This window comes from Dermacentor andersoni, chromosome 4 (assembly GCF_023375885.2).
Source record: "Dermacentor andersoni chromosome 4, qqDerAnde1_hic_scaffold, whole genome shotgun sequence".
NCBI classification, from domain to species: Eukaryota; Metazoa; Arthropoda; class Arachnida; order Ixodida; family Ixodidae; genus Dermacentor; species Dermacentor andersoni.
In genome coordinates, this window is record NC_092817.1 from 55,831,110 (window position 1) to 55,974,573 (window position 143,464).

At 49.1% G+C, this 143,464-nt stretch overlaps 5 protein-coding genes across 8 annotated transcripts in view; 2 read left to right on the top strand and 3 right to left on the bottom strand.

The window, feature by feature from the left end:
* Positions 1–889: 889 nt before the first annotated feature.
* Positions 890–42,204, bottom strand: unc-45 (unc-45 myosin chaperone). The gene is made up of 20 exons (XM_050184387.2): positions 41,561–42,204; positions 41,329–41,504; positions 41,044–41,133; positions 40,798–40,968; positions 40,570–40,738; positions 40,349–40,507; positions 40,082–40,259; positions 33,256–33,325; positions 30,645–30,737; positions 26,865–26,999; positions 26,563–26,657; positions 25,633–25,774; positions 25,102–25,242; positions 20,176–20,291; positions 18,711–18,777; positions 13,014–13,127; positions 12,193–12,308; positions 10,922–11,039; positions 7,991–8,137; positions 890–1,271 (listed from the first exon to the last, which is right to left on the bottom strand). Exons 1-20 carry the CDS (start codon positions 41,787–41,789, stop codon positions 984–986), a joined length of 2,814 nt encoding a protein of 937 aa, XP_050040344.1. The 5' UTR covers positions 41,790–42,204; the 3' UTR covers positions 890–983.
* Positions 42,205–42,315: 111 nt separating this feature from the next.
* Positions 42,316–47,916, top strand: Oscillin (glucosamine-6-phosphate isomerase Oscillin). Of its 3 annotated transcripts, none has more exons than XM_050184391.2 (6): positions 42,316–42,405; positions 42,961–43,086; positions 43,160–43,261; positions 46,562–46,744; positions 47,193–47,377; positions 47,458–47,916. In XM_050184391.2, exons 2-6 carry the CDS (start codon positions 42,963–42,965, stop codon positions 47,710–47,712), a joined length of 849 nt encoding a protein of 282 aa, XP_050040348.1. In that variant the 5' UTR covers positions 42,316–42,405; positions 42,961–42,962; the 3' UTR covers positions 47,713–47,916. The 3 variants fall into 3 exon arrangements, with proteins under 3 accessions (XP_050040348.1, XP_050040347.1, XP_050040346.1); XM_050184390.3 differs by lacking the exon at positions 42,316–42,405 and adding an exon at positions 42,423–42,905; XM_050184389.3 differs by lacking the exon at positions 42,316–42,405 and adding an exon at positions 42,423–42,634.
* Positions 47,917–48,605: 689 nt separating this feature from the next.
* Positions 48,606–49,909, top strand: LOC126537198 (AH receptor-interacting protein-like). The gene has a single exon (XM_050184388.3). It carries the CDS (start codon positions 48,816–48,818, stop codon positions 49,791–49,793), a length of 978 nt encoding a protein of 325 aa, XP_050040345.1. The 5' UTR covers positions 48,606–48,815; the 3' UTR covers positions 49,794–49,909.
* Positions 49,910–50,027: 118 nt separating this feature from the next.
* Positions 50,028–66,320, bottom strand: LOC126536686 (uncharacterized). Its single transcript, XM_055073797.2, has 3 exons — positions 64,170–66,320; positions 54,999–55,792; positions 50,028–50,221 (listed from the first exon to the last, which is right to left on the bottom strand). The coding sequence occupies exons 1-2, from the start codon at positions 64,185–64,187 to the stop codon at positions 55,004–55,006; spliced, it is 807 nt and encodes a 268-aa protein (XP_054929772.1). The 5' UTR covers positions 64,188–66,320; the 3' UTR covers positions 50,028–50,221; positions 54,999–55,003.
* A 15,031-nt stretch (positions 66,321–81,351) lies between these two features.
* crp (transcription factor cropped) overlaps positions 81,352–143,464 on the bottom strand; it is a 68,423-nt gene continuing 6,310 nt past the window's right edge. Inside the window, exons 1-5 of one of the 2 annotated variants that reach the window (XM_050184393.3) lie at positions 138,016–138,410; positions 137,651–137,819; positions 89,243–89,414; positions 88,318–88,532; positions 81,352–85,845 (exon numbers count right to left, since the gene is read on the bottom strand). In XM_050184393.3, coding sequence (XP_050040350.1) covers positions 85,276–85,845; positions 88,318–88,532; positions 89,243–89,414; positions 137,651–137,819; positions 138,016–138,077 — 1,188 coding nt within the window. In that variant the 5' untranslated portion in view covers positions 138,078–138,410 and the 3' untranslated portion in view covers positions 81,352–85,275. Of the gene's footprint in view, positions 85,846–88,317; positions 88,533–89,242; positions 89,415–137,650; positions 137,820–138,015; positions 138,411–143,464 lie in introns of those variants that run through there. The other variant, XM_050184392.3, reaches the window with a different exon arrangement.

Below are 143,464 nucleotides of genomic sequence, written 5' to 3' on the forward strand. Positions count from 1 at the left end.
GAACCTTGCATTTCGTCGGCGCACCCTACTCCCATAATGCCTTGCACATGACCACCAGGGACCAGCATGGCGCTACGGTCCTCAGAATGGTTCGTTCCACAGTTGAAATGTGTGTGCCAAGGTGATATTAAAAGTTTTAGTTAAGTTAGTGAAGGCATCTTAGTTTCTCAGCTATTACTAGTGCCATTTCAGGAGCCACTACACCAAACTAAACTCTCTGCCACCCATGAAGGGACACAAGTCTGCTGAAGTGTTTGGTTATTATCAAATTAAGTGAAGCAAAGTTTTGTTTTTTTAATTTTGTGGTCAAACCACAGTGCTGAATATTTTTGCATGTTTGTACCTTTTCTTTTTTCTCCAGAAAGAAAAGCTTCCTCAATCTTTCTAGGTTGAATCGTGTTCCTGTAGAAGATTAGGTTAATGCTATTGAGCTTTAGTAGGGAAGCTATTTCTTGACAAAATTTGGTTGATGTGTGTTGATGTATGCATTTACTTTCACGATCAAGATAGTCATTCTTTTGAAGAATTATGATATGAACAGCGCCAGTGCTAGAGTGCTGCTTTATTATATTCACTTGCACAAGTACTGTAGCCTAACCTCAATAAAAATATGGATATGATGAATGATCAAATATAACAAAGAAACAATATTTCCTGACTGATATCTGTATGTAACTAATATATATTTATAACAAACATCAGATACAACAAAGGTATTTTTTTGCTGGATGCAACTGTGCCATAACAAGGTTTGACTGAAGTGGTAGACTACTACTGCTCTGTATTCAATTGTACTGTGGCAACTTCAGATGAACTGCTACAGCCTCACATTAAACAAGTCAAGAGAGGCTCAAGCACAGTTAGAAAAGACAAACAAGTGGTCACTTCATAAAGCAGCATAAAAACAGGTTTATTGTCTCGTTTTTTCAGCACCCCCCATACAGTGCACCGTCAGCTCGCACATAATTGCGTTACCTAACATTTTACTGAACGTCGTCGTCACCATCAGGCTGCTCAGACTTCTCAATAAGTTTCCACTCCTCAGCCTTCTTGAGCGTCTCCTGTGCCAGCTTCTGTGCCTTCTCGCTGCTGGCCGTCCCTTCAATCTGGGTGATGGCCAGAAGGACCTCCAGTACCTTGGAGTCAACGAGCTTCTCGGCCACCTCTCGTGTGGAATGCACTAGATTGTGCAGGATGTAAAGGCCACGGTGCTGAAGACCTTCGTCCTTGTGAGCAGCCAGGCCGCCAAAAATCTCAGCCCAGTCCTTAACCTGCACGCGCATTTTTCGCAAGTGTCACATAGCACACCAAGTGCCTCAGCTAGCATGGAGAAACCTAAAAAAAATGGCTAAGCCTTCTGCGTGGAGGAAACCAACTATGAGGGGCATTCCAAAAGTAAATTGCGTCATTCATTTTTACACGGAAACTTTATTGCCAAAAATAATACACCATGGCATCATGAGCTGTAGCACTATTTTTCCACATAGTCACCACCAACATTGAGACATCCGTCATAGCGCGAAATCAGTTTGAAGAAACCACCCTGGTAAAACAGAGTGCCCTTCGATGCAAGGAAGTGACGTCCCAAGAGTGCAGCTTCCAGTGCAGGGAACAGGTGCCCATTCACAACAGATAACAGCACGCACTTCCATTGGCGACCACGTTGTCAGCACATGTCTGTCTGCCATCATGACTGTACTCCGATAACCCCGGGCACGTCAGTCTGCTGCTACTCTCTCTTCTTCAGCGCTCTACGCATGCATTGTTCCTCCTCCGCTGACACTCCTTACATTGTTGAACCAACAACGGGTGTGAATTCTTATGGCAATTTTTTATTTCACCTGGTGTGCCATCTTCTTTTTCAAAAAAAATGCTGAAACTTACTTTCGGAATGTCCCTCGCATGTTGTTAGCAACCTCCTGAGTAAGCCACTAGTACCTTTCGTCTTCTTACCAATAGAGTGATTAGTAATAAATTAACCTTTTAATTATTAACTTTATGGCTATAATGTCAGTACAAGGTTTGTAGGGCACCCCATTTGAAAACATCGCTTTCAACTGTTAATGACCAGCTCCCTTATTCAAAACATGTTTTTTTTTTCCACTTTAAGAAAAAGCCGCTATGGTGCACAAGCAGCAAGCTGTAGCGGCTTTTTAAAGGTTCCAGCGACGCTCTCCAAAGCAAGGAAAAAGGTGCTACACAAACAGTAACACATCACAAACAATCGAGAGCGATGTTTTCAAATGCACTCTGCAAACCTTGCATTGACACTGGCCGTAAAGATTATATAGTGCAATCTCAGTAAACAGAAATTACTTAAATGGAATTGCCACTTAAGTAGAACAACAGCCTTATGGTTGGTTGGTTTTGCACTAAGGCAATTAAAAAGAAAAGAAAAATGTTCCTTAAGCAGAATCACATATTTTCCAACTCCAGGTAACATAACCAAAAATATTACGGAAAATGAAACTGAGTGGTCTAGCTCTGCCGCATCGCAACACTCATCACTGTTCACTCCTTTCCTGCCTTTCCTCTTCAAGTATTCTCACCAAAACTAGGAGCGCTATTCTGAAAATCGTTAAATTCCACAATATTGTCGAATTCTGTAATGGCGATATGTTGATCCAATTAGAGAGGCCGCAACACCCTTCTGGGCTAATCGGAGCTGACAAGATGACAATTTGACAACATCCAGAATATAACAGACTTTCATTACTTAGACTCCAGTTAATTCAACCCCGGCCTGTGCCCATGCATTTCCATGGGATAAAATTTTATTATTTCACTCCTAAAATTGGCCTTTGCCGGGTAATTCAAACTTGACCAGTCAGCAAGCATGCGCCTATGGTGATCCCGATAGCTTCTTCTTTAGTGGCAGCGTCTCTCTCGGCAAAGCTTAAAGGGACAGACAACCGCTCAGAACATGAATTGAGATTAACCCCACGAATAGAAAGATTACCTATCGTATGGGTTAAAACAAGCCACGTTTCTCTCATCAAACGTGGATTTACAGTTTTATGTTCACAAAAGTCGCGACAAATTACTTTTGGCACCCCACGCAGCAAAAACATGAAGATGCATAAGAGGTCGATCACGTGAGCTTCTATTAGTGTCTTTTCATTAGTATTCAAACGCAGTAGACTTTTTTCTGTTATAACTTTTTATAATTTACGATGTACAGATAGGCCTTCGTTTGCAGTGAGCAGAAAAGTGGCTCTGCCTTCGCCTTCTTTTTCAATGAGTCGGCTTGGCTCACCTATATACAGAATAACAGTGACAAGGCCCCGACAGCCATGACACAGGGGTGTATTTAGAGAAAGATGCGGCGAAAAAATTATAAATGTACGTAAACAACGCAAACTTATTGTACCAGCTTTTTATTTTCAAAAGCTGTTGTTGAAAAGGTCAATATGTAGGTGGTTAACCACAGTTGGGCAAAACAATGGGCAGCTTTCACAACTTGCGAGGCTGGCTATCGGAATCACTCTCACTTCTCAGTGTTGCTGGAGGAGGGACTCTTACTTTTTTTAGAGGCTGCTCAGATCGAAAAATTCTGTTTACAAAATATCCACACACTTTTGGAAGTAGCCACTGCAGCTGTAAACACTACTGAGGGTGAGCTTTGCATTGCACCACAAAGAATTAGGTGCGTAAACATCGGTTGTCAGTCCCTTTAAAAGGAGAGTGAATGCGTTGGGCATGCATCATCTCTCGCAGAAAACGTCTATTTTCGGCCCGCCCTAGGAAGATTTTCGAGCAATAATCGTAGCTCACAGTGTTTGATTATGGTATTTAGCAGATTCTAACGCAGGCCTTTCGTTTTAAGAAACATTGGGCCAGAAATTGCCTGCGCAGTACAATCAATAGAAACAATCAGATACGAAATCAAAATTTCCTTTGCAACGTTTGCATACTTTGCCGCGTAACACTAATGAAATGTGGCGAACCTGACTTAAAAAAACAGTGTGGCGAAGCTGACTTTAGAAAATCGGCCACCATTGTGCAAAAATTTTTTTTGCTAAAAAATCAAGTGCGCGCGCGAGCATGTTAAAATTGCAGAGATACTGCCAGATGAATCAGTCTGATGAATCAGTTTTGGTGTTTTTTCTGCATCTTGATTAATTCGACCCTCCAGATAATTCGATCAATTTTGCCATTCCCGCCAGGATCGAATTAACGGAAGTCGATAGCAGTACCATCCGGACATCCTACCAAGGCACCTCTTGCTGGCTGCTGTTGTTGATGCCATGGTCAGTGCGGCTCTGCTGCAGCTGTGGCTGGCTATTGTACCTTTGTGTTGGCAATGTTGGTGAGCTGTGCTTACTTTGCATTTCTGATGGCAGCATAGAAACGCCTGTACAATGTGCTCACGCTGGAGACAGAGACAAAAGTTATTGGTGACTTCGAGAGTGGTTGCTTCACTAAAACAGTTATTTACTTGACTACATTAATTTTTAAAAAATATATAATTATGTTTTGTGCTGGTAGCTCCAGTGAGTGGCTGCTCTCATGTAGAAACTTTGTAAGAAGCAACCTTGTAATCGGATCTGCTACACCTATTATCTGCCCCTTTAAGAGGCCCTGAAGCATATTTCTCTGAAGCCTCAAAAACACCTTTTACACCCCTACAAATATATTACCGAAATATTTTTTTCTAAAAGACCTAGTACAAGCATAGATACTTCAAGCGGCAGTATTTACCTTTCCCATTCACTTTCAATGTCCTCCATTCCGAAGGAGCGAAGAAGTGCTGGTGGTGATAGAGCGGCAATACCCTGTTTACAATGTTACAGTGAGCGGGCTCGTCACAGCACTCTGCGGCTGCCGCGATATTTATGCTATGCAACAAAGCGTGGCTACATGCAACTGCAAGTGCCCTGTGGGCTCAAGTGAGTGGTCGCGTGCTTCAGCCCGTCCGTGCTACATGGTGCGGACTGGCTTTGTCTTGCACCAACAGTGGGCAAATACAGACTGCACACTTTGTAGTGCTCAATACAAGGCTGATTACGAGGCACGTCTAGCCAGGAGCATCCGGGAATGAGCACACACTGGCACACTTTCCTTGTAGATGCTAACCGTTATTCATTGTGAGGTGCGGCAGGCATAGCCTATGTGTGGTCTCGGCTTAAGTCTTGCACTGTCTGAGGCTAGTTGAGTGTTCCACGCTAATCGGAATTAGAAAGGGCCGATGGCTACGACACCCCGATAAGCAATGTGGCCAAATCTTCATTCCTACATGGGTGAGCACAGCCAAGTGAGCAGAGAACAGTCAGCTCAGGCTCCTTGATGGCCATCAGCTATTGGCCAATAGCAGCCGTATGGGAATCTGCTATATCATGAAATATGGCAGCCTTGAAAAGGGTGACGAAAAGGTTTCTGTTGAAAAGAGTATTTGAGAAAAAGGTGACTTCGCACCCCACTTGTGAGCGCCACACACCGCGCACGAGTGAAAAATTTGTCTAAGATTTTCACAGCAGTGCATGCTACCTGTGGAATGTGTATTTTTTCACCTAGCTCGAGGGGTATCTCAAGACCCCCCTAAAGGGGATCCTGTGTACTTATGACCTCAATCCCTCTGTACAAGGAACTCCTGATAAATGGAAGTCACTTCTTTAGTCCTTTGAAATTTCATTTCTTTGGAGAGTATACTGTAATTGAAAATTAAGAAGTTTGTTTCTAGTGGCTTCATCAGGAAGTTGCTAACAATGATGTTGGTTTCATTCACACAGAATGCTTTAATATTTTTTTTTTCTTGTTCTGCATAAGCTAGGACACCCGGTATGCAACATGACCAGAAGCAACAAAGCACACACAGCCACAACATCATGTTCTTAAAGAGACAGTAAACTGAAGTGCTAGTTATGGCAAGTCAGTTTTGAATGGGAGATTTTTCTTTCAGAGGATATGGTAAATTATTAGCGGGTAAAATTAATGCTAACCTTCCCGTTTTGCACTTCATGCTTAAGCCACACTGCCACATACCATGCATAGCAATGACATGGATACTGAAGCATTTTCACATGGTACTTCGGCCCTTTGTGCACAGGGAAATTTCGTTAACTATTTTATTGCCCCTAGAAATGTGCTTATTTTTGGTGTTCTTATGTTTTAACATTTTACTTCAGGACATAGTAGTTGCAGCTTATATTGCAATTAATAAAATTATAGCTTTATCACTGGTGTTTTGAATGGATTTAAAGGAGTATTAATTGCTCAGACAGTTTTTGAGAATTATTATGTGAAACTCCAAAGAAGCATCTCAAGGAACACAAATGAAAATGATAATTTGCTTTTTTTTTTAAGTAAGTACCGAAAGTAACAAAGAAATCTGAAATATACAAAATATGCATCTGGGGAGGTATTCTGTAGGGCTCCACCTAGTGGACTGTCCATTTCGGCTGCTGCTGATTCGCTGGAGCCGCTCGTCTCTTCGCTCATATAGCTGCATCGAATCACCAGCGGCCGAAATGGACAGTCCACTAGGTGGACTTTTACAGAACATCCCCCTGGCTCCTAGGTCCCAACTATTGTAAGTCAGATCATGAGAACAAAATTATGAAGATTTGTTGCCGTCAATACTAGCCATAGCGACGCCCATGCTATACGGGAAAGCAGTAACTTTGGAAATTTGAAAACATATAAGGTCCTAATCTACAGGGAGTATTTGTGTTTGCTCATTGCAGCGTGCACCTGGTTCATTTCTTACTGCAATCTTTAGGCTCGCAAAGCAATGGTTGTCAAATCAGGGAAGCATGCAGAAGCCTCCTCACACTTGATTATCGCGTTCAATTAGCTGTTATGTGCAAGCAAGGTGGTCTAGCGTACATTCACGTGGCTCTGGAGCCTCCACATGCTTTGCTTGGGGTCTTGTGTAGTGCTGTACAGTAACATGAAGTGTTGCACGATATTGTACAGTAATGAATAGGCATTCCTGCAGAGCCTGTGTTCAACATGTAAGAGATTGGACTGCTAGTCAAGGTTCTGTCGAAGGTCAGCCTGAAACCAACTGTGCGCGCTTGCGCTTGTGCGAGTGAAAACCCCACAGGATGGGGAAGAACTGCTCTTAATAATTTGTATGCACTCTGTCAAAATGCTGAGGGATAAAAGCAACCTACAGTGGGAAAAATACAATTGCACTTTATGTTAGCCCAATGCAATTATGAAAATAACAGGCATTCACGAGCACCTACCATCATTTGAGAGGTAATTAAAGCAGCCTAGACATCGTATAGAAAAATTAGACAACTTGAGAGAAACTATTGTGTCTCCACTGCTGCTATCCTTAAAAAAATGATGTTGCTGAGCTGAGATTTCAGACGGTGCATGACGTTTCTAGTAGAATAATTAAAACAGAAATATTTAACAGCTTGTGGACAAACTGTCAATGAAATTGATCAGTTTCTATAGGCGCTAGCAAAAACGTTAAAGGTGCCACATTCCTGTGGTTTCAGCAGTTTATAGCAGTGGGCATATTTTGAGATTACAGCAGGAGTTATTTTCTGAGTAAAAGAGAAGTTTGAAATAGTATTGTAAACTTGCAAACATTTAAGAAGTCAGCGCGTGTGTCTGGCAACAAAACTTGAACTCATTGCATAACTAAAACAAGTTTCTAAATGCTGTGGGTAAGAGAGAGAGAGAGATTCATTTTGAGAGAAAATCTGAGGTCAGCCTGTACTACTAGAGGCACATTGATATCTTTAGCAATTAAATTAGTTTGAAATGGTGACCTGAAAAAGCTTTCCAATAATTGCCACCTGCACTGGGAACTTCTTTAGAATCGTGACAGCAAGTTACTGTGCTGAGCTGCTTGCTCCAGATGTCTATTTTTTCTAGAACAGTTTAACAAACTACTACACTACAAGTTATACAGAAACAACTAAGAACACTGCACGCGACACTTTTGATGAATCTGTGAAACCTTATTCACAATGCCACTTAGGATCATAGCGATTAGCCTGACATAATCTGGCCCAATGTATGGCTGACTTACCTCGACCACTTTACGACAGGCTTCAGTGCTGACCGATGTAAGCATGGCCAAAGCTCCCGCAGCAGCTAAGGCTGTATCATAGTCTTCATCCTCAAGGCATAACGTCAGATACTTTACTCGATCACCTTTCTCATATATCTTGACCACCTGTCAAATATACCGATTATAAGGTGTGGGTTTTAAAAAAAGAGGCACAGTATACACACAATGCAGTTAAGCACTCATTTTCAGGTAGATAAGTAATATTTAAAAAGAAAAGGCACACTGTTACTCTAATAATGCTTCATAAAAAAGGGCCTCATAAGCATATGCGAGCAACAGACTTGCTACAATAATTTAACTAGAAGCCCTACAGTTGAGTATGCCATGCAGCAAAGCAGTTCCTCGATGTGAAACATAGGGAACGTTGCATGTCTTGCACTAAAATTATTCTTTTCTGCTGCGTTTTGCTGTCGCAACATTCCTTGCAGTTTTCGTACATTTCCAAGTTAGCTGGCTAGCGCTGAATGGCTTCAGTTGGTGGAAGAGCACAAGCAAGCGATGCATCCCCAAGTTACGGGTTGATTTCTGTTGTCGTTACTCTCAGGATCAAAGTTCCTGTTTCTACAAGGAATATATGCTATCTGGCTGTACTTTCACACTGAACACAGTGCAGGGCGACCATAAAATGGCCACTGTCCATGTCATTTACATGTGAGCATTTGAGATTAAACTGAGGATATACACGAGAGAAAGCAACGGCAGTGGGCAAGAGCAGAGGATGAAGCACTTCTAGTGGGATGGATGTGTCACGCCCAATACTGCACAAAGAGACAGAATGGCTGTGATGCAACAGTGCTTGAAAGAATGCAACTTAGATGAGCTTGTTGGCTGATTGATTTATGGAACACAGTGCCAGCACAAAATCAAATCGGATGCAAAAAGTAGACACAGATGCCACAAATGCCAAACTACAACTGACATTACAGGCTGCACCTGGCAGGAAACTTACCAAGCAGAATGGTTACCATGCATGCATTTGTTTTCACCTCATTACTCCATTGCTTTCGTTATGATAACAATAGAACCAGCAATATATAATGCAATGATACTCCTCTCTTTTGAAGCAAAATGGTTCAAAGATCATTCTGTTCTGCTCTGACTTACTCATGTAGGGCACATGTTATGGAACAGCAAGTTAGAATGACATCACTTTTAAATAGTGTGCTTACATGAACTTCACTGCTAATTTCAATATAAAATATTGGGATAATCAACAATACCAGTCAACATACAATGCATGGCTTTAGATGTACGTATAGTCATTTCCATCTGCTTGACTGGCAGCAGTGAAACATTGCTGTTCTTAGCCTATAAGCTATCAGTTTTGACAACTGATCTATAGAACACAACTAATCTAGCATTTGATCTTCGTGCTAAACATGAGAGGAGAAAAAAATTTAATTGTCCTAGATAGATTTATGTCAATCTGAAAAACTGAGACATCAAAGACAGCAAAGCTTTATAAGCGAGTTTTTACACCCTTCATCGAAAGCGCTAAGGGCTTGTTTGCTGGCTGTTCTAATAATTCAACACCAACACTGCCTACACATTCACATTGACGCCATGGTCATACGGCTACTGTGGAGCTCCCATGCAAGCTGCTTTGCTGGACCAATTCGGACAGCTTCGCGGCACCGCCAATGGCCCCATAGACTTAATGAATAAAGGGACAATCAGACTTAATGTGTAAAGACGACCGATATTTCGGACAGCTGCCAGCCCTACATTCAATTATACTGACTCCGTCCGTGGCTGTAGCGTACGCTGACTCTGTTGCCATTATCTCCTCTGGCAACTTCGACGAGACATCAAGTGCAGCCTCAGATATTACACGCTAGATGGTAGTCTCTGAGGCCTAGCCTTGGTTGCTGCTCTATGCCTCAGAGATTTAAATGCTAGTGCCGATCTTGGAGGCTTTGCCTAAATTACGAAGTCACATCAGCATCGCAATCATCACATCCTATTCCGGCACCCGCCATGCTTGGCCCGCTATCGTGATTCTGTTTGTTGAGTTTGCCTCTCAAAAAGCATTCTGCCATTTTGTGCTTGTTTGCATTCCAGACAGAGCTCTGCTGGCTCCAAGAAGTTTTTCTCGTGACGTTATAGACAGGCCGCGTAAAATGGCACCAACGTGCCCTCGCTGTCCAAATGAGCCTGACTCTGCAATTGGAGGCTGAATTGCCGCCTACCACAACGAGCTCAAATGTGGGCATCATTGATGACCTACTAGGCTGCAGTGTGCCTATTCCTACCGCCGTTGTGTTTGAAGACTGACATTGAGATCGCGGTTTCGTCGTGTGCCAAACTGAACGATGATGAAATAATTGAGCAAGTTCTCCCACTGTCAAACAGCGACTCTGACTCGGATGATGATGTGTTGTGTACTCCGGAGCCTTCACATGCGGATCTTACTCAAGCCTTTGCTGTCCTTTCAACGGCGTACAGCGCAACTCAAAACTGGCAGAAATACAGGCCCATTTGGTTGCACATATGCGGAAGCACATGAAGCAATGCATCAACCACTTGTTCCTTGCACAGGGGCCTTACAAAGTAAATAAAGTGATCTTTTTTTGGATATATTAGCTTTTTTTCGGACATACGATAGTTTGGACTTAATTATGTTCCTCATGGAGTCCGAATTATCGGTTGTTGACTGCATATACAAAAAATAGCATGCCCAGTGCAAGCCCCAAATGCTGTTTGCAACTTTGACATGTGCAGTGTAAACAATGAAATATCTCGGGGAATTCCACTCTAAACTGTCTAGTACCCAAAGCTGCCACCTCTTAGTGACAACGCGCATGCACACACACACACATGCACACACAGAAATCACATGACCCAATACCATATGAACAAATAATTTGCATAGTGATACAACTGACTTGCCTCTTCACTTTGCATCAAATTCAAGATGCACTGGACACCAGCTCGTTTGAGCATGACATGGTCTTCATAGCAATAGTTCTCTATTGTTGTAATGCCTTCATCCTTGATCATGCGGGCCCTTTGGAGATGCAACATGGGTTTGTGTCAGGAGATTCCACCACATTCCTACGCCCCATCACATCATTTGCAACAGTAGTTTTCCCTCTCGCTATACTGAGGCTCCACGGAGACATATCCGTAAATATTTCCCATATTACTCAATCTAGGACTAAGAAGCATAAGGCAGTGACAAAAGTTTTGTGTCCTTTTTGAAAAGCTTTTACTCATGTCTTCATTCTCTTCTACAGCTCTCTGTTTTGACACAAGATAAAATGCCACTGAACAAAACCAGTCAAAACAGCATGGTTGTCCCCACTAGAAGAGGGCACTCAAATTTTGTAAGGGGATACAGGAGCATGAATTGCAAAATTATTTGATAACAAGCCTACCACACGGTTCATGCGCTTGCCACTGGTTGTGCGTGCAGTGCACATGCACTGGTCTGTTCACTTGGTCACTGAATTTGCAAGAGCCAAGCATTCCAAGGCCCTGTTATAGGCTGCAAAATATCCTAGGCTCCTAGTAATACTCCTAACACAGCTTATGAAGCTATAGGGTCAGCCTGCAGTGCTCATGAAAGCAGTATGCTTCTGCTCAAGGTTAAGTGTGTTCTAGGGTACATGACCAAGAATCTCAAACAAGTGGTTTGTGGCCCCCATAACATTTGTACGCTTTCTCCATATGCTGTAGGTGAGGGAATGCAACAGACAGAGTGTACGGGAGCTTTCATCACAGCAGTATGTTTTTACTCCAGGTCAAGTGTGTTCTAGGATACATGCCCAAGACTCTCAAACAAGTGGCTTGTGGCCCTCATAACATTTGTACGCTTCCTTCATATGTTGTAGGTGAGGGCATTCAACACACACAGTGTACATCAGCTTTCACTAACAATACAATCAGATTGGCAATGGGCCCCAACACATTGCCCACAAGGACATAGCCAAGTCAAGATCACACACACACAAAAAAAAAAACAGCCATTTAGAACTTAATCATAATTTTGCTAATGCATATCTAGCTGCTGACCAGGCTTTCCAGTTTGGCTGGGGCTGCGAGATGGACGCAGCCACTTGTCCTCCGGCCCCTTTTCAACAGACAAGCACAAGGTGAACAAAAATTATAGGAACAAGGGCTATATAGCCGGAAAAGCCGGTTTTAATTGCAAAGCTTACCTGACACTCTCACTGACTGTCGCCAGATTTGTGAGTGCCATCAGGGCTTCAAAGCCTTGCAAAGCTGAGCATTCTGGGTGCAGCAAGGACAAAAGGGGTCGCACCACCTCGACAGCCTGCGCAAGAAAAGTGGCAATGCGTAACATCTCAACGAACTTCCATTTAGCACTGGTTAGAAGCATGCAGCATGAGTGCCAAATGCATCAACTGTAGTGTTGACACGAGTCACTGATTGATTGACGCCAGTCACAGTTTACCTATACGTGAACTGCTTGTCATTACCACAATGTATATAACGATGCTGCAGCCATAGCGCCGGAGAAAACACTTGCTTTATTGCATAATGATGACTGAAAATTTTTAAAAGGGGGGTGGAAAAAGAAGAAAGAAAGAATTTTAGTTCATAGGCTTCACTTTAATCCCTCTTTTAAGGGAGGGAAATGTTATTTCAATGCATTTTATTCTGACAGTTGCCACAAAGCTCATTAATACCCTTTATTACTAAAGAAATTATACAGACATCCCAGCCTCACTCATGGCACTGACATCATGTCTTGCCTTCAGGCGATGAAATAGAGAATGAAAACAATAATGGCACTGAAGGTGAAGGGAGGAACAGGAAAGGGAAAACTGTCATTCACCTTGACTGTAGAAGAAAGCTGTAGAGTGAAACTGAAAAAGCTGTGTGGGTTTCCTTTGTGGCCTTCATGCTACAGCAGGCATGGATCACAATTTTCCCTTTCGTGTTCGTCCCTCCTTGCTGACAACACCATAAATGTGTAAAGTTCCGACACCAAGCAACCAAAACAAGTGTGGCTTACCCTCTGACCAGGGAAAGCAACCTCAGGATTAATGGTGATTCCGAGCCGAGCCAATGCCTGTGCCGCTATCATTTTTCCATTAGGTGTGTTTTCCAGAGCAAGTTTGAGCAGCACCTGCATAGAACACAACACCAAGATAAGCAAGTCTGTCTACTTTTGATGCACTGCGCTCAACAGTCAATGCAACCATATGATGATACAAACAAGTAAAAATTCACGGCATATTGTTAGACATGGGCTAGGGTAAAGGTCTGCATACAGGATTTCTGTTACCTTCGCTGCAGCATGCTAGAGAGAAATACCATTATTTCTTACACATAAAGCCTAAACCAAAATTTAAGGGCAAGATGTATAATGTCAGGATGCTGGTTAGATATTGTTACGATGATTTGAAGAAGAGAATGACAACAGTCTGAAAGATGACTAAAAGGGGACGAATTGTGCCTACGGGTATGGTGTAATGGCAAAATGGGATGCATTACAGTAAATTCATGCCCTACATCAAAATTTTTGTTGCCACGAAGCCTTATAGTAAAATTTCTGTTGTACAAGTGTGCTCTACATTGCCGTACAGTGGCACCACCCTGTCAGCAGGGAGCAACAGGGACAGTGGCGATGTTTTAACAAAAAACTGCTTCCAGAACTTTTCCTTGCGCCAAAATTGATTTAGATTGCTTTTAAAGAGGTTTCAATGCTGTTGTAAGCAGTTATGTGTGAGAGATGTAAAGATTGAGTCCCACCTCCCTGCTTATTTTAAGGGTTTTGTTATGTGTGAGATGAGCGAGCATGGTGTCTCGGATGCCAGTGGCAATAGAAGACGATGACAACGACCCACTATGAGAATTTGCGAGAGTCTGCAGAGCACATAAACATGTCTACGGCAGTAGCACCTTTTGATGTCTTGATTCTTGTGCATGACGACCCATCAGTAGGTCACGTGACATATTCCCCTGGTGCATCATGCCCCCCCCGCCTCCACAGTGAGTCACCAGGGGGTTGTGCTCCTTTGAAACTTTCTCAAAGTGCAAAGAGATGGTGCCACGATGCATTATATCAGAAGCAACAAGAATCTTTCTTCCCCATCAATTTCTAGCACAGATGTTGCATGCGCACTGCAGGAATGTCCTGCACAGCTGCATAGTGGGAATGACTGCCATAAAGCACTCATGACCCACGCCGCAGTGAACAAGTTAACAGCAAAAACAAAGCACCAATTGGCGAGTTCTAAGGTGTGCCTTTGGTGAAGAAACAGACAAAGAGAGAACACTGAAGGTGACGAGAACATGTTGGCCGTTCAATCAAGGCAAGGCGCATGGATGGTAGCTTGACCACAATTTGGACCCAGGCTGACGAGGCCTCTACCTTGCCAGCTCTACTATTCCCGACAGCCTAGCATCATCTTGTAGCAGGCTGCATTCTGCATGGCCTTGACTGCTTTCCAGAAGCAGGGCAACGGGGCAAAGAAAAGTGGTGTGCCAGATGGCTGGGCCTGGACCCAAAGAGTTTTCATTTGATCACAGCATGCCTTTGAATAGGGATGGCAACATCTGGCTGTGACTGCTTTTTAAATGGCAAGGTAACAGCCAAGCCTGTGCTCACGCACGCATGTAACTGGCTGGTGCTTCTCGACCCCTGCATCAATCTCCTGGCGCCTTCCTAAATTGAACTTCACACATAGATCATCATCACAGGTAACTGTTGAACTCTTTATCTGGTTGTGACCTCTGTTAGTTTTTCCGTTTATAGCAGGATAGCTTAGTGAACTCTCAGTTGTTTCCACAATTGCCTCAGGTGTCTTGTGCCGTAATGATCCATAATGATCCATAACGAAGATTGCATAATCATCTTTCTTTCACGCGCATCTATGGTAAAACAGACGCTTTTAACTCATCTGCGCTTCCACGTGTCATCCACTTGGGAACGACCTTCCAGATATCCTGGTAGCTGAAGCTAACAAAGGAAAATTCCATCACGAATAAACATTCATTTCTTACTTTAAATGAGTTCTTGTCTGCATTGCTTCTTGTATGCCTATTTTTTTTCTTTTTTCGATCTGAGGATTTTAGAGTTTGTGTAAACTTGATTATTCCTTGTATTATTATTAACAAAGCATTTTTATGTTCTGCATAATTGTATGCTCTATATGCTATGTAAAACTTTTGAAGCTTCCCTTACCCAATGCCCATTCTTCGGGCCTGCAAGGTGTTTTGAATAAATAAATAAATAAATAAATAAATAAATAAATAAATAAATATTCTTTATTTGATGTAACTACTAGGCTGTACAAGGTTTTGTAAGGGTGAGTGTCACTGTTGTTTATTGATAGAGTCACGTTGCATGTGTTTGCAGCCCGTCTAGTCTCTCTTACACAAAGGCAACACCTTGGATGTTTTTAGAAATATTCGAAAAGAAAAGAAAGCCTGACAACACAGGTTATAAAGGAGGCACAAGTTTCAAGCAGGAGTAGGATTACAAACGCAAGAAAATGGTAACGGAAAAGCTCGGGAGGCTAAAAAGAAACTTGGGAAGTAAAGGACATCTTTTGCTTGGTACCCAGCACAAAAGAGAGAGGAACAAGTAAAGAAAAACATAAATGCAACAAAATGCACAAGAGCATTGAGAACACCTAACAAGCAGAGAATTCTGAATCTTAGGTTATCTGTACATTTGATGCAACCAGAACTGATGTGTAAAGCACTATTTTAGCATGATGAGAAATTGGCATTCTACTACTATACTGTTATGGGGATAACGTATATTTACAAATTATCACTAAGGTTACAACAGCCACAAGCAGCGGCAACTCATGCAAGGCTTTTTGCGAGTGCCTCTGGCCACTTCGTCATCGTCGCCTTCGTCCGACCAACAGTAAGAGCCCGTTCGATGTCTCGTGGCACTAAGGCAGTATAAGGTGCTGTCGTGAAGGCTGAACAAGTGGAGTGAAGGGTCAGGTGTGGCAGAGCTAAGACTGTCGATGATAGAATGTAAAGCTGAGTCGCGGCGTTGTTCGTCCCGTATATTAACGAGGTCCGAGATAAACAAAACGCAGGCGTCGGTGTCTTGCTCGAGAACATCAGGGGAATTCACGAGATGCCGTGACAGGCAATTGGAATCTTTATGAAGCTGACCAGACTTGTGTACTACCGAAAACGAGTATTCTTACAGGTGAAGAGCCCAACGAACAAGGCAGCTTGTAGGGTCTTTGAGCGAAGAAAGCCAATAGAGGGCATGATGATCAGTTACGATGGTGAAGGTGTGGCCAAACAGGTAGAGACGAAATTTGGCGACAGCCTAGACAAGAGCAAGACACTCTCATTCTGTGATTGGGTAATTCTTCTCCAGAGCAGAGAAGAGGCGGCTAGCGTAAGCAATAACGCAGTCGTGTCCGCCCTGACGCTGAGCGATGACGGCAGCGATTCCATGGCCGCTGGCATCTGTGCGAAGTTCTGTCGGCGCAACTGGATCAAAATGCGCTAAAACAGAAGAAGTCGTGAGGGCATCGATAAGCACCGAAAACACAGCAGCTTGGGGTGAGCCCCATGTAAAAGCAACGTCTGTTTTGAGAAGCGCAGTTAAGGGGACGTGCAATGTCAGCTAAATTACTGATGAAACGGTGGAAATAAGAGCACAATCCAATGAAGCTTCGTACGTCTTTAGCCAAACAACATACAGGAAAAATCTTCATGGCACAATCTTTTTCAGGATCGGGCTCGACACCTGCTATGTTGATGAGATGGCCAAGTACTGTTATTTCACGATGTCCAAAACATCATTTTGAGACTTTGAGCTGGAGGCCGGCATTGCGAAATACCTCGAGAGTCTCTGAGAGGCGCTGAAGATGGCTGTCAAATGTAGGCGAAAAAACAATGAAATCGTCAAGGTAGCACAAGCTGGTTGGCCATTTCAAGCCACGAAGACGCGAATCCATCACGCACTCGAATGCGGCCGGCACACTGCAAAGACCAAAAGGCATGACTTTAAAGTGGTAGAGTGGTAAAGTGGTCTGATGGCCAGCAATGCACACTCGGGCAGTGCACATTCCAAGAACAGCGATGTGCTGCCATCAGCGACTCATACTGTGTTCTGAATAGCAGCCGTAATAACTTTGCAGAGCTGACTACGGAGAGCAGTGCTCATTATTGAAATCTGCGATCCGGTGTCTATGAGGGCCATAATGGTAACGTCATCCATTTGAATGTCCAGAAGGTTTCAGTGCATAGGTACAGTCAACAGAGGATTTTCATACCGGATCACTGATGCAGCATCACCTCTGGGAGCTGCACAGCTTAGTTTTCTGGAGCATAGGTGCCAGGCTGTGCAGGGGACAAGGACCAGCATGGTCGTGGAGCTAGAGAATAGAGATTGGCGTTAGAGTTTTGTGGGGACAATGAGCAGCTAAACCTGGAGTGTGGAATGGCGGCATCAGAAGCATGTGGGTTAGAACGAGGAGAAAAATGTTCAATGTTGCCTCCAGGACGACACCAAGATCCAGTGGTCCAGCCTGAAGGCAATGACCAGCTACTGCGACAGTGACAGGCAATGTGTCCAACAGGTGAGCAGTTGAAACATATGGGTCAGTCGTCTGCCATTCTCCAGTCAGCAGTGTTTCTGTAGCGCGAAGGGTAGTCCTGATTCTGGGCGGCATTTGCAGGAGTACGTTCAGGTGCACAGATGGAACAGACGGCGGATGATAAACCCAGGTTCGCAAACTCTTGGCGGACGACTGCTTGTGTGAGCGACACGGTGGACAGGTTGGCTGACTCAACATTTGGAGGGACGGCCGTAGGAATTATTGCTTCGAGTTTGCAGTGAACAGTGCACATCATCTGACGACGTCGACTGCGCAGACATTGGTGGGTCCTCGCAGGATGATGTGGCAGTGGTGTTAGGCAGCCGAAGGAACTGGCGGGTGATGCAGCGGCTCTTTGCTTGTTCAAAACATTGACATTCCTTCACTATGACATCGACCGTCGTACAGTCCTTGAATACAAGTAGATTAAACGGGTCGTCAGCTATTCCCTTCAATATGTATGCAATCTTGTCAGCTTCGGTCATTTTTGTGCCAGCTTTTCGACAAAGGCCCAGTACATCCTGTATGTATGAAATGTACGATTCAGTGGTTGGCTGGATGCAAGATCCCAGCTCATTTTAGTGGCCGTTCCTTTCAGGTAGAAAATCACATTGGTTAACATCAGTGTGGGGTCCCAAATGTTGTGGTCGCTGATGCGCTCATACATGTCGATCCACTTTTCGACATCCAAGCCATCCATGCCAGAAAAGGTTCCCGGGTCTCATGGGTGTAACAGAATCACAGGAGCCGGTGGCTGCTGCACCGTCGTCACTTTGGTGGTCATCGCGGAGCAGCCAAGACGGTGACCAGTTTGAAGTTCCGTGCTTGGTTGATGAAGCCAGCACAATGTCAGGTTTACCCAGCACCTCCACCAAAAAGGATGTTACGGGGATAACATATATTTACAAATTATTACTATACACAAGGTTACAACAGCCTCAAGCAGCGGCGACTGATGCAAAGCTTTTGCGCGTGCCTTTGGCCACTTCCGTCGCCGTCATCTTGGTCCGACCAACAGTAACAGCCCATTCACTGTCTTGTAGCTATAATACATACTTAATGTATTTCTTGCTTCACATTCTCAAGCAGCCTTCCATGAATTAAATAAAGCAGTGCACTTCCCTTACCTTCGCCCCACCTTGCTGAACAACATGGCCACGGAGTTCCTGATGCTCACATATTGCATTGAATATCCTGAAGAGAAATAATGAAAGATGATAAATTCTTCGGTCATTCAGCATATGTTTACATTCCCTCCTCCTCCTCAAGAGACACGCTACACGTTAAAAACATGATGGTATGCAACATCTGCAAGCATTAAAAACATGTTGAAAATTAATCAAATTAACAAGACCAAAGAAAAAAAGCGACAATAATCGCAGAATCCGTGAGATGATCACGACAAGGCAATTTGCAGCTGGCAAAGCTTACACAGCAATATTTTTACTTCCAGTTACTAAGCTCCGCACTCCTAAATATTGGTCCATGGACTTCTTTATCTTATTCGGGTGACCGCTTTTCACCGCCTAACAAATGTTATCACGCATGCAGGCATGCAGGCACGTGCCTGCATGTATCAGAAGTTTCTCGAATGCTATCAATGGCTTTATTTGCTCTCTGTTGTTAGCGAACCTTGTGTAATCTGGTTTCATGTATGTGCGACGCGAATGGTGTAGAACTTTCTGGAAGACACGCGGGCACCAGCAATTACTCTGGAACCTTCGATGACAGGTGTATAAAAGCCGACACGCTTGACCGGCACATCAGACTTTCGACGACCGCCGACTGTGTTTACCGCTATCATTGTTCTTTGAGTGCAACTTGCATTTGAGGGCACAGATTTGCCCAATAAAATGCTAGTTTCGTCATTCACAGTTTTGCTGCCTTCTTCACCGTCACTACCACATGACAATATTTACGCCGCACCACCTGCAAGAATGTTAGAGATAATGAAGAGATCAACAACGCTATTTTCCCTGCATTTCTTTCTCATTAACACCTGCTCTCGACCAGATAGACAAGCCGAAATTGTGATGTGTTTGCCTTTGCCAAAATGCCTCTGCCTAAGTGCCTTTTGAGCCTGTGCAATAACCTGCCATGTCACAAAACAGCATTACAAGCTCTTTGACAATGTTCTGTAGTCCTACATGGTGTACATAAGAAATCTCACAAACAACCAAGAAATTTCCTTTCTTTTTTCCTCTCTCTCTCTCTTTCTTTTTTTTTTTAACCAGCAGCAGCAGCTTTTTGCCACATGTTGAAACACTTTGTGAGCTTGAGAAGTTGACAACGGCTGTTTGCTGACTTGTACTTTTCAAGGAGCCCACTTCTTTTGTAGTCCAGTCGCTAAAGCAGCACAAACTGCATGGGAGCTTGTTCCATCCCAATGGTGACATTTCATCTTTCCATGTGCTTTCCTCCAAATTGTATTGAATGTCAACAAAAGCACCAAACCAACATCATCCTGGAATGAAAAACTATTCTACTATCTTAGCTAACTTTAGCTTAACTAACTTGGTTTCAGCAATTGACCTTTGTGTTAGTTACAACATGGCGGAATCAATTTTAAGCCAGACAAAAAGGTAGTTCTACCTGGCAATCATTTCCCGACTGTTCTTGCTTTCTGTTGATGACAGGGCCACGAGTGCCACGGTGACACCTGACTCGGCAAGAATTTTCGTGCGCTTGTCGACGTGTTCCTTGGAGTCCTACAAGTAGTAAAAGACCATGGTGGTCACAAATTTTGAAAGCACATAAACACTCAAGCACACTTACAAGATATGCACAGCAACTGTTGCAAAGTCGAACATCTTAGTACTACCGTATTTACTCGCATAATGATCGCACTCACGCAATGATTGCACCCCTGAATTTTGTCGTCAAAGTTCAATTTCATTTTTTTCTTTCCCGTGTAATGATCGCACCCTGCACTTGTGGCAGCAATATGTCGTGTGCCAAGTCTGGCTAATGATGATCACGCTTACCATTTGTCGAATGCTATGCGAATGACTCTTTAAGACATGCCAAGCGGTCTGCACGCGCTCAACATTTTTAAGCAGATGCCCCATTTCATTCCTTTCGTCACTTTCCACACTTCCATGAAAAGAAAAAGCTACAACCAAACTTGCCTCAGCTTTATTGTTTGTTGGCTTCATAATGGTTTGGGTCAACAACAACATAAAGGGCGCCTTTCGATTCTTCTTGTCTCCACACGTGAGCACGCAATCAATCGCAATCGGCAACAATAGTGGCTACGTTTACGCTGATACATCATAAGTGTACCCTATTCATACGCCGACGCTTGTAATGCAGCTAAAATATTCGCTCACCATTAGCGGAAACGTGCCGTATTAGGATAGCAGTGAAAACAAATGCCACAGTTTCCACAGCACGCCCGCCATGTGTTTCTATGTCACTGGCAGCTAAGCGCACCCATCTCTGTTTCTGTCCCCTCAAAGTGGACATGGCTACGTTATAGTCGCAAACTTGCCGATATTAACGATAATTTCATTACTGCTACGGAAGAAACTGTTTCAATGCGCGTAATGTACTCACGAGAAAAAAAAAATAATCGCATTCAGCTTGCTCCTCTGGCCGCCATTTGTGTTTTGGTGTCCCGCACTGACAGCGGCAGCCGCCTGCTAGTCATCCCGCAGCAAATGCGGGATGAAAAAAGAAAATGTTTCTTTTCATGGGAAATTTAACCCGCATAATGATCGCACCCCTGAATTTGTGGCAATTTTTTTTACAAAGAAGTGCAATCATTATGCGAGTAAATACGGTATACCATTTCTCAACGCAACATAACAACCTAAATATTGCATAGCCCTAAAGCTACACACATGTACAGCATACTGCACAAAGTAAAGGACAGCAGTGGTGGGAATGCCCTTCAGCATTTTGGAGCAGTCATTGGAGCAAGCAAAATCTACTTTTGGAGCAACTAACGCTGTTTGCAGCAGGTGTGGGGTTTCCACGAAAGTGCACACATAAAAATGAATGATATTGTTCTCTTTAGTTTAAATAATCAAACTAGGAGCAAATAAATGATTGACGGCCACCTACCACCATGGCAGCAGTGAGTCTACCTTAAAGGGCCCCTCACCAGGTCTGGCCATTTTGAACTGCCGAGTGCAGTGCATACAATACGCGATAACGATCATGCCTGCAAAGTACTACACCGCTACGCACTGTGAAAATTGCTGAAATTTCAAAACAAACGCTCTATGCCCTCCTCCTCCAAGCCCTGTGCTTCCAGCCGGAGAGTCGATGTCAATCACACAAGTGCGCCTAATGTAGTTTGCAGTACCGTGAAGTCCCTTACAGTGACACAGGACTTTGAAAATTATTCAAGGCAACAGCAGTTATATGTCTGATCTGTTGCTTCAATAGATGAATTAAAGTTTAGAGAAATAATAAAACCTACAAACTGGATGTCTGTGTGTCCTTGTTTTACTTCGTGCCAGAGCAAGAGAGATGCAACTTCCATTTCGCCTGCTTGTTCCCATGTTGTAAAGTTGCACACGCAGAGAACAAAACTATGTCATTTTATACAATGTTCCAGCATGCGATCATGCTCTGTGATTTGCTTGTATCTGCCTCAGTGTTAGTGTAGCCCTGACTCATACTACTAGTTGGGTGTTCTCGTGCACCACAAGCAAAACAGTGCACTGCACGAAATGAGACAAACGCAACAGCTTGCGTGCGAGACCGTCACCGGAAGTGCGCCGCACAACAAATGTGTGTGTGTGAGAGAGAGAGAGAGAGAGAGAGAGAGAGAAGAAGAAGCCAGGGCCAGTGACATGCATCATGTGATCCTCCAGCTCCAGTATGGGAGAATGCAGGAAAGGAATTTCACTTGCAGAGGCTAGATGGGGGCAAGTTGTGAGATTGTCTGTGTTGGTAGTGATGCTCGCCTCCTGAAATCATGGATTCACGGCACTTGAACTATTTCTATCTCAGCTATTAAAGAACCAATTTGAAAAATTATTGCAGTAGAGCGCTCCCTAGGGGGCACATGACTTCCAGCATATAACCGAAATTTGATATGTGGCCTGGTTAGGGACCCTTTAACAACCTTTTACCGGTGGCACTACGCAAAACCACACAAAGGACATTAGAGGGACACTATCAAAAGGAACACTAAATCAGTTTATTTTAATGAAAGATTCTTTGATAACTCAATTTACTTCAATTTCACAGTAATTAGTTGAGCAAATGAAGGTCACAGTTCCCTTTATTAAAGGTTGAGCAGAAACACCAGTGCCGGCGTGATGTCACAGATTTCAAAGTGCTTTTTCATATTTGGGCTGTTGTGGGCCGGTAAAGGTTCTTGAAATTTGCTGAGTACAGTCTTCTGCTCTTGTGGGATTGAACAGGCCTGAGCAGTCGGAGTCAAAGCCTATGACGTTACGGCAAGGTGGCACGGGAACCGCAAGACCAGGTCGCCACCACTTTCGTTTTTGCGTCCTTTCTGGCTTAGCAAGTCTCTTTTCACTGCAAGTGAGGCTCTTTTGTTATTTAGGTAGTTAATTGACTAGTGCAGCCGAAATTGTTCCTCTTTTCTTTGCCTTTTTAAAGAAGGACAATTTCATAGGTTTGCTATCGTGCACGTTCCGATTTTGCTTTATGAACCATAATCAGCGGTGCAAGCACGTAATGTTCATTATTACACCACTGACATCCGCTCACAGGGGAAGGTGTTAGGCTGGGCCACTTGCTTGTTTGTGTCTCATTTTTTTACCACAAGCTTTACCAAAGACATAGTTGACAAGGAGCATAAACCACAGTCTAGTACCCGATCACAGTGCATGTGGTTATAATGCTCGATGCTAATTTCAACAACATCAAATTCTCTTGAAATAAAGTAATACGGTGCATCAAATAAAGTTGCAAGCAAGCAACAGGAATAGGTACGGTGCATACTGTTTACCTTTTTGTCTACAGAGAGCCATTGCACATCAGCCCTCGATGCATAAAACTACTGCATTGATCATGCAGTGGCAAAGCCAGCATGACAACCCAACACATTCTAGCCTCACGCTGGCCTCATGGTTGGCACGTAAAAAATAGGAATCAATTCTATTGTGTTGGCTGTCACAGCGGCAGTATTCCTGGCTGCGACACCATGAATGAATGCGGCCAATGAATGCAGTGGTGTCACGCACGATTTGTATTATTTCGTGGTAAATTCCCAATTTTCACACTGCCAAAACTACGTCGTGGTGCAGCAGTGGCACAATTTGAGTAAAAAAGACCCTTTTGGAGCAGCTTGGAGCAACAAATTCTATTCGGTGCAATTTGGCACCATTGGTACAACGTTCCCACCATTGGGACAGTCACTTATTAAAACCGGCAACTGGCTGGTCTCTGAATCATTTAAGTAGGCTGTACATGCCATAACTAATTACGACTAGTTCTCTTTTACATGTGCTGCAAGTAAATGGTTCCATTCTTATGTTCTTTCAGTACAATAAACTCAACAAATCTGCAGTACTATCAGCAAATATAAAGAGAGTGCAGCAGCATGCAATTGCAACCCATCATCTTTCGAAATTTAATGCCGACCCCACTCTGAAGCAGAAACATTTAAGCGCTGAAATGTACCAACACCATTCACATGCCAAAGCCCGCCCCGCTGGTACCATGGCAGCACTGAGATAACCATTCATTAACATTATTTTTTTACTGTGATAGCAATTGTACAGATGCTTGAGGCACATTTGCACCGTGGCCATTGGTGATGTCGTGCTGTCCTGATATTGACGACGCATGCACTGCCCACACACGGAGGATTAGAAGGCCACCAGAGACCCAAAGTGCGTTTAGCTCCAAAAACGACAAAGCTAAGTGGATGCACCTTCACGCTTCCTTCAATTGGCTCCGCCAGAGCCAGAGCAGCGTTCTGGCTTTCAATGCCAGCGTGAGCATTGTGCGCACATCGATTAGCATTCCTGCTTGGGAGCTGTGTGCATACCACAGCATGGTGGGTATCGAGCTAAATTTTTCAATAATCCTTTATGTGGATGCTGACCAATGCCAACATTTTTTTTTTTTTTTTGGGGTGGGGGGGGTCTCATCTCATGCACCATTAAGGAGCGACGCCTGCAATGCTGTGGCCCGTTCATCATGCCAGTGTTCTGAAATTCCTTCAGTACGTCACTTTCAATGCTTCACCTTCAGTCAAAACTGAAAATTTTTAAGTGTATCATATTATGCAATTTTGTGAATTGGGAACACATTTTGCATGTCTTGCTTCTTGTGAGCACAAGTACAGACAGCCACTTAATGCTTGTCTATTAACTACAATCACATACATACATTTTCTTTCAGCAATTTTTCGCTGTTTTGAAGGTGCTATAGTGGACGCTAGGTTATGCCCTTATTACGGTTGTCTCAGCAACGTTGGCTAATTGACAGGAACTCTCATATAAATCTACTAAGATGAAAACAGCAGCTACCTCTGCCTTTTTCTTTTTCCTGACACACAGCAGTGAAGCCAATAACGAAATCACTTACGTATATGTGCTCCTCAGGCACATGCTGTTTGGCGAACTTCGCAAGTTCCTTGAGTTCCGGTATGATTTCCTGTTTCTCATAGCTGTTTGTAAGGTTGACCAATGTTGTGAGCACGCCGTAGAGAACAGACTTTTGCTCGGTCTGCAGCACAGTGAGACAGCACTAAGTCAACTCACTGATACACATGCAAGCCTTTCTTTCTTTCTTTAAGGGTGTTGAAAAACAGACCACTACACGACATTAAAATTTCACAGTTCAAATATTTCGCAAGACATCTCTATGCAAGTCAGCAAAGTTTACATCTACGAGCATCAAGCAGAAATAAACTACATTTTACATTACATTCATCTCAGCTTCTTCAATTCACTATTGATCAAAATTCAGAGGGATATGTTGTATTTGTTTGTGTTTTGCTTTTACTCCTCTAGAAAAGCATATAACTCACAGGTACACAAGCTGTGCCATTAAACATGCCATTATAAATGCAATCAATTAAATTTGTGCACAAGCAGGACAGACTAAACAGCACACCTTTGCCAAGTCAATGAGAGCCTGGATTGCAGCCTTGTCACCAATGAGATCTTCTTTCACTTCAGCATCAAGTGTAAGGTAGGCCAGACCCTCAGCTGCCCACTTTCTCAGATCTTTGTCTTTCTTTGGGTTGATAAGGAAGCTGGAAGACAACCAGTTCAAAAATCAACTTGTGGGTTTTACCTTGCTCGAGCTACACAGTGGGCCATGAGGTAAGCCAAAGTGGGGACTCCATAATTTTGACCACGCGAGCTTCGTTGTGCACCAAAATCAAAATACGCAATTAGTTTTGCACTCCACCCCGTTGGAATGATGTTGCTGTGACCGGGCATCAGAACGTCATAGCCACTGAACCACCACAGCGGGTGAAACAACCAGTTAGGTTCTCATTAAAATGAAGAGAAAAGCACCGACTGTCTAAAAGTGAATCACATGAAGTGCAGCATATGTTTCTGTGTCAAATTAGACAACTTGAGTTCTGTAGGTTCCTCATGGTGGAAAGGGCAACTAACCTGCCATATGTAGAACTGGAGCTTGCATGCACACTCTAGCTGCAGTAGTGCAAACAGTGCCTATGTTACCCCAACAAAGGCAGGCCAGCCATCCTATCTGCCTCATAAGACAAGTATGCAAATAAGTCTCCGCTGTTTGAGCTTATTGTGTCCTGTGTCCGCATCCATATCCATATGAACAGCCTATCAGCCACCCAGGCATATACGCTGACATCTACCAAATAGAGACCTGTGCACTATTCATATATTTTCTTATATGACAGGTGTGTATCAGTTTTGAGACACAGCAGTATAGTCAGACGTCTGTGTCAAGCTTTTTGTAGTTTGAGCTTAATATATTGGAAACGCACACTACTGATAAAGTACTGTACATAATAGCTAAGATGACATACATTGCAAAAAGCAGTGAAATGCTCACTTTCTGCAGGTGCCCACGAGCTTCAGTGTGGTTCCATCGGAGAAAGGACGTAAGCTGCTGTCGGTGCCACCAAAGGAGCCAAGCTTGCACAGCCCCTGTTCGAAATACATGGTGATATTGACATTTTCCACCACACTTGATCTGATGGCTCATCATTGCCCATGGTGCCAGACTTGCTTGGGCAAATGAAAATGCATATATAGAAGTGAATATATTATCTCACATATGTTCAGTAATGAGGAGATGCAACTTGAGCAAATTATCAGCTAAGACAGCATTGCAAAATTTTACTGGATACTTACAACAAGTGCACGAACTCTGATGTTGTCATTCTCAGACTTGTACAGCTTCTTGAGAATGCCTAGCCCTGTAGATATGATGCTTGTACACTTGTCCTTCTTGGATGCTGCTGCAATGATGGCTTCGGCAGCTACTCTCTGCGAGGTGCAATAACACGTTGTGTGGAAATTAAGAAAGGTTCTGAAGCTTTTGACAAATAAAAATGAGCTACTCCTTGTTATCACCAACATCAAGCATCTGAAATGTGGACCCCCTTTAACCTTTTTTCTACTGCTGACGACTATACTGGTCGGCAGTACAACTTCAACTCTGTCAACAGCTGAGTTCACACTGCTACTTGCTTTTAGTTCCAGTTTTCGACACGACAGCCTGCATGTAATCTATCTCTTTGTTATCAGATTCTTGAATGTTTGTGTTTGCACTAAAAACATGGCTTACCTACAGACTGCCTTTCTGGGAAAACTGGTAAGAAATTTTTGCAATTTCCTATGGTATGAAAAAGGTTAATTGTGCAACCCAAACAGCTTGCAGATTGGAACTAAATTCAAGACCTCCATACCCCAATTATACACACACCGTCTGCCTTGACTTTACACTTACTTCCACGAACAGTTATGTATTACTAGTGGCAATGATTGTCACAAAGTGTACCTATAGAAATTTCAGGTATGTGCTATGTTTCAAAGGACAAAAACTAACAGCTGTTTCTTGTCTATAACCATACACTGCTCTTATCAATGAAGCTGCAATGTGCTACCTAGATAATTAATGCAGTCAAGCCCAGATATAACTAACACCTATGTTGCACAAAATCTCTTTCTTACAACAGCAGTTTGTCATGATTGGACTGTCCCTCCAAACTATTGATAAATAACAGAACAATGCACAGAAGCTGCTTTTGTCCCAAAATTGACGTGCACTGCACTACACTTCCAGAAATCGCCCATTGAGGTTTGTTTCAGTAATGTTGAAGAGATAATGGCACTTTGAGTTTGTCAAGCTGTGGACGTGGTCTTAAAATTAGACCCTTGCATATATACAAGATGCTTGAACGAGGCCCCACAGTCATGATTGCCTGTGTGATGCCACAACTGCGGCAGCAAATGTGCAAGCAATGAATAAGTAAATATACAAATAAATAAACAAGAAAGAAAAGTCAGGCACATTGCTACAGTGATTGGCTGTGCTTGTGTTACTTGCGCTGTGGAGGTGCCGTATGACCTTCACCCCTAGCTCATCTAAACGCTGTCAGGCCATGGTTTATTCTGCTCATTGTAACCAAACTGAGCTGCACACATGGTCATTATAAGTATACAGGTCTCCCGTAGACTGCTTGCTAGACATCTTTTGTGAAGAGGAAATTATCATAGTAGCCAAGAGTTCATTCTAAATGAGATCGTTATGTGTGCGCCCGACTGTAGGGTGCTTGTTTTCTCACCTGAACCTGTACACAATTCAGATGTATACAGTAACTACAAGTTTCACACTGAACTAGAACATTTCAAAGTTCCTTGGGCAATGTCGTTGCATGAATTTCAATTTCAGATTTATTACCGTCTACAGAATTTTAAGGATTAAGGGCTACAGTACATGCAACTGTAATTCTGTGCAATGCCCTGCCCCTACTGCATGCGCAGGAACAACAATTTAATTCTAAGTGCACAATGCTTACAGCTACTCAAAAGCTACAACTACCAGCACCAGATCTACACAGTGGCAACTAGTATACCAATTCCTATCTTGCTCCTGCTAGTTGTGTCAGCCAGAGAGCATAAGTATGTGGAACACTTTTCAGATTGCAAGCATTTAAAGAAGTACAGCACACACGAAATAGTTCAATTCCAGTAAAAGCAACACCTCAAGATGAGGTCTTAAATGAAAAGTATCAGGCACCAAACTGTGTGTACAGTACAAATTTTTGCAAGATTCACGCTATATAATGGGCGTGAGGTTGAGAGTAAGCTGCTTTCTATATTTACAAGCATGCTTTGACTTATGCTCCTCATTTTCTCCATTGAATGAAGGACAGTGCCACCTTTTGGCTAAAGTGATCAGTGGGCTTCAACTACACTTCTTCATAATTTCTCGCATAAAGAAGTTGCCTTGGTTGGACTGCAGTGTGCAATGATGTTCTCCCTATACTGCAATATTCTTGTTTCTGTTCTGGTTTTCTTTCACTTGAAAGCGAGGAAAGTAAAAGAAAACAGTATTGCTTTTCAATTAAAAGAGAACCCAAACAGAAATGAAAATATTGCAGTATAGGGGGCACATGATCGCGTAGTGCAGTCAAACCGAATGTGAACGCCTGTGAATGGTGATGACTAGACAGCACACATCATACCTCAAGTTATGCTGCGGCCACGCACTCTGCTATTTGCATTTCATTTGATACCGATACTTGTACAGAATCATGCACTGCTACAAAAGTGTGGCACAGGTAGCATCACAATTTATTGCTTGTATGCATTTAGTGCAATCTTGCATCACCCTGTCCTTCAACACCTTCAGAGGGGCTCCAAATCACTTTTAATCAAAGTGGAGAAATGCAATTGAAGTTACAACAGGCGATTTAAGGAATACTTTGCAGCAAAAAGTACTTCAATGCGTTCAGCAGAAGCGGAGTTATTGGCAACCAAACACCCCCTTCATGGTGCTTCTTCTTCAGTGCCTTCCACTGCGAAAGCTATGGTGGAGCGGGGCATGCCCACAACACTCTGCCTACTGAACATCACCATGGCATGCAGTTCAAATTTGGTTTTGGATGGTAACGTAGGCACACTGCTTCCTATGTTGGTGCCTACGACGCGGAAAACGCAAGCCAGATGGGGTTGTCCTTAGGGAGCTGCAGTGCGCTCAGCCAGTGGACTCGTCACAGCCCTCCGCGGCGGCCCTGGTATCTATGCTACGTAGCAGAGCGCACCTACATGCAACTGTAGTGCATATGAGCAGTGTTTGTTTTGTGTACGACAGGGCTTGAGTGCACATTTTGAAGTGCTATCAATAGCTCAATACAAAGTCTGCCAAGGTGTCTAACAAGGAGCGGCCAGGAGTGAGCGCACTTGCAAGCGTGCATGTGATCTGACCTTAAGTTGCGCGTGATTCGAGGCTGGTTGAGAGTTCCAAACTAGTCAGAATTAGCGATACCTGACAGATATGACACCGATAAGCAGGGTGGTCGAAGTTTAATTCTTACATGGCAACCGCGGCAGAGCACGAGTAGGCGAAAGTCGGATTCTTCAGGAAGCATGCAATTATTATCAAAATTTGAAAGCAAATTTTCACTTACTTCAGCCTGTTTAGTGAACTGTGTCAATAAATATATACAGTAACAGTAGGAAAATGCGCACTGATCCAAACACCATTCTTGATTGATGTCAGCTATTGGCCAATAACAGCCGCACATGGGAATCTGCTATACTACGAAATGAAGCATCCAAAAAAGAGTGCGGAGCAGGCTTCTTTTGAAAAAAGAGCATTTGAGAGAAAGCTGACTTCGCGCTCCACTTGCGAGCGCCACACACAGTGCACGACCGCAAAACTTGGCTGAGATGTTCACAGCAGTGTATGCTATCCGTGGACTAGGTATTTTCACCAAGCCCGAAGGGTGGTTCAGGACCTCTTTAAAACATTTTTGCAAATAGCCTATATTTTGTAACGCTTCATGCAACCTTAGTGAAATCATTGAACAAACCCAAATCCGTTAAAATAATGAAAAATTTGGGTGTGTTGGCAGGTAAGCACATGCTTGAGACCATTGAGCCACGGAATGCTTGCAACTTTACCTGCTGCAGTTCTTCTTCAGAGCCAGCCATCGCAAGCATCATCTCGACAACACCTGGTGAAGCAAGGCAATTGTTGCCTACGTCTAGCGGACCCTAAGGGAAGTGCAGAGAGCAAACTTGTTAACTTTCATTCTGGAAACGCAGCTGTGAACTATGCTATTTCATTTCTTAAGCAAAGTGAGCAATATGGCACATTGAAAAGACAGCCACCAGGAATAGCCCAAAGATGGCTTCAAAGGCCCGCAGATAAGCTCGGGCTCAGGGAGGCATAGATCGCACTTGGCATACCACAAAGCCATCCTGGCCTTGCCAACAATTACGGTGATGAGCAATGTTAGCACTGCTGGCCGAGCCAAGGAACTGCACTCACAAAATCTGACAAGCATCTCATCAGCAAAAGCGTAATCCTTCAAATAAATAGGCTGCTGGCGTCCGGTTTTCTGTCGTTTGTCTTGAGTGTTTAACGCGGAAGCTTTTGAAGCAAATAAAAGCTGCGTTTGCATCATATCGAAAGAATCAAACTAAGAAAAGAAACATCGCCGTTTTTGCACACATTTACAAGGTGTCGCAGGGTCTGATGTAGGCTCTCGTTTCAGCATACAAGTGGTATTTAGTGCACCAAACAAGCTTGGGCGTGTATGTGCCACGGTTCACAAAAAAAAAAACTCGATGAGAAGCTTCGGGACCCAAGAAATAAAAATTGCAGCATTAAGAACCTCAAAAAATTTGTTCAGTGTGCAAGTGGTGTCGTGTACCAAATTCCCACACACTGCCAGCAAGTGTACATAGATCAGGCAGGGCAATGTTTATACATACGATTAAGGGAGCATAAGAATAATTTAAACACAAATTATGGATCGCATTCTGATGCTAACTGCAAGTCTTGCAACTGCTTGCCATAGTTCGACAAGACAATTTTTTTTAGACATATGGATAATGTGGCACAAGAGATATAGGAAACAATCTTCATTCAGAAAGCTGGTGAAACATGCATTAGTGTGCCTTCAGTGGCTTTATCGCAGAGCGAGATAAATTTTCTCAAGGTGTCATGAGCCCTGCCCGAGTGGTGTGGTCTTCACTTTTAGCTTTTTGACACCTCCACTGGGTGCCAGCTTTGTTTCCCTTTGATTTTAATCTTTTTTTACTATTTACACCCTTGTGAAGTGGCTTTTGTTCAGTTGGGGTGATTGCGCGGTTGGTTCTGCTTGCTTTTAAATACTTTTTTGTTCAAATAAGCTTTTAGTAAGCACTTGTGCTTTCCATTCTTCTCCGTTCTTCTCCATCCTTGTTTCACAATACGTTCACTATATCAGGGGTGTACTAATCATAATCTTTGAGACCGTATCGAACACAAATCGAATGATGCCAGAATCGAATCAAATATAGAATACTTTTCAAAAAATTTTCTAATTATGAACAGCAGTTTCCACAAATTAGTATAAAACTATGTTTGCCTCCTAGTATTCATGATGTTAGCAAGTTTCTGTCATGAATTGTAAAATTATGAAAGATTGTTTATAAAAATACAAATGAAGCATTTAGACACAAATTAGTTTGTATGCACAGGATTGTTCAGAGTGTGTGAAGGATCGCTGCATAGCCAGTGAAAATTGGCTCCTCCGTTAAGCTATGTTTTGTGCCTATACTATGTTGATGGCAACGAAACTTATCATACTTCTGCTCTAATTTTATGTCCGATTGTGCACAGTTGCTGTTTTGAAATATTCTAAAAATATTAGACAAACATCCTTATTTATCAATAGCGACTACGTGATTCAAAGACCGAATCAAATTGGACTCATCAATCAAGTTATTATTATTCAAAAGTCATTTATTAGATTCAGTATTCAAAAGTGTTGAATATTTGCACACCTCTAGGCAAAAATATTTAAACGTCTGATCATTAACATTGAAAAGCTTAAAGAACAAATTGTCTCACTGATTAAATACGATGACTAAATCTATGTGCAAAAATTACAGGGTTTCTTAAGATCGCTCTTAAGAGGTGAACGGCAAAAGCCTACTCTTCCTCCTGTTATCATTTGCCTCATTAGTAAGCATTATTAGTCATTTGTAATCAATTGTAGTCGTTACAATTCGCTGTGACATATTGGTCATTAGTAGTCATTACAAGTCATTTAAGTCATTATTAGTCATTACTGCTCACTACTAAGCACTAATAGTCATTTGTAACCAATTGTGGTCATTACAAGTTGTCATTAGACATATTGGTCATCTCGTAGTCGTTACAAGTCATTAGTAATCATTTTAGTCATTATTGCTCATTACTAGACATTTCTAGTCATTTCTAATCAATTGTGGTCATTACAAGCCATCATTAGACATATTGGTCATTTCGGAGTCATTACTAGTCATTATTAACCTCTACCAATCTCTATTATAACGTTATCATTTACTAACTGTCACAGTCAATCATTTTTTATTCTTTAATCTGTCTTCATATGGCGTGATGACGCTTCAGCGGACACTCCGGCGGTCAGGTCTGCTGACACAAACTTCACCATGAGCCTAGAAAGGCTTTTACCTTAACATCAATTCGCATCAAAGCATTAAAAAAAAAGGTGCAGTTGTCTAAACAAAAAAAACTTACCAGGAGCAATGTAGTGATTGCAGCTGTAACACGAACCTTGCTTTCAATCTCAGCATCTCCCAGTTTCATACTGAAAGCCACAAAGATAACTACACACACTTGCCATCTTGATATCCAGTGCATCATCTACAAACGCAAAATACCATTAGGGATCTTTACCTTAAGGTTTCATCTTATTTTACTTGTGGGGCTAAACTTGTGTGCAATGTTTTTATTCGATAGTAGGGTGAAATCGAGTATTTCTGCTTAGTGAAAAACACTTTTATTGCAATTCTGTAAGAGTCCCTATGCTTGCAGCTGAATTATGAACGGCTACACGAGGAAAACCTTTTATAGCTCAGTTTCACTCCTTATTCATATCTCCAATGTTTCCTTTTTTCCATGGACATTAATAGACACTAAGGTCCGATAGTACTAAGTTAGACTACATAGTTTGATTACATTCAAAGGATTGCAAACAAGACAACTTTGCCATTAGTGGAGACTTGGAGTGCCAGAGAGGCAATAAAAATTTTAAATGGGTGGCAATTCCGGTTTCAACTTCCCACACTGATTCACCATAACGTCACAGATTTTGGCAACAGCTCCGTAGGGATTGCTGTTTTTGTACGTATACTACATACAAATGAAGCTTTGACGATGGGAAAATGCTGTAGCATGCAGCAGTGAAAAATCATTATTTGCCTGTTGATCTTGAAATATTTGGTACAAAGCAAAGAAAGCAATAGACAGGAACATGAGACATGACAGAGGAGCAGGCATTTAACCTTGTGCATCTGTGCATGTGTATGTCATGCATGTGAACAGCAACTTGAAGAGCTGTGAATTTTAAACAAGACCAGGAATCCTGCTGTAAGTGAGTTACTTGGAAACATTTTTCATAAAGCAAAAGGGGACAGACGTGTCAGCAATACATCAATCTCTCTTTATTCTCCAATGTGAGATAGCTTGGGAATGCTTGCAATGTTCTGTTGCAAAATAAAGTTCGAGAACACTGGCTTGCTTAGCAGGGTGTTTGTACAGTCAAGCATAATTATAACAAAGTCTCAGCCAACGTGTAAGTAGCTTCATTATAGGCATACCAGATGTTTCTACACCAACATTAGTAATAAATTAAAAATAGCCATTTCAAAATAAAAGGGCAGTTTCTTTGGTGACACACTGTCAGTGGTGGCAGCAATAGGGTGATATGTTTTAATTGGTTGCTAATTGACGAAAATGTGAAGAGTGACGAAACTTTGAAACAAATGAGTTTAGCGGGCTTATCATAACAGGAAAATTAAATCAAGCTCTCTCACGTACAAACCATATATAAACGTTTGAAGTTGGAAAATGATATTACTTGAATTGCAGCCTGACAAAGTGCGGCTCTCAGAGCGTACAATACCAAAGCTGGGAAGCCAAAGCCATCGACAGATTAGTCATTAGTCATCGACAGATTAAGAAAGCTTGGTGCTGGCTGCCTACCACTTGGTGATGTAAACAGTAATGCCACCTCGAGTGATGTGGCTACGCATGTACTTCAGCCTCCCAGTTTAGGTTTTGTGCATTCCTAGATCCAATTTTCTTCATGCCATTGCATTTTTCCAGATACAAAAGTTTACATAGCTTGCACAGAGAGCTTGCTTCAATTGCGCTGAAGTTAAAAGCTTTGAATAATTGAATTTTTGTTAATGAGCGACTAATTACTTTGTATCACCATCACCTCATGGTTGCCACCACTGACGGCATGTTTCTGAAGAAACTGCACTTTTCTTTCAACAGTTATTTTAATGCGTAGCACTCTTTGTGTAATTGCCCGGGGTCATTTCTGCTTGTCCTTTCAGTTATGTGTCCCAAAAAACCTATACCACCATCTAGGCTTGAATAGGTGAATTTCTGTGAGGAGGAGGAAATAAACTTTACTGAAGATGAAAGGAGGTGGGAGCCGAGATCAGGTGGAGGTGGCTAGGGTGGCGTCCAGCTAGCCGTGACCTTTGCCACCCAGTCTGCCAGCCCGTCTTGGGTTTGAGGGTCGGTAGACTTTAGTACGGAGTCTCACACCTCCTGTGAGGGAGCTTGCCGCAGGAGATTTCTTGGGGGAAGATTATTCCTGCAATCTGATGCAGATCGGCTCGATCTGTGTCACAATGTTTACAATTTGAGTTATAGTTAGTTGCCCTTGAACATATAAGAGAACTTTGAGGGACATAACAGTTCCTTTTTGCACCCTGCGGAGATCTGAGGCTTTCATTCTACTAAGGGAGGAATATGGTGGTGGATATATCCACTAGGCCTCCCTCTAGGCAGTGACGATTTCATTGTAGATGCGGCTGAGTGTCGTTTCAGCTGGTAGCAATCCCCAACAAGCCTCCACCTCCCAGGTAATTAATTTTCGGGCAGCACAGTGGGCCATTTCACGCCCGCCATTCCCAGTGTGGGTCATCCAGATAAGCATAACCTTGCCAGCCAGTTCACTGAGTATTTTGGTACCTCATGGGCCTACTGACCCTTGCATGTAACTTCTAATAGCAGACATAAAGTCCGATATTATGAAGCTGTATTGTGTTGCTGCTATACCAAGTGCAATCGCAGATTCCTCGGCTTCGTGAATGTAGCCTGTGCTTATTTTATGTGGGCTCAATGTCTGGCCTTCGTTGTTGACTGCCACAATCATGAATGTGTGATTGCTCTCCTGTGCAGCATCCACATATATAGCTGGTTTGCTGCTAAAGCGGCGGCCGAGTACCTCGGCCCGAGCCTTCCTTCTGCCTACATTGTTTTCTCCCATGTTTTTGGGAAGGGGAGGGTGGGAATAATAACTTTTATTCCTGATGCTGTTGGGAATACAAATTCTATCCATTTGCCAACAACAGGGCAGAGATTCATGGCTTCTAGAACTTTGTGCCCTTGAGCAAAACTTGAGAGGCGCTACAGTCGTGCAGCCTTAAAAGTGCTTTAATGATTTCTTCTATAGCACTCCGAGGTCTAGGAGACACTGTCTACAGGTGCCTTTAGGGATTCCCAATGCAGTATTGTAGAAATATCATAGTATTGAGTATGTTCAAGTCAGATTTTTGGAGGTAGAGAAATGGGCATGCCAGTCTTCCAATGAAGAAGGCTTGGACTAGACTGTATGCCTTCTTTTCTTTTACTACCTGGTTCCGATTCATCACCCTTCCGAGCATATTACTGAGCTGTTGGACTGTAGTCTATAGCTTGCTTAACGTTGCTGAATTCTGGGCCTTTTCTTGAATGTGCAAACCGACTACTTGGATGGTCGGTACATTCCGGCACATTAAGGAATGTTCCAACTTTGCCGGAGAGCACTCAAGCCCGTTCTTACGAGCATGTCGTTGGACTTCGTCTGCAGCTCTCTGCAGCACATCCATCACCTCATCTGTAGATCCAGTACACGTCTATATGGTCACGTCATCCGCATAGATGCCGTGTCTTCTGTGCAGGATTGCCTATAATTTTCTCGCAAGTGTATACATTGTCACGTTAAACAGAAAGGGTTAGAATGGACAGCCCCTTGAGGGGTGCCGCAAGTCACTGGGGAGATCTTGTCGATGCAGGCCATGCCAAAATGAAGCGTTGCCATTTGGTCACGCAGGAAAGCCTCGATATAGGTGTGGGTTCTGTCATCAATGCCGAGTTGAGAGACCCGAAATAAATCAGTGCATCACATTATCAAAGGCTTTCATAATGTCAAGTCCCAGGATTGTTCTGGTTACTCCAAGGATCCCTGGGTCTAAAATATCCCTCTGCAGTTGCCATAAGATATCCTGGATTGAAATGTTGGGGTGGAATCCGACCAAGGCCAGGGGAAATGGCTGCCTCGTCTCCGTGAACTTGAAAAGTCGACTCAAGACCACATGTTCTTTTGCTTTTCCCAGGCATGATGTGATTAAAATGCGCTGAAGGTTTTCTAATAAGAAGTTTGCCGGGCTTGGGTATAAAGATTCCTTTTGCATCTTTCCATTTAGGAAGAATGGAACCTTCGTGCCAATGATTAAACAGTTTGGTGATGGTGTCAATAGAAGCTCCATCCAAATTCCGGAGCATTTTGTTGGTTACTCGTATCTTTGCCTGCCGCCAATGTAGAGCGTAGGCTGGCCAGGGCCGTGCGAACCTCTGCTGCAGTAAAATTTTGATTCAGATCGGCATTGGGAGCATCTTTATATGGTTCGAAGTGTCACTATTGACTTTGGTGCTTACGTATGTGGAGCAGAGAAGGTCCATGACTGCCTTTTCCCCACCTTGAAAGGAGTGTAAGATCTTAAGCATCTTCCCTTGAGAAGCGCCTTTGGATTAGTCTTGATCAAGTAGGTGTTTTAGCAATGTCCATGGGTTTTTGCTACCCAACTTTCCACTAATCCTATCGCAGATTTGACACAACTGCGATGAACTAAGGAGTGCCGAATAGCCCTGAATCTCTTCGTCGAGGCCTGCCAGACGAAATTTAAGCTGGCGGTTATGCCTGTTCAACCATTCTGCTTGCAGCATTGGTTGCTTTTTACAAAGGTAAATAATTTGGAGTCCGGTTTAGGGCCGAGTTTCTCAAAAGGAATTTCCATTGTATGTTTGCCAGCATCCCCTATGAGATCCCCGACTCATTGATATAGGTCCGTAATGCTCGACGGGGCTTTTCTATTATATTAAAATCTAAAAAGATCCCACTTTGTGAGTTTGGTGACGAATTTAATCTTTTTTAGGTACACTTTGGCCGGGACGTTAATGGTGGATGTCAATCTCTGTGAATACACATCCGTACGCTGACTGCCACCTATCTACTTGTGGGCACATGAACTTCCAATATGATATTTTGCCAGCTAGCATGGAAGGAAGTACTAGTACATATATTTGCCTAAACTTCATTTTTCTGGCTTCAAACAGCTATTGTGACTTTGTAAACTCATCATTTTAAACAATGTACTGTTTTATAATTAAACACCATTAAAATTGTCCGATAGAGTGATTCGACCATGCGACATCTAGTACAGTATCCCAATATTGAAACCATCATGCCATGGTTGCATGCATCAACAAGCAGCATAGAACACATTTAATTTCTCGCGGGCAAACTAGCGCATTGAGGTGCTTGGCACGTTGGGATTTGGCCTTACCAAGGTGCAGTTATAACACAGGCAACAAGCTACAATGCAGGCGGAAAATGCAAGCAACCAGAGTTGCATCTGCAACAACAGGGAGAAGCTTCTTAAGAGATCATGTTGGAAGACAGGTGAGCATGTCAGTGGGCAAATTATGCGAGAAAAAAAGCACTGCAACATTTTTTACATTTACCAAACGCAAGATTGGTGGTAAAAATAACTTTACGGGGGAGATCGTCATAGTGCGAGTGGTATTCTTCGGAGTTGCTTATCTATTCACATACAGCAGTCTTCGTTTCAAGAGTAGAGTATAGGCTTCATAAGTAAAGATTATAATGAATGCTACGCACTATATGACAATTTCCCAATGTGGAGTTCCTGCCCAAATTTGTACTTCAGCTTTCTAGGAACATTCGGTATATCACATGCTGGTATTGATGAAAAAAATCTTAGATTTACTTCACCATATCCTATAATCTACTACACCTATGTTTATTAGATCAAGGTTTGACTGTAGTTGTTACATGGCCTTTATAAAATAGATGAAATAGTTGTTAGTGGTGCTTGTTGTGTTTGTCTCACAAGTCTGTGCATGGATGTGTTTTTTTAACCCTTTAATTTCCAAGTTCTTTAATTTAAAGTGTAGAAATTTTTTTTTAGCCCTGCAAATTACTGTCCATTACATGCAGATTTGAAAATTATATGTGCAATTTATCTCATATAATGACCAAAAATATCAATGAGAGACATCTTACCTGAAAATGAGATTTTACCTGAGCACAAAAGCAAGGTTCGAACGTAATTATCTGAATAGATAACGAAAGGAATTCGAAGCATCAAAGAATGTGCTTAAAACTTGAAGTGCACAAGGTGAATTGAGTTGAAGAATGAAGCTTGCCTTCAAAAGCAAAGCAGAAGCTGTGGCCTGGAGAAATATAGCTCATCATTAGCAATATCAGTTGATACAGCTAGGAAGAGAACAGCTTGGTAGTTAAACAATTAAGACCAACTCAATGCCTTCATCAGCTACTTATTATCGAAAGCTCATTAAGAGACTGTAGAAGCTTATAGCTGGAAGAGTGCCAAGGTGTATCCCTTAGCAGCACACTGGTGTGGGGCGTCCTGCCCTCTCTTGATGGAAAACCTGCCTGCTGACATAGGCCACTTTTTGAGGTGAAACACCACTTTGTGGTGTTAACTTATTCTGTATTGCCATGCTGTGTAAATTGTTTAACCTGTTGAGGTGATTGCTTTGGCCAGAATTATCACTGTTATCGTGTTATCGCTCTTGCGCAAGATGCCACTTGCAGTATCACAAGCTTTTTGACCATTGTGGCCAATTCAATAGCGAGACACGCATGTCTCATCAGACTGCATGTGCACCTCAAATAGAGTTGTACAAATCTAGAGTTGACAAGAGCACCACCAAATATCCTGGAATGTACAATGACACACATGTAAACAGCGGATGCATTTCAGCAATGGGATCCGACTCGTTAACCATGCTAGCTGCTATCACAGTAACTTTAGTGTTTATCTGCATCCTGGGCACAAGTTCACAGACTAAAGTGTTTGGTTGTTTCATTCACTCTTTTTGGCTAGTGTTTCTGCCTCTTTACCATCATTACTATGTCGCAATACTGGAATATGTCGAGGTGCAAAAATCAAGAAAGTTTCAGTTCTACATAGTGTTGAAGGACCCCATTCCACATACTTGACACATTTACACTTACTTGACATATTCCATCACCTTCTCCCTGTACTTTTCTTTGGCTTTGTCATAGTCCATACAAAAGTATATCCTTTCAAATGCAACTGAGCAGTTTGGTCTTGTATTCGGACTTATATCCATGCTGCTTTCATATTTGATGTCCTCAAGCTCACTCGCGACTTCCAGCAATTCCCTAAGACCTGAAACATTTCACAGAAATGAAACCTCAATGGCACAATACAGCAAGCACTATCAAGGGACAGTAAATGGGTTATATTGTATACATTACCATCAGCATCAACCAACTTGATGCCCCAGTTGAGGCAATCATAGTCGACATTCTTTGTGATCAGCTCCAAGATAGCATCACGGCCTTGTGCTGTCATGACACGGCTTGATGAACTTTTCACCAGGGCAAGCATGATTGCATCAATGTCTGCTTCGTTATCTGCAGGAAAGGATGCAGGCTCATAGATTCTTGAAAAGCCATTGCATATCCAAGTAACATACCTTTCATCATTTGTGGGTTCGGCTTTTTTGACTCTTTAGAGTCCATGCCACTGAGAGCATTGATGATAGTCTGGAAAAGGTACTGCACTGCTGTGATGTGCTGGTCATCCTTGCTGACGAATTGGTCAATCATTGCGGGAAGTCCAAACTCCTTCAACACTCTTAAAGCCTGTGGAGGTACATTAGGGTTCAGGACAAACACCAACAACATACATGAAGATCACGTACCCAATGAGTATTCTTCTTGCTCAGTTCACTGAAGAGTCGTATGCAAGACAGAGAAAACTCTGCATTTCTTAATGAATGCATTGCACTCAGACATTTCGCTATCCCACCAGCATAAATAATGGCCTCTGCACCAGCCTTATCTCGAGCTATAACAACTAGGTTGTTTGCAGCCTGCAAGTGAAAACAACAAGTGATGAACGTCAGTATTGTTGGCAAAATATCAGTCTGTTTTCAGCAGGTTGTTACCTGGTTCTTAAGTTCGAGCGAGGAGCTGTTATTCTCGATGACACCAATCATTTGCGTCACCTTGTTGGTGGTACTTGCATTTTCTTTCGCCTGTAAAAAGGAAATTTACATTGCACTACACTGGATCTGGATATTCTTCTATGATAAAACCATGCACTTTTCATGGCTGACACACGGATTTGTATTGCAGGTTGCTTAATATAAATTATCAAGGTATGACAGCAGAAAACTAAAGACGGTCTTGAGCAAAATATAATCTGTACAAAATTAAGAGGATGTACTTGCAATTTTCTCAATGGCTTGGCTAAGACGGCGCAGACACTGCTGGACGGCGCTGTTTTTCGGATCCACGTGGAGAATTTGACGGGCGTCTTTGAAAGCTTCGTCTATTTTCCCGAGTGCCTCATAGGCTTGACTCCGCCGAAAAAGTGCCTTTACATCCATTGGGTTAAGTTCCAAAACTGCAAGAAGGCGCGTTATTTACCTGACAACAAAGTTTGAGTGCAATTTGACTTACCTTCCGAAGCGTCCTTTAAGGCGCTTTCATATCTGCCAAGTTTTAAGTTAGCCGCGGCTCTGTTGTTCAGCAAGACAGCTCTCTCCTGGCTGTCCACAATCGACAATGCCCTCGTGTACTTGTCCAGAGCGCCTACGAAATCTCCAGCCTTATACAAGTCATTGCCTTCTTGCTTGACGTGCTGTGCATCACTCACCGAAGCGACTGGTTCCGACGCGTCTGTGGTCATTGTTTCTCCAATGATATCGCAAAGGCGTGCTGCGCTCACTCCGCCGTGTACTCTCGCTAAGACGCTCCCGGCACTCGTTTGTTCCCCAATGAGCAGCCAAAAATAACTTGCCGGCTCCTACGACGGCTTTCTAGATACTTCTGAAGTCTCGTCCGTGTTGTCTCAGATGCATATTGGCACGCTTCGCTAGAATACGTCAACTCGAATACGACGGTACGTTCGGCGCCAGCTTGCCCGAAAAACGAAACTGACAAAAGTTTATTCACGCAGTGGATAAACACCGTCAAGGCGTGCACTGACAGGAACGCAAAAACGAAGCTTCGTAAGTGCCTTAAAAGGCACTAATAATGCTTGTTACATAATGCCTTAGCAAGTAGCTATTTGCTCTAATCAAAAATAACACGTGCTTCAATCAACTGCTTTTTCATTTCTGTTTTAAGTATGATATCAGTGATATTCAACCAAAAGGAGGCATTGATTCAACAAAACGTACCAAGCAGCAAAAGGCGAGTCGTATGCGACGGGAGCGTCATCTATGACTGCAACAGTGAACACTGCTTCATCATCATCATCGCTCGCACCACCGTGGTTGGCACCGCGGGTCGACTGCGCTAAGGTGCGTGCTCACTTAGCGCGTGCGGTAAAAATAAACGCCTCAGTGCAGCATTTCAATGTGCTTAGCCTTGAAAGGGTGATCGTCAGTTCAGTGCGCCGGCGTTTCGAATGTGAACTACGGCGCGACCTCTAGTTTCGGCCAACATCCTTCGGTGTTCGTGTAGCTGCTGTGTACCCGCTGTTGAACATATTTAAAGCGATGCAGAAAAACGATGGGTTCGAATCTCGCGGTAAAGAAATTTACTAGACGAGATAGCGCGTACTACAGCATTTGTACCGCTCCGTCAAAGTTGTTCCCTCGGCATGGTGAAATCGCAATCGGTAGATATATCTAGTATGCCTGGTTAAACAGGAAACTCGTGGAGTGGCACGATAAACGCTATTCTTGAGGGCGTGCGATAACCGATAATGCTCAAAATGCCCAGCATTAGATATAGCGCAAGTAGTTGGAAGGCGGTCGAACCGCTGTCCTTGCCTGACCGCAGCATTGCGCTCGTTCCAGTAAGCTCGTTGGTACATTTCGAAGAGCTTTTTTAGAGCTTGAGTTCTGTTTCAGACATGAGGCTGGTTATCCTCGAAGATGACGGCGAAGTGGCTGACTGGGCGGCCAAATATATTAGGAAACGCATTCAGGATTTCAACCCAGGTCCAGACAAATATTTTGTCTTGGGTCTACCTACAGGTAACGCTGAATTTGCCGAAAATATGTTGACTTTGTGGTTGTGTAAACACTTCTTTTTTTTTTTTTTTTTCAGGGAGCACGCCTCTAAGTTGCTACAAGAAGTTGATCGAATTTTATAATCAGAAGACTGTTTCATTTCGATATGTGAAAACTTTCAACATGGACGAGTATGTAGGCAAGTATACAAGCTGTTGTATTTGCCTATAGATAGAGGGTGCCATGAGGAGATCAGCTGCTGACAATGTAGCAAAGGCATTTTCACAAGGGACAACATTTATTGTAGTTCAGAAAGTGTTGGGTGCATGTACATGATGTCATACCCTGTTTTCTTTACAAGCTTTATTTCTTGATTGTTTCATTTGCTACCTAACTTGTACTGATTGTTGTCAGAATGGCCTGCACATCGTTGATATGCCATCTCCGATTTCTTTTAGACACTGTCGTTAGTCTAGCTGCGAGGTCACATGCATCAGAGTACGCAATACAGCCTGTTTTTAGGATGTAGAAGCAGTAATGTTTTAAACTAAGTATAAATTGATTGACACCATATCAAACCCATGTGTAATATTTCTTAATTGGTTTCCTGTTGTCAATGAAAACTGAACCAAAATGTTATTTTTGTAGCTCCAGAATGTTGCCAAAAAACAAGTAATTGCTTTCAGTTGAGGTTAGTCGCTTTTTCTGAATCTTTTCATCTGTTCATATTCATACTTTCGGTTGCGCACGAAACACACATTTATTGTCTGCATTAGTGACTCAACCGTGTTGCCTCATTTGTAAATGCACACGTTTGTGTGATTTTAGAGGCGGCAGTATCATTGTTTCCATTTTCAGCGCAGTGCGTCAAAAGGCAAGTGTGTTAGTAATACACTAATGACTGTTGAAAATCGGTAACCGTCAAATAGTTCCGATGGCAAGAGACTGATATAATCGCTGAAATGAAGCACTTCTTAGCTAGGTGGTTGCTTTTGATCACACTTATACATAAACTCAAGTAGATGTGATACCAATGAAGCATTGCCTCTGATGTATTGCCTCTGAGGTGTACTTTCACAATGTGATTTTTCTGTAACTACTTGCAATGTGAGAAATGGCATGCATACCTTTGTTTCAATCTTTCTGTGCTGCTCAGGAGCACTTTCGAGTTTTTGTGCACAATAAGTTGTTGCTGTTTTCCGGTAATTTTTATTGGCTTATAACACAAATGCACATGAATCGGCTTGAACCACAATCTTTTTCACGATGGAGAATAACAAATTGAACTGTTTCCTGATTTGGAACAAAAATGGTAACGAAAAAGTCATTTTGTCACTCTGATTGTGATTAATTGGAATAAATGTGCCCATAAACCTCAATGTAAGACATGCAGAATAGTTCCATAGAATGTAATGTTGTGTTGAATCACTGCACTTGGCAGCTAGAGCAGCAGTTTTTGGCCTGATAACTAGAATACACTCAAACATCAGCAGAGTTCCTGACAGAAAATACTATGAGAACGGCGTCAAGGCAAAATTATAGTAGGAAGTACAGAAAATGGGTTCAGGAAAAAGTATTGTGGGAAAGTTTATGTGAAGATATCTTTAGGCATGCCTAATGACACTGACAGGAAAATTTTTTCCATTGTTCTACTGTTTGGGACAATTGTACATGGATGCACGGTATACAGTGCCCCCCTGAGTCATTTGTTGGTCTGTGCACCAAAAGTGGTGGCTGTCTTCAGTTTGGGTGTGGTGCTTTTCAACATCCATTCTGGTAGTGCATGCCTGTGTACATATCGTTTTCTGCAGTGCATAACCAAAAACATTGGCTTGCATGAAATACAAGTTTGCTGTCACACTTCATTGGTTTCAAGATTAAAGAGTGCAGGCTCTGTTTTCTAGTTCTGTGGCAAGCTACTGCCACATAGTGCAGCAATGCACTTTGGTCGCTGCTCAGTTACTGCAAGTGGGTGACTCATCCACTGCAGTACATATTCGCTGTGGAATTATAGCTAAGTTGAGTATTCTTGCACTGGTTGGCTAATGAGGGAAAGGCAAGATTTTAATGAAACTGCATACCCTAAGCAGAATAAAGAGCATCGGGGCAAACAAAAATACTGTAACATAAATAAATGTGATGAAACTGTCAAGGCACTGTACGCAAATCCATTTGCTCTCAAACATGCACATAATATGTCAGCAAGCCATACAGCTTGTGTTGCAAGATCGCTGTCGTCGATTGATGCTGCTCTTGTTGAAGAAGGCACAGGCTTGTAGGGTACACACTGCTGTTTATTTACACTATTTTACAAACATATATGAAGCACTTCCATTAGCACCTTAGAATATTGTCTCAGCAGCTGTTGTATGATGTTAACTTGCACATTCTCCGAGTCGTTCTGCTCGTCCACTCCCCGATCCTCCACCGCCTTTTTCGCCGAAATGCCACACTCTGCAGCTCTATCCAAGATCAAGAATTTGAGGGGAGTGGCAGAGTTAAAGAAACTCTGAGCAGAGGGGACAGTTATCATTTTCTATAAGGCATCTGCTCTGTTGACTGTCACAAAAAGGAAAACAAAAAGAGGTGGTGTGTACACAATTCACAACGGTCACTGGATCTAACTTGGAGTACTGCTGTTCCACTTTAAACTGGGAAAGTCAGTGCATTACCTTTAGGAATAATGCACAAGCTATTAGACTAAAGCAAATCTCTTCATATTGTGAAGGCAAGTAATTGTGCCTGTTCATAATAATGATAGGACAAGAGAAGAGATAGTTTTGCTGCAAACTCCATTTGATACAGTATCTTAAATTGAATGATTGGTAAGACTTATGGATTTCCATTGCTTTATCTTGTTCAACCTAAAAGGTTCTTGAACCACATTTTGAGCGTGATGAGTAATTACTCTCTGTGGGTGGGGCAACGCAGCATGAATGTCGGAGACAAGTTATATGGTTGCGCACAGTACATGGAGATAGCACTCGGAATGTGAATACAGCGCCTTCTCCTCCCCCCTTTTTTCGTTTTCTTCCTTTTTTCTTTCTTTCTTTTTCTTTTTTTGAAGATGGGGCTCCCCACTGTTTTTTGAACTGCTGGTCAGCTGACATCAGGTGGCAGCAACCCCTAGACACGATCCATCAGAGGATAGCTTCTTAATCGCAAATTTCATTTGCCCACAAGCTCATACATGTGTGCATTCCCTTCCAGATCTGCTAGGGATTTCTACGAAATGGTGAAGTAGTGGTTATTATTGTCCCCCTTGCCCTGTCAGCTCTGTAGGCAATTTGCTTGAGGTTATGAAATGTGCTATCAAAATGTGTTATATGTTAACCACGAAAAGCACGTTCTTGCCCCTAAGTAAGCCTGAAATCTGCTAATATGGCAGCACTGTTAACCCCACCTTTTGCATTTTGACAGAGCATAGTGTGGGTTATTCTGGAATTATAACAATTCGACATTGTGCACCTTGATTTCACTCAAATATATGAAATTGCAGGGCTGCCACGAGACCATCCAGAGAGCTACCACTCATACATGTGGAACAATTTCTTCAAGCACATAGACATTTTGCCTGAGAATGCCCACATTCTGGATGGAAATGCAGCTGACCTGAATGTTGAATGTGATAGGTTTGAACAGCTGATCTCTGAAGCTGGTGGAGTGGACCTCTTTGTTGGAGGTGAGGGCAGAGGACGTTGACTGTTTTCATTGAACTTGCTTTCATTACAGCTTTGTTATTGCCGAGAGAAAACAATGCAGGACCTGTTGTGAGAACAGAAGCTCAGGCGCAAACAACTGAGGTGCACAAGAAATTATTTCTTGTAAAGTATGATTCACTCTTAAATTACACCCATACCTTATAATTAAGCCAATGCAAATTGCAATGTTCCTTCATCTTTGTCAGATAAAAATGCCTGGTGTGATGTGTTAGGGAGGCATCCACACACAAAACAGTCTGCAGGCTTTCATGCCGTATCTGAACTGTAATCGATGATGCAATACTAATTAGGGGTTCCCTTTAAGAGTGGACCATACTATACATGCCTGAGCTGCTGTTCTCAACTGATTACTTCAGTGCTTTGGCAGAGAGAAACAAGCAATCCTAATTTGCAATCAATTACCAAAAGGCATTGGCCCGGATGGACACATCGCCTTCAATGAACCCGGTTCAAGTCTTGTATCTCGGACACGAGTGAAGACCCTCGCCAAGGACACAATTGTGGCAAATGCGCGTTTCTTTGGAAATGACTTGACCAAGGTTCCCAAGGAAGCGCTGACTGTTGGCGTGGGCACTGTGATGGATGCACGTGAGGTGGGATTGCCTTCTGTTTGTGGTTTCATAAAGCAACCCTGCTGACTGGTTTCGTTTTTTCTTTTTTTTCCCTTTTTCAGGTCATGATACTTATTGTTGGCGCACACAAGGCATTTGCCTTGTACAAGGCAGTCGAGGAGGGTGTCAATCACATGTGGACTGTGTCTGCATTCCAAATGCACCCCAGGACAATCATAGTCTGTGATGAAGACGCAACCAATGAACTACGTGTGAAGACTGTGAAATACTTCAAGGGCCTGATGCATGTGCATAACCAGCTAATTGATAAGGAGGATGTTAAAACTGATGACCAGAAGAAGGCTGACCAGCAGTGAACTATGTTCACCATAGACAATATGTGCATATGTTGCACCACAACTCCGGGATTATATTATGGCGTGCTGTGTGATGGACACTGGCGCATTAGTGTATACAACACTATTTACTAAGAAATAGAATGTTAATGCATCTTTGTTAATCTAGCCCGAGATATTGTATCACTTTATTAAATGCATATAAACTGGTTTTTGCCACATTGATTCAGTGTGTGTGCCTTTGTCATTGCAGTGCTTGGCATGTATGATGTGTCCTTAGTGGGGCATACCATTTGGATCATTTCAGCAGTTAAGCATTCACTTTTGCTTCATTGTGCTTTGGTGCGGTTCTGCTTTTTTCTTGAATGCAAGATTGTGTTTTGCATAGTAAGCTTTTCTTGTGTCCTACTAGCCTGTTTTCCTGCCGTCACGTTGGTTAGACGTTCACGAAATGTTTGCTATGAGCTAGCTGTAGCTTACCTGGTTAGAACACACAGGGGGAGAGACTGTGCTGGGTGCCCGTCAGTGAATCCCCTCCATTTCAGAGTGATGTTACAATTTTCCGTAGAAATTGCATGTTAGTAATGTATGCAATCCTAAAATTATGTATATTCCTCGCAAATGTCAATGCCTGTTAAAAGCGTCAGGAAAAAAAAAAAAAAAGAAGCGGCGGCAAGCCTTGTATGTGAACTGTGGCCTCGGAGATTGGGTGACTCGCAGTTGCGCGGTCTCGGAGGTCATGTCTAAATTGGGCATACCGCGTAAGCTGTATGTAATCCGCACATGCGTTAGACAGTTTGTTTTGAGTAAAAATGAAGTGAAATTGTTTTAGGATTAGTTATTTCCAATGCGAAAGTAATTATTAGTTCGGATTTTTTGACGTCGTAATAACATCGCTTTAAGTCTACCGTCAATATTGCTCTTCGGTTGTCTTGAACAGAAGCTGTCGGTGCTTTCGGCGTTCTGTTCGTCGATGTTTTTGTGCGTATCAGCTGGTGGGCCAGTTACTAAGGCAGGTGAGTCTCACCTGATGGAAGTAGCATGAGTAACTGCTTTCCTGAGCTACGCTGTATTTTGTGCGATTGTAGTTTTCAGCGCAGTAAGTGCTAGTCTCGTCTGCAAACATGAACCCTGCGATATCGAAGTTCGTTCAGAAGAAGGTGATTTATCCTGGCATCGGCGATATCCCTCGCTTCGAAAAGGGTGCGAAGTGCACGTTCCACTTTTGTGTAAAGCGCTTAAGCACCGATGAAGATGATCCGGACGGCGTTATTGATGACAGCCGCAAGCTTAATCGCCCCATGGAACTGCTCATCGGCAAAGAATTTAAGCTTCCCGTTGTGGAGCAGTGCATTAAGTCCATGAAAGTGAAGGAAGTGGCCGAGTTTACGATAAATAAATGTTTGCTAGACAACTACACGCTCGTATCGCAAAGCTACCGCGCATTCGCCGGCGTTGGGAAGCCACACAAGCGCCGTTGTTGCGGTATGATGGAGGAGAAGTATACCACTGGTCACGCAGACCTAGATAAGCTAGCGGAGAAACTGGTGGACTTATCGTGTACCTTTGAACTGCTCAAGGTGGAAGAGCCGGGCGAGTATGAAAAGGACGTCTGGGCGATGACGGCTGAAGAGAGGCTAGGTGCCGTACCTGCCTTGAAGGAGCAGGGCAATCGGGCTTTTCAAGCGGGCGACATTGACACAGCCGTGAATAAGTACAGGGAAGCCCTCGAACACTTGGAAAGCTTGCTCCTTCGCGAGAAACCGGGCGACGAAGAGTGGAACGAGTTGTACAAGATGAAAGTGCCGATTCTCCTGAATTACTCGCAGTGCCTCCTTAACCGGGGCGAATTCTACGAGGTCATTCGTCACACTTCCGAAGTGCTCAGCAAGGATCCCAACAACGCAAAGGCTCTGTTTCGCCGAGCAAAAGCCTACTTCGGCTCTTGGAGTCCGAACGACTGTCGCGCGGATCTGTTAAAGCTTCGGGAAGTTGACCCGTCTCTTTCGAAGCTTGTGAACATAGAGCTCAAGAGGCTCGAAGCAGAAGAAAAGAAAAAGAACAAGGAAGACAGTACCAAACTTATGAGCATGTTCAAGTGATCAAGTTTGTCATACCTGTACGCTCAAGTAAATTGAGAACTGCTGCGTGAGCGCCGAAAAGAGCTTTCCGCTAGTCGATGTTGCAGAAAATAAATTTTTACTGTTGTTGGCACCTTCCTATGTGTTTTGTTTCTTTTCTTGCCTGTTTATTATTATTTTTTTTTAATCTTCGTAATTTGTTGCTGCTGTGAGTGTGTCTGCTCTAACTTTTTTTGCCTTCCTTATTAACAGTCGTGTGACAACACCGCAAGGCCTGTTGTTCGGCAAATGTATGAATAGTTCTTAAAATAGATGGGTATAAAATGCAGGTAAACTATTCGATTGTAATATTTCTTTTATTATTGAAGTCGATTACCCGTGTGCTATAAATAACAAGGTAGAGCGTTTTGGCGAACTTTCCGTATTGTGGCGTCTCTGTCGTATCAAGCCTGCAAAGGTGAAAAACACGCAAGTGAGAAATTTGCCCAGCAAACTTATAAGAAAGAGGCATTCGCTGTGTTGTCAAAATATGCGGACTCGAGCACAAACTCGGTCTCTAAAGCGGGCACTGAAAAATAGCGCGATAAAAACGAAACATACAATATTTAATGATCTGTACTGCAGTTAGCTATTGGGACGGGAACAAACAGCGCCTGGACGGGACGAAGTGAGGACGGCAGACAAGGCGCGCTGAACTGCTAACAAGTTACAACCACTGGTATTATGCGGGGAATGCAATATATACAAAACACAGGCCCAGCGCACAAGATGAACAAAAAAATTCGCAGGCATTGCACTCTGTCAAGGTGGGCTACTAGCGGAGCTGTAAAAAAGACAAAGCACACCACTAAGTGTTAAAGTTACTTATATTGGGGCTTTTCTCTTCCGGGTCTGCAGAATATATACTCTGCGAACACGCACAATCTCTACTGATAGCGGCTCAACCTGTCGAAGTGTCCAGATTGAAACGCGCCAAGCGTCTCAAGATGCTGGCTTGCCCGCAAGCAATTCGTAAGGGCGTTCGATATCACTTGTCGGTGCATGCGCCCGTGGCGTAATGGTTTCAATGTAGGGCTTCTGTGCTTATATGTCCCGTGTTCTAATTTTGCCGGAGGATGATTTCAATAATGTTTATTTAACAGAGTACTTGGCGACAAAGTCGAAGAGACGGTTGAAGCTAGAAGGACGAAGCTTAGGCAAATCCATGCACTTCCCATAATTCCCACGCTGGCTGAACTGCACCGATTGCAGTTCCCTTAAGCTTCCGCAGACACTATAGTGCCAGAGTTCCCTCTAGTAAATATTGTATCAAACTGTGTGTTGGGTGGTTCCTTAGCTTTCTGCATGCGATGCCAGGTGTCAGCGCATGCCTTACTGGTTTGCTTTGCTTCCTCGTAGAGGGCGTGGGAGTTTTGAGGCACGGACATTGATAAATGTATGGGAGGGTAGACATATACAGTTCCGCTGTAAAACACGGTATCTGCGCCGGGATAGCAATGAAATTATTACATAAATTGCGTCGTCATATCTTTTTTTTTAACAAATTAACACAAATTACTTATTAATCTAGCTGTGAGAAGAAAACAAAGAACACCTTTCGTTGACTACGCACACGCAGTTTATAAGATTCCGCTCGACTGCAAACGTTGCTAGATTGGCCAAACAGGCCCATGTTCTGACGACTGGTTGAGACAGCATGCGTACTCACTGAAAAGGTCTGTACCTAAGGTCTGTACCTAGTCGTTTAGCCCAGCACTGCAAAGAATGTAGCCGCAAACCTATCTTTGAAAAATGCACAAGGTTAGGTAGATATACAGAGCAAAGAACACGCGAGATTTGCGAAGCGTTTTGCATACAATCGCATGGAAACTCCTGCGTCAACGTACCCTCTGTTTCTCTGAATAGCTGTGAGATTAACTATTTGTTAAAAACGTGGCAGCCTGCTATGACGATGCACGTGGTGTGATTGTTTCATTGGTATCCCGGCGCAGATAACATGTTTTGTTGGCCTTCTGAGCGGAGCCTGTTTTGTACATATTGCATTCCCTGCATTCAACAAGCACTTCGTTTTGTCCAAGCGCTGTTTGTTCCCGTCCCAATGACGTACCGACCAGCACAGACCAGCACACTCCTGCAGTTAGCTAGCTAAAGTGCTAAAAAGAAAAATTCGCAGTTTCGCCCGAAAGGCGAGACATCGATTGCTATAGCAAATTAGTACACAGCAATACAAAGTAAGGATAGTAGTTCTATCGTCCATATAAACTTGTAAACATTCACTTACTAACTGAATTAATAAGCATGCTGTCAGAGCGCACTGGCAAACATGAACACATCACACTCGATGACCGCGAACACTCGCTGTCAAAACACTGGGGTGAGGAAGCGCGGCAGCAGCAGTGAGTGAACTTCGTGCTCTCTATCACCCGCCGCGGTAGCTCAGCGGCTACGGTGTTGCGCTGCTATGCGCGAGGTCGCGGAGGCCACATTTAGATGGGGGCAAAATCCAGAAACGCCCGTGTCCCGTGCACTGGGGGCACGTTAAAGATCCCCTGGTGGTCAAAATTAATTAATTAATGCACTACGGCGTTCCTCATAATCAAATCGTGGTTCTGGCACGTAAAACGCCAAAATTCAATTCTTCGTGCTCTCTATCGCGTCAGCACAAGCTGAACGGCGAGAACATAGCACACGCAATGATATGAGCCGTCGGGGCACCTAAATTGCCTAGACTCCACCCCTTCGGCGCACCTAGATTGCCTAGAATCCACCCCTGACGCAGATCGCTTTCAAGATGCGGCCCACGCGGCCGCGCATACGCATTTGCTACCAGAGTACAATGCCGCCCCCGCCCCTCCCTCACCTCTCCCCGGCGCCTCGCGCGCGACGGAAGACTGTGTGCTTCCTCTCCATTTTCCTCCCTTCCTCTCCCTTCCGCGCGCGGATTGAGCCGCGGTCATTGGCTCCCCTCGCACGCTTTCTCTCGCACATACAGCATACGGCGCGCGGTGACGGTGTTATCGCCCTTGGACTTTGTGCGGAACGTCACGGCGACGGCAAAAATGCGCCTGAAGTGTCCATACAATTGCTCTCGCAATAATAATAGCACACTCTGCAATGACCTGCAGTTTGACTAACCAGCAGGGCAGCTTCACTGCTTTATACGTTACTATGCAGAGAAGCTACCTTTCGGGCACGGATTATCAGTGGAGAATTCACGTGATCGAAAAGTGCTCTTTTGGCTCGCCTTCACATGGTTAAACAGCTGAAGTTAAGTTGCCACTTAAAGTAGTAACCATATTCAATACATTTCGGCCGTGCATACAGCGTCAGAATCGCAAGCAGTAGATCGTGATGTCGGCAATGTGCGGCAGAGTCACCGTCAATTTGATGTTGATCCACCTAAGCGCCACGAGCTCATAGGGCAACACCACTAACGAGCTTGTGGGCGTAATCAGTGCAACTACGATAAACAAAATTTGCATGAGTTCTCAAGAAATATAATCAGTAGTCTGAGGCAAGTATTCAGGAGGGGGAGGAAAAGTAGGGAGGTCAACCTTGAATCGAAGCCGACGTTAACTAATTAAAAAAAAAAAACTGAGGGAGCCATGACAGCTTGCTTAGTTGATATTACAAGTATGTCGGTCCAAAGGCCCATAATATTTCTTAAATATTCTCGCTCACCTTACTGTTGTTAATTGGTGCTAAAAAAGAGGTGTTGTGAACAGTGCGGGCTTTGGGCCATTATTGAGTTTCTTTTTTCTCGTTTTTTTTTTCTGCGTTCCTTCTTTTATACGCGCAACTCTTCCTAACATAGTCATGCACCAACTCGGCCAGCGAGAAGTTACTTAAACCACCAAGAATGGTAGGCCCAATACCCGTTTATTATAAATAAAGCATTTGCAAGAGCCCGGGACAGTAAGCTTATATAGCAGCTATCTGAACACCACGTTTCGGAAGCATTTGTAAGAAGCAATATGTCATTTTTATTGCACGTACTTCAACTTGTGCGATTGAAATCGACCACCCTGCTAGGAAGCGTTTCTTTTGAAGTATTTCGGAATTTTCATAAATTGCCTGTGGCAGATAGCATATTTGTTGTCCTCGAACTGGATTATTCGAAAAGGCGGGTATACTAGCACAACAAATCGAAACACATATTCAACTAATTACCAAAAATAAACTAATCAACTTCCCAATTAATTACTTCACGGTACATATCGCAATTTACAATTTGTAGCCGGCAACATTGCAAGACGAATCCACTTGAAATGAATCTGCAAGATGACACCAGTTTCGAGATATTATTTTCCTGAGACGAAATGCATGGGCGTTCCAGTTATTCTTGTGCTTCAATGCGTAAAAGAGCGTTTTGTTAAAAAGGTAAGTGTAACAAGAGTGCATTTTTACGGCGAGCATGATGGCGCATATCTCCAAACGCGTCATTCTGGCAATTCATTCCAAGCGGATGCGCCTTGCAAACTCACCGGTAAATTGCAATATGTGCCGTGAAGTAAACTGTGAAGAAATTAATTACTGAATTTAGTTAGTTCGTTGAATATGGATTTCGATCTCTCGTGCAAGTCGTGTCCGCCTGTCAGGATCATCTAGCTCAAGGGCTAGAATTACGTTATCTGCAACGGGCGATTTTTTAAAATTACGCGAAACTTAAAAATGATCACTCCGTATATGTCCCCGACTAAAACAAAACTATATTTCACGGTCACTAATTTCAAAGGCTTACGAGTGTGTTTAACAAGTCTGCACATTACCCTTCCCTGACCTCGCCCCTCTATCCGACGCGATATGTTGAAAACCGTACTAATAGTGCTGCTACTTCTAAAATCACTTCTAAAGCCACAAGTGCAGGCAATGCATGCGTGAAAAGTTCGAGAAAAACTGGCCTGCCTGAACCGAAAACCGTTATTTTTTCTTTTGGGCTTCATTCCAGAGGGAAAAAAGAAAGAAAGAAGTTATAACGTTCCATTTCAATTCTGGTTCAAGCAAAAATAGCAGCTTTCTTTTTATGTTTGTTTGTTTTTGGTTCAGTTCGAGTTCGATACCCTGCATTCAGCTATGTGCTCCGGAAAGGAAAAATGGGCGATTCTAGAAATTATACTGGTTCCGATTCTTACGGGGTACATTAATTGACTGATGCTGCGTGGCAGAGAAAAAAAAAGCTGCAATACGCGCTACGAGCACTGACCAATTGCTGACTTCCATACGTACCGAACCTAACCATGCCCGTAGCCTCCTCCATGGTGTCCGTAGTGTCCCTTGTGTCCGCCGTAGTGGTCGTGGCCGTACCCTCTGTTGCCGTGCCCGTAGCCGTGGTGACCATGCCCGTGGTTGGAGCCGCCGTAGTGTCCCCGCTTGTGTCCTCCGTAATGACCGTGGCCGCCGTACGAGTCATGCCCGTGGTGGCCGTGCTTGTGTCCGCCGTAGTGGCCCCTGTTGCCGTGGTGTCCCCAATGGCCGTGGCCCTCGCCGTGTCCCCCGTATGCTCCGTGGCTCCCACCCCCTCTGTCCCAGCCCCATTTGCGTTCGTGGCCATAGCCGCGGTCCTTCCAGTGCTGACCGTGGTGCTTCCAGTGTCCGTGCCTGTGGCCGTGACCCCCGTATGCACCGTGGTTGGAGTGGCCCCCATGGTGGCTCCCTCCCCAGCCTCCGTAGCCGCGGTTTCCGTGGTGGCCGTGGCCACCGTAGTGACCGCTGTCGTGACCCCCGTAGTGCTTGTTGCCGTGACCGTGGCTGCCGTGGCCATAGCCGTGGTTGTCGTGCCCGTATCCGTGACCGCCGTGGTGGCTGCCGTGACCTCCGTAACCGCCGTGACCTCCGTGGCCTCCGTAACCCCCGTAGCCCGTTTCTAGGGCGACGAGATCGTTGCTGAGCTTACTTTCGCTTTCCACCGCTTTCGTTTCCGACGAGGCTATGGCGACGGACTCTTGCAAAGGACCATTGCTCTTTTTGCACAGCGTTGATTCGCACGAACAGAGTAGAAGAAACAAGGAAACCCGTAGTATCTGAAAACAAGGAACGTTGTTGTTAAAATATCGCCATTTAAAAGAAATCCCGAAGGCCCCGTATATTAAGGACGCTTGGCCTTGTTAGCATAGCGCGAGGCGAGTTGTATCGGTGTCAGAGCACCCAAGAAATTGTCAATCCTTGCCGAAACGAATGGAGACATTTTGCGAGCGGGCGAACGGAGCACTACCGGTGTTAAGAATGGCCGTACGGGGTGGCAACGTGCCAGCTTTCAGCCCGCTGCACGTGTTCCAAGCCCACCAGTCGGGGCGCCCTTCCGAGAACTGCGGTCGGCCGGCGGCCACGTGGCGCGCGATCAACTCCAGAAATTGGTACTGTTACGTTTCGCCTACAACGCGCGGTAATGCCGGCGCGGATGCAACGGACGCCGGGGCTTCGTTCAAAGCGGCGGACATTTTGGCCCGTTCGACGCCGCCGCAACGCCTACCCGCCAAGCGTGTCCAGGCGTGGTTCAGTGCCACGTGTCTTCGTATGTGCGTGTGTGTGTGTGTGCCCACGCTTGTCAAAGCGCGGCAGCCGGGGAGCGGAGCTCCCCAAGTGAGGAGCCAGCAGGTCTGTCCGTCGGCGGGTTGGCGATGCGTCACTACACTCGGCTCACCATGTCTCTCGGCTCGACCGTGCGCGCCGTCGTGGGCTCATGCTCCGCCGTCGCGTGGGCTCATCCCGTGACCTTCCTTCTGGCCCGCGACGCCGAGAGTATAAGAGCAGCTGCCCCCGGACGCCAGGAGAGAGGCTCCGATTTGTACTGTTGAGTTACGTGCTCTCCCGTCTCTCCACTTCGGTCGACCTGACCGGCCGCTCTTTTGCTATGTTAGAATAAACAAGTTGTTCTGTTACCAGTCTTCTCTTGCTTTGCCGGGACCTTCGGATGCTTCCAGTGCCCCAGGCCGCCAGGCCAACGCTACCCTTGGGGCTTGCGACCCATTGGCAATAACGGGCGTCAGCACCGAGACCCCCAACAACTGGTTGCCAGCGGTGAGATCGCGACAACGGAGGCCAGCAGCGAAGAGATGCGGTTGAATGTATGCTGAGCAGCACAACGACCATCCGGGAGCAGTGCAACGAGCCCTGTGTGATGACTGGTTGCCTGCAGCGGAACGACTGCGCTGAAGTCTTGGCTGCGAGGTTTGGTGAGTGCGGGACTTTCTTCTTCTGAGTTTTGCCAGGCTTTTGTTAGTGTCAGAAACAGAGCTGGTAATTGTGGTTGTCGTTGCTGCCGGGTTAGTTTGCGGCAAGACAATAGTAGGCAGTAGAGAAAGCAGCATTCAGAGCAGCCATGGATTTGAAATCGTTGCGCAAACCGAAATTGCTGGAGCTTGCAAGATAGTTGGGTCTGGATGTCTCAGACAAACTCAGAAAACCAGAACTGCTAAGGGCTATTCTTGAGTTAGAAGCTGAGGATGACGAGCTGTCGGAATGCCTTGAGACCATTGAGGAGAGGGAGACGGCAAAAAGACAGGAGCGTGAACTTAAAGAACAGAAAGAGAAAGATGAGCGTGAACGAAAAGAACAGATAGAACGAGAGCAACAAGAGAAAGAAAGAGAGCGCGACCGTCAACACGCTTTGGAAATGAAGCGTCTCGAGTTAGAGATGGAACGCGCTCGTAATGGAAGTCAGGCACACGGTGCAGGAGAACGAGTATTGTTCAAAATGACTGACCTGATGCGGCCGTTTAAGCTTGGAGAGGACATTGGTTTGTTCCTGGTTAACTTTGAGCGAACGTGCGAGAAGCAGGGGTTCTCTCGGGAAACGTGGCCACAGCGCTTGCTCACTTTGCTACCCGGCGAGGCGGCCGACGTAGTCGCTCGCTTGGAGAAAGAGGAGGCAGAGGATTTCGACAAAGTGAAATCGAGTCTGCTAAAAAAGTACCGGCTGTCAGCGGAGGCGTTCCGTCGGAAGTTTCGGGAAAATGAGAAAGGCAAAAGTGAGTCATATACAGAGTTTGCGTACAGGCTTATGTCAAACATGCAGGAGTGGCTCAAAGAAGAGAAAGCGTTTGGTGACCACGAGAAAGTTCTGCAGTGTTTCGGGCTAGAACAGTTTTATAGTCGGTTACCTGAGAACGTGCGGTACTGGGTCTTGGATAGGCCAGACGTTAGTACGGTGGCTAGAGCCGCTGAGTTAGCCGAGGAGTTTGTGACGCGTCGGGCTCGCGGAGCTAAGGACGGTCAAAAGGGTGAATTTGGCTCCAAGTTTGAGAGGCCGAAGTTCACACCCATGAGAGCAAAGGGGGACACACGTAGTTCGGATGCAAGTGAAAGCAGTCCGACCGAACGTACGGAGACGGCGGCAACCGAAGCCGAACGCAGAAAGCGGTTCGAGACGAGGCAAGCGCGCGTTTGTTATACGTGCCAGAAGCCGGGTCACTTTTCGGCGCAGTGTCCAGAAACAAAAACAAAAGTCGTGTTTTTGTCTTTATGCAGCACTGACGAGAACATGAAGCTTCTCGAGCCTTACATGCGAGACCTCCTCGTGAACGGGAAAGAGTGCCGAGTGCTTCGCGATTCCGCAGCTACAATGGATGTAGTTCACCCCTCTTACGTAGAACCCGATATGTTCACGGGCGAGTGCGCATGGATCAAGCAAGCAGTGGAAGCTCATAGCGTGTGTCTGCCGGTAGCAAAAGTGCTTATTGAAGGACCTTTCGGAGCACTTGAGACGGAGGCCGCAGTGTCATCTATGCTGCCCCCCCAGTACCCGTACCTATTTTCGAACAGGTCCGATCACCTCCTGCGCGAGAAGGGGCTTTTGTTTGGTGAGGCTAGCGTTCAGGCCTTAACCAGATCGAAGGTTCGGGAGCTCGCTGCAAAGGCGGTAGTTGCGGGGCCGACGTTGTTGAACGATGAGAAAGGGTCAGAGGCGCAGCAAGCTGGTATTCAGAGCACGCCCGAACTGAATAAAATTGCGCCTGTAGCGTTAAAGGCACCAGATACTGGAGAGGAAAATCCCGACACGGGAAAGTTAGAAGAGCTGTCTCCAGATTTGCTCATCGCGCCTACGTCAGACGGACTTAACAGGTTGCTAAAAGTCAGCCGGTCGGCTTTGATAGCCGAACAAAAGAAGGATGGCAGCCTAGAAAACATACGCTGCATTATCAAGGAAGGTATCGCCAAGAAAAATGCTCGCTTTGTGGAAAGAGGTGGGGTCCTGTACCGGAAGTATCTAGACCGCAGGGGAGTGGAGTTCGATCAGCTGATCGTGCCTCAATGCTATCGTCAGGATCTGTTGCGCTTGTCGCATGGGGGTTCGTGGTCCGGACACCTAGGGGTTAAGAAAACTAAGGACCGTCTCTTGCAAGAGTACTATTGGCCAGGGTGTTTTCGGGACGCAGACCACTTTGTGAAGACATGCGACACCTGTCAGCGGGTGGGCAAGCCAGGGGACAAATCGAGGGCGCCGTTGAAGTTGGTACCTATCATTACGGAGCCTTTTAGACGGCTCGTTATTGATACAGTGGGACCTCTGCCGGTAACAGCCACGGGGTACCGACACATTTTGACTGTGATCTGCCCAGCGACAAAGTTCCCTGAAGCAGTGCCGCTTAAAGAACTCAGCTCAGTTGAGATAGTCAATGCACTACTGTCCATATTTGCGCGAGTTGGTTTTCCTGCAGAAATCCAGTCAGATCAGGGTACAGTGTTTACTAGCGCTTTGACGACAGCCTTTCTCGAAAGGTGCGGGGTAAAGCTGTTACACAGCTCAGTGCACCACCCCCAGTCGAATTCCGTTGAGAAGCTCCACTCCGTCATGAAGCGCGTGTTGAGAGCATTGTGTTTTGAACATCAAACTGACTGGGAGCTGTGTCTGCCTGGAGTGATGTTTGCATTAAGAACCGCGCCGCATGCGGCTACGGGGTTTTCGCCAGCTGAGCTGGTGTACGGTCGCTCGCTGCGATCTCCGCTTCGCATGCTTCGAGAATCATGGGAAGGCAGGGGCGACGACCCAGTCGTGGTAGAGTACGTGCTTAAGCTCCTCGAACGCTTAAGAAGGGCACAGGAGTTGTCAGGTGAAGCAATGGCAGAGGCCCAGCAGAGGGCCAAGGTTTATTATGATCGGACAGCCAGGGCCCGTCGTTTTGAGGTGGGCGATGAGGTCATGATATTGCGCACATCGCTAAAGAACAAACTCGACGTGCAGTGGGAGGGCCCAGCACGGATTGTTCAAAAACTGTCGGACGTTAACTACGTGGTGAGTCTGCCAGGAAAGCGGAAAGCACAGCAAGTTTACCACTGTAATCTGCTCAAACCCTATAAGCAACGGGAAGCAGTGGTGTGCATGATGGTAAACGTTCCCGAAGAGCTTCCGGTCGAGCTTCCGGGACTAGGCTCAGTGACGAACAGGAAAGACACCGATCAAGTCATTAGTGACTTAATAAGTAAAGCATCGCTGTCGCCTGAGCAGAAAACCGAACTACACCAGCTCTTACAAGAGTTTCAAGGTCTGTTCTCTGAGAGGCCTGGTAGGACTTCTGTCCTTACTCATGACATAGAACTTACCTCCCCAGAGCCAGTACGATCCAAGGCGTACCGGGTGTCACCCCGTCAGAGCGATATTATGGAGGCTGAGGTAAAGAAAATGCTACAGCTCGGTGTTATTGAAGCGGGTGAGAGTGATTATACCTCCCCTTTGATTTTAGTTGAGGTACCGGGCAAGGAACCTCGTCCTTGCGTCGACTACCGCAGGCTTAATTCCATCACTAAGGATCAAATTTATCCGATCCCTAACATCGAGGAGCGCCTTGAGAGAGTGAGTAGCGCTCAGTTTATTTCCACCCTAGATCTTGTCAGGGGTTATTGGCAGGTTCCACTTACAGAAGAGGCTAGTAGGTATGCGGCGTTCATTTCACCAATGGGGACATTCCGTCCTAAAGTTTTGAGTTTTGGTTTGAAGAACGCGCCATACTGCTTTTCAAGCCTCATGGATAAAGTGTTGCGGGGACAGCAAGAATTCGCTTTACCGTATCTAGACGACGTAGCGATATTCTCCGCATCCTGGCCTGAGCATATGGCCCACTTGCGGGCAGTGCTAACCCGCCTGCGCGATGCGGGCTTGACAGTCAAGGCTCCCAAGTGCCAGTTAGCACAGGCCGAGGTTGTCTACCTCGGACACGTGATTGGTCGGGGTCGTCGCCGCCCCTCTGAAATAAAGGTGGCCGCTGTGCGAGACTTCCCGCAACCGCGCACGAAGACCGATATTCGGTCGTTCTTAGGTGTCGCCGGCTACTATCAGAGGTACATCCCCAGGTACTCTGATATCGCGGCTCCCCTAACGGATGCTCTAAGAAAGACAGAGCCGCAAACAGTCGTCTGGGATGAGACAAAGGAAAGAGCTTTTAGCGCCCTAAAGAGCGCCCTAACAAGCCAGCCTGTGCTACGATCGCCCGACTACACAAAAGGGTTCGTTGTTCAGTGTGATGCTAGTGAGCGAGGCATGGGCGTTGTATTGTGTCAACGGGAAAATGGAGAAGTAGAACACCCCGTCCTGTATGCTAGTCGTAAGCTGACGAGTCGTGAGCAGGCGTATAGCGCCACCGAGAAAGAGTGTGCGTGTATCGTGTGGGCCGTTCAGAAATTGTCATGTTACCTAGCCGGCTCGAGGTTTATCATTGAAACGGATCACTGCCCTCTCCAATGGCTGCAGACCATCTCTCCCAAAAATGGCCGCCTCCTGCGCTGGAGCCTCGCTTTGCAACAATATTCCTTTGAGGTACGTTACAAAAAGGGGAGTCTCAACGGTAACGCCGATGGCTTAAGTCGAAGCCCCTAACGTGGGAATCAGCCTCAAAATTGCTTGTTACTGATGTTTTTCTTCCTGAGGCAGGATTTTTAACCTATTGCTTTTGTGTAGTGTTTCAAAGTGATGATGTGCTTTCTAGTGCAATTTTCCGATTTGTGGACGCTTTCTGAGTGCTGCTAAACTACTGTAAGGAACTAGGCAGCAGTATAAAAGGGGAAAGAGCCTGGCAGGGCTTAGTGAGGGTTGTGCCGTGCTTGCTGACTGAGCGGTTGACTTTCGGCGTAGTTCTAACGCTTGCCGGAAACGAGAACAAAAATGTCAACTCTCCCGAAGTCACTTTGCAGTGTCCTGTGTGCACCTGAACGTGAGAACGAGGCCTTCTCTGTGCGCTGCGCTCAAGAAACGCCAAAGGACGCCCGACTTCGGTTATGAGCATCATCGAGCGACATCCCTCCGGACAGCGGATGCAGTCCCCTGACCATCGGGATCTCCTTCCCCCGGCGGGGCGGTCTGTTACGTTTCGCCTACAACGCGCGGTAATGCCGGCGCGGATGCAACGGACGCCGGGGCTTCGTTCAAAGCGGCGGACATTTTGGCCCGTTCGACGCCGCCGCAACGCCTACCCGCCAAGCGTGTCCAGGCGTGGTTCAGTGCCACGTGTCTTCGTATGTGCGTGTGTGTGTGTGTGCCCACGCTTGTCAAAGCGCGGCAGCCGGGGAGCGGAGCTTCCCAAGTGAGGAGCCAGCAGGTCTGTCCGTCGGCGGGTTGGCGATGCGTCACTACACTCGGCTCACCATGTCTCTCGGCTCGACCGTGCGCGCCGTCGTGGGCTCATGCTCCGCCGTCGCGTGGGCTCATCCCGTGACCTTCCTTCTGGCCCGCGACGCCGAGAGTATAAGAGCAGCTGCCCCCGGACGCCAGGAGAGAGGCTCCGATTTGTACTGTTGAGTTACGTGCTCTCCCGTCTCTCCACTTCGGTCGACCTGACCGGCCGCTCTTTTGCTATGTTAGAATAAACAAGTTGTTCTGTTACCAGTCTTCTCTTGCTTTGCCGGGACCTTCGGATGCTTCCAGTGCCCCAGGCCGCCAGGCCAACGCTACCCTTGGGGCTTGCGACCCATTGGCAATAACGGGCGTCAGCACCGAGACCCCCAACAGTACTTGGCGGAGCCATCCGGGACAAAGCAGTTCTACGAAGCCCTCTGACGTCGGCACTGAAAGCTGGGCGGCACCGAGAACTGCGGATGACCGGCAGCCACGTGGCGCGCGGTCAGCTCAGGAATGTGGTACTCCGCCGCGCCACCCGAGACGGAGCACAGTTCTACGAAGCCCTCGGTCGTCGACTCCGTAGCCTTTGTGTGTATGGGCTCGAACGTGTGTGCCTTTGTGTGTGTGAGCCATAGTGCGGGGCGGCGGCGAGTTTACAATGCTTGGACGAACCTTCCCGACCATTCCTGCTCCGACACACCTCATCCTCCAAAAAGGCGGGTCATCTGGAATGACGTCGAACTATGACGTCGAGCAAGGGCTTATAAGCAGCGTTTGCCGGCTGCTAGGGAGTGCTCGTGTCGTGCTCGTTGTTGGGAGCTGAGTGCTCCTTGTCATGCTAGAAATGAACTAGTGAGCTGTGTGCTCGTAAACTGTTTGCTGTATGTTAGTTTTGCGGGCTCCATATGGGAGTCGCGCTAGTCAGCCAATGTATGTCCTGTTTCTAAATGTAAATCCTGCAATTAAAGCCTGCCCGCCTAGCCCTGTCGTCCCAAGTTCATCTCTGCAGCTACGTCTGCCAAATCCTACACCGGAAACCCAACACCAGCGACGCCTGAAATGAAGTCCTGGCAAAGACGCTGTCTGCGTATGCTTTGTAGGCGTGTCCTATCAGGTCTTAGGAAAGATGTGGGCCTGAACGAAGTTTCTAGTTTTCAACGCCACATTTCTGGTATGTGTCTCCTGCGGAACTTCCCTGGGCCACTGACAGACCGCGTTGAGTGAAGACGCTACTAACGGAGGTGGTGTGACGTCATTTGTTAACGACCGATGGGTCATTTCAGTAGCCGTCGGAGAAGAGATGTACGCGGTGGACGCGTAACAGGAATATTAAGCCAAGACGACTATGACTATGTGCTTTACACGCCACTCTTGTTTACTCAGGATCTGCCCAAGGATCTTAGCGGCCATTTTATCCCTGCATCGACAAGTTTCGGCTGCACTCTAACTCAGCCTAACTATATAGGGTTCGAAGTGAAAACAACTTATTGAATACTTCATCGTCTGTCGCCAACAGACTGTTGGCAACGGTTCGCAAAGGAAGCTCCGCTCAAATTATTGATGTATTCGAAGTGCATTCATTGCATGCTTGCTGTGGCCTTTCAAGTATTACTCAGGCATATGGTTTGGTGCTTGAAGTTCATCATGTTTCACTGCTCGTGCGTCCATTATCCCCGTCATGTGCCGCTGCAGGGCGCACAAGCGTGCAAAGGACATCACGCTTGACGAGGGCAGTGCGGGCGAAGCTGTGTATACGAGTATATGACGCGCACAACGCCTAGTTTTGCCCACTGAAATTGAGCCTATATCCTGCACGTGTTGTCGAGCGCTGCTGAACAAACGCAACTCACCTTCGGCGCACGGCCCATGGTTTCCACGCTGGCCGCGCTTGGGCAAGCTTCACTGCCGTTTTCCTCACAATTCGCTTTTATACGGGGGTTGTACCGCGTCTCCGCGTTCTACAGGCGTGGCGGCCACGTGGTCCTCGGAGATGTCGTCGAGGCGCCCCTCAGTGAGAGCGTGGCCGATCTGCTCGGTTCGAAACAGCTGACTGGTCACGAAAAAAAGAAACAAGGAAGAACAATGCCGATCCCTGCTCTCTTCTTTTTTTTTATGTATGCCCTTTAAATCTTTTTCTTTCTTTCTTTTTTTCTTGGCATCAGCTGTAGCGCAACCGAAAATCGTTCGGAAAGGGCGCAGTCAAATATCCGCGTTCCCTTTACGCGAAGTAATTGACGGTTTCCGCAAGCGCCTTAAGCGGAGGCGGCGTCGTATTCGAAATGAAAGGGGCAGTTCCAAGCACGTACGCACCAAGGTTAGTTCTTTATTTTTTCCAGAGAATCGTCTGTCGGAAACTCTTGTGCTTTGGGCGAACTTGTTATTCATTGTTTTCCTCGGTCACCAGAGCAAGCAGTGAAAGTGCTCTTGGTGTTGCCCGAACAAATGCGTCCTTATTGACCTCCTCAAACACCTCCCTCTCCTATATTGTGGGATTTTTTTTATTCGCTTTCTTTCTTTCTTTCTTTCTTTCTTTCCTTTTTTTTCTACTTTTCCCGCTCAGTCTTTCAGCACTGTAGGAGTCACTCTTGTTCGAGGTCTACGTTCAGCTTCGCCAGCAGAGCTGAAAAATGCCCTCCGTAAGTCGCGGCAAACCACAAGGCCCGACATCGCAGTGCACTGCGAGTGAAAGTTGTCCGGTGTCAACTTGTGTCGTGAGCTTTTCGGCTTCTTTCCGCGCGAGCTAGTTGTTACATGATAATTATGTAACAGGTCGCACCTCTTTAGCTTCGGCAAATGTAACCAGAGCTCCCAGACAACGAAAGTGTGGTGAGAGACGGGGGGTAAAAAGAGGAGGGAGGGGAACGCCTGAAGAAGGCATTCTGAGACCGTACGTTGTATCACTCGTATAACAGAGGTGTTCCAAAGGAGAATTTCTCGTGAATGTTAAACACAGCACGACACAGATTCATCCTTAACAACACAACAACAACACATCATTCTTGGCAGTGGCATTCGGGATCTATATGCGATGATTAAATATATTAACTGATTAATTAACACTTATTTAGCAGCAATGGAGGATATGTACCTATCGGAAATACTGAAGCCGCTTACTACGCAAAGTACCCACTCGTGTGCTAGAAATTTCATGCCCTGCGCCCGTGCCCTGCACCCCTTTCTAAATACTATATGTGCTTTAATAGGGGATATCCGAAATTTCATAAGCAGGCTTTCCCACACAGCTAACTTGGCCTAACCAAGATGGCCGCGTTCCAGCTAGTAGAACTGTTAAACCTGAGACACGCGTTTTCAAAGTTTCGATGGTGCGAGGGAGGGAAGGCAGCGGGAATTGTGTGTCAGCAGCCCGCATGCTGACACCCTAATTACGATTCTAGCTCTAGGTCCGCCATCGTGGATAGCTCAAACTAGCCGCAGGAAAGCCTGCTTACGGAACTTTGCAAGGAGGAACGTAGCCTCGAACCAGCGCGCTGCCCCGCTCTCCTCCTCGCAAGCAAAATGAATCGGAAGCAAGCGTGAAGTGCATCTTCAGCCGCGGCGACTTCGTGGACACCGCCGCTGCGAGAGCAGAGAAGCGTCCGCTTTGTATTTCCAGCAGAAACAGAAAGGACTTGGTGCCATCGCGTGTATGTTCGGAAGCTTTTGATCTTAGTGAGCGCTCGGCGATGAACTCGGAACTCAGCACCCATTATCGAACTGGGATATGAAAGAAAGGTGCGTATTCGAGTCGGTCAACTATTGCGAATGGATGAAGTGAACTATTTCTCCGTTCACGCACATTAAACATACTGTGTTCCAACGTGTCCTAAGACTATCATGCTTGGCAACCAACATTGTGGTGAAAGTCGGCCGAGGACGTATTATGAAAACAGTACGTGCCGACTAAGAAATACAGGTGTGTTCTTTTCCATTCTGTAACCAAAGCCATGCCTACCGTGTGCCGGCCGGCCCTAGTTCACACGGGCTCTCCCGTGCTTCCGAATATCGCCGGGAAGCTGTCGACGCCGCTCATCGCGCGCTGTATTACTGCAGAAAATAAATTAAGTTGCTGTTGCAGAGTGTAGTTGTTCGTTTTGCAGCTCTCTCGAGTAGGCGAGGTGCCCTTGCACGCGTGAGGCTTATAGCACGTGAAAAGACAAGGACGAAAGGAAGACGTGAAGACACCGCCTTCCTTTCACCCTTGTCTTTTCACGCGCCATAAGTCTCACAATGTCATACCAACAAGCCCAAATCACTGCATTACAGCCCTTGCACGCACAGGCATTATTCGAGTCCTAAGAGTGCTGCGCAATATAAACGCGTTGCGTGCGTCAGGTTGATCGAAGGATATTCGCGGCCGATATCATCAGCTAATTTTATTCATGCTAACAGCCGTTTTGTCTGGTTAGTTTACAGTTATTTAATTTGTAAAGCTTGATGCCCGGGCATTAGATAAACAATGTTTAAAAATTCGTACGGCGAAAATTTTTGGAGCACGAAAGCTAGCGAAACATGTTTCCTCAGAGCTTCGCAATTACCTGGATTGGGATGTACGATGGTGCGGTACACCACATGACACATGGAGACATCTGTGATTGCTGTGGCCCGGTTGCTACCTTAATAGAGTTCAAGGCTAGACACACAATTATATCATATTACATGTGTACGTTACGTATCGACAACGTTCAGACTTGGCTCGCCTCCTATTTCGATCGTGGGCAGAGCTGCAGGAGCGCCTCTAGACCAGTCGCCGTTCGATATTGAGGCTATATCGAAGCTAAAGGCTTATTGACACCACGCAAAGAAGTTTCCAAATCTAAACAACTTGTTGACACCTCTAAGGAAAGCGCGAAAACTTGCCACTCGTCGACAGCACGTTCGCCGTGCACCCTCCAGCGCGATCCCACATGCCAGCATGGCGCCGGATGATAGACGGCGCTGTGATCGCAAAATGGCGGCGCCCTCGATAAAACGGTCTATAGTACAGCGGAATAAATCGGTGTTCCGGCTAACTTTTCTTGAGCCCTGAGAAAAGTTGTTGCTCCGAAAAGTGTTAATTGGAGCAGTTAATGAGGCAACGAAGTGGAGTGTCCTGAAGGCAATGTGACACGCGACCAGTGTGAACTCTTTCCTTTGCTCTTGCTTTCAGTCCCTAATTCCCCGTCCACCGTGCAGGGTAATAAACTTCGAGAAAGTCTAGTTAATGCCACTGTCCTGCCTTCTTTGCTTTGATTCCCCTTCCTCTCTCTGTCGCTGGGCTATACGTTGCAGCGTTGCCTGCATGGTCCTCTTATATTTCAGTTCAATTCCGCTAACCCTTCATTCTCGTAAATACAGAAGCGGGTCTGATAGTTCGAAAGTCTGAGAGTGCGACACCTCCTGTTAGTGTGGACATCAGAGTAGGATTACTATGTAGGAAATAGCAGCATGTAATCTAAAAAGAACTGATGTTATGCAAAGCGCAATAAATGAAATAGAAAATAAACACAACGTTACAATGCGCAGCAACAAACTGCGCATAGCATAAATAATACAAAAGAGAACTTGTATTCGGCAAATACAAGTGCAAGGTCCTTTTGAATGAGCCCATCAACCTTGGCTAATGATGTCTGTTTATGCGCCCGTCGCGTCCTCTGCGCACGATAACTCGAGTAGTTAATGTCATCGCATAATCGGTTGGTCGCTTCACGCAGCACTCCGACAGGGATTCAGAGGCCGTGCAAGTAAAAAAAAAAACCAAGCTTCACTGCGAACCAAACGGGGCTCAAATGGCAAAATAATGTTAATATGGTTCAAAGAAACCCAATTAACTTTATTAAACTGACACGCATCCCAGTAAAGGCACTGTGAAAAATTTTTAATTTGGTAGTTACACGTTGTGACTGGTGGCGCAGGTAACGTCTGCCTCTTCAAGAAATTCATTCAACTGGAACAGGCAATCTGTTTCTTTCTTTTCTTGTAGGCAAGCTGCGTTCGGTCAAGCACCCTCGCATAATATGTCAGCAGCTATACGCGAAGGCGGTCTGCATCGCTCAGCAAGCGAGTTTCCCCCGCCGTTGCACAGCGCCAAGCAGCGGTATAACGAGCGGCCGCTGACCAAGCTGATTCGCCGCTTGCTGCTATTGCGTCGTGAGCGCGTCCCGGGCGACGTTGCTTGCAACGGAGCGCCCCTACAGCGTCGACCGCTGCGGAAGTCACGCGCCACACACTCGATGACGCGAAGCGCGCCTAGCGGAGAAAGAGAGATGGGGAGGAGAGCGTATGTAGCACCTCTCAAACTTCCGCTCTGGCGAAGAGGGAAGGAGGTCCCACCACCGGAACGCGACACGCATGACATGGCGAGGTGTGCGGCGGCGTTCGAAAGCAGCAAAGGGGTGCATGAGACTGCTGCTTGCATGCAGGGTGTCTTTTCGGCCGGGATGTTTCTTGCTACGCGACGGAGAACATGGCCAAAGCAAGGGGAGCTCGTCACACTTCTTTCCTCCCATAGGATTATTTGGATTAAATTAGACATCCGGCGCGCCTAACGAATACCTGTATTCGTCGGCAAGACGTTGCGCATAGACGTGCTATGTAGGTAATCAGAGACTCGCCCACGGCGCTGAAGTGACTCGTTGAATCGATGTCGCAGATGAATACGAAACATATAGCGGACACTTGCGACGTTCTTGAATGAAACTCATTTATATCGACGGTTCGATGCCCGCAGTGAAACGTGGGTGACGCAGCAAAAAGTTAAGCGCACAAGCCGCGTGACCTTCGTAGCACTGACAAAGTACTCTTACACCGGCTACCAAGCATGAAAAAAAGAATATTACGGGGTTTTACGTGCCATGCAGCGATGGCGTAGAGGTAGAGCATCCGCCTCGCGTGCAAAAGGATCGTGGTTCAAATCCCGGTGCCGCACAATTTTCCACCGGATTTTCTTAAAGAATCCGCGTGTTGATAAAATTGTATATGCAGGCCTGGAGTGCGGCCTGATCCCGGTGACCATGCAGAACCGCTAACGCAATCTCTCACCAGAGCAGGATTGGCCACAACCTCCTATATGAATACAACAATCAAACCCCGGCCCTCAGTCCCCAGCAGCTGCGAAGCAACTGACCGCGGCGGCGGTCAAACTTGCGACGCAGCAGAGGGTGCTAAGACTCTCTGGATGCGGACAGCCGTCATAGGAATCTGAACCTGGCAACGTTTAAGAGGAAGCTTTAGCTCGGGTGCTCCTATCTAAATACATGTAAAAGGAGAATTCGTTTTTCTTGGCGACCACAACACCAAATTTGACGGGGTTTGTTGCATTTAAAAGAAAAACTTAAAATCTAGTGACTGTTGGTTTCGAATTTTCGATTTAGGTCGTCAATTTTTTATTAAAAATTGGCAAAAATCGCAAATTTTCAGAAAACGAAACTATCAAGTTTACAACTCTGTAACTCAGCAAGAATAGGCGATATCGCACACTAAAGCACACTAATAGCACACTAAAGCGGACAATTTTGACATATTATACATGAATCTCAAAAAATTTATTAATATGTAATTACAACTTTCGCAGAACCCTCGTAAACAACGTAACAAACTCACGTAAGATGTAAAATGACATATAAAATTTGTCCGCTTTGAATGATCTAATGGATGCCGTTTACAGAACCGCGATATCTGTTCTTGATGCAGAGCTATTAGTTTGTAAACTTCGTGCTTCTATTTTTTTTCAAACTTCTGAATTTTTGTAAATCTCTCTAACAAAATTCAAGCCTTAAATCAAAATTCCGCTTCCAACAGTCACTAGAATTTAACTTTCTCTCTCAAATGCAACAAATTTCATCAAAATCTGTCCAGGGGTTATCTCATCAAAACGTTTTTGCGTTTTTACATGTATTTGAATAGGCCGCGTCGGAGTTGGGCCCGAGCTAAAGCTTCCTCTTAACACTAAAACGTTATCTAGTGAGGCGAGTCTAGCAGAGCTATTGGAGGAATTAGCGGGCATTAAATGGGATATAATAGGGCTCAGTGAGGTTAGGAGGACAAATGGAGCATATACAATGCTAAAAAGCGGGCACGACCTGGGCTACTGAGGCTTAGCGGAGAGACGAGAACTAGGAGTCGGATTCCTGATCATTAAGGATATAGCTGCTAACACACAAGAGTTCTAGAGCATTAACGAGAGGGTGTCAGGTCTTGTGAAACTTAATAAGAGGTACAAATTGAAGGTCGTACATCCAGTCATGATGACCAGCAAGTCGAAAGCTCCTATGAAGACGTGGAATCGGCGATGGGTAAAGTCAAAACAAAATACACTATGCTGATGGGCGACTTCAATGCCAGGGTAGGCAAGAAGCAGGCTGGAGACAAGTCAGTGGCATAGGTTCTAGGAATACCAGGGGATAGTTATTAGTAGAGTTTGCAGAACGGTACAGCGGTGAAAGGTGATGAGGTTGACAATATTAATTCCAACATGTCACGTACACAACGGGGGATTGAGCAAGAAGCGGGCGGTTGGAAATAAGATAGGGCAGTAATAATTAATAATGCTAATTAATGCTAGAATTTAATATATATATCCCAATAGGACTTCTTTGGCAAGTTGGTGGGATTTGCTATTAACGTCGTTTGGGTGCACTCACATCGAGCGCCAGTGTGTGTGTCTCCTCCCTTTCGCATGTGTCTTCTTGCGCCCATACAATGTTTGGAACTTAAAACTTGCATCAGTAATTATTAAAAAGTCGCAGTTTCGCCCGAAAGGCGAAGCATCGATTGCGATAGCAAATTGGTAGACAGCTACACCAAGTAACGATAGCAGCTTTATCGGCTATATCAACTTGAGAACATTCGCTTACTAACTGAATTAACGAGCTCAGTGTCAGTGTGCACAAGCAAGCATGAAAACATCCCACTCGATGAGCGCGGACACTCGCTGTCGAAACGCTGTGTGAGCAAGCGCGGCAGCAGCAGCGAGCGAAGTGACCTTCGTGATGGCTATCACTTCAACGCACACTGAGCGGCGAGACCACAGGACGCACAAAGATGTGAGCCGTCTGCCGATCGCTTTCAAGATAGGGCGCGCGCGGGGGTGCAATGTGCGCACATGACGGAGTTGAAGCCGCCGCCCCCTCCCTCCCGCGCTGCCTCCCCGCTTTCGTCCCTTCCGCACGCGAGATTGAGCCGCGATCGTCTGCTCCATCTGCGCCTGGTCGCGAAATACGCAGTTGCTGCCGCAGCACAACGTCGCCGCCCCTCCACCTTCCCATCCCCACACGGCCTTTCGCGCGACGGGAGACTACGCGTTTGCTATCCGCCTTCCTCCCTCGAGCGCGCCAGACTGAACCTTCTTCTTCTTCTTATTCTTCGTGATTTGGGAGAGGGAAAGTACGCTCAATTCTGCAGCCCATATGGGAGCACGGCGCAGCGTAATGGGGATGGGGGTGGGGGATGAACGATGAGAGCATAGAGGGGGAAAGGGAGAGTAGGTTTCAGGCAGCATACGTCAGCATCATCCAGGGGCGATGGCCGTCGCGCGAGGCAGAGGCCCATGGGAGGCCGAAGTCTAGTGGCAATCTAGGAGCCCGTTTGAGTACACATATTCAAGTAGGCTTGTCAGTGCTGGAAGGTGGTAGCGGGCCGGGAAGAGTAGGTGTGTTTCTGAGGTAGCCGGGAGTCCATGCCGTCGGTAGGTGGCAGAGACTGGAGCGCGCTCCGCGATCGTCGGCTCCCCTTGCGTGCTTTCACTCGCACGTACAGCATACGGCGCGCGACGACGGTGTTATCATCCTTGGACTTTATACGGAACCTCACGGCGACGGCGGCGGCAGAAACGCACCTGGAGTGGTTATATAATTGTTATTGCAATAATAAAGAATTAAGAATCACACGCTGTTCAGCAGTCGTTCTACCACGGGAAGAACGAAGAAGATTCGAAGAGGGAAACGTAACAAAAGGGGAGTAATTTACAGACTTTTAAAAGTTACAGAAAACAAATGACCGGTTACACTTACTTCTTCCAAAAACGTAATTGATTACAGTTACCAATAACTGTCCCACGAAAATAATCGAGCAATTATTAAAAATTAAACAATTACCTTAACCTTACTTTCCTGTCTACATTTATCAACATTGCACAAACACACTAAATATAACGAGCTGCTCTGGCTCTTTCAAAGCATCCTCTGTAACCGTTCACACGTTGTTTATCTTCCCTAAAAATTAAAATTAAAAATTAAATTATGGGGTTTTACGTGCCAAAACCACTTTCTGATTATGAGGCACGCCGTAGTGGAGGACTCCGGAAATTTCGACCACCTGGGGTTCTTTAACGTGCACCTAAATATAAGTACACGGGTGTTTTCGCATTTCGCCCCCATCGAAATGCGGCCGCCGTGGCCTCCCTAAAAATTGCCTTTCAAAATTGTCTTTGGTAATCTTCCCTCATTTGCTTGTGAAGACATCTGCAGAGACATTCAAAGCTTGCTCGATGTGTGTGCTGGAGAGAAGAGAGAGAGAGAGAAGTCATAAGGGAAAAGCAGGAAGGTTAACCAGGCTGAGACCGCTAGGCTACCCTGCGCTGGGGAAAAGGGAAAGACGATTTACAGTGTGTTGTATTTTACGAGCTCTCGGGGCTATCGGCGATACTTTACGACTTTCTGCAAAGACGGACAGCCTCACGGCTATCCAACCCACTCAAGGCTTCCTCACCTGCCCCAGCCATCCGGCACCTGCTGGGCCACCCCCAATGGCCTGTCACCAGATTATCCCTCCAGGCGGACCCACTAGGCCCTTCCTGCCGTTTTGCTCTGCCGCTGATATGGCGACACGTAAACCATTTTCCCTCCTACACCCCACCGCCCTCCACCTGTTGGCGCTGAGCCATGCTCCCGCAAGGGATGCAGAAGATAGCGTCAACCTTTCCCCTTTCCCACAACGGACCCTTTCTCTCTTCTCTCTCTATGATCTGTTTTACGAGCACCTCCACGAAACACCTCACAAGGTAGTGGTTACCGAATGCCCGCGATCGGTGCTCGGGTCTGGGTGCCCTCTGAAGTGTAGCGCTTCATTGTTGCTGGAGCTGGGGAAGGCGCGCTCCCCATATAGGACCAGGGAAAAAGTGAAACATCGTCCATAAGTCATTCCTGGGCATCAACGTTCGAAGTGGCTGTCGCTGTCGAGCCGAAGAAGCGCCGTTTCAGTTTGTCGGCCAACACCTGGAGGACTTCCGGTGCCCTTCGCTCGTTCGCCATGTAGGCTTAAACGACCAATTGTACCAAACGTCAGCAAATGTTGACCTTCCTTGAAAAGGTGCCGGACGCTTATTGTAAGAAGGAGACAACCCATCTGCATCTTTTCATTCCTTTGAGCACTGTAATTCGCGCCAAATTTAAATTCTCAAGGCTGGGTTCCCTGTTACAGCTTGTTTCGTCCGTCAAGAAATGTAACTGGTTAAATGCGATTTGTTATTTTAAAAGGTAATTAAATTACAGGGAGCATAACCGGGCAAAAAAGTATTAAGTAAATAAAAAACACTACCAAGAAACGTACGTATTTGATTACAAGTGATTAATTACACGTAGCCTGTCATGCACAAATCTGGGGTAAAATAAAGAGAGAGAAACAAACCATAATTACTTTAAGATGGATGAAAGGAAACTCGAGATTTACGTGAGAATTTCAACGGAGAAGTAAAATTAGCCGTCAGCAAGGTCCACCTCGTGTGATGAACGAGCGCACACTTCGAGTTCATAGTTCCACCGTGTATATATGGCATCCGGTTTCAATCTTTGGGGACACGGGCCGTGCACAAGAGCGGTCTGCCAGGGGCATGCCCTGGCGCTATCAAATGCAACATCGTCCAGGTATCGCGCCCACCACGCCGCTCATTGGCACTCCTGCCACTTAACTCCGTGCAGCCCAGCGAAGGCTAGTGTCAGCCCATCAGTAACGACAGCTGGATGCGTGCACGCATCAAGAGAAGCGCACCAGGGAAGCTTGAGTGGGGACGGTTGGGCGAAAGGGACTGGTCAGGCAGCAAGCACCCTGATAATACGCAGGTTATTGTTTTCTGTCGTTTTTTTTTTTTTCGCTGTGCAACTGCGTGTGTAAGGAGCGTATGCATCTAAAGTTCCCCGCGTGTGCTTTAGGAGCGGTGCAATTATTGGCGATGAATAGCCAGAGGGTACTTGTCGAGACACGGGCTTTCCTGCACGCGCTGTTGTCCGGCTTCGGTTCTCGCGTCGCGCATTCCGTCGTTTCACCCCCACAAGTGGGCGCGCCGCCGGATGCGGCAGACAAGGGAAAAACTGCGGGCTTCTTCGTGGACGCTTCGGCGAAGCCTCGCGACCCCTCAAGAAGACGTGCCTGCGCGGCCTGTCGTCGTCCCTTTGTGCCTCTCCTCCAGCGCAGGCGGGCGGGCGGGCGCGCGTTTTCGGGAATCGAAGGGGCATTGGCCGCAAAGCCGGCGCAGGCAGCGACGACGTCTCGGTACGCGGCGTGTCAAGTAAGTCGTCACTTTCTTGACGGAAGAATGGACGTAAAATGTCTTCGGTGTATAGTTCTACGCGAAGCTCCTTTCGGACACGACGTCGTGTTTCAGTGGCTGCCTGGTCATTGCGGTATCTCCGGCAACGACCTCGCTGACGAAGCTGCTAGGAAAGCACACGAAGGAGCAACCCTTGTTTCTATACCTTTATCGCGGACCGACGCAGCCCAACACTTAAGCAAGCTAGTGTACTCTTTGACAATGAAGAAGTGACACACACCTGAATTCACTCAACATCGATTGCATTCCCTCGATCCTTCTATGCAACTGCGGCTGTTACCAGGTCTTCCGCGAAATGAGGAAACAGTGCTGCGCCGCTTACGTTTGGGCGTCGCATTCACCAATGCATATGCATTTTTGATTGGAATGGCTGATAGCGCCGAGTGCAATGCCTGCGGTGTCGAGGAAACCATAGAACACCTACTGTGCTACTGCCCATCTTTTGAAGATGAAAGGCAAGACCTCTGCACAGCTCTCAATCAGCTAGATAGAAAGCCGTTCACCTTGAACAAGATCTTGGGACCATGGCCTCGCATATCGCAGCTACAAAAGGCCACAAAAGCGCTGCTGCGATATTTGAAAGATACCGGATTGAGTCAGCGTCTGTGATCCGGACTGAGTGACCGACTGATATCCCCAGTGGACCTTTTCTTCTTTTAATCTTTCCGTCCCCCTTTCTCTTTCCCCAGTCTAGGGTAGCCAACCGGGCTCAGTCCTGGTTAACCTCCCTACCTTTCATTTGTCATTTTCTCTCTCTCTCTCCTTTCGGTTTCCCATATCCCGCCGCATTTTTTGCAGCTCATATCGCGAAGTTTCTGCGCGCATTGCAATCCCCTAGCGAAAAGAGCGCAAATGCAGGAACCGATGAGGTCAGAAGGACAGGGGCCACTCTACGCTCCGTTGTTATGTCCTCAAATCAACTTCATCTGCTGTATTTGCAATAGGTTATTTTCTACCAGTGAACAGTGCCGAGTCTTCCTTTGTTACTTCGATTACTCGCAGACAGTTGCGATTAGCCTATGGATAAATAATAATAATAATAACAATAATAATAATAATAATAATAATAATAATAATAATAATAATAATAATAATAATAATAATAATAATAATAATAATAATAATAATAATAATAATAATAATAAAGATCCCACGCAGTGTAGGAATCGATATTATACGAAGCATTTAGCAGGTAGCTAGCTAGCTATCATCGTTTGCAGTTCTTCAAAGAGTTACCGCTTATGAACCAACTTGTTTGTGTAAAGCAAGCAGTTGTGTGCGTGACGTGAGCTTGTGTGTGCATGACGAGGGAATCAAGAAGACGGCGGCGACGATAGCGTGGCGGCGACGGCACGACGACGTTCTTTTTTTTTTTATTCCCACTAAGAAACGGTTACAACCTGCTCCATTAAAAGCTGGGTCCATCCCGAAAGCGGTACAATGTCGCGCAGCGTCTTCATTGCGTTATCTGCAACGAGTAAAATGACTTGGGAACGTGGTCCGGCACCAAAGGCGGCGCACTCGAACAAAGCGTCTCGAAGCACTAGCTGCCACGAGGCGAGAATGGCAGGCACTGGCACGCTCTTGCTCGTGCCGCCCGGGAAGTACAGCGGTAGCCTGTGACAGAGTGAAAAATTAGCACGCACGTGCTCGCGCTCGTGCTATATATGTGACGTGACGCACGCGCCAGTCGTCTCGGAGAGGTAGTTGACGCTCGCACGAGAAAAACGTGCACGCGATCGTGGCCTAGCGGTTAGAGCTGCTGTGCTGGGAGTCAGAGGTTCGGTCCCACATCGGACACTGAATGTTCTTTTTGCTGAAAAGGTTCGAAACGAAGCGAGACAGGCCTGACCTAACTACTTATAATACCTACATACTTACCGCAAAGTGCCTTGAATGAGTTGAAGAATGATTCATGTTATTAATAAGTTCCCGGAGAAACCATCGATAATGATTGTCAAAGACAACGTGCTAGCTCATTTGGAAGTTTCATTGAGCGATATTTTATATAAACCGCCCGGAGGACGAAGCGAAGACAATCGCGTGTGCGATATACAAGGAAAGAGTCGCCCATATACCGAATTTTGTCGCGCGTTACCTGCAGCAAGTATTCTCAAAATTTAAACATGTGAACTGAGAGTGCAAACTACACGGGAAATTCACCTGTAGAGGTGGCTTCTTGGAAGCAGCTTTTGCATGGAGGCGAAGCCGCACCTGTTTGGAGAAAATGGTACGAATGCGCTGCGCATTGCCGTGAAGTCGCACTGCGCTTCAGCAGTCCGCCATTGAGCTGCTGGTCTCTGTCGGTCCGGTTCCCTCGCGTAAACATTACCTTCAATGACATGCCATCCTGAGCGTCACCAGAGGTAAAGTAGACGCATTTACTAAGAATCCTCGCAGGAAGGAGAGAAGCGGTGCTGAGGCGACACATTGCGGATTGCAAGTATACCCACCGTAGATAACAGAGAACATTAAAGCCCGTAAATATTTAGCAAAGTTGTATTGAACCTTCATAGACAGTGGTTTGGAACTGCGGCAGCCGGCGGAAAGCTCTCTCAGTTCAGAATAGCTTCTTCTTGGGCAAGCTGGCGTTTGCTCAGCGTGATCTCTGTAGCGCAAAAACTCGAAAATGAAAGAGAACAGTGAGAGCAAAGGAAAGACGAGCACACTGTTTCACAGTCGTCAGGTGAACTTTTGTAGATTGTGATGATCTCCGAGAGGACTTCAGCATCGTCTAAGGATTGTGTCTGGAAACCACTGCGAGCCATTGGGGATTGCTCTTAACAGTTGACGTTGTTCAGCTAACTTTCCCTCCTTTTTTTTTTTTTTTTGTCACACTTTACCAGAAGGAGGCGGGGATGAGGGGGAGGGGGGGAACTTCTTATTGAAAGGTAGAATTTTGTGCTGCTCTGCATATACAGGGGGAGGGAAATTAAAAGATTGCAGAAGAAAGCGGAAAAAAGGGCGAAGAAAAAAGGTGTGAGTAAACCTGATGATGATATTTACAAGTGAGAAACTTGATGATCTTTCCTCAAAGCGCGATAGGGAACGACCGCAACAAGTTCGTGGACAAACTGCAATTTGTGCTTGTGAACATGCCCTACAACATTGCGAGTAAAAAGTTTTTCCAGCATATGAATACTTCAAAATTTGCATTAAAGATGTTAACTACAGGAGCCGGTAAGCAGACCAAAAGATACTCCGCGTAGCCCGAGATGGATGCCAAAATATGCTGCTGGTCTCGTACACGCCTACGAACGGCTAGTTGTTTGCAAGTCTCGTCCAAGTTACATCAAAGATCCAGCATATTTTTTTAAATTTTTTTTTCAGACATCTGTGATTTGCCGTTTTCTCTTGTGTCTCCATATGCAGCGCATGCCGGATTTCCTTGAAACATGTCACCAGGAGGCTTGCAGAAAGCAGGTTTATTCAGTTGACAACTCTGTCTTGATATTTTTGAATGAAAGGTTAATTGACACTGCATTTACGTCCACCGAAAACAATTTATCTCACCCGTCCCAGTGGCTGTGGCGTTTTCTCGCCAAGTACAAGGTCACCAGTTCGTTCCCCGAACGCGACGGCCTCGTGCGCGTACGGCAAAAACGCTCGCGTACCGTGCTTTGGGCGGACGGTAGAGAACTCCAGCTGGCCAAAATGAATCCTGAACCCTCCACTATGCCGTTTTTCGTAACCCACGGAGCTGTTTTGGCACGTCAAGCCCCATAATTTTCATCAATTAATCCCCAATGCCTTGGCCCACCACTAGTAATGCAAAAGTCGCCTCTGAACTCTACTGTAGAAAGTTGGCTCGCGGGCCCCATCTGCACCCGATGCCGACGATGATCCTTCAAAACGTGACACGCACCCACAGTGTTCGATGAACCGAGAATTGGGTGGTTGCACGCACAGGTAATCACTTGAGGAAAATGAAAAGGGAAAACTGGGAATAGGAGAGTAGTGTGTAATTAGGGAGTATTAATTAAGAAACACACTCTAAGAAACGTTTGCACCCTTAGGGGCTCATCGAATGTGGTAAAATCAGTTCTGGGGAATACCGTAAGGTGGAGAAAGGTTCATGATAGGGAAAATTGTCATCCACCCGAATGTAGCACGGGGCCACATAGGAGACCCACACGGGTCTCTCACAAAGCTTCGCAGTTGAGGAAATATTCGTCCTGGTCCGGAGACTCGAAAGCCGGGACCAACGCCTCTCCGGGGCGGTCGCTCTACCATGCATCTGAGCTATATTTAGAATACAAAGTTTCGTTGAAGAAGTTAGTCTGGAATAAATCTAGAACAATGTTAATGGGAATAGCATGGAAAGTAGGAATCAGCGACCCCTTGAAACAGCGATGCAACCAAGCCGTGATGATATGTCGCTAACCACTTTCGACTTCCATTAAACACAAACACGTGTTCCCGTTACTGACCGATTGCGTGGATACAAATTGCATGTTTTACACTTCTTTTTCTTTAATATTGTGGCATTTTCTGGGAACATTTATCGAGTAAACCAGCGCATAACTGTTTGTGATCGCAGTACTGACGTGTTTTTTTCTTCCTGCTTAAGGAGAGTGTCACAGAGTAGTGTTTACTATCGCTGGATGCGAGCTGCAGGATCGTTAGATATATCCTGGCTACGACTTTTCTTTCGATTTTCGCGTTCCTTGTTTTCCCGATGAACAGTCACTGATGCACTCTTAATAAAGACCAACTGCAACAAACTTTCACTTTGGCTAAATTGTTCGAAGCATGAACAGTGTATACCATGGAAACAATCCCGACAACGCTGCAGGACTGGTGATATACTAATTACTCGTATTTTAATTAATAGCACTATGGCAGACGACGCGGGGGCGAGGGGGTTAGCCGGTAAGACGCGGATCCCAGAATAGACGAGCGTGGCTGGTCTAAGAGACCAGCAACGCGCACCGTGCAATCTCGGAGGTCAGGCCCAGGCGCCAGCCTGGTTCTCGGCTTTCCGTCATTTCAGGCGAGCTGTAAATGCAGCGTTTCTAAAATTTTTAGTCTGGGTATCGAACACGTCATTTACGCTAACGTTTTGTGACGGCCCCACTCGTGCTTCAAAAGTAAAGATTTGTACAGAGGCTGCTCTATATCTTCGCTATCCGAGACTAGGCTTTTTATGCCATTCCAAAATGTTGTTACAGTTAACCTATAAAGGGAATACCAGATCAGTATCACTGCACTGACAACAGCTCAATTTCGATGCAGAAGCCTGAAGGAAAATATTTTACGAATAGGTGTCTACCTTAAATGCTAGGTCAAGCATTTTCTAAATTTTTTTTTTTAATTTAAGCTGGAGAGATGTTGACGCTATTGTTGGTTAAATAGAATTAGATGTTTCCTTAAGAGTGGACCATCTTACATGCACAATCAAGATTGTAGCTGGAGACAGGCACACTACACACTTGCATTAAAATGACCCAGCCCTGGAAAACTGCTTCATTGTAAAACTAAAAAAAAAAAAAAAAATGGAGAGATTTTGTTCATATGCATTGTTTTCGACCTTTGTAATGTGCTTGGAGCCTTTATCTGCTATGTCATTTTAAAGACCTCACAGTGCCAAGAAATGCTCTTATTTTCTTGAGCAGCTGCTAGTAGTGCTGAAGAAGCCATAAGCATCCGAAGTCATAAAGATGAAAATAAGCACAAGCTGCCTTAATAAATAAGGGACGGAAAGACAAAAGATGAAAACAAGAAGGCGACAACAAGAGCACTTGTAGCCTTCAACAAAGTGCTTGCATTGTTGCGTTCTTGTCCTCGTCTTTAGCGGAACCTTATTTATCACGGATGACCAATTTGCCCCGCACGTATGGCACCACGCGATATTCTTGCTCACCAGTGCGGCGTTCGGCAAAGATATGGCGCCCCCCCCCACACCTTTGCAAGGGGAAGACACAATAGATCTCCGGAGGATTGAAACGGGGGTCTACCCAAATTTATTAAGATTGAGCAAAATTTTCACAACAATGTACGGGCGTGCCTGTCCGTGGTGTAGCGACTCGCCACCGTCTTTGTACCACATCTCATGGGGCTACCAAAATAGACCGCCTAATTTAAATGCCTACTTAGTTAAGGTATAATCTAACCAACAAACTGGAGCAATGGGAGGCACAACTCGCCAGCTCAGACCCGAAGGTGCACAAGGCTCTTCTTGGTCACGTTCAACTAGTGGCAGAAGCCAGTGGAGGCCTGGACTTGGGGCGCCAGCCCCATCAAGCTCCTAATCCCCTATCCCCCTTTCCCCAATTCAATAAAGTTACTCTCTCGCTCTCTCTCTCCTTTCTGTGGCATGTCATTTGCCTTTATCTTCTTTTAAACTTCTGTGTAGCCAAAAGGAGTGCATCTGTGTGCATCAGCATGGTGGCAGAATGCTTAAAGATCTTGTATTCTTCTAAGAAGAAACAAGATTGTGTGGGACCATGCAAAGCATTGCTGAGTAGATAACCCTAGTGATGCTTTGCCAGTGACAGATACAGGACATGATATCGGTACTGACAAACATTTATTACACAGAAAGCTAGGAACGACACTTGGAGACATGATTTGAGACGTAACATTTGGTTGGGGCCCAGACTTTAGCAGACCCAACGAAGCTGAACACAAGCTTTTGTAAAACATTTTCAACATTTCCACTGATCAATGAACCATAAAAGAAACATAACGAAGCAAATAATTTATAACAAAAAGGTTTACAAGATCTTTTGACACAGATGGCATAAGAAAAAAAAAAGAATCTACGATTCACAATTAAACGCTGGACATTGGCCTTCCGTGAACACCAATTATGGACACTATGATAAAGCTGATGCAATTCAAAAGGAGGTGAACAATAAAAAGTAGATTTAACATTTTCACATCATCCATAAGGTACAGCGACCAAATTAAAAATTATGGGCCCTCCCACAGAAACTCACAGCAAAACCTTCACTAGCACACGTGAAAAGTAACACATGCACCCACACAAAGAGATACAAAAGATGGCAAATGGGAACAGCAAACAAAACAAGTCGAAAACAGGAGCCGGTGAACATATGTACAAATGGTTCTCATTTCCAATGCCTTAACACAATAGCAAAGAGAAAAATGACAGTAAAAAAAAACACATTTGTCTGATAAAACAAGCACTTCAAGAAATAAAAAGACGAAAAAAAAGTCAACTATGAATTTACAATCGATGGCGAAGATGGCAAAAAGAGAACACAGAACAAAGCTCAGACAGAAGACCTAAGCAACAACATGAGGGGAGAGAAGAGCAGATATAAACTAAAGGTGAATTCCACTAATCAACCTGAGGCAATTTTTGTTTTTGTCCCTTGCTCTGCTGTAGATAGAACTTGTTTTCCATTAGTTGAATCGTAGCCAGTTTGCATTTTCGTCTGGTTGTTTCGAATCAACTTGCACTGCGAGTTGATCGCTTGATCTCACTCCAATAACAGGGCATTTAAGTCAACCAGGAAGTTCTGGAGTATGCCGCATTCTGCCAGCTGCGCATGGCAACTTCAGCAGTAATCCATTGTGGAGCGTTACGTTTTTCACTGGCCGAATTGGGTCTGTGAAATTCAAGCCTAATAAAGCAGCTTCTCCAAGATGACGGGTGGAATTCACCATAACAAACACTTGGCATGGTGGCTACAGCTCCCTCTATAAACCTGGTATTTAATAAACAAGGTGGTCCTAGAGACTCACAGAAAGAGAGGAAAAAAAGAAATGTGTATACAAATCTTTTTTCTATAGCCTTTGCCCTCCACCCCTCGCGTATAAAAAACTCTTTCACTCTCTCACCACCTCAACTTAGATGCTGCAAATGTTGCCTATGTGTGGTAATAATGAACAATGCACAGAGGACTCTGGCGCCGCGCAGACCTAACACCAACTGACGACGCTCGCTCTGGCGGGCAGTGGCCATGTGTGGCGTGGCAGCTGGTGACATGAGATATAAATTAGGATGGGTGTACACGTCTGTGACATGAGTGAATGTTGTGAATGTTATACCCACCTGGTTATAACTGTCTCTCTCATCTACACATGCACACATGGCAAAAGAAAATAAACTCTCGCTCAAAAGAAAAAAACTAAAGGTCTCAAAATGCACAAAAAAGAATGAAGCCATACAAGCGTGTAATGCCGCGAGTGGAAAGAATTGCCTCGGAACATAAGACTGCACAAAGTGTTGCTCGGCCAACGCAACTACATGAACATTACATAATGGCAGAGGATGCTATGGAAGCCTTTTGAAATAAACATAGATATGACACATCAATAAGAACACAATGCTGTTTTCTATAATAAAGTCTTACACTATCTGAAAGCAGCCGCTGCTGCCCTAGATTTGCATTGAGGTAAAAATCTCAGCTTTGAAGCACAGGCAAAGGAGAAAAAACGAAAGAAAGAGGGGGAAAAAATGCATTACCCGTAAAATTCACAGGCTCTCTCATAGTGGCCATCCCCACCAAATGGAGGTGTCATGATGGTGTGTTGTGTCATTCAGATGGCGTGTCCAAGTGTGAGTGTTGTGTCCATGTTTATGTAGGTGCGCATGTTTGTGACAATGAATGCAAATGCATCATCAAGAAATGGAGCTCAATGATAGATGAGTGCTACCTTACAGGGATGATGTCTGCTGAGATTCATACATGGGGACAAAGACTTAAAAGAGAAAAAAAAAAGAAAGAAAAGGAGGACTGGTGGAAAAAAAAAAAAGCCACATATGTACTTGAAACGAGTAATAATAATAATAATAATAATTAAAAAAAGATGCATATGACATGTCTTAAATATAACAGCAGATGGCACACACGCACACCACTACAAATATAGCTTCCCACAAACACATTTCGATCATGAGGTTTTTTTGAGAGGACAAAGGACACACACCGATCTTTATTCCTTGGAAGAGGTAAAAGTATGAGCTATGCACAGTGCCAACCATGAATATGCCACGAGAGAAGGAGCACAGAGAAACAACACAACTGCGAGAATATTTTTGCTCTGTCGCTGTCACCAACACATGAACACTTCACGCAAAACACATCAGTGTGTCGATGCAGACGGGATAAACTCAGTAATAAAAGTCATCGGACAAGTAACTGCTTTTCCTATGAGACAATGAGTGAGGCATGCTTGCAGCCAGCTTGCATGGTCTGGTGTGTACAGATAAGTGTGCCATATAATATTTATATATATATATATATAATCTTTGTATACTGCAAAAACTGCTTCGTGTGAAAAAATTTTACTCCTCCTTCTCTCTCTCTCTCTCTCTCCCCAAAGGAACCACCCGCAGACCATTGCACTAGACTTGCACGATTTCTTACACTGTACAGGCCCCGAGAATCTTTCCCCGCCCCATATATTACAGACTAAACGGAAGCATGATCCACCATTCCGCTGTGCTTCTGCTATCGCCGTCCTCCATTGCCTTCTCGTCACTCTACCTTCTTTTTTTTTTCTCCCCATCTCCTCCTACTGCTTTCATCAGATCACGAATCCCAATGTGTGTCCCAAGTAGACGTGGTATACTCTCTAATCTGCTCTTTAGAAGACATTGGGAGCACAGTACAGCTTACACAATCAATGTCACAAGGACCCTGGTGAAGCTTTCACAGGGCTGATCAGTGCAGAGCCAAAGAGAAGAAAGAAAGGTTCAATACAAACTTATGTACAGTACACTGCTTGCGTTAGCTGACAAAATGTCCTTAGACGCTGAACAAGAGTTGTACATTGACAGACCAGGCTTATCCCACTGAACAAGGACAGCATAATGAAACATATTAGGTGCACTGAGAACCAACCCTGCAGGGGTAACCGAATTTCATGTCGAGGTAGTGAGCTAACTTCGAACTTCTGGCATGATAACATGGCCGTGTTTACCACTGGCCACTAGACAATTATAAACAGCCATTGTGGCATGCTTCATTATTACGGCAAAGGGTGCGTAACAAAGAATCAAGCAAATGTGGGGAGAAAAAGGAGGACACGCGCAAAAATCCTGCTGTTTCTGTCCAGAGATAGCAAAAGAGCAAGTTGTGTAAAATGGTGTTCAAACTAAGCAAAATGAACCACGAGGCAGTGAGAGCACTGCCTGACAAAAGTTTTACGAGTTTTTGTCCCCATAACCTGGAATGCACTTTCCCAGAAGTGTCTCGGCATGTCCGTTACCCTGCCCACGCAGTGTCAAACAAGTGAAGAACGCTGTGGTTTGGTATACGTATATGTGTGTCCCTGTCGGCATGTATCTTCTTGTGTGCATGTGTGTTCATCTCCACTAGTGGCGCTTTGTATTGTGTGTGGGTGTGTACCCTCCAGATTTGTTTTTTGTTGCGGCCAAGCAATAGCGCAGAAGAGCGAGAGAGGGTGAACCGGGCTCCCCCCACCCCCGGGAGAAAGTGGCCTCCACGGGGAGACAGCCGTTAAGAGTGGTTGGCCACAATGACCCCGGGCCGGCGCGTTGCCGTGCCACACTGGATCACCTGCTGACGCAGCGCAGGCTCGTGGACCACCAGGACGTTTAAGCTGCTGCGTAGCATGCTGCCACCATTGGCTTCTGGGGTGCTCAACTGCTCGGGGGTGGCGCTGCGGGGTTCATCGTCACGAAACAGGTGGTCCCCTTCGAGATGCCGAATGGCCTCCACGATGGTTTCCAAGTTTTGGCGGGACGTGCTGGCATGGTATGGCGACGTGCACGGAGAGGACTGAAGCGGTGGCACCGCAGCCTCTTCCCGCGTGGCCACAGTGGGGGTCACTGCCACTGCAGCAGGAGCTGCGGGCTGCATGGAGTGTGTACTCAGGTCCTGGGGCAGGTCGGCTGCGGGGCTGGGCAGAGGCTCCGGCGGCTGAGGGTGCGCCCTTGGCGGGCTGGCACTGCCTGCTGGCAAGGCGACAGGCGCTGGTGCCGGAGAGAACTGCGATGTTGCCAGCACCTGCTGATCCAGGGGAGTCTGGGCCACCACCACAGCCGCGTTTGTTGCTTCGGCGACTTCCTGCGAAGTTCGAAAAGAGGCGAGGCAAAGTTTTGATTTTTGATTCATCAGTGAGCAGAACATCGAAAGTTTTATGTGGTGGAAACGAGGATGCTGAAATAGATGCTGCAGTGAAGATCGAAGGATGTGTGGCGTAACACAAAGCCCATCAGAGAAAGAGACAATAGAAAGAGCCAAGGCTCAAGAGCAAAGCGCAGGATGGAACATCTATTTAACGAAGAGGGGTTGGTGCTTTGCTCGCAGTCCTCCTTAGTCCCTGAGCCCCTGAATTGGGACAGAAGCTTGAGTGCGTCCAGTCAACAAACAAACGTGTTTATCTACTCAAAATTAAAATTTCCCGTCTCAGGAGATTGTACTTTTTCTCACCTCCGTAAGATGGCACTCCTAGTCCAGAGACAGTAAAGCAAAGCGTGTCCCAAAATGGCATCTGGTAGCAACAGCATGCGCTCCCTCCCATCCCCGGTGTGAGTACTTTTTCTTCTTATCGCATAATAACCACTGAATTGGAGAATAGCCTAACTGTTTTGAAGGGTGTGCACACAGTTTGAGTCAGGTTTAGCGTGTGTACTTCGCTGCAATCTTTTGTTAGGCGCTTGTCAACTTTGATGTCTATTCCTCTATGACTTTCAGCGAGGTACTCGACTGACAATGAGATCCAGGCACTGCTGCAAGAGAGTGATGCCGATCTATCGGACTCGGAGGACGTCGACAGTTCTGCTAACAATCTGGACGAAGACAGTGACAGAGAATCAGATGTTGAGAACAGCCGTGACACCGTAAACCACCAGCGACCAACAGGACAGACTGCACACAAGTGGAGTAGCGGAATGTAAGTACTTTGGTTGTTCAAAACTCGTAATAAGTGAATAAAAGAGCAATGTGAGGCCAATATTAGTAAAGGTTTGAACCTAAATATGCCTTTACCTTTCATTCATGTTTCCTGGCTTGACAATAGAAGATGAGGAGTGCTGTGTAGTGAGGGACACCAAAACCTGGACACACCTATGAAGTATTTCTTCAAATACTTTCCTGACGAGTTCTGGGAACAGTGTGTGTTCCAAACAAACCTGTATTCCATTCAGGCTAGAGGGAAGTCTGTTCAAACGGATTCAAAAGAACTCGAGATCTTTGTGGGTATTTACATTGCCATGGGGATCCTAAAGCTGCCGAGGGTGAGACTTAACTGGTCTCGAATGTTCAGAGTGGACCTGATTGCACAGGCAATGACCAGAAATAGGTTTTTTGAGCTTAAGAGCTATGTGCACTTTGTTGACCTCCTGTCCATAACGACCGAACGACGAGAAGAGAACAGACTGTTTCTGGCAACGTCCATTCTCACCTCGTTTAGGAATGCCTGCTTGGACCTACCTTGGTCTCATGAGGTGTCAATTAATGAGCAGATGATTCCTTTTTCAGGAAGGTGTCTTTCTAGGCAATGTGTACCTTCCTAGCCAAATCCCGTAGGTCTAAAGAACTTCGTAATGGCATCACCGGACAGCTTAGTTCCGGACTTTGCTATCTATGTTGGCAAGAGCACCGCCTCCAATGAGGACATGCCTCCTCGGGAGTTTGGTCTTGGCGGGAGCGTCAGCACGAAACTTTTGTCTACACAGACAGGTACTTCAGAGGCCTCAAGATTGCTGAGCACCTGGTCAGAAAAAAATGTTTTCAACAGGAACTGTGATGGCAAACCGGATAGGAGGTTTTGCTGCTACAATGTCACAGGACCGGGATATGCAACGGGGTGATTAAGCCATCAAGGTGCATAGGGACAGCAAAATGTGCATTGTGAAGTAGAGGGACAATAAATCTGTCCTAGTTTTATCCACCGCATTTGGCATAGCACCCGAAGGAAGCTGCCAGATATGGTCCAAGGAAGAAAAAAAATAAGGTCAAAGTGAAACAGCTGGATGCAGTTGTGAAATACAATGAGTTCATGGATGGAGTGGACCTGATAGACTGTTTCATCTCCTACTATCGAATCTCTATGCGAACTAAGAAGTGGACGGTCCGCGTGTTCGTGCAGTTCTTTGACATGGCCTGCTGCAATGGCTGGATTGAGTACAAGAGAATGTGTGAACAAAATACGACTTCAAAGCAGCAAAGGCTCGACCTCCTTGAGTTAAAATGAACATTGCGGTTGCACTAATTCAAGCAGAAACGCAGCGATTTTAAGATCAAAGCGAAAGAAGCAGAAAGTGAGGAGGAAGAGGCACGAGAAAGTGCACCACAGAGCGGAAGAATCATATCTTTGCCCCCGGATGACGTAAGGTATGATATAACTGGGCACTTTTGGAGCACCAAAAGCTGGGCTCACACAATAGAGGCCGAAATCCAGGCTGCAGTGGGAAATCAAGAGTAAAAAGCATGAAGTGTGGAGTGTTTCTCTACCTGCAAAACCGCAACTGCTTTTTGAGATTTCACACCCGTTGAGTCCCAGAGTTCTCGATCGGGGACAAAAATAGTAATTACCTCTGTTTTGACCTTGAGATGAGGTGCTGCAGCAGGTGCCTCCCTGATCCGCTCAGTGTAGGCTTGCGCTTCCATTCCTCGTGCCTGGTCCTCTAGGATCATCCGCAGCCTTCTCTCACGTTCAAGCTGCACTCTGAGGTCTACAAGCTCACGCAGGACGTCTTCCTTTGTCTCTGTGTCTTGTGGGCTCATGCCAGCGATTCCCTCATCATCCACTGCAACAAAAAGCATGCCATAAAACAATTAAAGCCAGGACTGGATGATTCAAAAATAAGTAAATACACGATGGTCCAATATCAAAGGGCACGCTCCATATGTATTTTGGACCGTTGACTGTTCTCAATTTCTGCAGTCGTATTAAAAGAGTACCATGCAACAACCCCTTGGACATGAACACTGTTTGGCATACATCAGCAAGTGATGTTCCAAGAAATACTTCTGAAGTTGTCACTGTTTGGAACACCACTTAGGTGCGCCTTTCCTAATGGCACGTCCTGTGCATAGTGCATTACCAAGGCTCTGAAACAACGAGCAATCACACTAGTATACTGGTGATGATTAAAAATGCTCACAATAGCCTGACTGACATGCTTAAAGTACATACAATATTACCCTAACTTTTGCCAACCCAGGCATTCTCAACAAGAGTTTAGACATCTGTTGTCTGAAGCTAGACTATTGTTACATAGCAAGGAGTGCAATCAGTGAAAAGGTAGCCAGTGGCATTAAGGTTAGAAACTACTGTACTCTCCTGTGCTCTGGAACAATATAGTGAATTTATTGGCGGTTTTTCGAATATGTTTCTCCAGTTGTACCCCAGCAGGAATGAGTGTTTTGATTCCACAGACGTAGCAAAAAAATAAAGAAAGAGAGAGAGGGATAAAGATGCAGGGAAGAGAAGATGAAAATATGCAGCAATGCTTACTGTTGTCTCCTTTCTTGCGCTTGGGCAGGGGCGAATCTGAAGAGGAGCCGTCACTGTCTTGGCTCATCTGGCAGTTGAGGAGGCGCTTCAGTTGGCTGTTCTGTGACAGCAGGCGCGTTTTCTCCTGCTCCAGCTGGTAGATGTACTCAGCAGTGTGCTGTAGTATTGCAGCCTGCACAGACACCGCACAAAAGAGAAAAAAATAAACAAGTGTTCAGGACTTCTGTGGGCATGCGAAGAAGGAAAGAAAGTTGCAGTTAAAATGTAGGAAAAAAAAAAATATTTCGAGCTACATGCAGTGTACTGTGTTGGTAATGGAAAATTCGACAGCTACAAAAACGTAAAGTTGTATGTGGGCTTTTCTTTTTTATGCACCTTAGATATACAACATAGCGTTCACAACCTGTTACCAAATTGGTTATTGTAGTAAGGAATTGCACGCCTATTCCTACACATGGGTTCCGAGCTGGGCTAGCTTTTTTTACGTTCATTTTGGCAAAACAGCGCAGGCGACTTTGTGAGTGCATGCAGAAGCGCTTGATTGCCTCGCACGCCCTTCTCCGGCTTGGGAAGTGCGACGGGCAGTGCGAGATGCGGTCCCATATGCGGCTCTGCGCGCCAAGGGAGGGGGGGCTCCCACCTCCCTTCCTCGTCCGAGTGCGAGCGCGCGGTCCGAACGAGGTGTCGACGGCAGCGTCGAACGGAAGTGGGGCGTGGGAGTCGTCGGCAGCCGCTCGACCGGATGCCTCGATTCGAAGCGGATGCCGTCGACAGCAGCTGAGTGACGCGCCCGCTCGCTCCGAGCTGCCCAGCCTGCCAGCCGCAACACGGCATCACGCGCCGCGTCTCGGGACTCCGAAGAACACGTGATGTGTGTTAATTGTTAAGAACTTACGAGCGCTAACTAATGTATTTGCTTGTACAATACTGCGGTAATTACGGCCGCATCAGGAAAGGCAATAGAAAAAACCTGAATCCGCAGCACGACGGTTACATAGGACGAATATATCGATAAAGGTTTCTGTAACCGCGACAAACACCAGTAGAGAGAGAGAGAGAGAGACAGAGAGGTAAGGAAGAAATGAAGCGCCTGATTATTTCGTGGCACTATGTATGGAACGTTTGAGAAATCTATCAGCTGCTATATCTCCATAGAAAGCCTATCGAAGTCAACAAAAGGTGAACAGAAATAAAACAAAATTTCTATAACAAAGGGCCGGCATCCGCGGTACAAGACTACTTTCTAGACTAGTATCTTATCTAAGTAGCACAATACTTAGTATCAAAAACCCCGCGGCCTTTCATCACCCTGATCGGGCGTGTTGTGTTTATCGCGCAGCGTCTTGGCCGTCCCGCGTTCCAGGTCGCTCCTTGTGTCCACGAGCACACACACAAACGCGCACCGCCTGGCGCCCTCTTCGCGTCTCTCTCTTCCGCCCCTCGTGTGCCATTTCGGGTAGCACCGGTCGATCACGACAGCCGCGCACCCTTGCTTTCTTTATTCGCCCCCGTAACCGGCGAACACGCCATCGACCTGCGAGGGCCCGCGCACGCTGCTGCTGGAGTTCTCTGAACAACGCCGCTCGGCAGCACACACGGAAGGAACACTGTTGTGCTTTCGACGTGCTGGCTTAAATTCGAGGCGCAGAGCTCTTTTACCGCTGCAGTAATTCTTTGTACACGCAAAACTTTGGCGATTTATCAGCGAGCTCGATAGGCAAACGTGCGCAACTACTATTGTAGCGATGCAGCGGCTGTGGTGTTCAACTGCTGGTTAGGAGGGCCTAAAAGCTCGGCTTCCGGTCGCGATTGTGACGGCGCAATGGCGGAAGGAGAGAGAGAGAGAGAGGTAGCGTCCATGTACTTAGACGGGCACTACAGCTCATAGCCTACGTAAGACTGTGCCCAAGCTTTCAAAATTAATATCAAGTTCTCCACTAGGACGCCTCTCATAACTCAGATGCAAGTGTAATACGGAAAACTGGCATCAATTATTTATTAGCGAATTTCTCTAACAGCGCATCCATAGTAGGCAGATTCAATCAGCACGCGTGAGGCGCAAGGCGATCGCGCACGCTATTTCACAGCCCTCTATTATTGACCAGAAGCACGAAAAAAGAAAAAAAAAAGATTTTTTTCTCAACACAATGGAAGAGTGGAACCTGGCGATGCTGAGAGAAAAGAAGAAAGCGAATGCTCTTTTTCTGCGTGAAGGCGCACAGTGGCGAAAACTAAAGACGGCCGGCCATATAGCGCTATAAGCGCTACCGCTTTCGAGCCTTCCTGGGCGAGCAGCAAGGACCCTATACTACACACCGCAGCTGCTCGGATGAACATGTGCTCTCATGGTCAACTGCGCGCGCCGGCGCTCAAATTAGCGAAAACGAAGGGAGGAGACGAGAGGACCTAGAAGGGAGAGAGAGAGAGACGTTGCGCAGCGACCCGCGAAAATAAGCCTGCGTTACACGAACAAACGAACAAGGAGTAATGAGCCTGCATAATATTTAACAGCGGCGGCGGTTGTAGCCGGGGAACACCAGCAACGCAGCACTTTGAAACGTTCCTTTACAACGGCCGGCCGGGCCTCTCGCGTGAACTCATCCGCGCGGAAAATGCTCGCACGCGACGCGAGCACGGCTATGGGCTTCAACGCTTCGACGGCTTTCCTGCAAAAGCAACGCACACGCTTTCGGAGAGCGCTCGGTGAAATAATGTGAAGAACTCTAAATACAGGCAGTCGCAATCATAATGTCGAGACAAATACCGCAGCTTCTCACGCGGCTTTTTCCGAAAGGTTGTCACGGGCTGCGCGCCAGACATTTCGTGGCGACTTCCCAGCGCTTCCTTCGAAGCTGGGAGGTGGTGGGTTCAAACCGTTTGTGGTGTATATTGCAAACCGACTTACCGGTGAAACCGTGATTACGTGCAGCTGTACTTCGCGTCTGTGTGCGGAGTGCATATTTAGCCGTGCGGTGAACTGGGCCTGGAAATTGTGTGTACGCTAGAGCCTGTTCGACACGGGATCACTTTGACTACGGCTGCAGAGTCGAATCTCGGCAGAACAACATGCGTGGAGTGGGGCTGCGCGCGAGACACTTCGTGGTGATTAATACCGAAAGCGGTGGCAAAAAGAGGGAAGAGCAAACGTCAGAACGCCTGCCAAGCACTTCGCGATTACACAGAGAGGGGGCAACATCATCCCAGCACGCGTTGAACGGGTAAGACTGAATCAGCTTCCCTCTACGCGGCTGTTTCATACACACCCATTCTTTTAAGAGCCTGCTCGAGCGCACCAGGAAAGCACACGCACAGGGACGCTCACTCAGCATGCCCTCAAAAGTAGGAGAGGACGCCGCGCGAGAAGGCAAGGGTTCAAGCGGCTGCGTGGTTAAGTAAGGACCCCCCCGCCTCCTACCCCCACCCCCTTGTTTACGCAAGCGAATACTTCGGGCTACCAGTGGTGGTACAACATAGAAGCTGCCGCGCCGGTTCCCACTTCCTGGAAGACGCCGACTGCGCAAAGAGCAGACGGACGAAAGAAAGGCTGAGGAGGAGAAGGGCTACCAGGCTTGGCTGGCAGCGTACGGTTAATCGGAGCCCGCGCGATAGCGACGACGCCTCCGGAATGCGGCTCGGCCGAGGTGTGGCCGCCACCCGCGGGTCGGGCTGTCTGATATGTAGTGGTTCTGAGAGGAAAGGGGAGAGTTGGCGCTATGTTAGCAGCCCTTATGGGAGCACGGCTCAGCACCACCTGTCTGGGCCGACGAGCATAAAGCGAAGGCAATGTAAGCACGTCACCCTGCACTCCTCTCCCTTCCCTCACCGCCGACCTGTTCGAGAAAAAGCTGATAGTCAGCGCGGGTTAAGAGGAATCGGTCACGTCCAAAAGCTGTTATAAGCGGGGACGTAAACGGCTGTTTTTGTTCCGATGCAGTTAAGATACATGGATGGAGCGCGTGGCCTCCGTGCGCGCGGACAGAGAGACGCGCAGCGTCAAAACGGGAGGCGTCTGCTGCGGTGCAATGTTCGCTCTGCTCCAGGAAGAACCGGCTGCAAAGCACGTCGACTCGTTCAAACGCAGAGCAACAACGCATCGAAAAGGACGGGCCAACGGCCCCGTCCGAGTCGACCGCACTCGGAGCGTCGACTCGTGGATGATTACGTTCGCAGTCGACAGATGGCGCAGCGGCCCCGTCGGGCGCGTCGGGCGAACGGAAATCTGGGCGACGAAGGCTGCCCTCTGTCCCTTCCACACAGCGCACAGTAGCGGCAGCCGACGCGGCAGTGAGAGAGGAAAAAGCAAGAGAAGGGAAGGCGGGAAATGCGGTAACTGCGTTCCAGAATCGCTTTATCGCCCCGCCGCCGGTCTTCGTAGTAGTGTCGAAATATTGGCCGCGGTTCCGCCGCATTCCACAGCGTTCGCTGCCCGTTCCTCAGCGCGCCAGCACAGCGACCAAACGAGGTGGGGGGAGGGGGGAGCGAAGCGCCACGGCCGCGGCCTCTTCGCGCGCGGGCAGAGGGGATCAGCGCCTCGCGCAAACGGGGAAGTTGTCGCGCGACAACTTCTCGCGCGCTTCCCCGGACCGCCCCAAAAGTCAAGGCCGCCGCGGCGTCGACCTTTCCGCGAACGTCGTCGCGCGCACCGCTACACCATTTTCTTCCTCACTCCTTGATGATTTTCGCGCACAACCCCCTCGGGCGGTCCGCGGGACAGCGTTCCGGGTCAACCCGGGTCATCATGACGGGGATGGATTAGGATCTCATATATGTGGAATGTTCCCACGCCCAGGGTTGTCGTGAAAGAAAACAGAGTCCTACCGACGAGCGGACAACAAGGACGCACAAAACTGGCAAAAAAGAAAGAACGAAAGATGACCGCCATCTGTACTGATATGTCAGACGGAAGCGAGTAAAGATACTACGGCACAATTTTTGCGAAATGCAAGCAAACTCGCCGAGAAGGTGGCAGAGCAAGACAGGTCTCGAGGGATGTGGTATTCATTTCGGCGGTCATGCAAAGCTACGCGCAATCACTGCACTCTTATAAGCGTGGGCTGGCTATCATATGCTTTCAGCACCATGGACAAGGTTTAATCATTAGAGGGTAGTAACATATGCCGATATGAAACGTTTAACCAGAGGCCCCCTGTGCCTCGAAATTTAAAGAATAAGAACAATACGATTGTTAGCGCAAAACTCGCTGAATACTCGCTCATAGCTCGCTGAATAGTAGTACACTTAGCGTACCTCGCAGCTGCGGCAGTGCAAGTGCTCACGCTCTCACAGCCAGTTAGCAGGGCGGTTTACAAAGGTAAAGCACACTCATAAATTATAACGCCTCGTTTCTCGTGGCACTTTCCGCCAAGACGGCGACTGTTCCGTTGATTCAGATTAGGTTCCGGTCAGGTTACGCATCTGGACTGCAAATCGCATGGCGGTGCGCTACGAAATCATTCGTGTGCATGCGAGGTGTATTACTCTGCGTCGCAGCATCGTGTGCTTAGCCTCGAGCGTCAGAACGCGCCACGCTGCTTGTAGTACACCTTCACCATTCTCTTAACTCTCTATCCTTATATATATATATATATATATTCTTCTAACGTCTAGACTTTCTGCGAGTAGCCCATTCAGAAATCGACCGGTCAGAAGTGGACCGGCGACTAGTTGGCGATCTTCGTCTGAGTTTACATAGCCAAAAGGACAAGTACGCAAAAAAAGCGACTGTCGTAATGAAGTATTTGTGAGCGCACTACCAAGCTATTGCGAAACGCATTGTGGGTGAATATACAGAGGAAACACCGAAGAAGTCAAGTCATCAATCCGCGCAGCGACGGCGACAGACACACGATGACACCCCCTGTTGACGGCGTGAAGAAGGCACGCGCGTCGAGCAGCGGCTACCTCCACGACCGCTGCAGCGCCCCGCCCCACACAGAAGCCCAAAATCGCGACTCGCGGTCGCGCAACGGCGGCCGAATCCGGACGGGCAGCGGCTCTCCATTGAGAAGAGAGCCAGCAGCGTTCGGGCAGGGGGAGCTGCGGCCGACCAGACAGCGCGACGGGGCCGAATTCCGCGAGACCCCTCCCCCTCCTCCCCCCCTCCAAACACCAGCGCGAGACGATGGCGTGGGAACGGGGGCCGCCAGCACTGCCGACACTCGGTTTTTGCCTCGCGGTGGTGCAGCATTTTTTCGGCGTCCCCCCTCCACCCCCACCCCCCCTCCGAAGAAGTTGGAGAGGGCATCCAAGAAGCCGGGGGACCGGTTTCCGGAGGGATATAGTGCCCCCCCCCTGCCCCTCAACGCCATCCCCCTCTCTACCGCGTGTACACACACGCGCGCGGCTACTTCCCGCGCTAGGGCGGCGGCGGCGGCGATCCGAAAAGAGCGCGCGCGGCATTCCTCTCCGAAGAAGACGACGACTGGACGACTCCCCGCCGGCCTCGGCCAAAGAATCTCCGCACAAACACGCGCGCGCGTGCACCCGGCGTCGTTGAAGAGTAGGCCCTGCCGAAGCCGCTTCCGCGGACACATGCCAACGCCGGCGAGAGGGGGGGAAGCGGCTAGAAAAACCAATGGTCACGCACGCGCTCGCGCGTTCCACGAGGCGTAGCGCGCACAACCGGTTCGAGATATGCAAAGAGCCTGCCTGCCCTCCCTCCTTTCTTCCTGGCTGCGCACAACTGGCGACGGCCTGCTTGCTGCCGCAGGCTCGCCCCTCTGCGCGGAGTCCCCCTTGCCTCCCGTCTTCCGTGGCTGCACGACAGGAGCGAGAACCCTGAGCGGCTTAAGAGCGTGAAAAAAAGAAAAGAAATGAAAAAACGAGCACGGGCGCCTTCGTCGTCACGCCCCATCTGTTAAAAAGTGGCCGCGGTGGTTAGACGCCGTCGTGAGTTCCGATTCCGGTGCCGCGTTTGCTCAGACGCGGCTGACCGTTTAACGGTCCGAGGCATTCTTTTTTCTTGTTTTCTTTCTTTAATGGGCGCCCACGTGAGCACAAGCGAGGCAAGAATGGATTGCTTCCCCCTGCCACGTACAATAAAGGGAAGCACCAATGACGACACTCCTATACGCGTGAGATCCGAATCAGAAGGTGGCCGGCGGCACTTAGTTCGCAGTGAACAAGCAGGCCAGGTCATAATACTCGCGTTTCATTGTTTTCGCAAAACGCATTTCAGCCTGCGCTTGCAACGACTGCAATCTAGCGAATCGCAACTGCGCCTTCGGACTCGCTCACCACCAAGAATGAAGAGAGCGCAGATAACCAAGCCGCAGGTTATTCTTCCACTGGAAGAATTTGCAAGCTAGAGCAGGCCGAGAGAGATGAGAGAGGCGCGGAGTCCTTCGCCCGCGAGCTTATCACCGCTTGCTTCCCGAGGCGAAGAACCATCTCCGCCGCACCCAGCAGCAGCAGCAGCGCTAGATCAAAGGGAGCACTCTCTCGCCGCCGCCTCAACGGGCACCGGCGCGCACACAAGAGGTATCGCGCCTCTAAGCGATTGCTGCACTGGTGTGCAACTTCCCGCTAACCATAACGCTTCCGTCGGCCAACCAGACGTTCGGATAGAGTCAGCGAAAAAAAAAAGTACGCAAGAGAGCAAGCAGAACAGGGCAATGCGAAGATATGGGAGGGCAAACGATCTGGCTCATCGCTAGCGTTAGGGGCATCTGCAACGTTAACTAGATTTCCGGGGGAAACAGCTGCGACCGTGCTATGCAGGCCGTGGTATCACCAGTTAATGAAACGCCGAATAGAATAAGAGGACGAGGAAGAAAGGAAAAAAAAAAAGGACAGCGTCCAAATCACAAACAGTTCTGCGAGTGTCAAGGGACTATCGTCGTAGCAGTGCCCACAGTCGACCTGAACAACGCATCACTTCCTTACGATTACTAAACAGCACGGAATCGACTGAGGTCGGTGACTGAGCGAGATGCGTTTCCGAGTTTCGTCGTGCAGCGATTATCGGGTTCAGGCCTGTGTACATAGGATGCTTTCAAACATATTTATAATATTGCTTGTGGCAAATAGCACAATTCTAATCCGTGAGCTGCTCTACGCGAAGAGGCGGACGTTACTTGCGCGAAAAACGAAATGAATAATCGACTAATTAACAATGATTCACTAACGAAGCTTCTTTTTAAACTATTTACCTCGTGGCATGGATCGCAATTGACAAATTCTAGTCGGGGAGTTCACAAGGCGCATCCAATTGGAACTAATTCTAAGGACGACACCTGTTTCGAGATATTAATTCTCGAACTTTGCGAATAAATCCACGAGTGTTCCAGTTACTCTTGTATTCAAAGCCTAAAACGACGTTTCGTTGGGAAAGTAAGTGGAGCGACAGTGCATTTCTACCGCAAGTTTGACGGCGGATATCTCGTAAATGGTGTCATCCACACAATTATCTCGAAGTGGACATGTCTTGCGGTCTCACCGGCTAGAATTTGTGAATTGCATTATGTACCATAAAGTAATTACGAACTTAATTTGTGAATTTTCGTTAATTGGTCGATTATGCATTTCAATTATTTGTGCACGCCCGCCTCTTCGAGTAGACCAGCTCGTGCACTAGAATTCGCCCACGGGAAAATTGTTTGAAGAATATTTTGAAAGCGTTCGCTGAAACACCCTGCATTTAAGTAAGCAGCAGTGTACGATCCGCGAGTCCTGTCGGCACACTTAATCGAACCCACCGGCCGACGGACAAGATCAACCACACAGACGGCAGCACACACAGTTACGATCCAGTAGGCGGCCTGGCGCGCATGTGGTGGTCTAACCGTCAACCACGCCAGTGGGCTCCGACGGCAGCGTCCCATGCCGCCAAGCCCCAAACTAAGCAGCGCGCACTCGTTCCGCCTGGATGGAGCACGTGGCCACATGAGGCGTGCAAACAGCGCTCGTCGCGAGCGCGTCGTACAAGCCGTTCTGCGTAGGAGTGCACTCAGACAGCTGTTACTTGCTTCAGAGGACACCACGAGCCAGAGTTTGTCGTTAATGTAAGCAGGCACCCGCTTCCAAAAAAAAGAATAACACCGAAAAAAATAAAGAAAACAGTCCTGGTGCTTACATAAAGCCCACGGACAGCAGGTGAGATCCCGTGACAAGACTTTCCGCAACTTTGTCCTAATAGCGCACTTGCAAAAGTACGCGTTTACAACTATAGCAAGTATTCTCAGATACAGACGGTAGCGGACGTTTTCAGTGCAAATATTATTGTACTGAGAACGCGCGCGTGAGAAAAGCCTAAAAAAAATGCGCAGTTCTTTTCAATTCAACGGCGAAGGCCATCGGATGTTACAAAACCGAATGCACGAGTAATTTGGTATGTTTTCCGTTCGTAAGCGACATTACGGTTATGCTCTGAAATACGCAAAGGCCCGGACGCAATATCTGCTGAGCACACAAGATGAGATGCAAAGAGCATTCCACAACGTTCCAAGAAGCGCGTAAGGAAAGGAGAAACTGCACAGTGCGGCCCCGGAATGCGGAAAGGAGCCAAGAAGGACGCCGGCCAAGGATGAATCACCGGTAATCATATCCAGCAGCTGCTGGTAATTGAAAGTGGGACCTCCAATAATCCTCTCCGCTACCAATTACGATAGTTCTCGCGAGTTTCGCCGAAGCGCGGACACGCCCGCCCGCAGATAAACCGCGAACAGAAGCCGCCTGTGCCAAACTAAACGGCGGCGCGGATGCCGCCGTTCGCAAAAAGCACAAACGCGAGTGACAGAGGAGCGAGGCCATCCAAGGCTTCTCGGGCACAGCAAGCCAGGCGAAAAGAACGCCCGGCACTTCAGGGCCAACGGACGAAAACACACTCCACCACAGCCACCGGTGTAGTGTGACAACGTCTGCCCCCCAGTCGGCGACGGCGCGGTGCTGCAAAACCGGGCGGGCGCAAAACGCGGGCGCGCATTGCCGGCGCGCTTCGCATTCGCGCGCGTCGCGGCGAAGCCCACCGCGCGCGGGGAACGTGAGGAAGGGACGCCAGCGCACAGACGCGGTGGCCTCGCGGGCGCTTGCGGGGCGTAGCGGCGACGGCGCCGCTCTCTCTCTCTCTCTCTCTTCGCGGCACAGACCAAAGAGAGAGAAAGAGAAAATTGCGAACAGCGGAGCGAGAGAAAGAAAGAACGTAGCGTAACGGCAGCCTGCCGAGGGCGGCAGGAGGAAAGAGAGAAAAAAGAAGGAGAGAAACAATCAGCCGCCCCGGCCGGCAGCGAACGACGCCATATGTTCCGTCAGCTGAGCCGCCGTCCCGCCGTCGCCGGTGACGCAGTCGGCGGCGGCGCGTTGGGAGGCGGAGGCGACAGGCCAGCGCCGGCAGCTACTGCGTAGGGCACATGGCTGACGCGTCACGCCGCGCTAAGCTAAACCCGGCCGGCGCCTCAGCTCAGCTGCCGAGGACGCGCGACACGCGGCTGAAACCGCTGGAACCCGGCCGGGAACGCCCCGCCATACAAGAATACAAACTCCTGCACTTCACAAACCGGAAAGAGCGTCCCACTCGCCCTGTAGACTATAGTACGATTTCGCGCGCGTCTTCGCTGCAGTATCACTTTCAGCATTTGTTCGTTGGTTCAACGCTGAATGATGCACAGTGTGCGTCACCCTCGCGTAGAGCGCGCGAACGGCGGCTGCTGTGCGTAGCTTCTGCGAGGTGTCGTGTCTGGCCATCACGTTACAGAAGACTGGAACTGCGCTCGAGAGTAATCGAACAGGGGTACGGGCTCCGTGCACTTAGGCTGGCCACAAGAGGCCCCTCCCTCAATGTTTACTGGCTGAGGTGAAGTGCTGCTTTGTTACCACTTCTACAGCGACTAATACGCGATGGCCATGTTTGTGGAGACTACAACGCGCTTGCTCCCAAGCAGCTCTTCCTTTCTTCACAGAGGAAACTTGCACAACCAGATACTGACGAGAGACGTCGTTTGCAGTCACAATTAGCCTCCCCGCCTGAAACTGCGCAGAGTCTCTTCCTTTTCTTTTCCATAGCGGCTCATTTTTTCCTGCTTCCGTGGCGCGTAGTCTCTCGGCTTGGTACATAGAGGGGTTAAACGGCACTGCTCGCGTAAAAGAAAAGTGAGCCCCGCAAGCTTTGACGGTATTCTTTCTCTCAAACAGCTTGCTGGCGATATGAAGCCAGCGGCTGCGTCACCGCTGATGGCGTCGGTGTCACTGCAACCAAGAATGGCCAGTCCCCGAGCCAAATCCAGATTCTGGCTTAATGGCGGTCTTTTTTTTTTTCTAGAATAAGTAATAGACGCAGCAGCATGGGACCACCGGCACGGACGGTTGTCTCAGCTGAGCGCGCATAGTCGTGCTAAAATGCGCACTCTGAATGCGGCGCCGTAAAATCTTCCGCTGGAATTCACAGGCTGTCCATGGGAAACGCAGATACGGACGAAGCACCCCGTATGAATTAAGGCGCTAAGGCTGTGTTTTGATCAATTTCGACCGCTGTCCTCTGCAACTTGAGAACACCTACAAATGAACGTACGACATGCTAACGCCGCGTCAGTAGTCCGAAATTTGCCCTCACTGACGTTCATCTCAAAACGGTTACACATTATACATAACATACATTAAAGATCTTCCCGATAACTTAGCATCTCGAGAGCGAATGCTCGCAGACGACTACATTATTTACCGCTCTCTAACCAGCGCCGATGACCGTCTCCTTCTTCAAAACGACCTCCAGCTTATTTTGGATTGGTACGACACTTGGTTAATGACTCTAAATTCATGTAAGTGCAAAGTAATGTCTTTCACTCGTAAACACTCAACCTCTAATTTCCCGTATCACATAAATAATAATCCGATTATTCCAGCTACTTCATACAAGTAGTTAGGCATTAATCTCACACCAAGCATTTCCTGGACCCATCACGTTGCTACTATATGTGCTAATGCTTTGAAATCACTGGCGCACTTACGCCGAAACCCACGTAATTCGCCCTCCAATATCTGCAAGCAAGCTTATCAGACGTTTGTTCGCCCCCAGCTCGAATTTGCCTCTCTAATCTGGTCGCTATATCAGAACAACCTAATCAAGAGGGGTATTCTGTAAGAGTCCACCTAGTGGACTGCCCATTTCGGCCACTGCTGGTGTACTGATTGGATGAAGCTGTGCGAGCGAGGAGGAGACGAGCGGCCTCAGCCAATCAGCGGCGATTGAAATGGAACGTCCACTAGGTGGACTCTTATAGAATACCCCCAGCTTATTAGAATCAGTTCAAAATATGGACGCTAGGCTTATTCCACGTAACTATACCTACAATTCAATCATCTCACAAGTAAAACTTGAAATATCACTTCCGCCCTTAAGTACTCGACGTTACTCATCATTCCAAGTACGTTCATGCGGCTAGAAAATCTTTAAGGCTCGAAGTCGCACGTTGCACATCACGCAGATTACATAATCACCTCAGCTTCAGGCGCGTATACGGTAACACTTACGCATTCAAGTGGTCGGCGCTTCCTCGTGCCACTCGGTTATGGAACACCCTTCCTGATTTCATCGTCTCCGAAACAAATCGTGATAAAATTCCGCGAACTCATAAGTTCATGCCCCACTGCCTAACTTCAAAACAAAGCATGACGTCTTTTGTTTTCCAGTTATATGCGTTGTTTATGAGTTCATTACTTTGCATATTATTCTTGTACGATTGCATAACATTGGAGCGGCTGCTTTTGCACATTGTTTGGTGAAAGAACTGCATCTTTTGTCTTTTCTCTAATATGTACATTACCATCTCCTATTATATTTAGGCAATGCTTTGATGTTTGTATAAAATGTTACGTACGTTCTGATACTGTCTATTATTCATGTACGTACATTACGTTTTTTATATTTATATATACCCCTTATATGTACTCTTCTAGTTTTTCTGTGCCGCCTCCCTTACCCAACCCAATGCCTCATACGAGGCCTGTAAGGAAATTTTAAATAAATAAATAAATTGATCGGCTGCGGTTCCGCAGTCAAGTGTAATGGTATATAGAAACGGAACGACTGCAGTTGTTGTGCAGTCGATACGGGTAATCCATTCGTGTTGACGGCTCAGCAACTATAGTCGTTCCGTTTCTACCGTGACCTTGTTCACAGTCACATACATGGACAGTGCAATTAGCAAAGTGATAGAGAAAACGAACAAGCAATCCACCAGGCGGGTTTAGTTAGTAAGTACATTTCATTATGGCCGCTATCGCATAACATTTCTACAGCGACTTGGCACTTCAGTACAACGACCCATCATTGAGGTCATAACGAAGATCTGGCGAGGACAGTTTAGCAGGCAGTGAGCAGGCTAAGTCTGCGTGCACGTGTACGGAGAGGGGAGGGCACAAGGCTCTGGCGCGTCCTAGGAGAGCGAGCACGCAGGGGAGCGACCTTAATCAAAGCCTCGCTCCTTCCATCGCCATCCAACGCCAGCTGGCTAACGAGACGAGGGCGTCCGCGGATGGAGCGGGGGCCGGCTAAATTTGGCCGCGACAAAGCCACGCCGGCGCCTCCTCCTCGGCGACCAGAGTGAGACGCCCACGGCCGGCCGCAGTGTTCGGGGCGGCCTTAGCTACTTTGTGCTTTGCGGCTAAATTTAGCGCCGTTTCTCGGTGCGCGGGCGCCCGAGAAAACCCCTCGTCTAGACGGCGCGTATTTGGGAACCCCGGATCCAGATGAAGAGGTGTCGGCCTCCGCGGGTCCACCGCCAACCTCCTCGACCCGCCGCCTCTCTTCTCGAAGCGCGCTGGCCCACGCGGCGCACCGATCCCCAGCGAGCGCCGAGCCCTTCCAGTACACCCGGACTTCCCGAGTACAATCGTCGCCTCTACACGGGAGACGCCGGAGTCGTGGGTGAAGCGAAGGCGTTGCACGGATTCGATGACACTCCACATTCGAGAATGACCGCGGTGTAGTCGAACGAAGAACGGCAACCACAGCGACTCCGGCGCCGTCTGACCGCGACGCACCCCCGCTGCTGCCCGGGTGGACCGGCCCGCCCCCGTCTGTACCCACGAGCAAGAGGCGTGCGTAACGTCAGCTCACTGGAGCAGTCGACGGCGCGCAGACGTGAAACGGAAACCAGAACAGCGCAAGGGTCTCATTAGCCAGTGGGTGACCAAGCAGCCGCGCGACGGCGGAAGGATAACAGGCTGAAGCGGATCGATGCGACGTAACCGAACCACGCCTCGCTGCTGCGGGAGTCACGGGGGGAAAAACGAGGGTGTGTTCGAAAAAACGCGGTCGCGTAAGAGGCAGGAGTATAGCCCTAGTCCAGGCCAGCACTCTCGACCAACGAGCGCTGTAGTGCACAGCTCTACGTGGAGGCAGTGAAACGAAGATGCGGCGCGCCGCGACCAGTCCTCTCCCCCCCCCCTCCCCCCTTCCTCCGCGGCCCACGCGCCAGTCCAACTCGTTCTGGCATCAAACAAGCTGGCACCGTGAGCTCGCGCGTCACTCACGGCGCGCGCGCACGCTCACGTCACCCGGGAAGGGCGCCGCTTCATTCAGGCACCAACGGGGCCAGCGAGTCATGGCGGCGCGATACCCGGCGCGGCGGCCGCCGACGTTCATTGAGAAACGGCCGGAATGCGGAAGCCGGTCCGCCAGCTGACTGGGCCGACCTCGGCGGCGGCGGCTGAGTCAACGGGCCGCGTGGGCCGCACGTCGTGTTTTCCCAGCCGCTGAGAGCCAGCGCGCGCCCACCGCTAAACGGGGCCGCACGCGATGATGCCCGCGCGCTCACGGCGCCGCGGCAGCTTTTACGGACACGTCACCGCCAACCGAGGACGCGAGGGTAGCGGTGCAGAGTGTGTGGCACGGCGCTGCCATATGTACGGGAGACCACTCACCACCACTACTACTACTACTCACCGGACACGCGCCCGCCAGACCGGAGCCAGCGAGGTCGCGCGCTTTGTTGGCAAAGGCGCCAGCGCATGCGAAAAGGCAAGGCCAGATGCCGGGCGCGTCGGCTCGCCTAGGCCTGGCTCCGCCGCTTGAAGAGCGCGACTAGAGGCAACGGGCAAACACTCGCACGCGCTGTACTACTTCGCTTTGTCACACGGGACTGTTTAGCCAACAGACGCGTAGTGCCTTTTTGCGAGCTTAACTCGTCCCGGAGGAAGAAGTCATCTGACAACCAGCGACATCAACGTACCCGGGACGGCAACGGACGCTCAAAATGCCGGCCATCGTTGCGATAAGAACGCGCCGGAAGACACGATCGGATCCCATCTCGAATCGGCGGCCCCAAGAGAGAGAGAGGGGGAGAAAACGGTTGTCGCTCGTTTTTCCCCCGGTCCACAAAGATCGCGAAGTCCGCCTCCGCCACGCAACGCCGACAGCATGCCCAGCGGCGACCGGCCCAAAGCGGGGCGCGCTCTCCCGCGCGGCTTGTGTATACGTGCGCCGTCGCACGCCGCGCCGACATTCCGGGCGACCTCCCGCCGGTCGGCGCATTCCGGGCCGACGTCGAGAGACCTTGTCCCTTTTGAAGCCACGCACACAACGCCGCGGCAGCTGCCGTCACACAAGCGCCCCGGCTCCCGTAGCAGGAGGCAGGACAACAACACTCCCTCCCCTTCACCCACCGCACGACACCACGAAGGCTTCGCGGTTGCGCCGTCGGATGGCGACGTGCGCGGCGAGGCGTTTCGTCTGCACGCGCGCCCCCCGCATACAACAGACGAATGCGAGGTACTTCACGGGGCCCTTCGTGAATGGCCACGGAAGTGACACTTCCTTTAATACACTCGGGTCGAATTCACAAAGCTTTCAGTTCGTAAGTGTTGTTTTGCATTGGCTGATCGCCTTCGCTAAAGAACTGTGTCCTACTCGCTACTGGCTCACGCGAACGCTTTTAGCGTAAGAACGTTTTGTGCGTACGGGCCCTCGTCTCCGACGCCGGCTTTACTGAATCTGCGCATCAACGCGCACTGCGAATTCGCTGTCTCTCGAAAAGTGAAGAGCGGTGAGAACGGCACAGCTGTCTTCCACACGTCGCAGTCGATGCTATATGTACCACATTCCAAACGATACGCGGACGGGTTAACTGTTGAGCAAAACTCACACAAGCGCAGAAATAAATGCATTTTCCCTTTCAAAGTCAATTATCATACAACCGAGAGTTCGCTGTCGGTAGCCGGCCTCAAGTTTCGGCCGAGCACACAAGCACTGTTGCCATCTGCCTCTCCGATGGTTTGTCACCAGAAAATATGAGACAGGCAGCTCTCGAGGAGAAAGAGCTCTCAAGGCGAATTTTGGTTACGGACGAACGATCTACATCGTATGTAGCACAGCGCAAACGGAGACGTTGAATAGAAAGAACGAAGCAAAGGGACAGGCGCCGATTTAGCAGGATGTCCCGTTGCTTCTTTCATTCTCTGTTTGCGCTGTGGTACTCAGGATGAGGAAACACCAGCTGAAAACGTCAGTACGACGTCTAGATGCACGGCGTACACTGCAAAGGGCCCGTAAAAAGCTCGAGTATCGCTTACTCTTGCTGAAAGCTGGGCTATCTGGTTACTAGTATTGCGAAACGAGGTTACAGCGCCAAGGAAGACGAAGACATAAACAAGACCGCCAGTGCCGGCCGGTCCTCTGCATCTTGGCCTCCCTTAAACGCTCCAACCACGTTTCACAACGCTAGAGTACCATTACGCCCCATGTGAAAGGACAAGCATGGTGCATCTTTCTGCTGTGCGCTGAGCTGGTAAACGAGCGAGACCTAGGAGACGTAACCCGCCTATAAACGCTTTTCGGGCGTAATTTGAACGCGGCGCCCACTGGCCGGCGCTGCTTTCACGACGAAAAAGTTGGAGGCCCGAAATAGTTTCCGCGCGGTTGCAGCCTTAACCGCCTCAAGCTATACGGGTTCGCTGGGAAACTAGTGGTGGTCAGCAGCCGCTGGCTAACTAGGGGGAGATGAAAGCTGAGCCGTATACTGGAAACGACCGAAATAGAAAGGCGAGAGACAAGGCAGCCAGCCCAGCTCGCGCGCACACACACATACAAAGAGAGATACAGAAGGGCGGACAGACAGACAAATGGTCTAAGCGCGGAGGGTAAGGGGCACAACTTGCACTCCGGCTTCTAATGGCTAACGCTCTTTCGAGTAATAGCCAAAAAAAAAAAAAGGCTCAGTACAATGCAGAAAGCATCTGCGACAAATTTTGCAGCTAGTTACCATTCAACGGGCTCTACGTTTGCATTAATGCAATAACGTCGTGATGGCACTAGAGATTGCTTGTAAGTAAGCACAACGGCCAAATAAACGTTCGTCTACGAGCGAGAGTAGTTCACGTCCACGTGCTCAAGTTTAGTGCTTAGGTTGGTTGTTTTTATGACTACCATTGTTAATTTACTGTGCTCCCATTTATTATTATTAATGCGAAGCTTTTATAACCAACAAAAACTTGCCCATGGTTAAACAAGCTTCGCGTAAATGACGATAAGTACCAGAAGTGACGAGAAAGTGGCGCGCAAAATTTTTGTTAATTTAATTTTGCCACCGGACGGCAACTTACTCTCAGTCCCTTGCGCGACCATTTTTAATGGATAACGCGTTGGGCGCGTAGAACGGAATTATAGCCTGTTCCAACGTCTGCGGAGTACCGTAGACGGGACCAGTAAGCAGGGCTCGTGCCTAAATCTTGTGACGCTAAGTCGAAAGACAACGCCAGAGAGGCGCTGCTTTAACGTATCTCGAAATTTCTATCCGAACAAAAAAAAAAAAAAAAAGCCAATATATGTTCATGGAAGTAATATGCTGTTCTCGACGCCTATAAGCCACTAGCTTGCTAGAAGACAGCCGTTAAGAAAGTAGTTCTGCACGTTGTGATTGTATCCTATAAGCACCGCAACATGCCGCCACCGGCACCGCTACTAACGACTACACTACACCACCTCCAGTACAACGTAAACTGTGTATACGGACACGACCACTCAAACGAGGGCGCAGACGTGCGAACACGTGAGCGAGAGAAAGGTGGAGAGGGGGCAAGGAGGAAGGCGAGCAGCTGGCGCGACCAACAAGTAGCAGCCACCCGCCGGGTCGTACGGTAGTTGAACCGCGACTGCGACTCCGCGGGTGGGCTTCGGGGCGCGGCGGGCGATCCGCGGACTCGCAAATTGGACCAAGCCAAGCGGCGCCGGGCCACACGCGCCTGCTACTGCTGCAGACGAACGACGACACACAACGCCTACGCAGCTAAACGTGGCCGCTTTGGCTGCAGACGATTTTAAACGGACAGAAGCGGCGCCAAGTCGTGGTGTTTTAGAGGGACACGAGCGGGAAATACTAACGCATACGCGCTGTATAGAGTGGCGCCACTTCATCGGGAAGGCGATCATGCGAATGCTCACTTCTCATCGTAAGTTGCGTGATTCTTTACGCCACAGCGGCCGGAGCCCGCCGCAGCGTCTTGGTGTCGTCTGCTCGAGTCCCGAACGCAGCCTCGAGCGCGAGACTACGACGCCGTCTGCTCAGTCGACTACGACGTCGTCTTCTCATTCTCAGGCGCCATAACGCGCCTCCTATAGCTTCCATTCGAGAACGAGATTATCGAGAAATCGAGCACCGATGGTGGGCCAAGTGGGCGCGATCATCGAACGGCCGCGCGGACACAACACGCTTTCGGAGAGCAAGCACAGTGCGTCCGCGGCTCGTAATAACGACGCGTCGTCCCTGTCGTTGGCCCTTTGTTTCTCCGTCGCCCCCCTTTGGCGCCGCGCACGCGCTGCGGCACACAATGGATGGGCCCCGGCATTCTGCGGCGACTTTGTTTTGTTCCCGATTCCCCGCGCCACTGAAGAGAGGCGGCGGCAGGAGGGAGGCCGCGGTCAAAAAGCGCAGGGGTCAACAGGGGTCAAGGTGCCCAACAACCGGTCGACCTCTGCGCGCCTACGCTATGCGATTCATCCCGAGCGCGCGGAGGGTCGAGCGCTTAGCTTTTGGCAAAACTCATACCCCTTCCCCACACTCCAACGTTTCTTTTTTGCGTGCTTATTTATTAAACCGCTTGAGGAAGGGAATAGCGGAGATGACGCTCTCACGCGAAGCGGGTCCAGAGGGCGCTTCCTAGCTGTGCAGGACTTGAGGATACCTAATCTTGCCGTAACTGTACGGGAGGATGAACAAGTCGAAAGGATTCGTGCGCACAGCAGGCAATAAACCTGAGCTGGTTTACGAAGCACGCAGATTAAAACCGTCATCCAACGGTCTCGTACTTACGGGCTACGTCTCCCAAGCACCAGAAGAATTCGTGCTTCTGCTTGTTAATTTTTCGGCTTCAGAACGACAACTTATGATCCCTGCTGCGTACCGCGCTCGGTTTTTGCTCACGCCATGCCTCGATATCTTATACAAGCCGGCAAATCTGAGCCCCAATCCAGGAGAGTATAGAATAACTTAAAGCGTGCAAGATCCCGGCTCATTATGGCGGTAATCGAAATGGCAAGGCGCGCACTCAGAAAAAATCACGCCGCAAGCCAAATGACACAATACCAAGGAAGCTCTGAAAGCTATGGCGCTTCCGAACAGCCAGAAAGCCGCTACAATTACCGCAATTCAGATAACATCCACTGCACTTTAATTGTGGGTGTCCTCAGTGATAACAATTTCAAAAGTAAATAAATGGAAGGCAACGCCCGCACCACGAGTATAGGCGCTTCAGGTGAAGTTTCTAAGGTAAATTCATCCGACTAAAATGACATTCACGCGCGTCGTCCGTGAACGCCATGAAATTCTAGCGCAAGAACAAGCGAGGCAGCGAGTATTAACGTCCACGAGCGCAGAAAAAAAAAAGGGGGGGGGAGGAGAGGAGAACGTCAAATGAGGTAACGAGCAGTAGGAGAGGGGGAAGGAGAGAGAGAGAGCGAGGAATCGAGTCGAAAGAGGCGCGCAGCGCTTCGTCGTGGGTCAGGTGTAAAAATGATAGGCCCGTCGCGCGTGCGCGCGCGTGCGCGCGCGTTGCCGCCGCCGCTCGCGTAATTAAGCCATCAGCGAGTCGCGCTCGTTAGGACAGCAGGGGTGGCGAGGAATCGACTGCCCGGCCAGCGTCGACGCCGTCGGTGACGCCGAAGTGGGAGCGGCGGCCGAGGCGACGAGGGACGACTGCGAAGAGCGCGTGTACATCGCGTCCCCCTGCCCCCCCCCCCCCCCCAACCCACCTGGGAGCGGCGCGAAATCGCGCCGCTGCCGACAAAATCGGAAGGGGGAGGATGGAGCTCGCGGCGGAAACTGGGGCAAATGCGCGAGCTTTGCAGAGTGACGAAAGTGGGCGCCCTCCTTCGCGCCCGTCGTCCACCGTCGCGACGCTGTAATTACGCGCTCTGCGGCCAGCGTTGTCGCGCCCGAGCGAAGCTGCTACTCGGACGGTCGCGCAGAAGAGGAGCGGGTGTATTTTACTGCGGGTGTATTCTACTGGCACCAGCGCGCCGTCTTCGGAGAAAGCGCATCTGGCAGTCTCAAAAGAGCAAGAGAGCTGGGGTTATATTGCTGTAGCGCAGCCAAAAAGAGAGTATCCCTGCACCCGCACAGCAGCCATCAGGGAAGTTGAGAAGTAACAAACCCAATGGTAGGCGAACCTCCGGCCTTGTGAAGAAAAGAGAACGAGCGCAGTTTGGAATTTCGAACACGATTAGTTTAAACCGCAGCAGACAAGGACCGCGGACAGCAGGGGGGGGGGGAGCACTAAAGAACACGTGCTCGCGGCTCTTTCATTTCCCTTTCATTTCTTGCACGTAGTCTCGTTCCCGGTTGTTGCCCACACGCGTACTCGAAAGAGCTACATCGCAGCTTTTAAGTTAAAGGCGTCATCCGTTTCCGGCCTCTCAAACCGCGCACCCTCTCAGACGCTGCGCGCACAGCAGTAGTAGCAGCAGTAGCAGCAGCGAACTCGCGAAACAGGTGCTCCGATAGGCGCACACCCTCCTACTTTGACAACGTTTCGCAGTTGCCCTTTCTCACAATCCCGTCACTCCCGGACGATGACAGTGACGGAAATCGGCGAGAGCGAAAGCGGGGGCCCCGTCAGGCCGCCAGGGCAGCGGCTCAATCTACGCGGCAGACCTCGGGTCACGAGCGAGAACCCCCGTCAACGTCTCATCTGACGCTACTAACGGGCTGCGATCTAACGGAGAAGGAAGAAGAAGAAAAAAGAAAGAGCGAATCAGCGACGCTCGAGTGTCAAAATAAGAACAATCTCTCCGCCAGCCGGAGAGCCGCTGAGGGTAACGTGCCACTGCTATATAACCGCGTCTTGTGGCGCTCGCACGAAAGAGGGCGGCGGGTAACGGACCTTTCGACCTCGTTATACTTTTGCCCGCAACAGCAGGCTCCCGTCGCACTTCAACTGCGCAAAGAAGGGTGCCGCCGCGCCTGTCTGACTTCGACAGCTCCGGAGAGAGATAACAGTGGCAACAGTGCAGCTTGCGAGACCGATAACGAGCAAGGCGCCTTCAACTCGCCGACGGCACGAAAAGAGCAGCTGTGTGTGCACCTCCATCCCCTTCTGCACTTTTCCACGTACAAATGGAAAGAACGCAGTGCTCGTGCAAACAAGAGAAGCCGGTGCGCCGCCACTGGCTTATCTTAGCTCTTCTTTTCTCGTGCATTTCATTTTTTGACGAAAGACTACGATACTGCAGCAAGTTAACGGTAAGGCATAGGGGGTTTGAGCACGGTCTCGTTGACTGCAAAGGTATTAGTGGACGTGAGCATCTGCGTGCGATGACACATGTTCTGCCTCCGCCTGCATGCGGGCAAGTCCAGTCGAAAGAAAATGGCGAAAAGAAAAGGAAAACGTACAACGAAAAAGTTCCAGTGTTGCCCATAGGCCGAAGCATTGATTGCGATAGCAAATTAGCAGACAGTTATACGAAGTAAGGATAGTACTTTTATCAACCGTATAAACTTGTAAACATTCGCTTACTAACTAAATTAACAAGCGTGGTGTCACGCACGCACAAGCAAACACGAACACATTTCACTCGATGACCGCGGAAACTCACTGTCGGAACGCTGGTGTGAAGAACCGCGGCAGAAGCAGCGAGCGAATTGACCTTCGTGCTGCCTGTCGCTTCAACGCGAACTAAAAGCTCGTTCACACGGGCGGCTGACAGCGATCGCCCGACCAAGTGAGTCGCAAATGGTCGATTTTTCTGTCACGCGACCGCAATCGCTAAACTGCTGAACCAATCAGATGCGCAGAAACGCGATGTACATACACTGATACTCATTTTGCGGGGCGATGCATTCGTCAACAGATGGCGAGTGGGACGGTCGCACTTGCCTGTGTGAGCATCGGTCGCCTGCAGTCGGTTTTTGGTCGCCAGCCGCAAATGGTCGCGCGACCTCCTCAAATCGGCGGTGTGAATGAGCCTGAAGCGGCGAAAACACATCGCACACGAAGCTATGAGCCGTCGGCGCAACTAGACTCCGTACTAATCGCATATCGCGTTCAAGATACCCACGCGTCTGCGCCGTAGCAGCAACCAACGTTACTACAATAGAGTTGAATCTATTCTAGTAACGTTGGCAGCAATCGACGGACTATAACGACCCTCCCCTCCCTCGCCTCCCACCCCAGTGCCTTGCGCGAGACGCAACATGGCGCGTTTCCTCCCCGCTTTCCTCCCTTGCGCGGACGAGATTCGAGCCGCCCTCGTCGGCTCCCCCACGTACGCTTTCACTCGCACATACAGCACATGGCGCGCGACGATGACGTCATCGCCCTCCTGCTTTATTGGGAACATCACGGCGACGCCAACGGTCTAAATGCGCCTGGAGTGTCCGTGTAATTGCTATTGCAATTAAAAACGACGCTGATGGAAAACGCAATCACGCAAGCAGCCAAAACTCCTCTCTCGCGACTGACGCGGAATCAGGAGGTGAGGGTAGAAAGACAGGACAGGAGAGATACAAAAGACGCGGCACGGCGTTCGAAGGAAAGAAAATGCGGAAGCGAGATTAATATGCAAAAGGGAGACAAAACAGAAAAAAATATATAGACAATGGAGAGAGAAAGGCAGTGCGAAAACAAAAAAAAAAAAGTGCCCTTTTGACGTCCCCGTCGTGCGACGAGGTAAAAGCGGAGATCCAAAATACAGCAAGAACAAGCCGCGGCCAGCGCGAGCCCAGAGGCGGATGATGGCACAGTTGACGATGACGTCGTACGCAACGACCCGTCCCGCGGTGCCGTCATCGCCGAACGCACCGATGCCTCCCCGCCCTGCCGCACGCCGGGGGTGCGAAATCGAGAACACGTGTCGGGCCGAATGACGACGAAGGAGGGGTGGCTACACGGCAGGGGGGGTTGCAGGAACCAGGCAAACGGAAGCTTCCGCCCTCTGTTGCCCGCCGGACAGCCGTCCATCGCGCCCGCGCTGTGCAACGAAGAATCGCACGGCGTTCGTTCGCGCCGCCAAGACGCCCGCCAGACGGGTGAAGGGAAGAAAAACCAGAGAAGCGGGCTACACGCACAAACACGCACGCACGCAATCGTACGGATGAGGTGACGTGCGACGGCCTACACCACCGAAACGAGAGCACGATGGGGAAAGGGGAAGAGAGAGACGGTCCGAGCGCCTCCCTCTTTGTTTTCGTTTTCTTTTTTTTTTGTCCCCTCTTCGCGGGGCCGCAGTGTCTGGGGCGGCCAAAATAGAAGGTGTGGCTGCCGGCGGCCCCGGATTCGTGAGCGCGCCCGCGCGCACCGCCAGAAACGGCGGCAGCGGCGGCGGCGATTAGATCGCCTTCGAGAGGAAGGCGCGCCGTGATGCCTCACTTCGACGCGCGCGCTGAGAAACGCCGCAGCAGCGGCCTCGACTAGAGTAGTAGTAGTAGTAGTAGTAGTAGTAGTAGTAGTAAACGTTATTTAGGGGGGGGGGGGAGGGGGGTATGTGCGATGAACTTGGCCCCTCAGTCCAGGAGCCCGCTGGAGGACCGCGACCTAGCGAAGACGAGCCGATCCGTCGTCCTCGGCAAGATGTCTAGAACGCAACTACACTTTGATGCAACGAGTCGGGCAAGAGAAAACAGCGAGAACAATACGTGAATGGCCCAAAGCAAGAAGAAAGACCAAAGCTTTCCGTACGGTCTCCGCGTTGCACGCTGCTGTTTTCCGAAATTCGAAAATGCGTAAGCTCTATTTTCTTACATCTTACTCATTAAGTAGCCTCCTAATATCACACTGGCACCAAACTAACTTACGCCGGCCTGAGTGACACCGCACCACTTTGTAATTCAGTCCCAAGTCATTGCCCCGAATTAACAAATCACTCATGTAATACTTGTGAAACACACGCTGGGCGCATATACAGTGTCGGACAGCGCGAACGGGCGCATGCTATAGTCCGGACCGTGCGGTTCTGATGACGTCACTGCGGCTAGATGCGATCTGCTTATATGATATGCGAGCCGATCGCTTCAAGAGAAAATCGACTAGTGCACCAGCATCTATGTTTTCTTTTGGTGTTGTTTAAACCACGAATGACTCCTTGCGACGAAAACCACAGAATAAACTTAATCATAATTAATAGCAGATATCCTCCTCTAGCAGTTGAGTCGGGCCTCTTATTTTTCCAACCTTCAATAAAAGTGGCTTTCCATTCCTAACCTCTTTATTTTGGCAACGGGATAAGAAGGTAACAACGGCGGAAAGCGGAGCGAGTTGCTAAGGGCTCATGGTGCGAAAGGTTAGGCGTTGAAATCACGGATTCAAGAACAAAGAGTACTACACAAATGGGACAACGTAACATTTTTTACATCCCATCTGTAGCCTATATAGCCTGTTACGAGTTCGCCTGTCGAACATTCCTCTCTATCCCTCTGTATATCCACTAGCTGCGTCTCGCGGAAACTCCAAGACGCTAAGCAGCCGAGAGAAGATAGCAAAGCAGGTCAGACCGTCATTGCGAAAAAAAAAAATTAAAAAAGAATAGACGGATCCAACCGAACATTAGACGCAACACATTAGGGGAGCGGCCGGACAGCCAAACTTACTGAGCTGGTACACGTGAAGTTTAGAATCGGTCTTCCGTCGTCTAATTGAGGCCCGCCCACTTCGGCATGTGAAGCTGCAGTGGATTCTTTTCATTCCACTTGGGCATAAACTGAATCGCGGTCACTTCCAAGAACGCGCTTCCGCAGGGCTCCGACAACGCGACGACACGAACGGAACTAGCTTTTCTATAACTCGTTGGCTGGCTCGTCAGAACGGCATTGAGCCTTACGAAGCGCGCTGCACGCAAATTTTAAACCAACGAGCAGCGCCGTTGTAAGCCCTCATAACAAAACCTTGCAAACACAAAAACAGTACACGCTTTTCAAGCGACCATCCTACGTTACCTAACCAATCCCGATAGTGACCGGCTAGGTCAAGAGGATAATCGAAGCACTGCGGCCAGCCAGCCAATCTTGACTCTCTCTCGCATGAAAAAAAAAAAAAAAACCACCATTCCCGCGCGAGGTACCGCTTGAAGCCTCAATGACGCTGCACCGCATCGGCGAAGCAAGATTTATAGGGTTCCTGCCCGCTGGAGCAGTGCACACCGCACGCGAACCGAAGCCCCCATCGCACGGCCGCCGCCGGCCCCGAGAGACGCAATGTTCACGCGGCTTCCGCAGGGCCAATTAAGCCAATACATTATACGACGACGCGCCGTCGATAGACCAATCGCGTGGATTCGCGAATCGCTCCGCAATCGACTCGAGAGAAGAGCGAGGCATTCTTGGCCACAGGCCGCGCTCACCTCTCCAGTGCGTTGCAGCCGAGGGAAAAACAACAACGAAAAGTATAATGGAGGCGGCCGGTGGTGTCGAGGTGGGATGGGGTGGAAGAGGTCGTCTCTAAAGCGCACGCAGCTCCCAATGTTGTTGTCGGCGACGGGAGGCGAGCGGAGAGAACACCGCCCCCGCCGCCTCTCGTTCAGCATTCATTCACGGCGCATCGATAACTACTACACGCTACTTCAATCGGCGCCGCCAAAGCGAGTTTCCTTTTCTTTGTTTTTTTTCTTCCGCATCGCGAAAGAGGAATGAATCCGGCGCGCGCGCTGCTTGCGACACCCGCGCGAGTTTCCGAACAGGTACGGTGCTACCATTATACGCGCCGACCGTGAACGGTAGGGGCCCAGCGAGGCTGCGCAACGGCGGGCTGAACGCGCATTCCTTCCTAGCTACGCCGATTACACCACGGACTGCCGCTCTTGATGAGCGCCATTAAAGGCGACGGGAGGGGGGGGCGCCTTTCGTGCGCGCCGGCAAGGCGTTTTACGCCGCGGCATCAGAAAGTGCGCGCCGCAAGCGTGTCCACCAAAGGACGCGAGTAGCATGATGCGCCACAACGACACGACTCCGAAGCGAGCAGTGACCGTTTCACGCGACTACTTTCTGTACGCGCACAAATACACGGCGAGGAAGTTATAACGCCGACTCGGCTCCAAACTGGCGAACTTCGCAACACGCGCACTTACCAATTAGCGGCGAGCAAAGGAGGGGGGCTCGCCGATTAAGCCGAGAGAGAGGAAGCCCCATAAACGTGCACGCCGACATGCCACTGCAGCAACCGTGACATACCCTCAGAGATGCGAGGCACTCAGTCCAAGATGGAGCCGGCACCGAGAAGTCTGCGATGATGCTGGCTGGGCACGTCATTACGGAGTCGCGGCGGACAAGCAATGGCGTTCCGGTGCGCTGCGCGGAATCGCCACAGCGTATAACGCGCGCCGCCGGCTGCGGCTCGGACTCGTATGCGCACGCACTCTATACGGCCACGCCCCCGTACCGGTCGCCATACCAGGACCAGCTTGCGAGTCTGCTATATAAACTCGTCGTGCTTTGACAAACTGGATTTCCTCGGGAGACGGGGGATCGCTTTCCCATGGTCGCTTTCACATATACTAAAAGTAGATCCGGTTTCAGTCTTGTCACTTTTTTTTTTTTACCCTTTCGTCATTGGCTCGCGCGGCGCCGTTAACACTAGTAGGCTACACGGGGCGTAAGAAACGAATATAATCACTGGAAGAGAACACAAAATACGGTCAACAAGGGCCTCTAACACGCGGACCGCAGCAGATCGTGACCCTTCGTGTAGACTATACCACTCAAAATTAGAAACCTAAACTATCAAGAGTAGTTTTCTAACATTCCCAAGCCTCACCGGAACTCGTGCTCCACCATGAACGAGTAGGCAGCGGTCAAGTTCCGCGCCACGTGAAGCGGCTCGGCACCTTGACAGCGAGTTTGCTACCGTTCGCACATACTAAATTGCATGCACATTGAAGTGTATCCGGTACTTGTTAATTTTTCGTATTCGAGGCGGCCACGTCTACGGCGGATCCCGCGTGGTCACTTTTTCCCGCAGTCACAACACGCTGGTCAAGCACGCCAGGAACAAAATAAATAAAAAAAAAGAAACGAGATAGAGAAAGAGGGGCCGGACGTTGAGGGAGAGGAGGGCGTAGCGGTCAGGCAGCACGCCCGCAAGGGAACGATCTGCGGGTGGTGGTGGTGCTGGTGACGGTGCTGGCCACGTCATTCGATCGGGCCCGAGAGAGAGCTCCGGGGGCGAAGCGGTACAGGCTGAGGCAGGCACCAACCTCTGCTACGACGAAGCAACCGCTGATGCCGCGCATCGCGTAGGTGGGCCACAACCGGAGAACGCCACGTGCCGAGAGCGGCGGCCAAAAAAAAGAAGAAGAAAATGAGGGGAGGGGGGAGAAGGCATCCGCGCCGTCCTTCCGCGACCTCGGCGCGAGAGAGGGAAATGCGCCAAAACAAACGCGCCGCCGCCGCCGCCGGCCCTCGAGAGAGACGACGCAACCCAAACAAGCAGGAAAAGCGTAATAATCGGCCCCCTTACGTCGCCGACTGACTGGAACTGCTGCTGCCTCAAGCGCGTGGCGGAAGAGTGCGGCACGCATGACGTCCACTCCCCCAACCCCCTCGTCACCGATGGCCAACTGCGCTTTCCTTATTATTTGCCTTTGCCCAGTGCAATTTTTCGTGACTTCGTGACTTGACAAGAGACCAACCCTTTCAGCTTCCCGTGCCTTCTCGCTCTTTCCTTTTTTCTTCGCCGCTCGCCACTCCGAACAAATTCTCCTGGGGGGAACATCGCGCGCAAGGTTCGCAATCCCTCCCTCTTTTCACACTTTGCCGCGTATTTTGTTTGTTTTGTTTCCCCGTTGTGAGGCGTTCAACGGCCCATGTCGTTCAGAAAGCATCGCTCTGGCTTCCCCTGCACAAAAACTATCCTGGACATTCTCTAAAGCGGGTGCCGTCTTTTGAACAATCGCCCTAACCTATTTAAATTGCAGCGCAGACAATTGAAAGGGAAGCCGCGCAGCTCGGCGCGGCACTAAAGACAGCGTCCCGAACACCGCCGAGCTCGGCGGCGCGTTCGCATCAAGGCTACTAAACCTGCGCCCAGGTCCCCGCCGACTCTTCCCTCGCCGGTCCCGTGGGAATGCGCTGCGGTCTGTATGTGAGAGCGCGCGCCCGCCGCGACGAGTGTTGGCGGCGCGCCGTCGCAGAGCACTGCGAACCGTGACGGCATTTGGCGCGGCCAACTCCGTGACACACTCTTCCTCCCCTTTTCCCGCGTATATACCGCTGCTCACTTGCCGGCCCGTCTGGCAGCCCAGCCATACTACCCCCTCCCCACTCCATTACATCTCTCCAGGCCCGTCTCATCGACGACGATCGCGCTGGTGGAGCACGGGCCATCACCTACACCGAAGAAGCGCAGCGTCAAGGGTTCGAATGGACCATCGCCAGAAGTCGCGCCGCGCATTTCATACCTCTTCTTTTTCTGCCTTTGATTTCCCATACTTCGCGATGTATTTGTGCTTACCGGGGAGGAGGAAGTCAGGCCGAATGACGGGCTCGATCGTCGCACGGTACATATACCGCGTGCTCGCAAGCAGCTTTGGCGGCGGCGCCAAGATCGGCCTCCTTGCGAGCCCGTGACGCGCGGACGTGCGTCCGTGAAAAGAAAAAAAAAAAGAAAAAAAAAACGCCGCGGGGAGCGACCTCACAGGAGCACGCACCGAAGATGGCAAGCGAAACCAGAAGCACCGACGAGACTTCACAGACAGGCAACTGCCGCGCGTCCTCGAGGCCCTCGGCGATCGGTATTCCGTTTCATTTCACGCGCCGTTTTCTGGTGCGATGAGCATCGGCGCCCCTTTTCATACACACATCGATGACGACGAGGCGCCTCGCTTGTGTTTCGCAGAGGCGGCGCCTCTCGCCTGTCCCGATGGGAGTGGAGCGCTTTCGGCGAAGCGTCGTTCGTACCGGCGCAGCCGTCCACGGTTACAAGGACTATAGCGATTCCGAAGACGAATTTCGCGCGAGAATGCCAAGAACGGAAAACAAAACAACAACAAGAACGAGCGAAAGAGAGAACGAAAAAGAAAAAAAAAGGAATAAAGCGAAGGCTACGCATATAGACAGCAGCCCCCACCCCAGGAGACAAAAAGAAGAAGCAAACAAAAGAAAGAGAGAAAAAGGACGCCAGCGAGAGAAGAGAGGAAAGCGCGTCGAATAGCAATAGCAGCAGGCTAGGACCACCACACCACACAACGCCCAACGAAGGTGAGACGAACAGGCCACAAGCACAAGCCCCGGATAAATTTCGAGGACTGCGGTAAAACAATATTAATAAGAAAAATAGGAGGGAGAGTATGAATGTGTGAGAGAGGGAGAGGTCGAAAACGCAGTTTCGCACGCGCGACCCCTTTCCAACGGCAGGAGAGAGAAAGAAAAAAAGGAAAGACGAAGAACAAACAATCTTGGGGCCTCATTTCAGAAGCGGCGCATTAAAACGGAACCTCTGGGCGTTTGGAGCGGCCCTCTACTCTCCGCCAGAAGCGTCGAGGAGGAGGAGGAGTGTGCGAAAGAGAAGACTGGGGAGCCCCAGAGCGAACAATGAAACCAGCGCTAAAGACACCCGCGTGCTTGAAGATGATGAAACAGATAACGAAGGAGAACAAAAAGAAGAGGTCGACAAAGGCCAAGGGCCTTATTCGCAGAAACAATTTCCACCGGCTCTCTTCGCCTCCAAGTGGGGGGGGGGAGCTGATCGAACGCCAATGGAGAAACACTCGCGCAGGCACCCCCGGACAAACATACGACGGAGGGTCCCCACGCAGTGGCCAGTCGCGGTTCTCATAAACAGCAGACCGCGGAGGCAAAGACACCGCCCTGCTCTCTGCGGGCACATCGGGGTTTGCTGCATTTCCGCGAGCGAAACTGTCTCTGTGAACTGCAAGGCCCACGGCTTCCGAAAGAAAGCAAAAGCACAGGCGTGTCGTGAAAACATGATCGAAATTTGGCCCCGAATGTCTGCAATATGCCTCGAACAACGAAACGAGCTTTGGCAATAAACAGAGCTTGCCTTGCTAAAAAAACAGCTCACTATAGGCTCATTCACACTAGGCCAACACGACACCGATATCGGTCTGCCGACTGTCGGCGACAGCGTTTTTTACTTCGTGTCGGCACCTCTATGTCACACTGTACCGACGCCGACAATCTACCGACGGTCGGCGGATAGCTCGGCGTCGGTACAGTGTGACAGAGGCGACGACGCGGAGGTACAAAGCGCTGTCGTCCACAGCCCGCAGACCGAAATCGGTGTCTGGTCGGCCTAGTCTGAATGAGCCCCAAAGGTTCAGCTCAACCGGGCTCCACGCAACTTACAAAGCGTTCCCTTGCCTCCCGGGTCAGTAGCGGTTGCAAGAACATACAAAATAACTCGCGAGCAGCTTTTGGCATAAATGATTCTCGTATCAATGACCATCTGAAAAAAAAAAAAAAATGTTGCTGCGCATGCACGAACAAGGGCACTTCTAATAACGTAATCGGGAGCACAGACTGTCAGAACGAATTGTTCCTATTCAACAACTTCCCCCTTTACCACCGGCGAACCCTGCCTATACTGTGCCAGAGCCTGTGGGGGAAGGGTGAGGGGGGGGGGGGGGCAACTACGATGACCAAGAATTTTGTCCTAAACGCGTGGATCCTTTAGCCTTGGACCTGCATATCGAATGTCCTCAAACGCGAAGTTGCTCCACTAGCGAAACGCGCCTATTCGTCGTGGTACGCGCGGGAGGACAAGCCGTGGCATAAACAAAGAGAGTCCCTACTGCAGACGGAACAACTTCGCACGCCTGCGGAGCAGACGAGCTTCAGAACGTCGGAGACAAGCGCTTGTTTACGAACCTCTCCACGTCCCGGTTGCGCGCGCGCGCGCGCGAGAGAGAGAGAGCGATCACAGCAGCGTAACAACGCGGCGAAAAGGAATGTCCAGGAGAGCTGGTTGCGACGTCGCGCGCAGCACATGAGAGGGCGACACCACGATGGGTGCGGGACGCAAGACGTCCTCAAAACAAATGAACAGTACGAATTAAAACAAACAACGCACAGCTGGGGGCAAGAAAGCTTCCCGGCGGAGTCTCAAAAGAAAAGAAAAAAGGAAGAATAGACGAAACACGACCGGGTGCGCCCGATTCGAGCGAGAACGAAAAGCAACGGGGATCGACGCGTGTAACACGGGGTGCGCTTTCGAAAAGCCGCGGAGGCAACAACGACTACGACGTCAGCTCCGCGAGGTGGGAGGAGGAGGGCGAACAAGAAGAAGAAAAACAAGAAGAATAAAGGACTTCTTTACGGTAGCCGTGGGAAACATTACGCGCTAGTTTCTCCAATCTGTCTGCCCGTCGCGGGGAGCGCTTCTCAGTCCTGCCACACACACACACACACACACACACGCCCCTCCCCGTTTTCATCCGCGTTTTCGCGCAAGAAACTCGACGCCGGTCGAGACATGGAGGGGGGAGAGGATCGCGAGCTCTCTTATTCAATTTCAAGCCTTGCGGCTCTCATCTGAAATCCGCACGCGGCGGCTGCGCCCTGGAGAAAGCCAGCAGCATCGAAACGCAGGCGAATAACCGAGCGAGTTATTTCGTTCGCCTTCCTATATACCCCCGCTGCTGCTGCTGCCGCCGCGGGCTGTCAAATACGGGGTGGGTGGGAGGTCTGAAGGAGAGCTGTGGCAGTTCGATTCCTGGGCGCTCTCCGCGGCTTACAGCGCTCGCCCACAAACAAGCAAGCCGCTGGGAAAGAATCGAGCGACAAAGCAAAGAGGGCACAGGCCAGTGCAGTAGCGACGCGCGGATTTTCCTTTCCTCCGCCTCATATCGCTTTTCATTTATGGATCCGGCCGGAGAGCCGGGTCCATGCCCCACGGGCATGCATTCTGCTGCTGCCGCGGGCGTTGCGTGAGTTGCGACGGAATGCGCGAATAAATATATTGGCCGTGCTGCACTGTAGAAACAGAAAGCGCACGAGCCAATGACGCGACGGGGAAAACAAGCGAGAAGCAGGCAAGCAGACCCGTGCCTACACCGGCCGACGAATATTTGGAGATCATGCGACTATGACCGATAGCAAGTCAGAACTGTTTGGTAGCCAGAGTTAGAATACGCATAGGCTTTGGGCTTCACGACTCTGTACTTGGAACGATCGTCATCTTTAACCCCTCCCCACCCACCCACCTCTTTTCTTTATTTGGGCGGGCAACGAAGCATGGGCAATTCTCCCAAGACTATACGCCTAGAACGTGTGATGCGGACTGTCATTGGTGGCCACTTCAGAAAAGCACCTGAACTATAAGGGATTCTCGTAACGCCAACGTAAGAAGAATAAGAAAGCGAAAAAGGAGGAGAAAAGAAAGCTCGTGTGCAATAAGCACTCAAGTGTCGGGCGCAGAAAACTTAAAACCGCAATAAGGACCAACGTGGGCCGGGAGGAAGGACAGTGCAATACGCTGTTCGAACGAGAGCACAACGTCGATTTAGGCACGAACGATGCCGGCACTGGAATCTAGTTCACCACGTAAACCTGCTCCTAGTCGCCCTTTAGGAACGTGAGGACTCAACGCTCTTTTGGGGCACTACGCTGCACTCGCAAGTGTTGGCCAGGCCATGCCCTGTGGATATGGCTGTAACGGCAAGACGGTTCGAAGACAAGAAACAAGCGCCGTTCCTATTTCTGCCGCAGCCCATCAGTGCGCGACGAGCACAGGAGCGCGCGGAGTCGTAGCTCTGCCGGCGCAACAACACACACACACAAGCGGTCGTTGTACGACGTGGTGTCGAACGCGACAACGGAGTCTCTCCCACGGCGTCCCCCCGCACATCCGCACGCACGTGCCGAGGAAACACGATTAAATCGCGAGGAGGGGTCGCGATGAGACGAAGCAAGGCAGGAGGAGGAACGGGTGAGACGGGCTATCGCCTCGCCACTATCTCGGACTCGGGGCCACATTTATAGAACCTGCCGCGTTGCGCGCGCGAGCACACGCACCACGACGAAGGAACGCGATCGCGCTGCGGCAGCAGCACACTCCGATCCGGCACTCCAATCTTGCGGGGCAAACACACCACCACACTCGTGCCGTCGCAGCATCCTGTCAACAAACACGGCACCGCCGATCCGGTTATCTCGTCTTCGCGGCGACGGCTTCCTCGGGAGCGGCGCGCGTCTCCGCTCCCGAGCACGAGTGGAGCACGGTGGACGGAGCTCGCACCGACCAGTATAGCATACTGACCCCCAGCCCTCCCACCCCCCTTTCCACTGTATTCCATCCACTGAGCTGTCCGGACAAACGGCGAGCAGTAGTAGCCGAATGCCCTGCGCTCCCACCCTTCATCCACATCGCTGAATACGACTGAACGTAAAAGTACACCCTCGGGACACGTTCGAATAGCTCCACCGAGCTGCTCCGCTCGCGGCGGGCTACAATAGCACTCTCCGTCACGGCGACAGCAGATGTCAGCCACCGGCGGCATGTCCCGTGATGTGGGCGCTCGACATAACAAGGTCTCTATCGGTAGCGGCGCCTCGTCACGTGGACAGTATTGTTCGCCTGCGGACCACCGGTTTGGTAAACGCGGCATAAAGCGACCGCTCCCTTTTTACACACGTCTTTTCAGTATGCACCGTCACAACAAGACCCCACATGCCTACGAAGTCAGGCCAATGCCTGCTCACTTCTGTTGCCTGCTTGGTTGCGAGAGAGAGAGAGAGAGAGAGAGAGAGAGAGAATGAGCGAAAAACATTTTGCGAAAAACACCCAAGACTGAGCTTTCGGTGTTCCGTTTCTCGGGAATTCGGATTTTAACACGCTCACACGCACCGTCATAAGTGATAAGGCCCTTAGTTGCGAATCTGCCACTAAATGCCGTACTCTGGCTCTTCGCGTTTTCAAGGTCGCCACCAGTTGAGCACCCAGAAACGCGCCGTCAGACCAAGCGAGAGTTTCGACGGCCAAGGAAGAGTTTAAAAAAAGAAGAAAAAAAAAGCTCGTCTCGTTCTCACGTGAGCTCTCTTCACGGCATCTCAGACCAAGTAAAAGTTCGAAAAAGGTTCGACACGTCGTTCTCACGCTAGATCGAAATAGAAGCGCGCGCACCCATGCAAGGCTCTCGCGGCGGCACCCAATCCGACGGCAGCGGCGGCGAGGGAAGCGCCCGCGTTCGCCCTCCGTCGCCGCATCGCCTTTCATTCGCCCAGAGAACAATCTGCCCGCGAGGGCTGAAACAATCGCAGAAGAGGAAATACCACGCGCGGCCGCCTCTTGCGCAACCAGAACGAGGCTTCCACAAACGAACAGCGGAGGAGAACGTGGAAGCCAGAGGCGCAGAAGGGAACTGAAGCAACAACAAAACAAAAAAGGGAGACAAACGACGGGAGTCGAACGAAACGCGAAAGAAAAACACCCCCCAGAATAGTCAGGCGGCGGAGCCGTGGAAACAGCGGATAGCCGTTGCGCAACGATCGCACGCGCGCGCGCGCTCGGGGTGTCACTTTGTATCGCGCGCCTCCCTCTCCACCAACCGCGCTTTCCCCTTGATCCGAATTGCGTCACGTCGCGTATGGAGCCGCCCACGCACTAAACGGGCCGCCGCTGCCGGATGGGCGCCGATCGCGCGCTACACTGGCCGGCCGACCGCGAAGAACCAAGCTGCTGATGGCGCGTCGACGCCGCTACGTAGTCGACTCGAAAAGAGCGAGTACGGCCCGACGTGGCGTGAGCGCGCGCGCGCACGTTACGTCACGTTAGCGAGAACAACAGCGTCTATAGTTCGACCGATGGTTCGACGCACTGGCGCGGCCAACGTAACCGGACGCGCCCGGCGTCGAGCGACGCTCGCCCGCGCGAGGAGCGAGCTACATCGAGGGTCAAGCGCAGTTAGAAGCCCCGGCAACGCCTGAGTCAAGGGCACGGCCAAGGCGCAAATTAAGCATTTAATTGAGATAGAGGAGAAAAAAAATTTTACGTCAGCAAACTTCTCTACCTTCTTATAACGAGTGTTTGAAAAAGAAACCTTGAAGGGAATAAATAAATAAACAAACTTGGGAGGGGAAGGGGAAACCTTCTGCCGTTATTAGCATCACAATCATCTCCGTAGGCTAGGGGCTTAACGTGTGTGATGGGCGCCCGAACGTCGGACAACGGGGAAACGTTCTTAACGTGATAGTTTTGCAAATAATAGTGGACCCGGTGTATGAAGTCAGGTGGTGCATCACCCGGCAGAAACGCTTCGAAAGCATGACTCAATTATGCGTAACAAAACGCTATTCCGTCGCCGTCACGAGATACAGTTTACACGGAACGTGTCCTACGCTTTTGCGAGTTGATGCCCTACATAGGAGTTATACAAAGCTATCCTGCAACCAAGCCGCAATCTCGAAAACCCCTTTATTCGCTGCCCAACACCTTTTTTGCCACCCGCCCGAACCGCAACACGCCGACAAGTTTAAAACGTTCACGTTCGATAAACGGTAGTGCGAAACGAAAAGCAGCACGCGCAAGTATACACGGCGGCCGACTGCTCGGAGTCAGCACCGGTGACGGCGAAGGCTTTTTAATGTGAAGCCGGATCGTGCGGTACTATAAACGCGAGCCAGACGCCGTGAAGCCGAAGGGAGAGCAACGGATAGCGGCAGCTCGATCCTCAAATCGCCCGCGACAACGAAGCACTCGCACAGTTGCTCTCCGCGATAGCGTCACGTTTTCATCTCTCGCCTCGCTGCGACGCCAGGGGCGACGACGAAGACGACGGAAGCCTAAAAAAAGAAAAAAAAAAAAGAGCGCGCGCGAGTTCTTCGCGTATGGGCCGCAAGCGGCGGGGAGACGTGAGCGTAAAAACGATGGCCTCCGGAAGGATTTGCATGCGGATCGTTTGTCACCGAGGCCGATCACGCTGCACTCCGCTCCCTCGCTCGCCGGCGCCGCCCTTCCCGCCGAGGAGCGCGGATCAATGAGCGGCTGTGGAAACGGATGCGAGTTAAACGCAACAACCGACCGCGACGAAGAGCCGAAGGAAGTGGCCAGATGAACTGCGCGCGCGACGCGCCGAAGGGGTGAGAAGCGGATAATAAGAACACAAACAAAAGGCGGGAACAGACTATAAATATATATATAGGCAGATACCGAGCGCGCGCGGTAATCATCGCCGGGCGGAATTATTAATCCGTCGCCTTTTATCTCTCTCTCTCCCTCTCTCCTCGGCGTCGCACTTCCGGCCGCGAACCCGGCGCCTCCGTACCCCTTTGCGCGCAGTCACCCCGTTTATTCGCCGTTTCCGTCGATTGGGCGGCGGGTGTATATGGGAGCGTGGGCGGTGAGGGCCTCTTGCAACCCGCCGGCGTCACAGGCACGCGCGCTCCAGCGACCGCATCCAGCCAGATGACTTCCGGCCGCCGGCGCTACAGCGCGCGTGGCCCCGCCATCGCAGAGCGCCCCTTCTCCCTCTGCTATTGCCTCCGGTATACTGTATACTAGGGGGGGCGCGGCGCTGATTCACTTCGCCAGAGAGAGCTGGCCGTCGGGTCCCTGGCCCGGCGAGACTGATGGATGGGTCGCGCCGCGACGGCAGCGCCGAATTGCCCGCCACGACCCCCCCCCCCCTTTCCCTGCCTGCTCACAGGCACACAAGCGAGGGGGCTTCCCTGACCCCAGACGTGGTCGGACGGTGGGTGCTTTTCTGCGTGAATAACAGAACGCTGTGCCTGCAAGTATATTCATCATCATCATTCCTATATTTACGTACACTGCAGGACGGAGGTGACCATTAAGCCCGTCTTGCGCCAGCTGACACCATCCTATGCGCGCAAATTTACCAATTTAGCAGTAACGCCTAAATCTCCCGCCATCCTCGACTTCGTTTCCATTCCCTTAGCACTCATTGCGCAAGTCTAGTAGAACACCGATTATATGGTGTTTTTGCTTTATTTTGGGTAACGGTAACCATCGCGTGACACTTGTTCAGGACACAGTTCTGCGGCATGCGCTGTGAAAAAAGTGCGTATCACAACCTCGGTTAATGATAGCGCCAAAGCAAGACGTCCCACATTATGCCTGCAGTGCAACCCCCGGAAATTTCAAGTGAAAAATCAACTAACCCGGCATAAACGAGATCAGTGTCACATAACCGTAAAAAAGAAGTAAACACAGTGAGCAGACACAGCAGTCATCTACCCTGCTTGTCTTAGGGTCCACATATAGAAAGGCATGATGAGGTTTCCGTAAAATGCGGCGCTCCTTACACGCCGGTTCTTCGACAAGAAAGAAATAGCTGACAGGCGAATCGTTTATGCTTCATCGAACAAGCGCGCTCCCGAGAAATGCCGTCGTCGTTGCTCGCAATATCGACGCTAACAACGATGCTTTCTTTTTTTCTGGCACAGCGATCATCAGCCCCCCCCCCCCCCCCCCCCCCGCTTCGTTTACAGCCACCGATATGGGAAGCGAAGGGCAGCGTCAACGTTCCTATTCCACTCGTCTCTCACTCGCTGCTCGATATGAAACCGGCAGCAAGCTCTTCGCTTCTCTGCCCAACTGCAGACACTCCCTCATTTCATCATCGAGACCCGAAAAGAAGAGACAGACGGTTTCGGGTTTCTTCGAAACGCGCTCAACGGATGAAACGGCTTCCCAGGTTGCGCCAGCTGGCGAAGCCCGCCCTCCGTGACGACTTGCGATGCAATCGGGCAAGAACGAAATATTTGAAAGAGAAAAACAAAACAGAGAAGCACAAGTGGAGGTCGGGAGGGGAAAGAGGGTTACGAGGAGGAGGCTGAGAAAAGGGAGGAATGGGACAAAATAAAACGCTACGAACGACTGCGCCACCATCACTGCCACCAACGAACTGTCAGTGCCGTTCGCGACGCTGGCGCACCGACCGACCGAGACGACGTGCCCCCAACGCACTGCCCCCCCCCCCCCCCGTTTTTCTGCCCAAACAAGCCGTGTCAGCTCAGCTACCGTCTCGTCGTACGAGCCGGTGAAACGAGCCTTAAGAATGGGAGTTTGGGGACGGGACGTCGCAGGATGAAAGAAAGCACGGTGTCGCGGGGAAGAACGGCCTTTTGACCGACTACGCGAGAACGGGGGAAAAAGAGGACGAAGGGAAACCGAGAAGAAAGGCGGGCACCTGGCTTTCCGCGTTCCGCCGCTGCCCGTTTCCCCCTCCGCCGCCTAAGTAGCCACCCCGCGCGTCCTCTGAAAGGAAAGAGGCAAGGACAGGTCCGCGTTCCCCAGCAATGCCGCCGCTGCTCAATGAAACCGCCCGCCATGCATACCGGCCTCGCGTTCCGTGAATAGGAGCGAGAAGGGGAGCGGCCCGCTTCGGGGAACCCCGCCTCTCCTTCCACAGCTGAGCCCGATACACCGCCTGCTTAGGCTCGCTCCTTTCAACTTCCTGCAGTTCCCTTTCTCGGGAAACCTGGCGCACGGCTTCACTCATCATTTTGGCGACGCAGCTGAGGCCGCACAACCGAGGGAGCTAAAGCGGAGAGAATGAAGAAAAAAAGAAAGAAGAACCAGTTGGTGCAACGAACAAAAAAAAAAAAAAAACGCGCACCAGCCGCCGATGCAAAGTAGCGTGGGACTCTCGAGAGCCGTTCATGCGGCGAAGACGGAGAAAGCTTTGAACGTATTTGAACGTGAACACATGCGCCGCGAGCGTTGGGGAACAGGAGACCCCAGTCAGGTCGGGAGGGAAGTACAATAGAGAGGCAGGCCTACAACGCCGCTGTGGAGAGGGTGCCTCCTTTTCGGCACCCCCGCGTCCTCCCCCCGGCCTTCCAACGTACCGGCTCTCCATCTTTACCGAGCGGTCCCACAACCCAAGCGCGACTACTGCTTGCACGTTGTGGAAGACAGGTGGTGCGGGGTTCCCGAGGTGCCGAGCCACCTGCTCTCGCGAGAGAACCAGGTGGTGTTCGTTCACCGGCAGATTGCAGGGGCGATTCAGAAGCCGCAACGGAAAGAAAAAGTAAGAAACGGCGAGCACCTTCTCCTACACAGCGGACCGGTTTCCCTCCGCGCGGTGTTGGCCTCACATCACCTCCTGAACGAGAAGAGCTCGCTCAATGAGCGCCGCAACCGTTACGAGTGCACCCTATCATTGATTACGAGGCCCAGCCTCATCGTACACTCAAGGAGGCCGGCGGGGGTGGGGAGAGAAAGAGCGAGGAGGAGGACCGCTGCTGAAGACCTTCGTGCAGAACGCCGACGACGACGTAACGTGAGCCATCACAATCGCTCACGAGGCAGCCACGTCGTCCTGTCTTTCGATATGCGCTCCGAAACGCGAAGAGGGGGAAAGCTTTCGAGTCATCATCATCATCAGCCTGGTTACGCCCACTGCAGGCTGATGAAGATGATGACTCGAAAGCATTCGAGAAGCGACCGGCAAAGGGTCCTAACGCGGAGCTTAGGCAACAGCAGCCCAGGGCTTGCGCGCGCGCTCCGGATACACCATACGGGGTGATCATTGTTAAGTTTCACGTAATTCTAGTCCCTGAGCTGGATTATTCAGAGAGGCGAACATTATTTTCACATGAAGTCGAAACACATGTTCAACTAATTAACATAAGTTCACTAATTAACTGCATAATTAGATACGTTACAGCACATATGTTAATTTACGAATTGTAGCCGGCGAGTTTCAAAGGCGTATCCACTTAGAATGAATTTCCAGAGTCGCACCAATCTGGAGATATGCGCCATCGAAATCACTGTCAAGATGCCTAGTTGTTTCACTTACTTTTTTAACGAAATGCTCTCTTATACATTGAAATACAAAAGTAAACGGAACGCCCGTGTATTCCATCCGGCACTTTGGGAAATAACGCTTCGAAACTGGTGTCATCCTGCGAATTCTTCTCAAGTGGACACACACGTTGCAAACTCGCCGGCTACAATCCGTTATCTGCAATACGTGCCTCAAAATAATTAATTAACCAGTTAATGAATCACTTTTGGCTAATTACATTTAATTAGTCGAATATATACTTCGATTTCGCGTGCTAATAATATCCGCCTCTTCCAATAATCCAGCTCAAGGACAAGAATTATGCCATCTGCCACAGGCTATCAAAAAAAAATTCCGCAAGACTTTAAAAAAAAAAATTATCACCTCGTACATTCCCGACTTGCTAGGACGAGTTTTCACAGTCGGCTACTCGTTTTGTTGCTCCCCCCCCCCCCCCCGCCTTATGGGGAAATCTGTCACAACGCGACACTTTTTCCCCAATCAACAAGCGGTGCTTTCATTTCCCGTCCGTAAAGCAGCCCACGCGCTTCCTCAAGCCACCGAACAACGCCCTCGTCCACAGCTATATTACGCGCGACGACAAGCACGTCGCCGACGGCATTTTGGCGGCCACGTGGCGCAGGACGAACGAGGGTGCACTCTTCGCCTCTCCCCCAATTTCTCTCTCTCTCTCCCTTTCTCGCCAGCGACGGGGCAACTGGTCTGTAGAGGAAAAAAAAAAAAGAAAGCGCCCGTCCGCGCAGCCAGAGGCGCAGCCAAACAACGCAGTCCCGAATGGAGTAGCGCGCCGGACGGGAAGAGAACGGAACAAACACACAGCATCCACGCCGGCGGTACGCAGGGGGACAGGCGACCGTCTTCACGCCTCATCGTGGCGGAGGACGAAGAAGAGGTCCGTCGTCCTACAGCAGCATCGCGCGTTCCACCCTCCCTCTGTGCCTCCCCGAGATGCTGCTCTATATTTGTCGGGACGGACGGACTGTTTGCACCGGCATTCGGGGGACCCTCCGACATCTCTGCCTCCAGCTCTTTCCTCCGCCTCGTCTGCTTCATCCTTCGAGTCTCTCTCTTCGCCGCAATGCTCTCTCTCTCTCTCGCCCTCAGATCCACAGAGAAAAGGACCGCAGGCGCCTACAAGATCGCGCATTCCGCCCCCCCCCCCCTCCCTCACCCCTATATTCCCCACTTCGAGGAACGCAGTCAAAGGAGCCGGCGGCGGCTGGGGCTTACTCAGAAGTTGAAATGCCAGGAACGCCGGAGGACAGCGCAGAATAGACAGTGATTGAGAGAGGAGGACGGCGGGAAGAAAAAAAAAACTAATACAAGCCGCCCACCTAAGACATGCCGCGAAAAACCTTCATTTCCGCACTTCGGTCGCGGAGAGAGAACAAAGCTCGCGAGAAAAATGGTCTCTCTGCAAAGGAAGTAACACGGTAGATGAAAACAGGGTGGGAAGGAGGTCCCGCGCTTGCCCTTCCTCCTCTGATCCCAGATGAGGTTAGGTTCTCAAGCGGGCAGGAAAGAAGGGGGTTTCCTAACGAGGGCTGCATAGCGCCTTCGCCCGTTCAGGACAGGCAAGAAAAACTCGGGGGGCGGCCGAAATTAGCGAGGTTCTTGCTTCTTCTTCTGTGACCTTGTAAGTACCGCTGCGCGGGATTCCATGCACGCCGCTCAGAGGAGACCGAAAGAAGGAATTTCAAGGTCACCATGCAACCCCTGGGATGAATACTCTCTCCCTCGCGGCCATTCACAGCCCGTTAAGTGAAGCGGCAAAACCAAACTGACTGTGTCTCCGGACGTGTTTTCGGTGCGGCGTCGTCCGCGCGTTCCCTTCACCCTGCGCGAATTACGTCGCTGAAATTCTGGTCGGAGTTTGATAGCAAAGGAGCAGACGCCCAATGGAACTGCGTCTCGTGACTGTTGCACTAAGTGAAACAGGGGCACCGACGGTCGGGCGACGCTATATGATATAAATAGGCCGGGAACGCGCCCGATGTGGTCTACCTTTGGGATCTCAGAACCGGTGAGCCAAAGCTGGCCCTGCCGCCACGTTGGGTCACGACTCACAAGTGAGACTGCAACCACAAACAACTGTGCTTCTGCAAAATCCAAGCCCACGAACGCGTATACCATCGCCCGTACGCCTACTCTGTCTCTCTCTCTCTGCAGAACAGCGCAAAACGAGGAGGTCAGAGCAATCGCCTCATTGTACGTCATACTTCTATCGATAGATATTTTCCTCTGTGTGTGTCCGTCGAATCTACGGCAGCTATGCTCTTGAGTCTCTCTATGGAAGAACCCGGGCCACCGTTGGCGATGCCTCTGGGAGGTACCCAAAGAGTCGCATCTTCAATATATCAGAGAAGAGGCGGCGCGACGATACAGATGCAGGTGCTGGCTGATGCGATAATAACGCCATTCGCGATAGAGGAAAATAACCGGGTTAACGCGCGGCGCCTCGAAATATGCCGCCCGATCGAGCCAGGCGCCGGGCGAAACCCGTGAACTCGGGTGTGCGAAAAACGAATCACTACGCGAGCTGCGGGTGGTGGGGCACGACGAGTCAGCACTCTGCGCAACTGGGTTTTCCGCAAGACGTGACGGAAGCACAGCCGCCCCCCCCCCCCCTCGCCCCCACTGCGGAGCACGCCGGAGGCAATGAGAAAGGTGCTGAGTGAGACTGGCACGGGGCGGGTTTCCCCGAATGCACGGAACCTTTATGCAGAGGGAACGAGCTGACGACAGTGCGCGATAAACGAGTTAAAACCGTAACAAAGGACAAACCAGGGCCGTTTCCTTCCGGCTCCTCCTGTCGAAAGTGGGATGCTAACAACGATGGAACCGCAAGTATAGCTGGGTCACAGAGCGATGTGATACAGCTGGTCAGCGCGACGTTGGAAAGGCAAGGAAAGCAGCATATCAGTTACGGATCAAACGTGAGTAGTTGTATTTCTGATTGAGAGGTGGAAGTGCGGCGAATGATGTGACGCGCCGAAAAAGAAAAAGAAAAGACGGCGGTGCAGTAACACGGTAGGTTATATATAGCAACTGACGTGCGGCCACTCAATGAATGGTCGGTATAGTGTTGACACCCGACCGGGGTTTTCCTATGGAGCATAAGGGGAGGCATTTGTCCTTTAGGCGGCTCATTTGGAATGCCCTGCTGATGCTGATAACCAGTTTCTTCACTCGACCCCGCTGCACGGCAACGACGACGCGCCGCGAAAATTCTATCCCTACACACACCGAGAGCAACGAAATCGCTACAGAACGCGGCCGTCCCTTATCGCGCCTGGCTGCATCATTCGCTCTCGCGCGACAGCCCCGTTTCTGGCCGACAGCTGCTAGGCATTGTAGCAGCGGAAGGAACGTAATTCTTCACCATCACTCACAAGTGCGACACAGGCTCCTCTTCCACATGAAAATGCTCTCGCCATCATTCGCCGATCCGGTCACGCAAGAACGCCAGTGAACGTATAGCGTGTAGGCACCTAAGGTATAAGGAGCGGCAAAAAAGCAGCAAAAAAAAAAAAGAAAAAAAAGAACAGTTCGCACGCGTCCTCCCGTCACGCGTGCCGCCGCCGAGCAGCGTGCACTAAGCAAGGAGAGGAGGAGCCATCTCTCGCCTCGAACATCAGCAGCCAGTCGGAAAGCCTGGGTTCGGGCCACGGGCCTGAAGACGACGCGGCGACGAACATGTGCGCGCAGGCGCCCGCACGTCGGACGCCAGCAACGCCGCTACTTCTGCCGCCACAAAACACGAGCAGACGACGCCCCGGGATCGCGAATGCGCGAGCTCAGAAGCCGCCGCAGCGGCTGTCTCCGCAAGGCGAGGGGCCCCCCCGAGTACAAGTAAAAATGATAAGACAAATGAAATCCGCAACGCTGTCAGCACAGTTGCGCTTTCCTCGCGAGTATGTCGCCAACTTATCCATTATCGCGTTACAAAGCCAAAGGCGCGTTTATAGTCCGACGTCACCGGCGCGCGGGCGAGCGTCGCTCGACGCCGGACGCGTTGTGTTTGGCCGCGTCCGGTCACGTTGGCTGAGCCATTGCGTCGAGCTATAAACGCTGTTGTTCTCGCCAACGTGACAGCGTGTGAGCTCGCGCTCACGCTACGTCGGACTATATTTGGCCCTTTTGCACACCAACGGTCACGCTGTCAGCGTAACCGAGCGAGTTGCGTAAGCTTTAATGTGCCTCGCAGTGAAGTAACAGAGAACGCGCTACGGGAGCGCCGCAACGCGCGTGCGTTGCTGTATTTACATTCCTAACGAGAAAAGTTCTGCTTGGCACGATTACGCGCAATTTATGAAGTAGCCATAAAACGCTGCGTCGGGCCAGTTGATGCATATCAGCTTCGTGTAACAACTGTGTTCGTCTCCATCGTTTCCGTGCAAATTAAAAGCGCGAAAACATGCAGAATACTTTTCGCATTACCAGCCCGCACTTACACTGCGAGAGCAGCGCTTACTGTCGCCAAATTCGCGACGCACTCACTCCTACCACGGGTACGCACAGCCCGCGATCGGGAAGGAAAGCCCGCAAAAGCAAGGAAAAGACAAGCGTCGTCGATCGGGCGCAGGGCTCGGACGAAGCAGCAGCAGCATTCTTGGCAAGCCGCAAGCGCTGCGCATCTCCACACTCGGCACTTGTTGTTATAAGGCAGCGGCAGCTTTTCGGGAGAACTCCATCTTTGTCGGGACGGCGGGGTTAGGGAATCGATCTTACGTGGCTTCGAAAAAAGAAAAGAATTGAAAAAAAGAAACCTCCACAGACCAAGAACTGACGCTTTATTCATTCCGCGGAGTTTCCTACAAAACTTACTAGAGGGAACTCTGGCACTACGATCGTTTAGCTATACAATGGCGATGATAGTTGGTGCACGTATCTGTCTAATCACGCTCGTTGTTTCAGACGCTTTTGCGGCGTTATAAATAACGCTTTATGTTCCTAAATTCCCAGGCAATCGTAGTTTTCCAAACAGAGCGAGCCGATAAGGATGTGTGCACACGCACATTCACTGGGAACTGTTTAATTAAAGCGCAATTTAAAACAAACGCAATCGTTTGAAAATGATCAATTAGCGAAGTGACAAAGCCGTCGAAGCTTAGAGCAAATCTATGTACTACCCCCAACAACATCAAAGGTAAACATAGGGAAGATAACTGCCTGGCTGGAGACAACTGAATTAAAGAGAAGGAACTCTCCATCCAAAAATTTATTTTTAAAATCCTCGTCGTTTCGAAGCCCGATCGGCTCCTCCTTCAGGGGTGAGGCGTAGCGGTGCTTATATGCGTGTTTGGCGCCAACGTACCCACGCTGGCTGAACCACCATATCAGCAGGCACCGTAGACACCAGCGCCCGAGTCACATCTAGTAAAGCTCTACACAGTACGTCCTCGTATTATGAATTCAATGGTTGGACGGGGATCAGGCGAGTCCGCAGGTGACGGTAGGCACAGTGACGCGAGGATCGCTTTAGTGTAAGTCGCACAAACAATACGACGGCGTTTTCGAGACACACCACTTATACGAGGTATACGAAAGGGCGAAGGCTTGTCATCTCAATGGCTCAAGGCCGCTTGCGAACTTTAGACAACGCACCCGTCAAACACACAATAAGGGGAAGGGATGCCACCTATACAGGAGCTCTAACCATTAACGGCCAGTATATCAAGCGCTGTAATAGCAAGCTGCCTTCGCAAGCTCAGTGCCATTTACACTGCTCGTTATTGAGAGCATTGCGGTGACAGTTTCAAGAGAGGTCAATGAGAGTGTGCAGCGCGGAGTCGACTCCCGAATTGTGCACCACCACAACTCGCTAGAATGAACGATGATGGAAAGTCGATTCGCACAACGCAATTTCTTTTAAAAGCTCCGGTACCTATCAGCCCGTCGCAGAGAAAGAAAAACCTTCCGCGGAAGGGCGCATCTCCGCGATTACGGCGAAGCGACTTCGCTACAGCCACATCGTGGTAGTTTCCTGCAACACGCTCTCAAACGCAAGGTGCAAAACAACAATAATAATAAGAAGAAATAGATGTACGACAATAAAGGAACATGCTAGAACGAAGCGACAGCTGGATACGTGAATGGCTGCAAAAGCCCCCAGCGAATAAAAACAAAAACCTCTGAAAGACCACCCGCCGCCCACATCACCGTCTTCACCGGGCTTCCGCGGTGTCTCGCACCTAGCAGACGTGCCGCGCCCTTACGTAACCTGCGCTGCTGGACCGGTCCCACAGTGCGAACACGGGAGCGACGAGACTGCGCAAGAGGGATGCTTACGGCACCCGACGGGGGGCCTTGCTACCGGACAAACGAAACAAAACATCCCCTCACCTTCGAGGGAGAGAAACGAACAGCGAGCGAAAGTAAGGTGCAGTATAACGTAATAACGGAGTGCAAGACAAACGAACAAAAAAAAATGAAAGCAGTGAGAGAGGGGATGCTTGAACGCGTTAAAAAGAGCACTGAAAGACGTGGACAATGACTACCGGGAGACGCGCACAACCCTTCCTGCAGCAAGAATACAAAAATGAAAAAGAATCCCTCGGCGGCAGTGCCGGCTCTGCTGCAAAGCAGCAGGAGACGGCGGATGCTTTCGGAAAGCGAAGCAATAAATGCTGGCAAGGAAGTAGGAAGAGGAGGAGAGAGCGCCAGTTTCCGAAGGGAAAGGTGCATCGATCCGAGACCCCCGCCAACACGGTCGCGGCCGGCACCCTGTATTTGGGCGTTCCGGCTGCCATGGCAACCGATGCCGGCGACTAACCCCCCTTTCCCACCTCATTCCCTCCACCCTCTTCCACGCGTCATCCCACCGCCGCCGCTGCCCGAGGAGCGGCAAGCCCGGACGTCCCTGCAACGTCACGACGTCACGTGGTACGCCGTCTCGCACGGCGGCGAGACGGCCGCCCGCCGCCCCCACTCACCCCCTCATCTCCCGCTTCCCCGTTCTATCCCGTCGATCCGGAGAGACGATTTTCTGTTTTACTTTTATTATTATTCCCGCGCTCCGGCCGCCTTCTCTCGTCCTCTCGTTCTTTGTCTCCGCAGACGGCGCGTTTTCGGTGCCTCCGGTTACCCAAAGATGGCGGCCCCGGAGCAGAGGCGAACGACCGGCCGGCCAGGCCGGCGGCTGCGGCGAAACTTTTCCTTCAAGTGCCGGATATCGGAAGGGCCGCCGCCCCTTTTCTCCATCCATCCGCCCCGGCGGCGGAGAAGCCGCGCCGAAAACGCCACCGCCGCCGCGTCTGGTCGCCGTCAGCGTTCGTTTTCCCGGGTCCGTCTCGGTGCGCGCATTACGTCATCGATCCGAGTCGCCCGTCACGCGTGCTGCCTCGCGAGAATGCGTCCGTCGTCGTCTACGGACGGTATTGCCAGCAGCTCTGGCGGGAACTCGCGAGTTACGCACTTGTCCCGCTTCTCTGACGAGTGGGATGAAGGAGAAACCACAACAGCGACCTGCACTAATGAGGTTACGTGCATGGGGAACTTTTTGCAAAGCGTAGCGTCAGGGAGACGTAACAGAAGTGAAAGAGGGACGCAGAAGAGGAGAAAGGAGAAAGACGCGTCTTTCGCGCTGCAAAGGTTTCCTGCGATCTATAGTACACAGAGTGGCCCGCTTGCAATCGAGTACTGTGAAAAAAGCACAACGACGTTTAGCTGAGCTATCCCACAGTTGCTCGCGAGTTCCACTGCGGCCTTTGCAAACGCCCGAAACGAAAGAAGAAGCTAAACGGAAAAAAAAAGAAGGGGAAAAAAACGAGGCACGCATGCGTTCGCCCCAGCTCGAGTCTTATTTCTCAACAGACAATGGCGTCGTGCACATTATTCTACGAAGTCGATATAAACTGAAGAAACTGAATGATGAAGGGCGAAAGGGAACCCCTTTCCTCCTCACTCCACCTCGCACGACTGACTGCCCGCTACGAAAAAACCGACGCTCCCAATTCGTCTTCGCATAACAAGTAGCAGCTGTTTCCTCGCCTCCACCCGGTAACTCGCTGCACGAGGCAGACGGGCATTCGTCCGAAGATGCGCGAGCGACCGTGGAAACGGGAAAAGAACACGAGGAGGAAGGGAGGGGAGGGAGGGGGGTAGCACTTCGACAACGCTGAGAGGTCCGATGCCCCCTGGTGGTAGAGCCAGGTGCACGCGACACCTGTCAGGGGGCCGCCGCAAGAAACAGGCGAAACGCCTGAAGCGACGGAGTAGCGAAGAAGAGGGAAAAAAAAAAAGAAAGGCGGGACTGGCAGACTCACCTTGGAGAGCTTCTCGCCGTCGTGGTGCGGCAGAAGTGTCCGCAGCGACTGAAAACCGGCATTGATGCTCTGCATGCGCCTGCGCTCGTTGCTGTTGGCGATCTCGCGCCGGATCCTCTTCTCCTGCTCCATCTGCGTTTTGGGACTCGTCGGGCGGTTGCTGAGCCGGCTGCGAACGAGAAAAGAAAGAAAAAACGCGCTCGTTAGACACTAGACGCGATAAAACTACGCAACCAACGTCACCGTTCTACGCGACATCACGTTCGGACAAGAACAGCGAAAAATGGCCGCCGTCAGGCCTATCGCCGACCATTCCATGGCGGCTGACAGGCATCCACAGCTGATCAACCCAGCGAGAGACTCACGCTTTGTTCGTACGGCGGTTGTCTCTTCTCGGGACTTGACTCGGGCGACGGGTTCCGGTCATCTCGGACGAATCTTCGCCAATCGCACGCACTCTCGACAAACGCCACCCACCGAGAAGCAGCCTCTCCAACACCGTCGCAGTGGATCAAAGAAAAGGCGATGCAAACGCAAAAGGAACGGCGTCTACACTTCAACGGCCGCTCGAAGAAAGACGGTGTCACCTGACCGCCGGCACGCATCTCCTCGGGCACGCGCCGTCTGAGCTCGCACCGAGCACGAGTGGGCAAAACAAAAGAAGTCATCGTGTACGACAAGGGAGACGAGAAGAAGGGGAGGCGCGAGCAGGAGGAGAGACCCAATAGTCACCACGAGCCACGGCACCCGATGCGTTAGAAACACGTGCCTTTTTGGCTTCGAGCCGAACGCACGGTTCGCACGCGGGCCAGCGTTTGGAACGACGGCGAGAAAAAACGAGTGACCGGGCGAGAACGGAGAGGCCTGCCAGGTGCGTCAGAACATGCTGTAGGCCGCGTCTCTAGTAGCCTATATTTATATGCCGCGTCTCTAGTAACCGCACAACGCAGGAAGTGGCACAATACGGTACCTTCCTCTTAGAAAGCACACCGACGCATCAATATCGTGGATGAGGTGCTAATAACGCAACAAGTCCCCAAAAGAGGAAGACGCCGGGCACAGCAACGAGAAGAATGTTTGCACTAACATGCCCAGCGCTTCGGCACTGGCAGCTGCACGTCGCGCCGTAATGAAGTGGTGTTCGTCTCCACTGCAGTAACGAAGGCGCCCACAGCGTTGTCCAAGCAGCCGACCGAATATACTGAGGTTTGCTGAGGCAGGCAAGACAATTAAGCACACGCTAGTGCTACCATCCGGTAGTAGCTGCCGAGAAAGCAAACACCAATATTGGCGACAGGTATCGTTATGGAGTTCTCAAGAGTAGCTTCATTCGTGACCTACTACGAAATCCAAAACGCCACGCACTGCGAGCGAACGCGCTTCGGTGATAGCGCTGCCGGCGGCACTCAGGAATCCAGTTTCGAAGAAACACTCGCTCGCCTTTCACGAGAAATGAGGGGCGCTTATTCATTAGAGTTATAGCACTGCGCTGCTGCTATGCTGTTTTCCGCTGTTACGACCCAACGAAGCGGCGTTCTGTTACTGCGTCTACAAGGACGCGGGTTCGACTGCCGACCGCGAAGAAGATACAGAACGCTAATGGAAACAGCTGTCTGTGCACGGTAAAGGCGCCCAAGCGGTCAAAATGAGAATCCGCAGCATTGCGTTACGCCGTCTCTCATATACCTAGTGCTGCTTCGAAAACGCTGAGCCAAATGAATGAATGAATGAGTCAATCACGGCATCTGTCAGGAACAAGATTCTAGCAGGCTAGCTAATGCGAGCCGATCATGCGCAGGACACACATCGCGTACACGGTGACCCGAGAAATACAATGCCAAATCATTCTGTTATTTAGGAGGGCGCTCCGAGTCCCAACAAGTTCAGTGCAAATAGCCATCCTTCAGAAGCACGAGCCGGGTCGCTCGATACCATTCACCGTCGCTTGGTCCGCCCGCAATAGCGCGAGCGAATTTCCCACAACAGGCGGTGGTTACGTAGCGCAAAAAAAAAAAAGGGGGGGGGGGGGGGGGGGGGGCGACGCTGGCGTCACGCGCGCAAGAAAATTGCACGCTTCTCGGCGGAACTATTTCGCGTCGCGCCACGTGCAATGCAGCGACAATGTTGAGGCGCCGGTCGCGTGTTTACCGACACGAGCAGCGAGGCGCCGACGGGTCAAGGCCACGGAGAGCTAAAGTTTGCTACTGGACGGATTCAAAGATGAGGGGGCTGAGTCGCCTCTTCCCCTCCGGTTCACCCTCCCGGAGCCTGACCCGTAACTCCTGCTGAATCAACGGAACGTCGAGCGCAGGGCCCCCCATCTCTGCACGCTGAGGTAAGCGTCTAGACTTGAGCTTGCTGCAAATATCCGGCACTTAGCTACGCAAGACTCGCTTCCTGCGGCCGACGCAGCGGTTAAGACGCTGCTATGGCGAACCGTTTATAACCTGGCCCCGCGCCTAAAGTTAGTGGATCTATCTGCCCCACTCCGCTTCGGGTAGGCAGCAGCAGCAAGTTAACACGTGACATTATATTCAGAGATGCGCGCAAATGTTTAAGTATACTTCGTCAGTTGTGAGGTGTACATCGTCGGTTGTACGCGCTGACAACTGCGCACTGACCTTACATAGCCGAGAAATCGCACGAAGGAGGCATAGCTATAGGTACGCCGACAAAGATCAGCATTTAAACTTCCAAATACACGCCATTTGCATGCACTTCGGCAAAAGAGTGGCCTCACAGCAGAAACAAACACGGACCGACGCAAACGTTTTACAACGCGTCACAGCCGTGTACGGCAAATCCGCACAACTGATTTGCTATATACAGTGTTCCCACGCTTCCAGTTGCCGAATGATTCGGCCGAGCGACGCAATTTATTGCCAGCCCAAGAAATACAGTGGAACCGGGTTCGATCCCTAGACTACAACGAAGCGTTCGTGAAATACGAAGCTGCTCTGTGGTGGCCAATTACCTTTCCACGTTATACCTGTAGTACAACGTACCTTCCACCTAAACATAAAAAAAAGAAAGAAAGAGAAAGACCCCATTGTCTCACTTGCAAGACTTTTCGGAAGCGAAAGAACAAAGCGAGCGCCGACGGCACGTGCGGTACATCCCAGCGCCGCTGTCGCCGTCATCCGAAAAAATCACAATAAAAAAAAATCGCGCGTTCTTTTTCTTCTCGAGGTAAATTGATTGTCCGCGACAATATTGTGGAAACATACACACACCATGCACGCAGGAGCGCGAACATCCGCTATTCGATTTGTCACGCTGAACGGAACAATTGTCGCCGTCCCACACCGACTGCCACCTTCTGAGAAAAAAAGGAAGAAAGGCAGACCAAATCCGGCACTCGCTGCGGTCATTCGCGTTTCCGCAGCGACATCTGCGACGCAACAGCGCGCGTATACAGTCGACCACGACGCGCGGCAATCCAGATAACGCGTCGCACGACGCGCACGAAGACAGAAAAGAAAAGAAATGGATATAAATAGAAGGCGCGTCAGCACACTACATAAAAGAGCGCGCGCGCGCGGTGCGGCTTCGCGTCTCACGTCCGTCGCGTCGCCACTCCGTGACAAGATCATCCGAGGCGGCCCCGTGGCGCGTCGGTAAAGCATGGGTCCGCGTCGCCACGCTCACGTGCTGCCCGCGCGTGCAAGCGCGAACGACGACCCCCTCCCGGTGTGCCTCGAAAGAGCGCGACGGAGAGAGAGAGAGAGAGGGGGGGGGCAAAAAAAATGTCGAGTCCCAATATACGAGGCACGCCGTGCGCGCAAGGTCACGACGTTACACGCAAACCAGCACCACGACCGCACCACCAATGGCAATGAAAAGTCACTCACGCTCTCTCTGCCACGCTCGGTATACGGCGGCGACGTGGGGAGAGAAAACCGTAGCAGCGTCGTCGCCATACACGTGGGCCGCGCTGTGAAGGCAAGCACGCCAGAGAAACGAGAAATATAGAAAGAAAAAAAAAACGTAAGAGAAAAACATTGCGAGAGCCTAGGCGGGGGAGGCCACAGATTGACGCGAAGCCAGCCAGCGTGCGCAAGCGCGTATTTGTGTATGAATGCCATGGGTGTCGCTGCTGCTGCTGCCTTCGCTCGTCGGATCGTCGCCGAATTCATAACGCAGTCACGAAAACTTCCGGCCACGCAAGAAAGACAGAGCACGCACCCCCCCCCCCCCCCCCCCCCCCTCACGTTCTCTCATAATTCACCGTCGCCCCTAGCTCCGCGACCAGGAGGAGGAAGAAGAAATAAAGTGTAACGGCGACGCAAACAATGACCCAGGCGCACGGCGCGGACACGAAGACGACGAAGCTGCCCGGGCGGTTAACGTCCGGCAGCCACCGAAACCTCCCCCCCCCCCCCCCCCGCGAGGCGGGCCGGAGCAGACGCAACAGCAGTATCCACTCGCCGCAGAATGGACACAACCAACCGAAGCCTGAGGGTGAGGAAGGGGGGGGGGGGGGGTGCTTCTTTCCTCGGACCACGGGTCGTCGTGACCGACGCCGAAAACGCAAGCGTCGACGAGAAGACATGGCCCCTGCCAGTCCCAAGACCCAAGCGCGCGCGCGCGCCGGAGCGAAAGCTGCGCCGAAAAGACTGCGACAAAAACGAAACCGCACAAATTCCGCCGCGTCGCTCTCTCTCCCAGAGCCGGGCTGATTTCCCGTCCACCAATAGAAATCTTGCGCACGACGTTGCTCGAAAAAGAAGAGCAACGGGTGGAATATAGCAACAACAACCCCCCATCTTCTTTCCTGGCTCACAATATCGCAGTCGTCGCGGTCGTCTACGACGCCGAAGAAAGAAACACACTCGCCGGCTCACGGCAATCGTCACGACCTTCACGGAAACTCGGCAAAGGAGAGCAAAATGAAATATGGAACGCTCAAAAGAAAAGTAATGAAAGAAAACATGCGCTGAGTGCGTCGGCAGACACGCGCGCAGTATACAAGGCCCGGTAGGCACGGGCCATCATTCGCTCTCACTGCGGCCTCGGCGGCGGCCCGCTAATGCTCGCCGTGGTTGGAGGAGGGAAATGATATTCCCGAGTTGCGGGGCAGCGCGGAGAGGGGGAGGACCGAGAGACGGAATGGTCCCGGGATGACCTAAGAAAAGAAACGAGACACAGCCGGTCACGGCCGCTTTCGAAATCCTTTGTGTAGGAACCTCCTCTTGATCCGTATTTTCTTCCTTTTGCCGTTTGCCAAGCAACAGCAGCAGCCATACATGTTATATTACACGGCAGGCGCCAGAACCTGCCCATAGGAGTGCTGCACCTTCAGCGCACCACCGCAGCAAATAACGAGACAGAAGTTTACAAAGGAGCTACAAGCAACAAGCTTTGCTACTGCACGAGCGCAATTTACTAACACATCTCAAAGTTCAACTTTAATGTCTCCTTTTAAAATACACGCAACGGAGGTGCGGGAAGCCGCAACACGCACGCGCATTTTCATCCATCACAAGTCGTGTCGTCCCTTGCGTTGTCCGCGACGAACAGACACTTCGCGCGTTTACCTCAGTGCGCGGCCAATTAATGCACGTTCCTTGCGCGTTGCGACGTGCAGTCGTATCGGGGCCGATCGACAGCCAACGCCACCGCAATTAGATCGCCGTCGAAACACGCCAGCACCGGCTCGGCAGTCGACGATGCCTTGGTCTCGCGCAGCAGCAACTGTTGGCGACAATGACGAAAGAGCCACGTGGGCCACCGAAGTACACCGAAACCCAGAAGAATACGGGCATGAGACGCTACAATCGTATGGACCAGCTGCAACGAACAGATTCGCTACCC

What these genes read in the sequence shown, in the direction of transcription:
- unc-45 (XM_050184387.2), bottom strand. Translation starts at nt 41,789, where the DNA reads ATGACCACAGACGCGTCGGAACCAGTCGCTTCGGTGAGTGATGCACAG. An exon ending in CAAGTTGGTTGATGCTGATG is followed by an intron (nt 40,260 to 40,348) that starts GTAATGTATACA and finishes GAAATGTTTCAG; the next exon opens with GTCTTAGGGAATTGCTGGAA. An exon ending in TTGCTTTCCCTGGTCAGAGG is followed by an intron (nt 12,309 to 13,013) that starts GTAAGCCACACT and finishes TTTCTTGCGCAG; the next exon opens with GCTGTCGAGGTGGTGCGACC.
- Oscillin (XM_050184389.3), top strand. Translation starts at nt 42,604, where the DNA reads ATGCAGAAAAACGATGGGTTCGAATCTCGCG. An exon ending in CGATGGGTTCGAATCTCGCG is followed by an intron (nt 42,635 to 42,960) that starts GTAAAGAAATTT and finishes GTTCTGTTTCAG; the next exon opens with ACATGAGGCTGGTTATCCTC. An exon ending in AGTGGACCTCTTTGTTGGAG is followed by an intron (nt 46,745 to 47,192) that starts GTGAGGGCAGAG and finishes AATTACCAAAAG; the next exon opens with GCATTGGCCCGGATGGACAC.
- LOC126537198 (XM_050184388.3), top strand. Translation starts at nt 48,816, where the DNA reads ATGAACCCTGCGATATCGAAGTTCGTTCAGAAGAAGGTGATTTATCCT.